We start from the raw sequence: 109,645 nt of genomic DNA on the forward strand, positions 1-109,645 counted from the left end.
ATATCTGTAAAATACATTACATCGAATCGTGTGTCAACTTGCAACCCCGTTAAATCAGTCTTCAGTCGCAAAATATGGAAATAGGGCCAAAAGGATGAATGGCTCATGGATCAAGGTTGCAGTCAATTTTCCTGGTACTATTTTGAAAAGTCTCACCAATGTTTCTTGTCTCGCAGGGTTGAAAAATTTCACGTCGACCGTAAGTTATCTATATACGTAACGTACCGTGCTATATACGTTTGTGCATCAATCACCGAACATTCGACCCTGATCAAAAGTATAGAAAAGTAAGAAGATTTCAGAACACTTTCAGATAGACATTGCCGAATAACAGAAGAGACCGTCAGAAATTTTTAAATATAATTGTTAAATTCATATATTTGTCATTTGTATAATCATATATACATACGATTTCAACCTCATTTATAATACATTTCAAATAGACTATATTACAATTATATATCGAATATCTCACGAGAATAAATAATAGTCGAAAAATAAAAATCACAGACGAAGTTGTAGAATGTCGCAAATATCTATTTATGTAAAAAGGTTTGGCGCGAGAAAAAGTAAATTTATACGTATTGGTCTAGTTTTGTCTACTTATTATTTTCTTTTTTTTTTTTTTGCTTTCCTTATTTTGATAACAGTTTTCCTCTTTTCTTTTTTCGTAAACGTCGACGGATTTGCATATACTGGTTTTATTTAAATCTAAATATTATATATAGTCTTCCTTGAGAGTTGAGACTCGGTTTCGTGTTTATTTATCCATCCTCGCGCTAAATCTTTTCATTTACTTATGCATTCTTTTCTTTTTTTATATTATTTCTTATTGTTAGAGATTCAAATCTGACTCCTCTATTCCGTCAGTTTCTAAACTCTCCACATATCGCAGCGTAGACGAAGAGTTTAAATTACATTAAGTTTCCCGTGTAATTTTTCCCATATGTACATGTCCAGTATCAATGAAACACAGCCTGCATGTTCAAAATATCATGTTTTGATTTACTTGACCTCATTCTTTGTTGTGTTTTTTTTTTGTTCTTTGACTTTCAAGTGGTTTTTCACAACACGGGAACAACACTATGCATCAGTAATTGGGTCTTTGCACGATGAAAGATTCAAAATTTTTGGATACGTATAAAGTAAAGAAACCTAACGTAATTAAAACATAGATTTTCTTCTTTGGTAACAACGACAATTGTGAATGTTATATGCAATTGAATGTTACAGATCTTCTAGTACGTAGATCATGTATACCTTAGCACGCGTAACGTCGTACTATCGTAGTTTTCAATCTGGTTTATTTGCTTCAGTTTTGATTCAATTGAAAAACGAAACAATACGACCTACTTCAATTCGCTTTTCCACTTTGTGTATATCGTGTATTATTTATTTCAATATTTCTCATGCAAAAACCAAATTGTCAATTTTCATCCTCATGGCAACAAAGAAAATTCTTTTCCGCACTACAGTTTGAAATAACATAATTATACATACAGGTATATAATGTATACAATACATTACTTTGGCAACACGCGTTTTGGTATAGCAGCGATTGTCGAAGGTGACAAAATTCGTTTAATATATATTTATACACACATAACAATAGTAATAATATTATTATCATCAACTGTGAACACTGTTGCTCGTTTGTCGATAATTGTTTTTTTTTTCCTTTTTTTTTCAAATATTTGTATACGATTTTTAACGTTAGGTAATATTTTTTCTTTCTATCTTTGTGCTTGGTAAATACTTTCTTATGGTCATCAATGGTCTGCTTTCGATGCGTCGATGTCACATACAAGAGCTTCACGATTTTCAATACATGCATATATAGGTATAAATATGTAGAGTAAACATATTTCATCGAATCAAAAATGATACTAGATTTGCAAGCATAAAACTATTACCCATAATTTATACGACGTGAAATGCACTGTAAAATCTAAACTCAAAATGATCACCATACGGTAATAATTATGTGTAAAAAAATAAAATAAAAAAATATTGTGTACAAAGATATATATCAAAAGTCTCAAAAATTTGTAAAATATTACTTATTATATTTAAAGCGGTTCGGTTAGGCCGAGCAGAAAATGAGGAAAAATGAATAAACATTGTAAAAGTAACTTGCGTTGCACGCATTGTGGACATCAGAACGATATCGGCCTACATGTAAGATTATTATAAGACACCAGTTGCCGGATCCGTAGTGCTTACGGTGTCCGTCGAATTGCCACAGTAAGCAAGCGTTGTCCCGTGGAAACAGGAGTCGGTCGAACCCGAAGTGAAGATGAGCAGCAGGAGTCCGGAAATAGCCGCGAATACCCCAGAAAGCATCAGTCCCAAAGCGGGAAGCTTCTTCGCCGAAAACAGCGAGCCCTCTTCGAGTCTGAGGTAGCAGAGCGCGGGCAGAATGTAGGCCAATGGTACTGCGGCCAGAATCCCATTAAGTTCGAGGACGACCCCGAGGCAGTCGGTTGACATTGAAATTAGGTACGTCACCGCTACGATGCTCAAAGTTATTATCAAGTACTTTCGGTCGGAGCCGGAAATGTAGGCATCGTGATTCTCCGTTTCGTCCGTACCCTTTATCGCGGTCATCAGTACCTGTTCAAACGAAATGCACGTAACGAATCAGTGTCTTTCTCTGCTGAAAGTTTACGCACGGACGAGTGGATACCGCGTGAGTATAAATCATTTTCTAAATAATATACACCGTACGAGTTTCTAATACAAATTCGATTCACAATTTCTTCATGCATCCGTTAACGAAAATTGTATACTGCCAGGAAAGATTCCCGTATTCAAGTTTCTGATATATTTGGAAAGTATAATCCTTCAGCATTATTATAACCCCCCACCCCCTGGTTTTGTTGATAAAACCACATTATTATACGTCCAGTGGTTTTTTTGAAAAACATCAAGATCAGAAAGGAAATTCGGAGGTATAACCATTACGTCATCGGTCCATAATACAGTTCAATTTTTACCGTATTTCGTTACGAATGTAAATTCAAGTTGGTGAGACGCGAGGAGGGGGGCGGGGTTAAGCTTTAGCCGCCATCTCGGAAAAGACGTTTTATCAAATATCTCGTGTATACAGTTAAAATAGTTTTCACAGATAATAAAATTCTCTAAAACTTTTATTTGAAACTTTTTTCTGTATAGTCCATAGGTTTTCATACATAGTGCGGCAAACTTTTCGCAAAATGGTTATTGCCACAAATATAGTTAACGGTTAATGAAACAATAAAAATGACCGTAACGAAATTTGTAATACACAAAATTTCCATGAAATTTTTCATGAAAATGAAAAAATCTGGCGCCCTATGTATAAAAACCTATGCGCTATTATGCAGAAAAAATTATGCAGAAAAATTTTCTAATAAAAGTCGTAGAGAATTTTCTTGACGATGACGCGGAATTCACGAGGTATTTGGTAAAATGTGTTTTTTCCAAGATGGCGACCGAAGCTCAACCCCCCCCCCCCCCCCCCCGCCACAGCACCAACTTAAATTCATATTCAGGGACGACCCCCAACATTTTCCAATAAGAAATTAAATTCCGTAGAAATTTGCATTATATGAAGCTACTTTTTTCCTCTAACTCTTGGCCGAGTACTTAAGTAAATTACCACGATTGTAGGTTTCGGAGTACTCTTTAAACAGAGCAATAGGATGGAATTTGTTTTCACCAATGAACAATTCAGATATTGTAGAATGGCGCTTGTTATACGTATTAATTAGAATCTGCAGGCAGCTATCTTTTTCACCACTTTACCGACCGTGCACACTAGTTTTAATTTCAAATTAGGATTGGCTTCTCTAGCAACTGCCGTTCTATCATGTATAAGTTATTAAATGCCGGTAGGAAATAGTTATTTTCGTATCAAGGGTATAAACTGTTACGCACGTGATGCAGACAACATTTTTCATCCGACGTAGACATTGTAAAATCCCGTTTTCCGCCTACCATGAGGGAAATATATTTTATTCCTCGGCTTACGCTTGAATACGAGTACAGTATCCTCAAGTGTATAGAAACTGTTGCTGGTTTTCAATTCACCACAAAAATTACTTCGGTAAATTAAATTTTGATAGTAATCGCAACGGTCTAATGTTTTTATAGTTGAAATAAATGCATATTTATCGTAGTAATAGTATAGCAACCTCGGTCCAACTACCTGAACCAATGGTAATGAACCAAAATACTTTTAATTTAGATAACACATTATTATCTGCGAGTTCTATGCGCATATCATACATTACATCTCCGTGCGTACCTCTCTAGTAACGAAACACTCGATAGGATAGGTGAGCAGTATCGTCCCACTGAACATGACCCTTGAGAGATTCATAAGATCGTCGTCCCAGCAGTAGTTCTCCATCAGATCGCCTTGGACATCGGCGGTGAAAGTGGCGTAACCAGCAATACCGAATGCAGCTGCGACGATGAACGATGTAAGAAGGGACCAGTGAGTGACGACGTCCCACTTTTGCTGTGTCACTCTTTCTATTGACCCGTAAATGAGGAAAGTGTTATGATGGCACATGAATGCAAAAGCCATTATGCCCACCGCTGGAATGATTCCTGGAAGGTTGGCGAATCTCCAGCCGTCTTCGTGACTTGGCCTAAGGGGTTTGATAAATACAATGTGTGTATCGTAATGCATGTATAGACTGTACAATATGCATAATTGTTAGATGTAGGGGAGACTGGTGTCAGTTGTAACAGGGCGTTAATTGTTACAGTGAAGACTCCGCCATCTTGCTGATTATATCTGAACTGTATGGACTAATTTACAGAAGTTATCACCAACGTTTCGCAGAAGTTATGCAAATCCTTTTTGTCCTGTGCTCAATTGTCTATTTTTTGCATTCGAAAGTAAATATTCCCCTTTCAATATGTTTTCGTCTGGTGTGTAAACCATGAGTGTTGTTCATAATTGATATCAACTACCTCGAACTAAGATGCTTTGACTATAAGTGATGCAGGTTAGGTTATGATTCGGAGCACAGGATTTTTATTTGTGTATACAAAATTGCCGTAGGTGTTAATAGTAACACAGTTCAAATCCTACTGATTTTTCCATCTTCATTTCTTACACAATTCCTTATCCAATTACAAAACCACCAAGAAGAAAAAGATGACGAAAAAACCGAGTAAATCCATCGACCGAGAGTCTTCGGACCAAGTTACATTTTGTTTAATCTGCTTGCAGCCGTATACTCAAAGCAACGAAGAATGGCTCCAATCTGAGTGTAAGAAATGTGCACATATCGGTTGCACTAACGGTAGTGCGTTATTATTGTATGCACCAACTGTTTGTCCAACTGATACTTTTATTTGTTGTTGAATTGTTGTCATTTATTTTATAACAAAGATAGGGGAGACCGGGGCACGGCGGGGCTCTTTAAAAAACTTCCAAACAAAACTTAATTTTTCTCATTTTATAGAGGGCCGTCGTGCCTCGGAAATTATTTATTTTATTTTCTCTCCGAGCTATGGCAAAATAATAATGAATTTGCTCGAGGTAGATTAAAATATGGTGCAACTGACCGGTATCAGTTGCACTATATAGGTGCAAACTCTTCGATGAATGGCTTTCAGTATTATATGTAAAATTATGTCAAGTTCTCAGCAAAAAATCCACGTGGGAAAAAATTTCCACCTATTCTCTGAAGTTTTGAGATTCAAGCAGATATTCAAGACTAACTAATTTTAAATTGCGTTTATAGTATTGACCGTTCATGTTGTACGTTTCGTGTTGTTAGGAATAAATTGGGCGTGGATGTTGATTTGTTAGGTCAAATGTCGAAATATTTCGAGTGAAATATTATCTCTTTGACGATAAGAAAAAATCCAAAATGCTTAGCAACAACAGAAAACAAAAATTTATCAAAGTTTCAGAAATCTTAGGTACAGTCATTTCAATTATGTTGTTGTGAAGCTTCAGCGTCTTTTGGCGAATAATATGGATGAATATGAATGGCTACTTTTTACGTGTCGTAATTCGTCATGCACAGTTCGTCGATATTCATCTATAACCGGAGTGAAATCCCGACTTCCTCTCTGGCGTAGTGGAGTTTCAAATGCGTCGTCAAGGAAAGCTCGGACACCAGTTTTTGTACCAGTGTTTCAGCGCGTTTTCAGAAAAAAAAAAAATTATTTTTATTAGAGGAGCTTAAACTTAGAAGGTAGATTATTAACCAACGATTACTTTAGCTAGATTCATTTTAACATTACAAAAACTGAAAACACATAACCTGTCACCGATTACATGTGCAAGCAGTAATTAATTTCCCAGCGATGAGCATAATATGTCTGATTACAATAACTAATGCTGTACCACTAAAATTATTGCGATCATGTTATTCGCTCAATTCCCCTATAGTCTGGTGATAAGTATACTTACTGCAGCGAACGAAAACAACAAAGTATTTTTCATTCCTTTGTTTGACCATGCAGTTCAGATATAACGTCAAATCATCGGTCAGCTCACGAGCGTAACCCAATATTGAAAAACGTAAAGGTGAAGCTTCTTAAGGAAGAGTTTTAAGAAATTCGATCGTTTTCCAGGTGACTTAGCTAGCGTAGGGTAAAGGGCCAGCTTTCGCCACGGATCGCGACAAAAGGAATCGTAAGCATCCCAAGTTTCTTTGTGAACCGTATTTAATAAACAATTTTCACATCCTTCGACGCATGGTTGACTCTAGGAAGTAAACGATCGGAATATTACTGCAATGCGGGTGATTAATCCTGTCAGACATTATTTGGCCTAGATGGGACGACACATGCCACACATGTTGCAACATTTGTGAAACAAATGTTTGAGCAATTGAAAATTCTTTGAGCATAACTTTTCTAATTCCAATAACTGAAGTTCAATTGAAGCGGATCTACTCTATACAGTAGTTGAGAATGGATCTGGAGCATTTTATAATATGGAATACAAGAATAAGTACTTACACTACTGAAGCCAAGGTACCCATCCTAACGAAAATCGTAATCAGGATGAACCCCACGCAGACAAGAGATAGGAAAGATATTTTCGCCAGTCTTGCTATGTTTCTGTAAAGACACAGAGGTATCGTGATGCACAGGGTGGCCAGCAGAATGACGACCTGCCTTTTGGCGAAGATGTTCGTCTCATCGATGCCGGTTACCCTTATCAATACTTTGGTTACCGTATCTCCGACTACGACGTTGTAGGACACCATTGCTGAAAAAGGAATGTGACAGTTTCGTGTAAATATCAAGATATTGAGTAGCTAGGTAAAAGAAATGATTCCAATCTCAGGCGTCTGAAATGAATTAAAGACATTTTCACGGGAAACAATTAAAACTAGTTCAAATTTCAAATTAAATTGCGCTCAAGTACGTCTCGGGACTTGTTTGCTTGGTACGTTAACTCACCTATAAACGGGTACATGAACTGCAAGGCGGTGAGTATGTAAAACCCAGGTCGTCCGAAACTGGCTCTCATTAATCCCTGGTAACTCATTTCCCCGCAGATATGACCGCTCCGGACCATAAGAATAAGGGAATAGTCGGTTAAAACTGCTACAAGAACTAGCAGCCCGAGTCCCATGCCGAATCCAGCCTGATGTAAAGCGTAGGGTATACCTAAAATTAATTTCTACAATTAATTAGCTAATTCAAAACCCTCACTTGCTGACGGTCGTTCGGGGTCACTATACGCGTAGAACTCGTTTTGCGTAGCATCAAAGCAGATCTAAAAATATGCTCGCGAGTTTGGAACATTTATTCGTGAACAAGTGCCGCTTTTTCCATTTCGAATATCTTGTATCGCTAAATTGAAAATAATACTAAAATTAGAACAGTGCTTGCTCTTTGCTTAATTATCCATCAAGACTGGACACGTTAAAGCTGTTACTGCAATGAGTATTAGCTCCAAAATCGTACTCGGTATTTGATGGAGGCTTACTTTTGTTACAGCGAAATACTTTTAAGGTTTTAAATTTCCACTGTCCCTAAAGTGAGGAACATTTTTCTTTTTCGATCAATGTCATGCACAGCTGTTATCATCTCGGTAAGTAATTAGAGAAATTGCGATTACGAATATTCGTGACTGTTACGATACGGAAGTTATATCATAGTTCAACACAATTGTCTACATACAATCTGTTTTCATCAGATATATATAACGTATAATGGTGAAAGATAACAATGTATTCACGTGTGATAATCGATCTCGAAAATGGTTGCAGCTATGCAAAGAAAATTGTTTAACCATAAACATGTCATTTAAAAATGTTAATTTGAGATGAACCAATTCTGAATCACTCATCTTCACACTTCTGTATTGCATATTTTATATCATACTCGTACAAGACTTGTGAGACCCGTTGCACTCGTAACTAGGTCATTCCAGGCAGTGCAAATCATACATCTTACCTCGATAAGCGTTTGTGACGTTGTTTTTTTGTTGAATGATAATCCGTTTGATGCATCATGGATCGCGTACGAGAAATTAGTGAAATAATTGTAACAATTGTTATAGCGTACCGATAACACCGCTGCCGATAATCGAATTGATGAAATTGAAACTAGCCAATGGAAGGCTGGTGAATTTTTCTGCATCTTCTTCGTCAGTCTGTAAAATAACAAAGAATAATTGCAAGATATATACGTATATCAGAAAATATCAGCGTGAGAAGAGTGGAAATATTTTATTCAAATGTACCGTTGTCTAGAAGGCGAGCGCGATAAGAAATAAAGAGTGTAAAAAAAAAATGGATAAGAACCTATTACAATAGAGGCAAATTGTTAATTGGCAAACACCAGCGATTACACTCATGCAGATGCAAATTGATGCAGACTCATCTCGTCTCCAGCTGATCTGTCTGCCATGAAATGAGAGTATGTAGAACTGAGAGCATGTATAATCAAAATCACTGACCCAAATCCATCTACACAGATATGGCTATAATATATGTGTATATATAGGGCATTCCGCGTCAAACCAACAGTTCATCGGCCTAACCCCCTGGGATTCTAATGTCCAATGGATTTTTTGGTTTGTTTTGGTCAAAAATGATGCTTCGAATTTTTAAAAATTTTTCCGCTACTTTGTAAAAGTGCGATAACCCAAAATATCCTTGACATCCATATAAACATTTTTAAAATCGATGCAACTTTTTTGTAAAATCAGGGACTCGAAAACACACAATTGGAATTTATTTTTGATGATGGTTTCTTGTAGTAAAATATAAAATAAAAAAAAAACTTTGCTGTGGTAAAATTCGATTACCTTTTTTTTTTAAAGAGTAAAACGAAGGAAACTATGCTTAATTCGGAAAAAATCGTTTCCTTCATTTTTCTCTTGGATTAATAAAAAAAAGTCGAATTTTATCAAAACGAAGTTTCGTTGATTTTATTTTTAGGGCTGCGTACCTTAAAAGGTAAAAATGAAGCCCTTATAGGATCACTTCGTTGTCCGTCTGTCTGTCAAGAACCACTTTCTCAGGAACGGGTAGAGGTATCAAGTTGAAATTAATGTCAAATACCAAGGTCTACGGTCCCTAGGAGGTGTAAAAAATTCAAGTTTCTAGGTCAACGTAATCAAAAGATATGGTCACTTATGTCACATATTTTGATACTCTCAAACTCACTCATCATAACCTATAGGGTACTTCGTTGACCTGGATCACGGAATTTGGAGAGAAGCATGGTCTCGCAGCACAAGTAAAGGAAAAAGTTCAAAAATAATTAATTTTTAGTTATATTGCATAAAAGAAAATAATCAAGTTTTTACGAAACCCTCGGAGCGCGAGTCCTACTCGCACTTGACCGGTTTTTTTCTACAAGAAACCATCATTGAAATAAATTCCGAGAGAAAACATTTTTTTTGTAAAAACAAAAATAGAAAAATATTCAACATTTTTCATCCCATTTTCGAATTACGACGAAAAGATGTGTTTTCGAGTCCCTGATTTAACCAAAGAGTTTCATCGATTTTAAAAATGTCCATCTTCATATAGAGGATATTTCGGGTCGCCATATTTTTACTAAATGGCGGAAAATTTCGAAAAATTATGAACATCATTTTTGGCCGAAACAAACCAAAAAATCCATTGGACATCAGAATTTCAGTTGGTTTGATTTGGAATACCCCATATAACTACACATTGTATGCATAATGTCCAAGATTATTCACGTGCCGTCACAGTCGTTAGTCTCGTCTATAGCTACGTAAATTATATGTGTGTATCTATGTACAGAAGTTACAGAGCAGATGGAGAATATCGAGGATGACTTGATCAGAGAAGTACAATAAACATTATAATGACCGCAGTAATGATATGAGTTATGGAAATTTATACACGGACATGAGCATGATTAGACTGCAGTACGGAAAATTACTTATCTATCACTTGAATACAAAATCCCGGATGTTTCCATGCCTGAGACGGAAAAAAAAAAGTTGAGGATTTCTAATCGCCACATTCATACATGTAAAATGCTTATCGACTTGCAGTCACTTCTTCTTGACTTTTTATTATCTCAATTACATAACTAGGCGATTATATCGATTCTCTAATATCATTGTAAAGGGTTGAAATTAGAGGAAACCTATAGCCGTGACCGTGAAACCAGGAAATATAAAAGTTCGCATAAGAATTTCATACAAAAAAAAAATGAAAAGAGCTCTATGTTTCTGTTTATCGACAGCACTCGACTAAACTTACAACGATGATAACGACCGCTATAGTACGTATACATCTGATGTATCAGAGAAACTTAGGACAATGGTAACGGTTTGGAGACGTGTGTCATTTGTTATACGAATGAAAAATGAGTAGAATATGAGAATTATTTTCTGTTCTCAGATAAAGCTTAATACGAGCCTTTCAATAATTAGAGAGTACATTCGAGGGTAAAAAACTATTATTACACAAGAAATCCATTCATAAAAATAAAAAAGTGTGACTCACTGACATTGAGTGACAAGAAGTACTCTACCTAATGTATTCATCGTCATTACAGTACGCGAAACCTTAACGCAAGCACGATTTTTGCCTATACTCATATTGTTCAAATAGCAATTAAGCGAGTATAGTGCACGATACATCGTAAATATATTATACACATTGATAAAAGTAATGTTAAGCGAGCAAATCATGTAAACTTATATGCGGCGTAACGAGAGGTAAATCCTTAGCCTGAGGTTTGGCCTTACCCTGACCAGCTGCTTCATGTCGTCGTAAGTATCATCCGATCCAAGACTGCCACCCTGTCGAATCGAATGATCAATGTATGATCCAGCGCATAATGAGAATATTTTCCCGAAATCACGCGCATTATTAGTCGTACACGACAATTATTCGACGTAGTTTCCAATACAGTGCGAAAATTTACCATCAACACCCAGGTGATGTAAGTATTTTTCATTTTAGACGCTTAGGATGAATTACCAATCAATCAGTAAAATTGAAGGAACAAAATTGTTGTAAAAATTAAACGGTACTCGATTGACCCTTTCCAACGCCTACATTTGTAAATAAAAGTTTCTATGTGAAATATAGCCTCCTGTTATTACATTTTATCATTAAAGTGAAAACTACTGGTTATATTATTCTGAACCTAGGTCCCTGTGAAGTTAATTTATTATGACAACTGCCTTGACTTTGACGTTCTTCAACTGTGAGATATGACATTCTGCAAATTGTGAAATAAACATAATTATATCATCAAAGACTATTCAACTGATGTTATCAAACTGTGCCATCAAGAAATACTCTCAAGTCAATCCAGTACCTACTTCGAAGATATTCTCCCTTACAACAGTGAAAATGCGCTCTTGAATCATCATAAAATGCGATTAATAAGGCCAAATTTTTTCTTTCAATGGATACGTCTTACATAAAATACAATATCTGAAGCGATCATATGTAGTACGTTTTTCCAATTCTATATAGTTGATAGTTTCAAACATTTTCCTATTAATGAGGTCAGATTACATATTGCACCAAATTTCACGATGTACAGAACTGTACGATCAATTAGTAATAGTGACGGCAATGTAGCAGATGAAATTACTTTTGCAAACGAAAGTTAAACATCACGTCTGAAACTGCGACTTCCTGTAACTCCTTTGAAGTTAGAGAGATTTTATAAAACCACAAATAATACCAAAGAACCCGACTGTATTTTAAAGCGCATTCATGTGACGATTGATTCACTTCGGAAAGTAAGATTACATTCAATATTGTATCCACGTATCTGGAGAACTGTCTACTGACTAATATGTGGAATACACTGCATGCGCTGCATTTACTGCCGAATAAAAACAGTTCCGACACTTCATCTATCAACTATTACTGAACTTGTTTATTATTTATTCACTCGAACTGGGAACACGGTGCAACTTTATTGAAAGCAACTGGTTTGATCGTCGACAAGACTGATTAACTTTGCTAAAGTGACATTTGGTGGAATGTAGCTGCGAATAGCCGGTTTTTTTACCCATCATTTCAGTATCATTTTCATTGCAATGAAACGAATTTCGAGGGGCTATTCACTCCCGAGTATATTCGCTTCTTAACTATCTTATTTAACTTATTTTACCTATCTATCCAAAGTCTAGTCGGTACTCGCCGATACTCGTCGATACTTATCGATACTCGACGATACTCACCAGCGATGACCGACAAGTCTATCTAAAGAGATAGATAAGCAAAATAAGTTAAGTAAGATACTAAGAAGCGAGTATACTCATAAGTGAAGAACCCCTCGACGAATTTACCTATAAATGCGCATGGAGAGATAATTTATAGTATGGTAATATTTAATGTTTAGATGATCATTCTTTAAATATTCCTGAAAGTAAAGCGTCACGGAAATGTACGTGTCAGTAACACTGAGCAACAAATATTCACTTTTTGTGTGTAACGTGAAAATTTTTAACTGATTATGTATATATGATATTAGAATATTTTAGATACGAATAGTTTATTGTAATATAATTTTTTTTGTTTTTCCAAAAATGTAGTTTCTTGAATAAAAAATGAGGTTACATATAGTATTACATTAAACTGGTCATGAAAATTTTGTAACAAGAAAGCCGTTTACTCATTTTTAAATACCTGTCTGCCCTCGTTATAAAACCATATTTACTTTGATACAATCAGGTCTAGTTTTTGTGTTACAGCTACTATCAGTAAAATTGAATGTTTATCGTTGTGACGTACCTTTTTTGATTCATGATGTTTTGTCATCAATTCTAACTAATTAACCGGTATTTATAGTAAATAACGAAACACTCTGAATCAAAAAAAATAAATAAGTCCAAACGATAAACATATAATTTCACTGGTATTGGCTGAAACAAAAAAAAATAGACCTGATTGAATCAAAAGAAATATGGTTTTATAATAAGGGTAGATACGTATTTCAAAATTAGTAAGCACCGTCCGTGTTACAAAATTTTGTTGACCACTGTAATTTATTAGTGTTTATACTATATACATTATATAGATATGACCGCTGCGTTTTAAAAAATTCTGCTGAAACGGACTTCGCGTGTCTCGAGTATAATAAAAAATCATCAGCATGCCATATCAGCGTACACCATAAAATATTTATTCGTCTACGTATGATGATGAGTTCGCGTTCGCTATGGCCTCACATGTGGAATTGAAACATGATGCTGGGTTGTATGGGGTTTGCAGACTCGTAAACCACCTAGTACGATAATAATTAACGGTATACTCTGTACTAGTTTAATCGGAGTAGCGATTACACTATGCTTGAAACCTACATTTAAGTGTGAAATTAGCTTGTGGTCGGAAGTGGTAACACAATCAAAGAGAATCCAATGTAGGGCCAACACTTGATGTTATATATATATTACATTACATAATACGTGCTAAACTGCTTGTGGTCATAATTCATGGACGATAAAATTGAAATTAGAAAACGGGAAAAGTTGAGAGTATTTTCACGGAGTAAGCGGAATAGAAGTAGGTCAAGATAAGAGAGCATCAGATAATTTGAATCACAAATTTTTTTTATATCATATGGGTGTAAAAGCACCGCGGATTCCTTTCCAAGTTCGAAAATGTCGTGTGTAATTGCAAGGTTGAGATGCGACCCGCATAAATAAAAAAACAAATTCATTTTGAAATTGAACTCAGGCGTCTCGAGATGTCTGCGGAAATAAACCTCGCACCGCTATTTCAATTTCTGTGCTCAAGCATTTCCGGAATTTAATAAAGAGCTCTCCTCTGAGCCGCAATAGTGGATCAAAATTTCTCAATCACAGAATTATGTTCCATTGAAATATAAGTGGAAGCACACTGCATGGCAATTGTTTCATCATTAAAATAATGACCTAAAGACAGTATTGTTATAAAAAAATTTCAAAATCGTTTTCATCGGAAAGAAATGCGTCTAAACGGCAATGAATTTTAAACTTTGTCAACTGGCAAGTTCAGCAGCTATAATATTTTGAGTTTAGTACGAGTCTTTCAACATATCTAAGCACCATTACGCTCTATGGCAGGGGTTTTACACGTTGAAGTATCACTGTGACACACGCTTCCTTAAAGAACTGCATTAAACACATGTTGGTGTAAAGTAATTAAGACACTTCATGCCAATGCATCGTGAAATCCGTATTTACAAGTTGCTCAAAACTGTGAATGAGCGTCGACGACAGGTATTTGACGCACCTCTAGAAGCGTGGAAAAACTTTACCACTCGTAAAATCGCTCATATTGCACAGACTACGTCTCCATCGCACCCTAAATCTGGTATTCAGACTCCTGAAGCAACGACCGTATTGATGGTGTGTAACACTTTTTGCTTTTGTAGATTGTGTAACCATTTTTAGATCGAGAGTTAAGCGTACGATGAAGACGTAGTCATATATATTTATAAATATATAACACTCGTATAAAGATAAGATTGACAGCAAACGTGTTTACTTACATCCTCGAAATTCTTTCTTGCGTCTAAGATATAGCTCTTTTCGTTAACGCGATCCGGACTAACGAGCGCCATTGTTATACCAAAATTGTGTGTTGGAAAATGTGTAACAACACAGAACTGTAATCGGTGAGTTTCAATGTGGTCAAATTTTGACGGGTCTAGGCGCCGCGCGGGCCTAAAAGGAAGTGTGCGCTTGACTCGAATAATAGGAGTTTATTGATTGTGCGGCGCAACTCTGGAACACGCTATATGTCTCTGTTGGAACAAGCGAGCTAGTGCGCAATGTCGTCTACCTCGCCTCGCGTACGACACGACGTTCTGAGCTTCGCGGCTCTGACGAGGCTCGAGAACCCGCGACCCTCTGTCCGTTAATCGGAGCGATCGATCTCCCCAGGTTCGTTGCTCGACGAGATCTAGATCTCATATCCATTTACCGCCGTCGCGTCGACCGTGATTGGGAAGTTTGAAATTCAAATGGATGTGCGGAGGGAATAAAGCCTTTTATTATTATTACTTTCAACCTCGCAATCGATCTGAAATATCAATCAAGAATAACAATTAGCAATATCTGTTTTGACTTGTTACGGGTATGAAATTCGTAAAACATTTTTGGGTAACGGCAATCGGAAATTGCGGGAATATAATCGTTCCTTGAATGTTATACCTATATAATGATCAGGAAGGAAGAGGGGAGGAGACATAACTCCCTACTCTTTTCGATGGCAAAGGTGGGACACATTCTGGCCGGAAGTTTGTAGTACCGATAGCGCCGCTCGCAGCGCTGGTTTCGTATGTTGCATCGGAAATTTGAACGTGCTCCACGCGCGCCTGACGCGTGCACAATTTTTAAATGCATTTTTCGTGTTACAGCCATCAAACGCAGTGCAAAAGGCGATATCAGCGCTGCGAGCGGCGCTATTGGAACCATATTGAAACGACAAACTCCTGACCAGAATGTGACCAACTTTTATAATGTGGAGATATATCTTCTCTCCTCTTCCGTCCTGATAATGACATTCAGCCCTGAGCTAATATCTTCTTCAGTTGGGTGGGTCCGGGGGTAATTCTATTGTTCTGCATTCATCGACCTGTTTTATGGGATTTCAATGTTAAATCGATTCAGCATAGCAGAAAACTGCAATTCCCCCCCTAGCCCTTCATCGGCCTTTACCGTACCTTTACACGCACAGCATTAATAACGTAACCCCCTAAAATCCAGTGTTTCGTTTAAACTCTGGTCAGCGAAGCTTAACCGGAGATTTTGGTATTGTGAAACGCAAAGTAACAGTTAACCTTGGTTAAACCGGGTTTACGCGATAAACTCGGTTTAAAGTCAAGTTGTGGAACCGGGCCTAAGGTATTGAATTGCTAGGGACAGATTTATATTCATTCGTCAACAGAACAAACTTCTGTAAGAAGTATCATGAGTATACTTCCGGGGCGGGTGACATCATACTGAAACAAAACTGTGGCCTGGAATTTCGCTATTTTCGAATCTAAAGAAATCTCAGTGCACAGCCGCTACCCTACATAAAAAATCCGACAGAGACCCGACAGAGACTGTCGGATTTTTTATGTAGGGTGATGAAGTACGCTTTATAGCGGTGATCGTCGATCATTTCATATGCACAATCGAAACCACTGATTCTATATATCAGTTCCTGAAACCGACTCGATTGCAAGAAACTAGAGAAGACACAAGAGACAGCACAACGAACGTCAATAGACAATAAACTGCGATTTTGCCGTCTTGCAGTCGCAAGAAATCGCAGTGCACAGCCCCATGAGCACTATAAGACCCATAAGCGAATCAATAAAATATAGGGCACTGTCATGGTTAGGTGAAAAAGCCCAGTCAACGCTGCCATTCCCTCCCCGCCCGTAATGCCCTTTTGATTACTTTTAATAAAATGTACATGGTTGGTCGTTTTTAGCAATTTTCAGTCAACACTAAAGATTATATCTTCGCTCCACGGTCACGGCAATTCACATTCCATTCAGCATTCAATTTCCAAGAGAGTATAGCCCCGGGAAATGTTTTCTGCGGCTTCAGAGGGCTAATCGTAACTGGATTGAGTATTCGCCGGTAATTTATATAATTCACATATTTTGTCGGTAAGCGAAGACGTTGCTGTGGCATCCAGTCGATAACAGTAGATTCAACATTTGTTGCTACACATAAAATAGACAACGACATACCATCTTGGCCAGTATGTCAGTCAGTCGTACTAGACACTGAAATATAGTGTACTGAAACCACGAAATAATGCCAAGGAAATCGAACTCAGCCGAGACCGAGTTCGAAAGTTGGTTCATTATACTGCGTGAAAAAGCACGTCCGCAGAACGGAATAGCTACATGCTCGCGCATGCGCTTTTCGCAGTATAGCCGTGTCCTTTTCTTTCTCACCGAGAGTGCAAGTGAGAGAGCTCCATGCATATATAAGTAAACATCACAGACTGCATATAGCGACTTTAAGGCGCATGATTGTCAATCACGCAGGGAAAACAGAAAACATCGATGCGGTCGCATTTTATTATTCCTGAAAAAAACAGAGGATCAAAAGACGCAGCAGTGTCTTGACATCAAGTTATTAAAACATCATAAAGATTCTAAAAGTCTTATAATTCGTTATAACTTTGAACTCATAACATAGCCTCACTTCACTAAAATTTAAAATTGTTTACGTCGTTAAGCGGGAGTCTTTCAGTCGCACTCTCTGTGAGACAGCAAAAGACACGGCTATACTGCGTACAGCGCATACGTCAGCATGTAGCTATTCCGTTCTGCGGACTTGGCCTTTTTCATGCGTTAAAATGAGCAAACTTTTACATGCAGAGTTCGGTCTCCTTAGCATTACTTCGTGACTGGAACTATAGAACTATCGCCTATTGATCTGTTCTAATTGTTGATGTCGGTAAGTTGCTATTTAATTTTTGTGTGTATTTCAGTCACCGGTGAATCCATTACTTTTATCATCTGAACATCCGTGGTTAACCGTTATGTTCAGATGAACTTCGAGAATCTAACAAACTGTGCAGGGAACTGAAGTGTCGATTGACTAGTAAAATGTGTAGAGGCATCCCTCTATTGTAATCGTTTATTCAATGGCTGTTTGTCGCATGATGATGTTTAAACATGGCGACAAGCAAAGACAGAAAACGAAAAAATAATGAAAAAACTACAAAACACTTGTCTATATTTTACGGAAAGACGTGGATAATAATCTTGGGTAAGACCATTACATATTCAAAGTGATAAATTACTTTCGAGCCGTAAACATCGGGAGTTAACCTTTCCGGATTGCTTACTACAGCCAACTACAGTGGGATTGATGCACTATTTTCAATTGTTGAACAGCTATTTTCCTCGCGCCTCTCCACCACATTCATGTATCAACACTTTTTGAAAATGATCGACACTTCTCTCACTTGTCTGAGGTGGAAAGAGAGATGTCCTTCAGAACGGAAATGGTAATTAATTATCGTCACTCATATACACAGGCAAACAAAAGTTTGATCACTTGCCACTATTTACTAGGATTTCTAGGTGACTTTGCAACATGTTTACAGCTAGGTACAGGCATGTTTACCGACTAAATGATATAGGCGTTTATTTACTTTCATTTTCAAAGAATTTTCCTGTAATTCTCAAAGAAAGATGGAAGTAATCAAGCTTCAAATTTGCGCATGTGAGAATAATAGAGAAGTAATATTTTCACTCTTTTATTTGTTTCAGGGGATGTATTATTCTTATTACAAAACTATTGTCGAGTCTGAAACATTCTCTGAAGGATTACACAAGATTAGGCACGACAACTTGACCGAATATCCAAACACTATCAATGCTATTAAAAAATTCAACTTGTTTCCAGAGGTATTATTTTAACTATTGTATATTAATTTAATCAACTTTCCTGATTTTTTTATGACTTATACTAATTTGTGTTCCTTAAATTTCTAGGTTGCGATCGGTCTACTGTATCACAATTTCAAATGGCTTGGTCTGATCCCAGCACGATTATGCTGGCAGGTATGTAAATCATATTTTTGTCTTGAGAATTTCACTCTGAAAATTTGTTGAAATATCTATGAAATCTGATACCCTAAGTCGAATTTTTTTTACAGTGTTCTGATTTACTCTGACGATTGTCATTTCGCAGATTTTCAGGTATAGGTTCTCGGAAGATAAGCAGGTTGAAAATATATTCTGACCAAAAGAAAACTACAGGAGTTATCAAAGAAATAATAATTTTCAACTTTTTCCGTTTATCTCAATATTTCTGCATTGTTGTTCCATAAGAGTACTTAATTCACAAAATTTTTTAGGCTATAATCTCAAATATATCACATACATCTTCATTCCTTATACGTATCTTTATTTCAGATTGAACGAGGAGAAGGTTTGTCTCCTGTGACAAGCTGTGAAGGCCTAGGGGAGCCAATCTATTTTTACTTAGAAGTTGTTTGGTATTGTGCCTCCGCTACAGTGGCAGTACTCTTTCTGTATGCCGTCAACCTAAGTGATTCCATCTATGGCGGTCTAATAGCAGTCGCGTTGTTCTTCTACAATCATAACGACTGTACCAGAGTTCAATGGACGCCACCGTTACGTGAAAATTTTGCTTACCCTATATTACTGTGCCAGATGTTTAACGTAACAGCTATATTGAGGCAGTATACGAAGAATCGAAAAATCATCTGGAACGATATTTATCAAGATACACCAAGCAGGGTAAATTGATTTTCATGACACCTACTTTTACTCAATCCATTACAACTGATGTATATCATACTTTTTTTTACCGATTTAACTACCAAATTAAATGCTCTATTACTACAAAGTATATATATTTTTCAGGACATGGTTATGTGCACCCTGCTGAGTTTGCTCTGCTGGCAATTTTCGCAATTCGTATTTGCTACTCAGCTATTTGCGCTATTGATATTGAAGTGGTTGAAAATAATTCCCAATGAACTCTACCTGAAACTGTGTCTTATACACGCTGTGCCAGTAACCATTTTTATTTTCTGGACACAGAGCAATTTGCTTCTTTGTTCCTTGTACACTTGCATGTTGATTGCAAGCACTATTTGCTCTATTTTGAGCACCAAGCTACCGCGTACTATAGCGCTGCCTCTCGACGTTGTCAGCACTATATTTGGGATGCAATTTTTGAAATTTTGTTTGTTAAACTCAGATGACGATGCACATGTTTTTGATATTTTACTGTCAAAGTTTACTAATTATAAAACGTTTCACACAATGTTGTATACTTGTTCTAGTGAATTTGACTTTTTGGGGTATGACACTTACGAAGCCATAGTAAAAACGTTTCTTTTACCAACAGTCATAATGTCGGGTGTTTTAGTTTTGTACTATTGGTACAGATGTTTCAATACAGACGGTTTTCCCAATTGTATCGAAATGGATGTCGCCTATAATGTACTGCAAACAGGAGCATTCGTAATTATGGCAATTCTCATAATGCGGTTGAAACTTTTCATGACACCACATCTCTGTATCATGGCCAGTTTAGTAACAAGCAAACGATACTTAGAAAAAGTTGAAATCCGGAACCCAAATATTCGTGCCTCTTTATTGGTTCTACTATTCGCGTCTATGTCGTATACTGGAGTCCAGCGTCTTTACGAAGAACATGGATTCGTTGGTATGAAGATTTTTAAATTCCATTATTTACTTGCAAGAATAGGTTTTTCTTTACGGGATTCTTTATTCCTTTGTCAAGATCCACTCTGGTTAGTTCAGTGTATTTCGGATCCACCATAATGATTTCTGTAAATGACTTGACTATGTCATCACTAAATTGGATACATACCGAATTCCATGTTACAGGTGAATACAGTAATATTGAACAAGAACAATTACTAGACTGGATACAGAAAAATACGCCAAGCAACGCTGTATTTGCTGGTAAAATGTCATTAATGGCAAATATTATGCTGTCTACTAGAAGGCCTATTGTTAATAATCCGTATTACGAAGACAAAGAGATGAGGTCTGTAGAGCCATCAGTTTAACACAATAAACAACTGTCTAGTAGCAATACTATAACTTATTTGCTACTGGTTCACTTGTGTCCTCTGCTTTCAGAGATCGTACCTTGAAGGTGTATGAGATATTCAGTAGAAAAGATGTTTCTACAGTTTATGAAACTTTGATGGACATGAAGGTTGACTACGTTGTTATGGAAGAAACGTACTGTTACGATGCCGGTAACCCGTGAGTACGATTTTATTTCAATTACTGAGCTTTCAATATGCTTATATCATTTATCATCATTACCAGTCATAGCCATTCCAAGCCTTTTTGAGCTAAATTTCACCTTATAGTTTACTCATAACTTAGTCTATTAAAGATATTATAATATTTTTACTCAAAATTATCGTTCTGTAGAAAGCTTGGATGCAAAATCACGGATCTATGGGACATGGTGGACAAACGTAATCAAAGGAGACCGTCGGTGTGCCCGATTTTGTGTCGAGGAAACTCATATCCATTTCGAAGAGTATTTGTGAATGGCCGTTACATTGTATTGCGTTTAGAACGATCCATGTCTGTTGAATTAAAACCGAAAATCACGGAGCATTACCAATTCTGAATTCGTGAATTCAGATAGGAAGGTATTCTAATCTGAGTGGCTATGAAAGCAGAAAATTTAAGAACCCTGATATGATCGGGAAATTTTGTGACTTGAAAAAAATAGGGAATTATTGAAATTCGTTCTGTGGTAAAGTTATTTAGGAAATTGTACGTAACAGTACCTTAATAGTTTAGCCACATAGGATTCTCAGTTCCAACCAAAGTTAGCGCTTAATTGACAATGTTGCTTTTTGTTGATTTTTAAAAAAATTCCAACTGACTATTTTCAACATCTTTTACGATGAACATTTATTGTCAGTTTAGGTAGAGAAATCATTGAGTTCTGACTGGAAAATCTAAAGAAATCAGGAAATTTCTAATCTCATTCTTTATCAGCACTCGGTTGTTAAAAAACAATGCAACTGAGTCATTTTCGAATAACGTTACATTGGGGTGTGGACCATGTTTGATAAAACGATGTTAAAAACGTTTGATTTTCGTTTAAAAAAATGTGTCGATGAATGCAAAATACAGAGTGATTGTCGTTTCAATCAAGAATTATAATCAATCTATACATATATTCAATCATGAGAGTCAAAAATTATTAGAAATGATTGTTAAGTTTTTTTTATGTACCAAAAAATATTAAATATAGAGGTAACGTATGCAACTGTAGAGGGCAAGGGCGAGGGGGGGGGGGGGGGGGGGGGGGAGGTCTGGGGTTTTCCAAATAAATTCTCTTATCAGTTACTTTTTGTCTGGCCTTTGCAATAGTCTTTGTTTAAAAAAAAATTAAGGACACGTGAGAACGAATTATATCTAATTTGGCGTTCATTGTGTGTATTTGAGAGATAAAAAATTTCCGAACACGAAGCAATTACTCAGATTCCTTGTGACAACATTTTTAACTTTGACAGTATCTAATAAATAATCGTTTCACGCAAACCAGTTCCTCGTAAATGTCTGTGAAAGTTAAGGTAGAAGTACTTCCTCAATTCTCGGACGTATAGTATTATAAAGAATGGTTGTTCTTCCTGCCGAAGAGTTCTTCGAATACAAGTACATCTTCCATAGGCTAGAGACAAGATATGCCAAATGTTAGATAAAGTGATCTTGCCGAAAGCGTATTACAAATCTTAATATATGGTAACTGTCAACAAATTATGTGGAAAAAATTCGTCGGTATATAATCAATTTTATAGAGAGTTGGTCAATAACTTGCGACGAAAATATTTTTTTTGTATATAATTAAGTGTACTATAAATGGAACCCTATAAAATTAGATAGTTGTTCGGTAATCGGTAAAGGAGAAAAGAAAGGAAAAATTTAATCAATCAAGGATTGTAATAATCGTGTTATAATTATACTGGGAATGCTTAATAATTAGTGTTGATATTAATAAATATTTTTATTCAAACTAGTTACGTCTTTGCAGGATGCACCTACTTCTGGTAATTTAATTTTAGTTTTATCTATGTTCACCTACCAAGCCATGCAACTGCTGTATTAAAGGGCCGCTGTGCTATATTACCTATAGTTATTAGGGTCAACAACCCATATCATGTACATGACAAAGGGTTTCAATAACTCATTTCCAGCAGCATGCGTCATCTTGAACCTGGATTTCTGATCCTGCTGTTGTATGATTTTTCCTCAATTACCCAACGGTGTTGATACATAAGTGTCAATATTTCTTTCAGATCCAATACAAGTTCATTTTGTTCTCAGTTGCATCGGTTTGCTGCACCTATCCAACAAAACAAAGTTAATACACTTTATTAGTGTCTGGTCGATTAACTCTTCTAACAAAAACTAACTTACAAAAACTCTTCTGCTCTCTCTCTCTCTCTCTCTCCCCCCCTCTCTTTCTCAACTTCTCTTTCTATGTGTGTGTGTGTATTCAATAATTGAAACTGAATTTTTGCCCTTAATTCTACGAGTGAATTTTGCACAATTTGATATGACTCCATCAGTGTTTATACCCAATATGTTGAGACCAGAAGTTTGAATGAAAACTTGATCATTCAGTTCCTTTATAATTCAAGAAGTATCAGCACAGCTAAGAGTTTAAAGTTATAACTAGACGGTCGTAGCAATGCGTTTGAAGACCTGTCTGAATAAATCAATTTCTATTTTTAGGGACTTTGGATTAACCCTTTAATTGCACACGTGAGAATTCATAGTGGTGAGATTTCGTACCAGCAATAAGTGTCATTTTAGTGAATTTGGTGAGACAGATCTTTTTATATAAACTTATGTCTTACCAGTAAACCATTGTAATTTTTCCATTTCAACGTGACAAATTGATTCAACAAGAAATTTTACCAAAGAAAACATCTTACAGTTAAGAAAATCTTTCATTATGCCGTAATTATTACAGTTCGAAAATTTGAAATCCCAATTCTTACTGCATGGCATAGTGTTTAATTCACGAGTTAAGTGACCGAGGTGTGGAATTTACGGAAGAATCGTTTCTTTTCAATCAAGTTCAATTTGTTTCAATTATGTTTAATTCTGCCTAATTCGAAGACCTAAAGAATCAGAATTCAGTGAAAAGTTTTATTTTGTCACTGGAAAGTCGAAATTTCTACGACCACTTTCTCTACTAATATTTATGAGTTTAGAAGAGTAATAACAAATTTCAAGCTCTTTAATGACCATACTCAAGATGAAATCTTTTATTCATAATTAAAAAGTTCACTTTTCTTTAGAAAAATTAAAAAAGTCGTGATTTCTCAAAAATCGCTCTGAAATTATTTTTGTTTTATCTTTTCAGGAAACGGCACACAGTACACGGTTGAAAAAAAAAATTCAGTTCAATGATTTTTATGCATCTATTTGTGTTAAGAATACGAGTAACTTTTCTAATTCCCATACAATCTCCATTGAGATCAATGTTCCATTCTTTTATATCGCAATACCGTATCACGGTTAATTATGGGTCGAAGCTGATACCTAGATGATATTTCACCGTCGAAACCCACATTGCCCGTATTAAATTAGCATTATTTACGCAAGCCGATAAGCTGTAAAATGATTTGATACAATAACGACGTCGCATTGTTGAAGGAATGAAAGGTCGGATGGAAAAAAAAAAAATAGCAAAGATAACATCATCATAAATGAATGTCAAAAGGATAATAACGCGGTTCGGCCGAAGCCGTACCTGCCATGCATTTGCCGCTGCTGGGGCATCGAGAACCGGTCTGGAACCCGAAGAGCCGCCGAGTCGCAGAGGGGGAATTAGGCAACGAATTGGAAGGAGTCGAGAGAGGCGAAGAAGTTGAGAATCACGTTCGCTTTGTTACACGGCACGCTGTGCTGCTGACCCAAATGATTGTTGCAAGTCCCAGTCCCAGCAGTAGTGCTGCTAGGTGTAGGTATACGTATAGGTATACCAAGAGTAAGCCTCGGGGCTTCTAAGCGGGGCGGCTTGCTCGCAGCGGCAGCGGCACATCGCCAGTGAGAGGAACCAGTGGCCACTGCTTCTATGCCCCCGAGAGTTGCGGAGGTGTCTGCATGCAGCTGCAGCGCGCGGTGTTTGTCATGTGTAGAAACCCCCTTGTTTAAATTTCTTATTTATTTTTTATTTACACTCCCGTCACGGGGGTGGAAAATGTGATGCGCGTGTTGTTAAGTATTCATTGAACTTCCTCCTCCTTTCCTTTGGCTTCCTCCTCTCCCCCGCCACTGTATCATTTTGACAAAGTTCCGAGTATAACATGCCGAGAGTCGACGGGTGCGCGTTTTGGCGATTTTTTAAAACCTAACAAATCGCTCCTATTCCCATTATTACCCTGATGAGTGATAACATCGTTTTCGCACGTAGAAAAGAGGACCGGTATTGTGGAACTCGTAAATACCTGACAGTGTTGAAGTCTGTATCTGGATCACAGTGCGAGCTTGGGTTTGAGCTAAAAGCGTTTGGAGCGGACTTTGAACGACTCGGGTTCTTGCGCCGTATCGAAGACGTCCCGAAATAATCTGGTGCAGCGAGCAGCGGCTTTGTATATCCGGCATACGATTTCGGCCTAACGTTATCTATTGTCTATTAATAATCCTTTTTGTGGTATCGGACAACTGTTGGAAAGAATAAATAAGCGAACGCCGAGAAAAGATGAGGCTGCACGTGGCGCAGGATCCAGCTGCAGGTACCCCGGAAGATGATCAAAACTGATTAGAGGATCAGACACACGGTGAACCACGCGATGAATCTTACACATATGCAGTGAAAAAGTATAGTGAGACAAGTGGAAGCGGGATATATTTTACTAATAATATCCGTCGATAAAATAACCGAGTAAAGGGACAGACAGAGAGAGAGAGAGAGAGAGAGAGATTACACACTCACACACACGTGTAAGAAGAGAATTCTGCAAGGGAAACTTGGAGACATTTTTATCCAGGCGATGCGGTTGGCGGTGCGGACGACTTTCGAAGCCAGCAAGAAAGCCGGTCGTCTTCGTTAAACGCTACCATTTCCAGTAAGTGATGCGGTACCGACATATTCATATACAAGAACTTACATCCATTTTCAGAATCGCGAAAGGCGTGCCAGGCCAACGTTACGCCCTCGAAACGTATGATAATGTTTATCGTTGTTATTTTGGAAACGGTAGAAAGGAAACAAAAATTTTGACACAAAAATCGGCCCAATAGTTGTGGTCCTTAATGCATGAAGTTTCGCCGATGAACTTAACCGTTACGAAACGTAAACGAGCTCCTCGGTTTCGTTGCGTATAGTTTTACCCATTTCCAATTTTTTCAATTCAGTTAACCATCTCGGTTCCCACGCCATATTCAAGTACATAAATGTCCTACTAAAAACAAGTCCGCGATGTCCGCGCGCTTTCTTGTTCCCTTGTTTCTCTCAGTTTCCGTTGCGAACAGTAAACTTGCAACAACACTCCAACAAGCTTGTCCATCGTTCCGTCCACCATGTTTTAGCAAATCAACATTTTTCTTCTTTTTCAACGTCCTGAATTTAGCTGTGATGAAACTGTCGCATGTTCGCTAATCCGCCCTCCTTCCCAACGCTAGCAACAATGACCTTACCTCGCGATTAATGCAATTAGCACGGCTTAATGCCTCCAGCTTGGGCTGTCAACTTGCAACCCACGTTCCCCGTGGTACTTGATATACACATTAAACGACCGCCAACCGCACGCGTGGGTCACTGCATTTATTGCTCACTGTTATACTGCATATACAATTTTCGCGGACACGCTTGACAAGGTCGTGAGAATTTTGCTAAACGGTCCTACGAGTTCCGCGTTTTTTTCAGCATGTTCATTCCTTATTCCCACTTTCAGCTTCTGACATACTTCTCTTATGTTATTACAGCCTGTCAGCTCGTGTCACAACTTATTCAACGCTTTGTGTAAGCTTCGCTTCTCAGTACCTTGCAAATAAATTCAGAAGGAAAACATTCGAATCGTTTTTCAAATTCTTTTTCAATTGCCAATGGGAGCATCACGCGTTCTACAGTTTTATATTGTTATCAATTTCATTCCGATTTTAAAGTTTTCCCAGCTTTTATGAGAGAAAGTGAATTATTAGACGCTCGTTCCAATTTCGTACGCATATATCGCGAATGCGTACATACGTGCATGCGCTCTAGTCGCCTGCGACCTTTGCCACCATTTATTAAGCACACAGCATGATTCTGTTATAGCTACAGAAAGCATAGTACACACACCTTAAAAATTTTCTGCCTCACATTTCCTGATCTCTTACATACCCACGCTGGTTTGAAAAAGAGAAATTCCGCAGTTGCGCATGTTTTCACCGAGCAATCTCTTCTCCGGCATCTAAAATGAGCGGCAAGATACTAAAAATATAAATAAATAAGCAGTAAAGTTGATCTATTGCATACTTCTTCGCCTAGCTTTATTTAAATCCCAGTTTACCTCGATTTGAGGTTTCGGATAAAGATTATAATAACTGTAAACGTACATAACATTTGCCGGTAATTTAAAATTTATCGTTCGACATACGAAACCTGAAAAAATATTCTCGACTCGTCGTTGATACGAGTTAATATAAAGAAGTTTTAGAAATAGGCTTACCAAAGTTATTTTTATTGAAATAATTATACCCATAAGGCTGCACGCCTTCGAATTGCGAGCCAATTGCCGTCCTTTTTGCCTATCGTGAATTGTACCATCCGAAGGTATATTCGTGCCCATAACGCATCCAGCTACTGGATAAAAAAAAAAAAATAAAAAATAATACGAACTTTTGCAGTCCGTGGATAGCATAAACTGAATCTTATATGTCGTCAGCTCCTATTATGCTGAACCCAGAACAACCGTGAAATATAACGCTACGCTATACTATAAGTATATGTCGTCTTGAACGCTTGCCTGCGTCCTGTTTTCACGACCTTGGACCCGCGGGTATAAAGCCTCCACATTCCAACCGAGACAAACGACACACCCGCACTGCGATCTCACGATCCTTAGATCCTCTCGATGCGTGCAATACCGTATGCTCGGCGTTGCATGACCGCTAATCGAACTAGGTGCCAAGTATGACTTCGTTTGTCATGAATATGCATGGGTACGCTGCCTAATGTAAAAGTCTACATCTTACGACGTCGCGTCGTTGAGAAGGGCCGGCGTATAACATACCTGCAGGAGGATTTAGGAATTCGTGGACCATGACGTACGCTTTTTCAGAGATCGCGCAGAGCCCGCAGCTAAAGAACGCGAGCGGCTTAGGGGTCCTGAGAACCACTGATGGTACCATTAAAGAAAAAAAAAAAAAAATCTCTTATTTGTACAGAGCTTGTTTTACCTTCTTTCTGTTTTGCTACCCGAAATCGGGCTCAAGTTTGGGCCGGAGGAATTTTATCGACAAAGAATGCTCTTTTCTCAACGCTAAACAAGTTCAATCGGTAGGGCATATTGTACACATATACGCAGCGTAGCGTATGTGTGGTTAAACCTTCGGTCTTAAGACGCTTGGTCTGCAGCTCTTCGTTTTAACGTCGACGAAAAGACGTCGCGGCGCAGTTGTGCGCCACTCCACAGTCTCTCGATACGTATTTCAAGTGTGCACCGATATGCATGCACACTTATGCCCATACTCAAACGTATCAGATGCATTTATTTGTTATCTTAGTGGTGGAATGCGAGGCGTGCGATCGTTTCGAAGCCCAGGCCTCGATGCTTCTCTATCGTGTTGGTAGTTTTGTATCGTGTGTACAGATTTTCTGCATCCTTGAAAGTTCACGTTGTTTACGGAGCTTATTTTTCATGTTTTGATGAAATACGGAGGAGTGAGGGCACCTTAGGGTATTCGCTGCACGACTTTCGAATTAATTGGAATGCCTTAAAAAGTTCATGCTTCATTATGGCTTTCCGCCGTGTGGAGTACAACGAGAAGAAAGTTGTTGGGTACGGTAATCGTTATCCTGAATTATGACCACGTACGAAAAGTTCCTTTTGGCTCGCGTTTATGCGCTTTTTGTACCTTTATTTCTTTGCGCTGGTGGAGACTTATATTCATAACAAAACTGGTTGAACGTCCAGTTTAACTCGAGCACTGTAAACACATCTCGATTATCTCTGAAGATATGAGCAAGATACGTGTTTCCATGCGGTTACAAGTCTACAACGGACTGAAATAACGAAAAAAGAATGGCGTAGCTGAACTAACGATATGGTTGTGATCCAGTTTAGTATACAAATGTTTTTAGGTCCGGAGTTTATCGAATCATTCCATTATTGAGGTTCATTAAATTTGACCATCAATTTTTAATGGTAGTCTTATGATGGAACATCTTTCAAGAGTTGTCATGTCTTAGAGAAATCTGTTAGCATCATAGTTTTGTTTTATAAGTACTGCAGCTGTTGACTATAATAATTTGAAGTGTATAAATTATGTAAAAGTCAGATTTTATCGTAAGTCACTTTGCGCTGTTAGGTACGGTCAAAGTAAAAGCAGTTGTTGCACCAAACCAGATAAACCCGCTGCTCGTAATTAGATTCTAGATGTTTTTATCTCCGATCGTTTGTGAGTGAAACATGGATTTATTTTTTAAGACACTACCTGTCAAATTTATACGATTCAATAAATAATTTACCTTCTTAATCCAATCTATTTATATGTGTAGACAAAATTGACAGAGCATAGCATTTTCTGTTCATCCGTGATCCGAAAGCACATTCTCTAAAGAATCAGAGTTGAAATAATCCATAATCTGGATAGTAGCATTGCAGTGAATCAATTTTCTACGGTAACTGTTCTCATTATACTGTGACACGATTACACTTCCGAGGACCAAGCGATTGCTGTACAAAATATATGTCTGCCGATAAAAAAGTGTTTTTATTCATCATGTACCGTACAAATGCCGTGCTATGACGTATACCCATACACTTGCGATAATATATATATCATATATATATATATATATATATATAATACGGCAATTAAACGTAAGTCAGTACGCGGTTTACGATTATCTATGCAATAGTAATAATTAAAGTAAGTTTTCTAATTTTCTATCGACTTATGTACATATATGTAACGTTTGATGCAGGCGCTGCAGTTAGTTGCTGTATCCGTACTTGCTCGCCGACTGTCATTAGCTAACGAAACGTTAATTAATTGTAGAAACTAGGAAGTTACCGTAAGTGCAGCGTATATCGTATAAACATCCAAGCGTGGATTCCACAAATAGCTGATTCCTTATATATCTATATACATTTGCCTGTTCGGAAGAGCGCGCGTCCAAGAAGTTGTTCTATAGACGTATTAATGCACTGGTCTCCGGAACTCGACATCTTTCAACTTCTCTGCACATACTGCCACCTCGACTTTCTATTCGCTTCGGTGTTACCCGACTACCACGTTTACCTCAACCTCTTTGACAACTAAATTATACCTACCTGCTAGCTACGCCTTGCTTTCCACCTTGGTTCAAAATCGTGCTGCCTACTGTCACTGCCTCCAAATCCAGCCGTATTTCAGATCAAAGGTGCTTCCTCGTTACTCGGACTTCTCGACCTTCGAAGCTTTTTGAAAAGCTCGACTACTGACAAAGTAGTCATATTAAGTCCACGGCTGGATCGCTGCAGCAGAACCGATCTCACATTTCAGATCATGGAATTTGAGGAGCCTTGCTTGATATACATACACTTACTGCAAAGAAAAGACCGTTACTGTAGCTATGTATAGGTATACTCGCTGAGGGCGTGAGCCGCGGATCATGTGGATGGGATGGTTGGACCAAAACGCGCATTTGCATTTTTTGATTACTTATTTGAATAATCGTCATCTCGCGCCGGACGAGCTTAGCATGCGTGTACGAAGCCTGCTCAATCTATATTCACGTCTCACGTACCGTCCGAGCAAAAAACTCACAGGCACAAAAATACCCACTTTCAGGTTACGTGCGCTATTATATACAGAGCAGTATCTAAGGCATACGATTTTGCTGTAACGTCTGTTTTTCCCTCGATCCTATTCCTCGTCTTTATAACGCGCGATACTGTCCGCTTGATCTCCTTTTTGCTTTAGTACCCTACACCATCGGCAAGAAAAGATTCAATTACATTCCAATCTTGAGACTCGGTTACTTCAGGTAGCTTGTTCAACTATATCCACGAGTTTTGTTCAACGTATTTTTTTTCAACTATTATAGGTTTAACACAGTTTATATGATATTTACATCAGCTTGAGATGAAGCTGCGAACCCTGGTACAAGAACTTGCCGCAGATCCCTTGTGATTAAGTTTTTTTCTCACCGTATACAGGTACTATTTTTTACCAATTTGACCATTAAAGAAAAACATCAAACAAAAGGAAAAGTATGGTGGTTCTTCAAAATCTCGACTCAATGTTTATACTACTGTCCATTGCGATGATTGCCGCCACTATATTACAGCCATTGATCAAAGAAATGACTTTCCGACTACTGCAGTGCCGATCACAATTATTATAGCTATAAACTATCAAGGATCGTGTCGGTTCGCCAGACATTTTGATTGTAAATTCGAGCCGAGACTCGGAGCACTTTCACGCGCAGTTGCCTATATCGGTGTGTTTCTATTTAATGTTTATGCATATCCATATACACCGGGTATGAAACTTCTTACGTGCCCAGAAGACAAATGAGAGTAAAAGAATCCTATAAATGGCATAGCTGTCGTCGAACGATTTCTTCCTTGTTACCAGTTGGCAGTTGCTTGTCGGTTTTCCGGCTTACATAATCGCAGAATAGACGTATCAACATTTGCACCAACAAATTGCTAAACTGTACTGAAATGGCCTATCAGCTAAACTTGGAAAGAACCTGCTGCATGAACGATTGTGCAGCTTACATTAGACGCAAGAGTTGACAAGAAGCCGCATTCCACGTCTCCTTACTTGTAGCAATCCCCAAGCGTTTCCTGATGGCCTCGGTATGTCAAGGGACGATATGCCGCCAATATCGATCTGGAACGAAAATATCGCATAATAAATATACGATGCTAAGCTTGATGTAAGCCGGTCGATCTTTCATCAAGACGATGTTCACGTATTCCCCCCATCGTTATATTTACCTACCTACTTTGGCGGAATTCATGTTTTTACTTGAGAATATCGTTCCTAATTGTAAGTTGTTTCTGGAAGAGGTAAAAAGAGCCTCTGCATGGTTGAGGAACTCCGTGAACTAATGGAATTTTCAAACCTGCAGAGTTACCTGTGTAAAAATCAATGAAAATGATATTGCGTTTGAACGGTCGAATTACCTCGGTTCATGGTATGAACTTTAAGCCAATCGGAGAGTGCGACGGTAACAAGCGTAGTTGATCGTTGCTTGAAGACCTACACAACATCGTGATTCTCCACCCGTAGCAACAGACACTTTTCGCAATCTGTATCCATTGCTCTTAAATATTCAATTGAAAGCTTAGATTTTCACAAAAAGAATTTGCAAGTTTTTACTATTTTCACAGGTTTAAAGGCAATAATTTTCTCGCGAAAGTGATGAGGGACACTTTTTACATAATTCCTATACACTGTCTAACGTCTATTAATCAGGCTATGCGCCGAATGATCTTTGAGAGAGTGGATCAATACAGAAAAATTTACCACTTCTGGATATGTAACTTGGTATTGGACAATTTCTCTAACAGATATTGCCTCAGAACCAAATTTATTCAAGAAACTTGTGAGGAGAAAGGAAATATTATGTATACGCAGTCCAAGTTGGTAACTTTGACTTCACTAGACTTCGAATGAAAAATTGCAAATGTTGTATTAAACAACAAATTATGACATAATTTGCAGAAACACATTCTGAAGTAATTTAATTTAATAATTGGAATCGAGTACAATTTATATCGATTTTTATTACACTGAGAGAAAAAAGGCGTTAAATCAAAATAAGAAATTGTTTCGGTCAATCAAATGCGGAGTTCACGGGCGGCTAAACGAATATTTAGTTATTACAACAATACAGCAATAAGTTGCACAAACTAAATAAAAAATATTAAGTTGAACGACCTGTATTATATAGTTAATATGAAAATTATTTTGTTAATCTGAATATCCTGCCTTTTGATCCAACAATTCTTTCATCAATGCAAGAATATATTCTGTTGGTTTAAAAAAATCTCAGTTAACGAAACTGAATGTTTAGTTGGATAAATCATAGTTAGGTACGAGGAACTGAACATTCAGTTCAGTCTAGTGTTTCAATCATCGATTCAAAGAACTTATTTGTTGACGTATCGTGTGCATAAACAAATGCTCAGGTTATAAAGTAAAGTAATGTTTCACGAGAATTATTATAAACTTCGATTGACAAGAATGACCATGAATCATGGAGTGAAAGGAAGTCCTGCAAAAATTATTGGAATGGTTCTAACCAAAAATAAAATTGAAATGTATAGCCTAATTACGGCAGTTGGCAGAATTTTCAGTAACGCAAATAACTTATAATTGTTCGCAAGTCGGATAGAACGCAATATTATTTTCCAATTGAACACCGCATGCTTTTTATCGGGATTTCAACCAAGGACCGCTCAGAAATACTTATCATCCTACACGAATTGCACACCTTTTTTTATATATTTTATATATTAGATGAACTATTGTATCCGATACGCCAAACTATCGCACAAACTTCGGGTTAACTTTTGCTCACTTAGATGACGAGATACATTTATCTCAATGCTACGAAGCTATTGCCAGGTGACATGAAACGATTTTGTACAAAACTGTACGGATTTCGTCGGTATTTCAACAATTTGAAAGCAGTGAAAAAGTTGATGAAACAGTTCACTTATGGAATAAAATGCTTCCAATCAGCAAAATATTTATTCGACATAAAAATTTCGTTTGTATCATTGGCCCAACGCACTGAAAACTTAAATTTCATCACCTGTATGTTTTTCCAGCTGGACTTTTGTGGTTTTCTTTCGACCAACGAAATATTCAAAAGTAGCTAAATTTATTGGCCTATTCGTGATTGTAGATAGATTCATTGGACTATTTGCGTGGAAATTTTGTTGTTGTTTCGACTGATACATACATTTGAATCAGCAAAAGTATTTGCAATTATTCGAATTATATTCGCTGACTTGGATCAATGGAACAAGTGATACCTACAAAATGTAAATTTGTTTAGGCTAAGACTTGATTTGTTTGTTTCGATCATCAAAAGTTCGTAACAAAAGGCATATTTAGTTAGTTCAACTATACGTATTGAACAGTGTATAATTTTGAACGTAAAGAATAAAAATCACTTAGTTTGACGAAATCAATTTGTTTACTAAATCGCATGTAGGGGTTGATTCGAGAGGATCAAATTTGATTCCGCGGAATACTGAATTTTTCGACGGCAAAAAAGTATTTAGTTAAAGCGATTGCACGCGTTCAACCCATCTTCAACCAAATCATTGAGTTCACACAACTAAATATCGTTTGGACGTATCAAATTTTCAATGAAATTAACCGCATTGTTCGAATAACTCGTTTGGTTGTTTTCACGTGACAGAATTTATTATGTCAGCTACGGTATATTAATTTTCACAAAATAATGATCAAAGCAACAATTTTCTATCCAACTAAATCGATTCGGTTAATTTAACGACTTTTCTCTCTCCGTGTACATTTGACTTTATCGAAGCACACGTAACGAGGTCATCTCGTGAAACTGCTTCTTTGAACTTCGAACACTGGACTAATTTTATTTTTCCGTTTTGGTTTCAGAAATGCGAAGCGAAGTTAGCGAATGGCTCGCCACGTGTGTCGGGTCACCTATATGCGTTCTATTGATTTCCTGGACTCTTTTGATCTACCAGAACCAGCCGTCGTCGGGTAAACGAAGAATCGATCTTTTAGTGGTCGCCGTACTCGCCCAGAGCCTCATTCACCAACTGGCCCTGCTTTTCTACGCCATTCTTAAGCTTATAAGACCAGTCAATCATTTTGGAGGTACGTAACATCGCATCGGTAAAAATATTCACCTCACAGTGATGTGGTTAAAGTGTGAGCGTTTGTCGCAAATATTTTCCATAAGGTCTTTACCAGTCTTTGGAATTTTTTTTATTGTCTTTAAACAAATCTGTAAACAGGAACGTAGAGATGAAAGTTGCTGAAATTGTATTTATCATATTTCGATTACTCTGACATTTTATCCCTGAAACCCTGAAAAATTTCGCAATATATCATGTAAGACATGAATTACAAAAAGTGTCTTGTCCGGTGGACTAGAACACCATACCTTTATATTTTAGCCGTGTTGAATTCGAATATGTGGTTAGAATTGTTCCATCAACCCCAAATTTTGAGTACTCCTGCCTAAAACGGTCGTTCGTCGACCTCGAACACTGCAAGATTTTTCGATGCGCAAGTTAGAGTCAAATACCCCACATATAACTCAAAATCTAGGGGTGATGGAGCATGTCTGACATCAGATTCGAATTCAGAATAAACAAAAACATATTGATATGGATGTCAAGTCCGGCTTACAATTGCAGCTTTCTTATAAGAACAAGTATCAAAAAAGTTTTTGGTATGGTGAAATTTCATAAAAATTTAGACATTTCCAGGATATATCAACACTTGAATGTTTGAAAAATGTTTCAATTTGAATTGAATCATCGCATGATTTTTTCGCACGGATCACCGAGGTGAAAAAAAATCTAAGTAGTCAATTGTTTATCAGAAATCAAAACGGTGTCGTTAAAAAAGATTCCAAATTTTTTCCGAAATCTTATTTAAGGACGATTTACCAAAGTTTTAACGATTTCGTATTAACACACCTTACTCAAAAGCTACAAGGTTGGTCTTACATTAGAGTGAGAGTATCCACTGATTTGGAAAACCGGAAAACCTCAGGGATTTAACTTTTTCACAATCCAATGTCAGGAAGTATGGTAGAGACAGCTGTTTAACAAATGTCCAACCCACCTGAAAGGATTCGTTCATACATTATTTGCAACAGTTCTTTTTCGCTGTGTTTTTCTGCGATCGCGTCTTGTCTTTAAACTGGCATATAGCGAATACAACAAACAAGTCGCGACCTTGCCAATGAGTGTAACTCAAACTTAATCAACAGAACTAGACGAAGTGTTAATTGCTTTTACTCGCCGTGGGAAAGGACCAGATATGTTCAATTCCAAAAGAGTAATCTCCAAAATAATTTTGCATGCAAGGAATTTTTAGGAAATGTATAAATCAAGCCGCCTCATTCTGGAACAGGAAAATGTCCTCGTCAGGACTCGAGTGACCTTCTCCTGGTAGTTGACGGTCAACTAACCGTGTCTTCTGTTGCAGAATTATGCTCAACTTTGGTATGGATGCTGAACTCGTCGAGCATATTACAAGAGTTGTCGCTAACGACTATTGCAATTTTCGCGGCAATAAGCTGCGAGGAAGTGACGAAGAATCACCTGAAGTATCACTTGTTGAGTATGAGCATTCTGTCGGCCTGCATTGGCGTGACGGGTGTCCTGAACTTCCAGCCCGACACCTGCGTCTTCGTAGCCCACGAACTCTCGCCTAAGTACGGAATCTTCTTCAACTCCCTGCGAGGTCTGCTCATGTTGACGTCGATCCTGAGCCTCTTCGTGACCTTCTACAAGGACATATGCGCCAAACCGAAGAACGAGCTCCTGAAAAGCGTCTCCGACCTGTCTGACCTAAGCTCGAAAAATTCATCAGGGTTCGAGTGTCCTCAGGATCGGACGTGGGATCCTTCGAGTGTGTCCTGCACGAGCAGTTCGACGAACAGTAGAGCCTGCCTCAGGAAGAAAAAGGTGGTGGATGAGAACAACAGCCATTCAACGGTCTACAGCGTTCTGTTTGTCTGCTATATCTGCAACCACATTCCAGTGCTGGTAATTGAAATTTTTGAGTTGTATCTTGTGCCCGGTATTATGGTTACTCAACAGTTGACGCGCGTCGTTCGAATTCCGCCCGCACGGTGAGAGGGTATCTTTTTGCCAATTATTGCTCGCCAGGGCCAAGCCAATATTTCGTAACGCGGTTTAACTCGGCCGCCATGCAACGTTATAGGACTCGGAGCGGTCGAATCGCGAATTAAGCCAACCGTGAAACTTTCGACTCGCGTACGGCGTGCAAGTGGCTAAGCCGAAATTATATTCCGCGGTAAAAAGTTTTATTCCTGATTACCGATCGGGGCGGATGGTGTTCGGCGAGGATCTCGGTATCCTTGAGTACCTCGAGGTCTTGAGATCGCATCGCGATTCGATCAGGTCGGATGTGGATTGGTTCGATGGTTGTGCAGCGAAAGGCCTCTCGAGGATGAAGCCATGCGTGCTTTCAGCCACACGTACCTATAATATCTCGCTTACGAGTGTCAGCGTTAAGTTTCGGATACAAACATACCTACTTGTACAAACCTCGCAACGTAATCAAGAAAGCGACACGATCTGCGCTAGCGCAAAAGAAGTAATTATAAAATAAGGATTTCCAATGACTGAATCCACCGGCGACGGAAGTCGTTGGAACCTTCGTCTAACCACGTATAGTATCCTGTAATGGGTACGCTCGTTGATTTTTTGTCGCCAAATCAAATGTGCGCGTGTATATGGATTCATTCTGTACCTCGGTTTGCCCGGCTATTGCCTTGACACCATCAAGCGTAGAGAGAACACGGATTAGAAAATAGTTAGATTTTCAAAAAAGTCTATACTACGATCGGTTTAACCCACCTGCAAGTCAACGGCATGTTATTCCTTCTTTTACCCGAATTCAAGTCTTACAGGCGTGCCGGCCAAGACCGACGGTATATTGAACTCTGTTTTACGCGTAAAAAAGAACCACATTTTTTGGATACTTCAATTCGACGAACATACAATTTATTTACATATTTTGACCGGTTCGTTCGAGTCCAACAAGTGTTGCTATTAATTTGAAACATGAGAAGTTCGTTTCGGTTAATGTAGCGGCAACTCCCGATACCTGTATCAATGCGAAATATATGTAATCGATGATGAAGTATTTTTTTTTTTTTTTTATTGTTCTTGTTTGACGTCTTGGATCATCCACTCGATACGTGACAAGTGTTTCGTGATAATTGAAAAATTGATCATCACTAGCTGTTATCAATGATGAGACGATAGTGTTTACGTCTTGTTGAATTAATTTCGATTGCAGAAAAAAGAATATGCAAATTGATTCTCATTATAAGAGAGTTCGTCCCAGCTATACGTGTGGCGTCTTTCAGTAGCGAAGTCGCGTTCCCATTATAATTCGTAAGACAGACAGCGACACGAGCCGTTATTTTGATCTCTGTGGTATTTTGGGTTCGTTGATCGAAGCAAATTCTTGTCTGTATAATTTAATATTCATACATTCTAACATAAAACTCATGCACGAATCAGATGAATAGTCCTACTTGCACAAGAAGTATTATATATTATACCGTCATTTCTTTTGAAATGTATAAATTTCAATCAGGTATACGTGTAATATAGGTGCTTTTTGAATTAAGTGATTCCACATGACAGGCGGCATTGACAGGTTGATGATAATTGTCTTGGTGTAAATTGATTGCGAAAGAATGTCGACGGTTGGTTATTTTCTTTTTTCTGTTCTCTTCGGTGTCTTGAACTGAATATAAAGGTATTTTGAATGAAGTTTTTTATAAATCGCCACATGACGAAATGCCTATAGAAACGTATCTACTGAACCAAAAACATACAGCGTGTGCGTCCGGAACCAGATTCATCCCGCAGTTCGAAAGTGTATTTTGCGTTTTCACTTGTGCACAATTAAATCTACGGATTGTTTAAAACCGAAAGTTTCGCCTAGCAATTGCACCGTGCACTCGCGATGCTTCAGCGACACCTGCAACCGACTTGTTTCCCGTTCTAATTTATCATCAGGCATTTCAGTCAGCTATGTTCAAATTATATTTCTACCGCAATATAATTAATGCTGCCGCCACTGAAAATACCACGTTTGGCTGAACATTATTTGTAAATTGTATTATGCTCCGTGCTGCACGCGTGTTTGCACATAATGCAAGGGCTGACACGTGTTCATTACTATTGGGCTTGTGCGTGCGTGTGGGCTCGTTCGGGTTCGGTGCACAAGCACTGTGAGGTAGAATTAAATATGTTATATGCTTTCCCCGGCTTCTGCGTGTGCGTCTGTGTGTGTGGGAGGCATATAATGCCCGGCTACCTGGGCATGATTTGCAGAAGATAATTAAATGAATTATAAATTGAATCGAAACTCCTGGGAAACCCTCGCTTCCTAATTGAACTGCATTTTATTTCACATTGTTTTACCATTTTCAAATCGTTTTCCGTTGCACCGCTGTTTTCATTCATTATGATTTTACGTTTTTTTCTTCACTTTAGTTTTAATCTGAAAGCGAAACCTGTGAGTAACAATTTTGTAAGCGCGGTGCAACGGCTTGTACTCGCTGTGTTGCTGACTTGCTACGCGTATAACATAATGCTATACGCGCGGTGTACCTGCAACTATCTCGACTCACTTTACGATTTCTCTCATTCGAAACTTGTAATTCTACGCGCATTACACGCCTGCGTATTCTACCTCAGTATGACATACCTCCGTGTACGGATAAACATAGAACGGATGATTCTGAATTATAATTAAGTTTATTCCGCCAAGGAGGGCGGCTCTACATAAGTTATTATACAGCTTTTAAATTGTTGATTTTCAACGGCGACAAGTATTTGCGAAATACACGAATAAAAAATATTTTCAATTCGTTTGCTTTTATAATGAAATCAATTTTGAATTTATCACGAGTTGAGGGAGTGAGAAAAAGTATATGAAATTCCTTTACAGGTGATCTCCATAAGACCGGAACTACTGGGAGGCTTTTGTACACCACAAAATATAGCCACGTGGCTACCGCTACTTCAGGATGTTTTACTTCCAATTTGTTTGGCAATTTTCGACAAGATGTTCTGCCACTACGTTGCCAAAGTTTACACGAAGCAGGATCACGCAGGGAAATTATCACACGGTAAATACGTAACTCGAATATTACAACAGTAGGAATAATAATGATATGCCAATTCCGTATTTCTCTACATTATTCGGTTTGTTCAAACAGCCTTCAACTTGGTTATCGCTTCTTCGTTACATTCTCCATTTACTTTTGCATCGTGTTTTTGTTCTTTTCGCCGAATGATCGCCGCCTATATATACCACATCCGATGATACATACCGTAAGATCATTTAATCTTTTACATACGAACAACTATTCTCTTTGCAATACACAAAATTGCGATCCGATTGTTGATCATTCTACCTACGTAGAATATACCTGCGTTTGAGTGCCAGGAGGAGTTATCTCTACATTTATTAACAGAACGAAACCGTATTGAAACGTTCCACTTGCTGCGAAGTTACGAAAGAATGTTGCCAACCAACAACAGTTATACCGTCCCTGCGGATGGAGGTCTAATGAAAAATAAAAAGAAAGATGAAAATTGATTGACGAGAGAATAAAGGCTGAAAAATTGAAAAATAAATTCTGTTTTGTACATATTTTTTGCGATACGGGTACTTGGCTTAATATAAATAAACAATTGTAAGTATAGGTATATTGTATATACTTATAAAGTTGCAGTAACGTCCATAATTTTATTGCCTCGTAAAATTTAACCATCAGCCAATTAAACTTGCCGCGCGAACTTTAACCGCGTAAGGTTCACGGTCATTGAAATAACAGTTCGCGGTGTAACGGTTATGTTAGGATCGTTTTAAATCTTGGAAGAATTTCTTTATATAATTTAATATCGGGAATGTTAATCGCTGCATAAATTACAAGCGAAATGATTGAAGGAAAAAAAAATCACCTGAAACTTAAATAAATAATATGTATTCAAATAGGCGATATTTGGATATTACCTCGGTAAGTAGGCATCAACGCGAAACGAACAGTTATAATGAGAATAAGTTGTTCGATTCACCGGGTGATACCTATTTTCCTCCGGGCTGTACAACTTTGTTCATTTGAAGCTTTTTTTCGTACGTATAACCTACCTTGCAATGGCAAGCACGATACACGTACATAGCCCATTAAACGCGCTTGATATTAATGAGCATGACGACTGTGAACTGCTTTATTATACACGCATAGTTGTCTACAACGCGTATATAATAATATAGGTAGGCATGTAATGGGTTACGAAGGCACTGTGCATCTAATAACGAGCGCTGTGATCACGCGTAACGGAATATTAAGAATATTTCTAGGCCAAAATAGGCTTGCATAGACGTTTAACTCTTGACCACAAAATATTACGCACATTCCACTCGTGCGTAGGTTTAATATTAATTTCCGTAAGGGCACGTGACACGGCAGTTCGCCATTAGTGATGAAAAATATGTAAAAAGTTGGAAAGGTTAGTTTCATGCCTCCTCGTGGATTACGGTAAATTTGACTTATGATACCTACTATAGGTCCGTACATGCCCAAGTAAGGTAGGCGTTGGTGTCTTGAGATGGACAAACTGTGACTAACTGTGATTTTCATAGACGCTTTACTGCTGATACTGCATATATACGATATTATAATATCTTCTATGGCAAAGTTGCATGACTTTTCTAATTCTTATGGTGCTTTCTTCGTCAACTGGGTTACTCTTTCAATCAAACTGTCAAATTGTTGAGCCTAACAGTCGTCCGAGTTCAACGGTAATTTTCATCTCATTTTCAAAATCTGGGGTTACTGTTCAAATAAAACATAAAAATTTGGGAAAATGTCACCGCTAGTTTTCTCAGCTAGTGTTACAGTATTGTGGATCATATAACAGAGGTTCGAGAGGTTGACAGCAAAGTGGCCTGTATAGTTGACAAAGAAACCGTATATGTGGCTGCACTGTGTGATTGTTTCTATTACATGCCTATTAAGTTCAGCGTAAAACCTACTTTCGTCTGCGGAATTCTATTTTTGCTTCAGGTGGTATCGATGGAAAATTCAGACATTTCGAACAGGACGCCGAATATAAGTTGCAGTTAAATTTGAATCATGGCTTAAAATTTCCACTAACTAATGGGAGTCTCTATGGAAGGTTGCATAACCACCAAAATAGAGGTATATACTTTATTTCTTATACTATATCTAATGTTTTTTTACACTGTATGCATGCGTCAAACTATTTGTTTATAGATATATGTATACATGTATATTAGCGCGTTTCTGTGCGGTTTGTTTCAATCTCGTCTCCAAATTCCTATTGTTTTCAATTTAACGATTGCAAGGTTACAGGATCCCACATAAAAAATTTATTGATGAATTTTCGAACCCTGAATGGATTTAACGTAGCTTCATCAAAAGATCATTCAGACTGATTCGGGTTAAAAAAGCTTCTTCCAAAATCCGAAGTCGTAAGAATATTGAGACGTTTTACGGCATGGTCATGAATATTTAAAAATTGGATTTTCAATTCCAAAGACTATCAGTAAAACATTTAGATATGGCCATCATAAAGTTGAGAGCATTTTTTAATTAATCCCGACCACTCAGATTCCGAAGTTGTGAGACTACTTAGCACTATTATTTTTATTTTCGTCAATACCGATTCGAATTTTCTTTTTAACATACATGAAGTGCTTAGTTTTCTTTTGTCTATTTTTAGCTAAACTTGTGAACCAGATAACTAATAATTCGTATATCCTAATAACTGAGAATGCCAAATAGAATTTTTTCTAACGCAGAGATTCAGTTAAATACCCACAGATCAAAAACGGTGCCTCGGAAATATATTTTCCATCGATATATGAGAATGAGACGGTGGACGTCGTAACGACAATTGTTTATCTTCACTTCTACGCACAATATGCTTTTTCCATTAATTCCTATAACACGACGCGGTTCTTGGTTTTCCAAGCTGACAAAAAATATGCCGACCTACATCTTGACTGCAGGATGATTTTAAATTCAAGATGCGTTACTGCTAATTTGTTTACATGTTTTGAATTTTAACCGGTACTAATCCAGCTAAGAGAGAGAGAGAGAAAGAGAGAGAAAAAGAGAGTCCCACATATTTACTCGTAACTGCAGCAAATCTTCCGATCAAAGTTCATTCGATAAATCACGAATCTCCTCCCATTTATAGGAAGAAACGGTACTATAACGATGGGAATACAGCACTATCCAAGGTCACAGTCTCACGATGAAAATGCCTACTCGTCCCTCCCGGCGGAATTGACCTCGTTCACAAGTTCGACGTTTGAGCCCCGTAAAGACTCGAGGATAGGCTCGCAGAAGGGAAAGGTATCGAGCGACCAGCAACAGCAGCAGAAGCCGGACAGAATACGGATAAACGAGAACTTCGAGTTCGGCAGCAAGCGGAAGATCAGCAGCACGGACGTCTTCGGTCAGAACATGGAGAACCTCGTGCAGCTCGACGACGGCGTCACCGCGATCGCCAGGCCGGGATCCGGGCCCGGAAACGCTCCTCGAAATCACTACATAAAGGGGAGTCTGGGTCAGATATGCGAAGAGGGTCCTCGTCTTCACGTTCCGAAGGTCACAGTCGGCCTCGAGAATTGTTCAAGGCTGGAGAAAAGCCTGGACGCAAAATTCAAGTACAACTCGTGCACGGAGATTCACGAGATACCGAATCGCGGCAGGAAGCCGATGCGCCGGAACCAGAGCTTCGACGAGTCGAGCGGAAACGCGGTTTGCGGCCTCGAGGGCGACTCGAGGACCTACGTCAAGGGCAAGGGATGCTACCCCTCCGTCTTCGAGCTCCATTACGGCAGCGTCGAGGCCTCCGGAGGCTACGACACCTCCGACGACGAGAGTTGCGACCTCGACGACGAGTTCCGAGATTTCGGAGACACGATTAGCTCCTGCAGGAGTTGCTGCTCGGTGACGACCGTCGCAAACGATGACTTCGAGTTTTACCAACGTCAGGAACCCGCGAGGGTGGATATCGGCGGATCGAAGAGAACCGGAAACTCCGATGCCTGCAGCAGCATGCGGTCATTCACGCCGAAGATTATAGACAAGAAATCTTCCAAGTCTTCAAAAACTAACGCTTCCGCTTTTGCCGATAATTCACCCGGCTCGAGGAACGCCCGGAATCTTTCCAAGCCGACGATACATTCGTATCATTTGAAGAATAAAATAGCCGCTGGATACTCGATGAATGATCTCGACAAATTAACTGTCAGTAACAAAGATCTTGCTCTATCCGTCGAAAGCCTTCGCAACGTATTGAAAGATTCTGGTATCAGCTATCTGGATAACGGAGAACTTTGCAGGCACGACATAGGCGGCTCAGCCCCTGATTTCAAAAGAATATTTGTCTCGGAGTTTATCTGAATTGGCTTAATTTGGAAATTATCTCGAGGCGTGATATTTGCTGTTTTGCCTTTTTACGCAGTATCGTGTTGTAATAGGGTTGTGTTGCATATGCAAGTATATGTATTATGTATGCATTATACGCGTATACTGGGTAACTATTTTCACATTTGAATATAATATGATCGATTGTCTGTATTCGTTAGGCGTTCTTTTTTTAAACGTGTAAATATGTCGTGTATATTTGTACTTTATTATTACTACTATTATTAGTATTATTATATATTATTTAAATAAAGCATATATCGATTTTTCTTCATTTCAAATATCTTATACCATTATTAATAAAAGCTCCGTATACACACGTCTCTGTTGTGAAAAGTTTGCGGGTGAGTGTTTGTTATTTAAGCATGTGTTTATACCGTTATATTATAGTGTATCGTCTTGCGAGTGTATTATGTACATCTGGAAGATGACTAAAAGTATTTAATATCTACGCGTAGAAACTACATCGACGTACTTTCTAATCGGTGAAATATATATATATATATATATAGATATATATCATATACCTATACATATTTCCCGTACCACGTGCTACATTGAATTGTTCTATACGTATCAACGACTGTGCATGTCACGTAAAACTCCATTATCATTATTAACTGATCTTTCGAAAACTGACGTCGAAACTGTGGACCTAATTTATAGTGATGAAATTATTCTTATTGTAAATGTAGAAAATGGAGTTTGTAATGTTTTTCTTGGTCAGGGTTCGCTTTAGTAGAAATTTTTCAACATATGTTTCTCGATAAAACTTGTTCCTCGAACAAAGATTTGCACGTTGCAACGATCACGTCATCATACATTGATCATAAATGCGTCACGTGTTATAGTTACTCAGAAATTCTTTACGGTTTGTTTAGATCTTGCAACTGCAGTGTTCTGATAATTTCTTAATGTGAGTAATATTATAAAATATCTCTGCGGCAAGTAAGCCTATGATAAAATTTGAAATATGCGTACCTGAGTAGTCACATTGCGAGAAATGATTATGCATATGGATACAATTGTCTGCCAGTTTTTTTTTTTTTTTTATTTGAAAAACTTAGAAATCCGTGTAACTGGCAAACGCAAATTATTCGTTGGGCATAAATTATTTGGATTTCGCTTTTAGAAAAAAATTGAGAATAAAGATGATAGCAAGAATTTGATTCTGAGACGATTGCTAGCATAGCGCATCTGAGCCTAAATTTCTCCCCGAATTGCTATAGAACTTACCGAGAATATTTATTACAATTTTGAAGCACCTGACACAAAAGTATAAAGTGCAAGTAATTATTAAGAAGCGCTTTAAAGTAGTTTTGAAAAGTTTCAGATAAACAATTTTCTCACGCTGACAGAATGCATCTTATTTCAGCGTTTTGTTCAAAATTAATTCTAAACTTCTGAAATTTTCAGCAATTTCTCCGAAGTGTTGTAATTTTTATTTACAGCGAAAATTGGAGAAATGACAAACTTCTCGTTCATACACTATCGGAACAATACGCCAGGATCAACGTCGCACTATGCTATATATCAAATGGGACTTAACCATCTACTATGTCGATGACCCCTGATAAAATTCGTCTTGTATTATACACAGAAGTTAATTGTTTTATCATCAGGATCCGTATAGTTACTTGAATTACAATCGTCACGCGAGAGTTAGCTCTTTTATAATTAGCCTCTCTAAACTTGAGTGAATTTTATTAGGGACCGTTGAATTATTCGCGCTGTGGTACCAGACGTGAAATTCCATCTACGACTTTCATCGCTCCATTGATATGACGCGATTGGTGGTAACAAGATTAGTCCCAGCACACGGATCTTGATCTGCAAGTCTGTAGCGAAACACGTTATCGAAAATAATCAGCGTACGTGCAAGCGCATATTGCGTAGGCGCACATACACGCAGAATAACGTTGAGCGAAGAACGAGGCGACGTTTGAATGTTCCGGAGTCGGCAACGCGCAGCCGCGGCTTGGGATTCAAGCTTCGTTGGCAATAGCCTACCGTACTCAAAATGGCAGAGGGGTCAGAGCTTGTTCTCTTCGATTTACGGACTGTCCACGACAATTTCGACCGGGCATTAATACAGGACGATGACGTCGACATTAAAATGTACCTCGCGGCCTACAACGAACTTTACAAGTGAGTTTAAGACCCTTCAATATCCATACTCTGAATATTTTCCCGGGCCAAGGTTACTTCATAGTCTGCTGGCGCTGACAGCCAACAGCTATCTTTACGCCTATGGGACCCGTGTTAACTGTTGGGACCACGTGACACGTGTTACACGTTGCCGATTAAGTCGAAATCGAAACGTTCGAATTTCAACTACCGTTGTCTATTTTTCCCGCAGATTCTTTCAACTTATGGGCTCGGTATTCAGCTTTGTCTCTTCGGACTTGAAACAGAAAATAGACATTTTGGCCGAGCTGATTTCCAAGGATGAGGAAAATTTTGTCACAATAAAATCGATGATACAGCATGAGACGGAGAATAATTTATTACAGAAGGCAGACTACACGAACGGTAGTCGTACGTTACTGAGACTCCACAGAGGCCTGGGTAAATAGATCGAGCTTACTAAAAGTTTTCATATTTTCAAATTCTGAATTATTTAATTAACGCATATGAAACTAGCGCTTTCGATTCCCCTGCCATATTTCCATATTTCTAACTTAATTGAGTGAGATATTTGTTGCCTTTGAATTTCAGACTTCATCTCGGAATTTTTACGACAATTAGGCGAGTTGTCGGACGGTGATAAAACCTCGGCATGCTGTCAAGACGCGTATAACAAAACACTTGCCAAACACCATCCATGGATTATACGAAAGGGTGCGGTAGTTGCCATGTATGCCATGCCGACAAGAGAACTTTTATTTAAAAAGGTATGCACCCGAGAATTCGACTTTAGTGAATTTGATCAGACCGAGTAGTTTACCGATCTGAATCTCTTAACAAATTTATCATTCATCCAATCTCTTTATCGATCGTATTTTAATGCAAAAGAGTGATAATTTGGTTATTTATAGGTATCTTGATTATGTGAATTGCTGACACAATCGATCTCGTATACTATAATGCAAGTATATAAAAAATCTAACTCTTCATTTCTTAACTCGAGTTCATTTAATCCTCTCAGTTTAGAAATTCTTTAAAAAAAAAGTTTTACGAAATGTTACATTGTTGGCATATATTCGCAACAAGCTTATAAGTAGAGAAATCAAACTCAAACTTGAATAGGCCTGTAGAGTAAAAAATTCAATTATTAAAAAAAAAAATTGATCTAACCGTACATTTAAATCCTTACACTATACGCTTCTATATTTTTTGGTTTGATTGGAAATTTTTTTTTTTTAACTTGAATTTATTATATCGTGAGACACTGCAGTTTTGAAATGAAGGTAATTAATGAATGCCTCGGAATTCCTTCGTCTTACGGTTGTTATTTTCAAATATAGCATACCGTCTTGAAGCATTAAAAATTAAAAATCTTTCAGTAGATTAGCGGTTCTTGACTTTTTACTAGGTGACTTTATTTTTAGCGGAAAATGGACGCTGTGAAAAAGAATTATTATAACATGATATAATTGAGCCTTTTCTTGAATCAATAAGTCTTTCAAAATATTTCAGACAGCGATAGTAATCGGCATCCGCAATTTTCTTCAATTAAACCGAAAATTTATCATATTTGTATCACTTTGTATGACTTTGTAGATAATGTTAAGAGCACTATTTTTCAAGTATCAACATATTTGTAAATTTTCACAGGTTTGCGGAGACAACGTTCAACGTAACCTAGATATATTACCAAAAATGTTACAAGTAACTGCCGACGTATTCAAGAGGACGGATAAGCTTTACGAAATTAATAACCTACATGCTTTGCCTTAAGAATACAGAATATGTATTATACATACATATTGATACGCATTTCCGTATCTGTTTTAAATTGCCCGAACTTCCCATAAAAATACATGCGTAAGGGAAAAAAAGGTGTCAAAACGACGTAATTGACAAAATTTGCAATTACAAACCGCGATCGTTCACCGCAAAAAAACTTGAGCTTATCTTTATAGACATTCACGTGACTGCACAGCCGATTAAATTCCATCGTCGAGATCCCAGAACCCTAAATTTTTTCGATTATAATATTGAAATGCGCCACTTGCCTTCCTTGCAAATGATTCATTGCAGTTGATTTTCAATACAAAATGAGAACATTCCTATTGTGATATTATTCTGTATAAAATTTTGAAAGTAAAATAAAAAAAAAATCATGACACACATACACATATACATTAACGTAAGTTCATCTGCATCGAATATTTAGCTCAAGACTCACTACCTGAAACATAGTACAAACCCAAATGCGCACATAATCGGTTTCCTGCGGCGATAAAAAATATTCGCTGATTGCATCGCACAATGACGTGTATACTTAATTGTAATTCTAACCACATTGCTCCCTGCATTAACACCGATTTCACCGCCGCTGTCATATGATTATCGCGTCCATATAAGCATTTTGATTACGATGTTAAGTATACCGTTATCTTATCTTCAAGCGAACCACTCTGCTCTGTTGTAAAACGAAATTAGAAGTAATGCTCTGATCGACAGAAATTAAATAAACTAAAGAAAATGCAGAGGAAAAGCAAGGAAAAGTAAGTGTTTTACAAAAAGACTTGGAGATATGCAAAATGCCATTCCAGTTCCGTGGTGGGCATTTTTTGTTATTTTTTCTTTGCTTATTCCCATATGGATACTTCAACAAAACGTCATAGACAATTTTATTAGTTTCCTGAAGATTTCGGAGTTATTCAAATAACTTGATCCGAAGTTTTCTACAATTTTTAAATGTTTTTTTTTTTTTTTTTTTATGCGAAAATCTTCATTTCCGGTACTAAAAAACGTTTGTTTTATAAATTCTCTGCAGAATTTCAATTTACAGATAATACAGTAATATATATATATATATATATATATATATATATATTTTGTTTTTTTTTGAGGATTGCGGAATCGAACTTAATTCATTACGAATTTAACTATACTCCACAAGATTTGAACTAATCAACACTGGGTGGCAACATAATTACTAGATGCCAAAGGATGTCACGTTACTAATACCCACCAAACATAAGTGTTTGGTCATAGAAAGAAGAAAAACTCGTATCCTCACAAATCTGAAATTACACGTACGTGCGCACTGGCACTGCACTTCCACGAGTCACTCGCTATACATGTGCATGATTATAAGTACGTAAAATTGTTTTGCCAAATAACGAGAAAATGATAAATGTCGTACTTAATAAACAGCGATGTTGCTTATAAAATTAAAACAATAATTTCTTTCGCCCCATGTATTTCTTCATGGCAATTGGTGTTAGCTGGTAGAATTAGTACTCGATGAAATTGTTGTATAAAAATCATCCGTCATCAGCATACCTAATTAAGCAACAAATCAAAGAAAAATTTATTATGCTATGAAAATGTCCACCACAACAACACAGAAATATAGAATTATAGTCGTTGAAAAATTTTCTTACATTCAAAGTCTAATTTGACAAGGTATTGAATTTAGTTTCGAATCGCAAATAAGTAGTTTATAAAGAATGATCCAAAAATTTCACAAACACAAATGCATTCATCTTCTACTTACCAGCGATGCAAGCGGTCATGAAGCACACCGCGCTTCCAGTGATAAAAGCACGAACAGCCACGCTAGAAATCTGCGCCCTTTTCTCCGGTGCCATGGAAGCAAGTGCTCCGATCATGATGCCGACTGATCCGGGATTTGAAAAACCGCAAATCGCGTATGTTGCGATAGCTTCGGTTCTTGGCGAGAGCATATTCTGTTCTTTGTACTCTCCCATCCTTTGGTAGGCGACAAACTCGTTGACGATAGTTTTCAATCCAATCAATGTCGCCACGGCTTCACATTCATCCCATGGCACTCCCATGACCCAACTTAATGGTATGAAAATTTTCGAGAGGAACCACTGAAGCAGACATCGATGGTTTTTTGAATTAATTTATCACTTCGTGAAGACTACAAGAGGTTCAAATACCTACCTCGAAGTTTATATCTTCGTAGCCGACCAATTCTCCCAGCCAAGAAACTATGCCGTTTAGAAAAGCGACTGCCGAAACAAACGCCACAATGTTCGCTATAATTCCCAGGTATATTGCTATTCCTACATTTGCACCCTTCGAAGCGGCGTCCAAAATACTGGTATCTTCGCTGGAATAGTCATGGAACATGGTTAGTAATGACCCGAATTAGATTCGCCATTGAATTGGAAAGATGCACTTAAATATTTCGTTTGAGTGAATTGTTTGTTTGCAGACTGAAGTTATTAACAACGCCCACAATGACTGCCGATAATAAACAAACAACATAGGTAGGTCAGTGTGATGTTTAGTCTCAAGTTCACCATTTCGCATAGCACTGTCGATACCTTATCAAGCTTAATTTGTGAAAATTACGATCGCTCATAGTTCTCAAGTGCTTGGCTTTTTGTGTCAAAATTAATCTAATCCCCAATCAATGACTTACGATTTCTTCAACTCAATGTTCTGTCGGGTTGTTTTACTATTCTCCGTCTCCGGGTAGAACAATTTGGAATAGCACAGTGCTGCTGGAGCTGACATCACTGAGGCAGTAATTAGATGAGCAGGTTGAGCTCCAAATCTGATATAGGCAGCCAATACAGTTCCTATTGTATCAATCGTAAAATTCTAATCACACTCCGACCAACTTCTGAAAGATTGTTCTTGGATAGAACATGCTTTGAGTTTGTAGATACCCACCGGACACAGTAGCAAAGCCCGACGCCATGACGGTGTGTATTTCCGAAGAGGTCAAACTACTGATGTACGGCTTAATCAGAAGTGGCGACTCTGACTGCAGGCAAAATAGAGAAGATTAACAGCCAGGAGGAATGGTTAACGGCGGAAATCCCTCGATGAGAAATTGAATGTTTGTGAGAAAAAAAAAAAAAAACAAGTGAATTTAGTCACCATGCTCAGAAATATATTGGCTACAGCAGTTATCGATTCGCAGACCGTCGTTCCCATGACAGACTGCAAAAGCCCCCCTAGCTTCATAACCACCAATTGCATTGTGCCAAGGTAGTAAAGAATCTGGATGAAGAAGCTGAAGAAGAAGATGACGGGAAGACTCTGAAATTTTGAAGAGATTGTCACTTACATGTGGTCAGTCCCGATTGTTCCGTTCGGAACATAAAATTTAGATCTATAAACTTACGGCAAATGCGAACACCGCATAGGTGCTAACTAAGGTTTCGGAAAATACGAAAGTTGCTCCCTCCACCGTGTAGTTTAAAAAAGTTGCCATTTTGTCGGAGATGCATTGGAAAATCGCTCTGCCCACCGACCATCGTATTGTGAACAGTCCAAAGCAGAATTGAAGAATGATGCCCCAAAATACCGGCGTCCAGTTTATCTAAGATAAAACTTTGATTGATCATTAGGAAAATGTACGCCTAGCGATAAGCTAATAGTTCTCATTGAGCTACCGATTACTAGGCGCGTTTTTGTGATTACCTGTGAAAATTTGAACAGCTACAAAATGGAAACCATACTTGAGACAGATTAATCAAGAACAGTTTTTGGAAGGTTTATTCCAGCATAGCTTGAACACGTGACTATCCAAGTAACAAAAATTCACGGAATAGCTAGAGAACGTCTACAGATTGTATAAAGACGGTATTCAGGGTAGGCGCTCAATGCTGATTTTTGTCACGGTAACAAAAGATTCTTGTCATGCTTTCTATAGAAACCTACACTCAGAGAAAATTGTGGTTGACTTTACCATAAAAAATAGTGTGCTCAGGGGACAATACGAATTTATAGTTAATAGAACTTATTGCATTATGTTGTTCCGAACTATGAACTTATCGTTACATCTGACAAAAGTTGTATGGTTAACGGTACAATAATGAAAACCTGACCATATTTAAACATTAGTGCGATAAACGTGATAAACTTATCGTTACTCGGTTTATAATTTGGAAATTTTAGATTGCAATTTGTTAAATTTTACTATACGAGTTGAGTAGCTTCATCGTAAATGTATAGTAAAACTGGAAAGAAAAAAAATAGATGAGGAACTCGTAGATAATTCATCTCAACGAGTTTTCGCGAGCGCAGACACCATTTTGACAACATATCAGTAGCTACAACCGTTGAAAACGCATTTTGGATCGTTTAAAACCCAGCGCATTATCTTCCCTAATCGGGGTTCGAACCCCTTTCGCTTGCAATGTTCGGATTATGAGTCGGGCACCCTACCTACTACGCCAAACCACCTTATGAAAATCTGTGACTTTATTTGATTGATAATACAACGTACGGTCCATACGGACATGACGGGTACAGTCACTGAAAACTGATCAATGAGGTTGTTCCATTTATCAAGTGAATTCAGCAGAATTTTTAGTACATTCCAAGTACCGTAAATGAAATTTCCCAATATACCTGATACATTTACTGCACAATAAAGTAAATTCAAAATACCCTTTTGCGTATTTCCAACTAAGTTAAGCAAAATGACAAAATTATAATGCACATTTATTGAGAATGCTTAATAATTCACTTTGTAACACGAAATTTGTAATTCGACTACACTTTTGTGTTGTAAATGTGTCGTAGATTTTCAAATATTTTCAACAGTGTATGTTTAGTTGTTGAAACTATGTTCGAATGATCTTGTCTGAATAATTAATGTATCGGCGTTAACCATATTTAAGTCGAGTCAAACTATGTATGGTGCATTCAACTCTGACAAAAGTTGCAGGAATCATCTCGGGTGGTCTAAATACTTATCCGTAAATAGTTGATTATAAATTAGTTAATTGAACCATACTCTGTACTATCGAAGACTATAGAACAGAGGTCACCGCACTATACGAATATAATCCTAATGAACATCTGTGTATGGTGAACATTATAACAAAAAATTTAGTTAATTGTACGATTATTATAGTCCCTTTGACGTTCTTGGATCAATTATAAGTGTGTGGCAAAATTAACATTGTGTTTATAGTGCACCAAACGATAATTTGAGAAAATTCTACTATAAAAATTATCTTCACGACTATAATATTTTAACTATACAGATTTTTAACTATACGCGCAAATTTTTCTCTCAGTGTATGACGCTGCGCTCATTACGGTGACGTGACAGTTCATAGAAAGCGTGTGAAAAAATTTTTGTCAACGTGACAAGAGTCATCAGTGAGCGCCTACCCTAAGACGCGCAGGGCTTCGTGGACACTTTTTATTGTCTGGGTAAGAGGCGTGATTTGTGGTGAAAATTAAAAATGGGCTCTTGCTACTAAATGGGAATTCCCGTGAGCCACTTAAAGTGGTAATGAGTACAGTGAATAATATTTTTGTGGCCCGTGGGAAATTTTCAGGGCTAACGATGATCTCCTTGCGCGGTATAGACATACAGATTTAAAAAGTGATGTGAGTAGCTCGTATTATAAAACTATAATGTTAGAATTACATTGGATCAGAATTTTACCCAAATTTCTCTGAATATAATCTGTGAAGAAGAAAATTGATATTAGAAAACCGGGCTGTTAAGACAGTGCAATTAAATAGTTGCCTGAATTTTTACTGTTGGATTATAGAATGATAATAGTTATAAGATATGCAAAATGTTTTGCCTGCAGCCCGATAGTTAAACACCGTCGAAGTAAATTTACGTTATCGTATCGAGGAATGAAATCGACTCCCACTTATTGCATCTTGTACTTACCAAATGAACTTATAAAGCTCTTGAAATGCGTATTATACTTATCATTGAACAGAAACAGTTCGAAATCAGTAATTGGAATTTACAATATGAAATATGTCGCAAAGGAATACTCAAAGCTTGGATAATCTTTACAACACCCTCAACATAATCCTAAGCTCATCTGATATCGAAGAATATTTTATAAAAAAATAAGAGATCTTAACATATGAAATATACAGTTGCTTCTACCTTGGCTGCATTCATACATGGGAAGTAACATTTCACGGATCTCAATTTTTAAACAGTGATTCTTGAGAAGACTATTCAATTTCTCTAGTAAAAGTGCGCCGTGAGAAAAACGACCTTCAAACATTGCGTAATACCGTGCTGCAATGAGAAACTACGCTGCCAATTACAATACAAGCAAACTCACATATGCTGGATGCTTGGAAAAGATGAAACCAAGTCCAAGAAGCACGAAGACTCCTAGTAAACTGATCAACCGATCACGGGAATCGACGGTATCGATAACCATGAATACTAGTACAGCCAATAATATGGCCAAGTAGAAGACTGTGCTTCCAAATCTTTCGACGCATCTGGAATAAGAGAGTTTTCAATTGTTACTGTCATGAAAGTGACGGGAAACGATCAGCTAAGATCATCGTCATTCCTTTTTCATTAACTCACTTGATTGCGGTAAAACTTTTCCAGCATCGTCCAAGAGGTCTTAAACATTTGGCGATTCTTCTTCCAAAATATCTCCTTATGATATAGACATAAAAGAAACTTCCGTAAGTAATCACGAACAAAATTATCAGCAAGCCGTAGCCCTCGCACCATTGGCCCGATAACGATCCGTCTGTGAAGCAATAAAATTTATTGTGAATACGGTTTATTACCGTCCACCGTCGAAGGCCGATCGTTTGTCAACTCGTCTCGTACAACTTACATGTCACCCACCAGTATCTAGTAGCGAAACCGAAGTATACAAACACCCCCACATTTAGCACTAAAACCCATACTAATTTGAAAATTTTGGGGTGCTTTGAAAACGTGGCTCCTATGGCGTTGCGTCCTGTTGCAAAACACCCAGCGTTTAACTCTGGCATTTTATCATCCTAAAACACCAGAAAATGAAAACAAATTCTACTCACTCTGGCACACAGCTGCACTTCTTGTTGTTCTGTGAGCTATTTAAAAATATTTTTTAATTTGTCGTCGCAGCATTGTTTCATACGTATTGCAAAGGGTGATTGTTATCTCAAACAATCCTTAATACAATGAATACCAATTGGATTACAACGGAATTTACCTCGATATTTTCACGCTTGTCTGATTCATTTTCTGCACTGTACACTTGCGTTCCCTAGGAAAAAAATAATCGAATAAGCGCTCCATCACACAATGGTCACGTCTTCATGCATACGTGAACAACGTATTTGCATGTTAAACAAAAATGATGTACGAAGTTGATGAAACAATAATATTTTCGTACCTTCTGTTCCAGAGGAATTTGTAAACTATTTTCATCGTATCGCCTGCAGGATTCCTCCTAATGAGTAGTAATATGTTTTGTTAGATATACACATATTATATCAGTGCCATTAAATTTACATAATCTGGAAGTATATAATGTGCATTGAAAATATGTTTCTTCACCTCTTCAGTAAAGGCCTTATTCGTCACTCCAGGCATAATGGTACTTCACGCGATAACGTGCGTCAATGAATAAATTCTCTTTCTTATAAAGTCCATACGCTGTAACGATGGCTCAAAGCTCCATGATTCTGTTACATTTTCTGACACCACAATCTGAAACACAGTGGCAGTAGCTTTTAATGACGTACAGCAAACTTGACTCAAGCACCACGCTAGACCGAATGAGTAACCGTACACACCGGTATTTACGAGCACAACTTATCCTGATTACGTTCCCGATGATTATTTGTCAGATAAATTTGATCTCATCTAATACTAATTTTTAATTTATTGCTTTCATTTTGTGTTTGTCGCTTTTTCGGTGTTGCCTTGTTTTGCTTTCGAACACTGCTGCTCCTAAAATTTTGCGTCAACGACGAGTTTTTCACCGCGTTGATTAGAGACTTTGAATAGTTTTAATCTTGCTAATGGGCACGAGCCAGTGTAATCACACCTGTATGCATGTGCACACAATCTCTTTTCACTGTATTCGATCTGACACGTGTTGATAAGGCACGGAGGAAGGTTGTTATCTTTCCAACACCAAAGATATCAACGTCAGTCACCATTTGACACATTGTGAGTATCGATGCTACTAAGATTTACCTTTACTAACAACGGAATGAAATTACACATCATGTATTACCATAATGTTGTAGTAAGTATGGTAATGTATTATTGTAGTCAAATTAATCAGAATATTTTCTGGTCTGTTATAACGCCTCGTCAATAGTCGGTTTATTACACATAGTTGAAGAAGCTTCGTAATTTTTTGATAATAGATTATTGCCTGTCATAACAACTAGTTATCACTATCAAAAGTCTCATTATGGATAAAAGTACGCAACCGATACTACACGTACCGATTGTACAGAAAGTTTTTCTTCAGATAATTATCTTGCATAAAATTTACGCTGCGAAAAATCATCCTACGCAAAATTTTGCTACGATTTATTATTGTACGTAAAATACATATCCTATGCATCCTGCACAAAGTCAACCTGCATTCAAATATATTTTTAAAAGGTAAAATTGGTAGGCGTGGATTGCTTTCGAAAAAAATGTTGGAATACTAGGTTTGCATAAAGCAACACTTCGAATTGTATAGGCATGAAAGTCTATAACTTGGAGGTTATATAATGATAACTCGACATGCGCAACAAACTATAAAAATTGCAGCTTAATGAAACTGTTAGCCTAGCATCGTGTGCATACAATTAAAGAAGATGCACGTAAACATTTTAGTGGTCTATATACGTGGTGTTTGTAATTAAAATTATGACGATTTTGTAAAAGATTATATGGTGTAGCATAATTCTATGCTGAGTGATATTGAGCAGATATAATTTTGTATAGGATAGTTTTGTGTAGGATCATTTTGTACTATAGAATAATTTGCCTTTGAGTTTTTATTTTGTACAGATTAACTACGTAGGATAACTATTTCGTAAATTGTAAACAGGATAATTTTGTGTAGAATCAGCGCGTACGTGACACGTAAAAATATGAAATCAAGGAGAGGATCTTGCCGGATAATCTTTGCTGGACAATCCACGCGTAAATGATGTAAATGGTAGATAATGACCTAGGAAAAAAATGTAGTCAAAATCGGTAGTTCGGAAGCCGTTGTTAACAAATAATTCTGCACGCCGGTGTCAAATGGTTTAAGATCGAAAGATTTATAATTAATAAACAAAGCCTCACACAACATTCGAACTAAGTCCGACGGCTTTTTATATCCATTAACAATACTGGAAAAATCTTTGCACACAATCGATGTGTCGGAAGCTATTTGTTAACAACGATTTTTGGTGCGTTATGTTAAATGAGGTGTAACAATATTTTTCTTTTACTCTCAGTTGAGGACTACCGTCGACACGTCGCTGCCATTCTCCGTTCGGACTCACCTTGATTAAACGATCGGATGAGAAAATCGTTGATTGCCAGAGGCGTATGCGTCAATTTTTAATTAACAAAGGAACAGTACGGTCCGATAATAACCAGGGAATTTGGCGGGTGATTTAGCTACGCTCAGGTGCTTAACAGGATCTGTTAGAGATGTGGTATTCATCAGCAGACTAAATAAATTAACGAATCAAGTCAAATCAAAGAAAATTAACAGATCAGTCAATCATATGTTGTCCGTTGATTTTGCACATTTCGATAGTTCAGCTAAATTAGACCTTACAAGTTTCACGATACTTTTCTTCAATTTTAGTTTACTAATCAACAACGATAAATAAATCGAACGGTAGCGGCTAGCGAGAATTTCGGTAGAACACAGTCAAACGATAGATGTTTACAAGACGGTAGTCGGTAGCGAGAGTAAGCTGTAAGTAGACTTCAACATTATATGTCACAGATCGGCGAGATTTGACCCAATTTTCTTGTTGATAATCCGCGATTTGATGATTTGAATTGAGGCGATAAAGCACGAGTTGTTGAAATTCACAATAGCTCGAAATGGTAGTTTGACAAAATAATTCGGTAGAGTTTTCTATAAACGGTAGTTGCCAAGAGTGTTTTCAGTTTATTATTAAATTACAGAGACCGGTAACAAGAGAAGTTGTATTAGTTCAGTTGTTGTAGAAATTAATCAAGTACGTTAGCTTTCGAATACCTAACTTTCGAGAGGAATATTCAAATACGATAGTTTACAATCGAGAATACGAGAATATTAAATAACGTAAATTGCGATGGCTAATTTACGAATGAATTGTCGATAGAAGTCGGATACAATAAATTCCGGAAACCAAAATTCGAGAAACTCATCTAGCTTAAATTCAAAAGAGAATTCGAAAGATGATTTACGAAGCAAATCTTACATATAATTTACGAGAGAGGGAAAGCTAACACTAAGATACAATAAAATACACGGAATAACCTACGAGGTTGTTCAGAAGTTCGGAATTATTTAGCGAAGACATAATTAAGATACGAGAGAAACAAAAAACATGGGCAACTTCATAACAATTCAGTTGAGACAAAAGTCTTACCTTAGCCGGTGACTCAGGCACTCACTGACTTTATTTCAAATTAAACTAAACGATAGCACAAAAACATTAGGCAGACACGAAAGGCAGGAAGAGTAACGAAAACGGTAGAACAAAGGTAGAATTTACGAAAGAATGATGGTAGATAAGAAGCTTGGTGAAAGGAGAGGCAAAAAGAATTTAGCGGATTTTCTAGAATATGATAAGCGCGGAAGGAAAGATGCGTTCTCCTGGCAGGTTGAACGTAGAATAGATGGATCGCCGATCTCGCCAATCTTTCCGGCGTCATATATTTATAGAGATAGACTGCGCGCTCTGTGCAACGAGCTCAATCCGTGAGAAGATAGTGCGAACAAAATAACTGCAGACACTCCCTCTCACTTTGATCGGTGACTTGGCGCGGGAAATACATATCGATAGATTTAGAGATGTAAAAATACCGGTATTAAGATTCTCAGTAAAATAACAAAAAAAAAAATACCGGAATTTTAACTTAATTGACCTCATTTTTTTTCTTCTTATCTTGTGATGTGAAATTACGATTATAATGTCGTGTTACGGTAAAAATAGGGAAACAGCACCTATTTAAGATGCAAAAATACCGGTTCCGTTTTTTTTTTGGTGAATTGATTATCGCAAAAGAATATGACTGATCATTTACAAAATTACAACGGGATAGAAGTAGCGCGTCATTTTTTTCACCTTCCATAATCATAATTTTTATTTTTTTCAGTAGAAAGTAATATAACATTCACAGCCGATCATGATTATATTGATAAATTTATTATAGTTTCATTACAAAAATATGTGCCTGAAAAGATGATTCTTACATTTTTTCTTAGTATTTCTTAGAATGATTTTCTCAAATTAAGTATATATTTTATGATGTGACCAATATGGTAATTTTATTCCCGGTCACGTTAGCAGTTTGTGACGGTAAAAATACAGTAAATTTACCGGTCACGTTTACGTTACACGTTAATTTGCATGCCTAGATAGACTCATTCAAATATACCTTCCCGCTTGCCATATCGCATTCCCCGCATGGCGGCTACTCCCAACTCTTTCGATCGTGTGACAGAGAGAGGACTCGGCAGAACTAACTTTATCCTTCGATCTCGGCTCCAGCGACACCGTAAAACCCCTGACTGACCATGGTCTTTCGGACAGGTTTTGCAAAGAACAGAATTATCAGTGATGGGTACCCCCACGCTTGCATTAGTGTCGAAGGTTTTCGTGTCCCAAGCCGCCACTACGCGTCGTAGCTGTATTAGTACCGGGTCCGCTGTGAGTGCTTGCCCTTGCCCATTCGGGAGAAAAGAAAACGAAAGATACTTCTTTCTCTGTCGCACATGATACTCCAACGTAACCCCAACACTATGAGCGCACCTTGCGGCGTAAATCAAAACTACGAACTTGGACCCCACGGAGTAGTAAGAAGGAGACAACACTCGAGCAGCACTTGGCTCAAAAGTTGCCCAGTTTTTGGGGCAACGTAAGAAGAATTGTCAAGGTGCGATTTAAGCGCCTCTTGCGGTGTAAGCCCGTATAGCGCACTCACCCCCTTCCCCATATGATCTTATGATTCGCCGTTTGCAAGCCTTTTCCTCGGATTTAATGTCGGTTGAGATTAGAAAAGCAATCACTCGATTTTTACTGTTTTTTAGTCATTTCAGATGCGTATTTTACGACTTTACGGAGTATGTTTATGAAACGAAGGCTTATAGGTTACGATTGCCGCCCTTTTTTTTTACATTTTATAGCGAAAATTTCACTTTTTTCCGTAAGAGGCGCTCAAATCGCATTTAGACAATTCTTCTTACATTACCTCAAAACTGGGGACAAGTTTTATCGCAGAGTGTTGTCTCCTTCCTACTACTCCGTGGTCTACCCCGATCACCGGCATTGCAAACCCATAGAGTAGAAGGAGACATATCCCCCCATATTTCATTGACAGAAAGTGCTCCTATTTTTCGGGGAAAAGGGTGGCGCTGTTAACAGTGTGAAACCGCTATTTTCCGGCTAGCGAGAACATTGGAATAGATTTAATTTGCAATACAGAACTCACCAAATTTATCGACGAAGGTAGTATAGAACGGAACTGTATTACGTATAATCTTATAATTTAACACATATATTGACGGAAGAATATTGCGATAAGCCAAAAGTTACTAGATAACTCCTAGTTAGCCAGATCTAACTATATATCACTAAATTGTAAGTTGGACTTACCTGAGAGTCACAAAATCCTCTTACAGAATCTTATTATCGCAACAACTATAATTTAACCTGCTTAAATGTATTTTTAACATAAATATTAAGCAACAGAAAACCCCTAGAGTAGGTTTTCCGGGAAGGCTTAGTCTAACGCCGTATTATAAGCAACTCCACTAACACGGAGTAGTTCTGTCGGTAAGTAGACCATAGACGTAGTCAACACTTCTAACCCAGAACATTGCATGTACTTATTATATACAATACTTATATTCACATATGTGTGTGTGTGTGTGTGTGTGTGTTTATATATACGTCCAATAATAAGGAATATTAGGCACTGATATTGAAGTGCTATCCACTTACATTATAAATCGGGATAACGTCATCAATATGATGATATTCAAATATTCAATATCTAATCATTGTCTATTCATATTATCATTATTCACACTGAAATATATCTTGGTATCTGGGGAATATTTTCACGCTTATTTCCATATGAAATAGACCACTTTAGCATTATTTAAATTAATAAAAACATATTCGATTAAATATAGTACACTGAAAGAAATTTTATTGTAATATTTGCTTTTCCCCGTACACAAAAGTACAATAAAATATAGCATTTTAGGGACAATCGCGGTACAGTCGTGAAAAGTACAATAGTGAGTAACGAAATGCATAACATTTTTAATAATGTTTCAAAGATCATATAGTAATTCTTGCTTGTCAAAATAATATTAATATATATAGAAATAGTATAATGTCCTATTATTCTAGGAATGTTTATGATTGTACCTCGTTTGTCCCTAAAATGCTATGCGGAAAACCAAATATTGCAATAAAATTTCTTTCAGTGATATTAAACCTTGCTACAAATAACACTAGTTCAAGTCAGTGGGGCCACCGTCAGTACGACGCTACATCGCGAAGGCTGAATTTTTAGAAATGGTGCGCTCTATCTGGCAACGTTACAAGGCTTTGAGCGTTACATTCGATCGTGGATGAAAATGCCTATCAGTCAATATTATTTCACTTTGAATATTGAATATTAAGAATAAATCACTAAGGTGAAGGAACCCCGTAGAACATTGCCTTACTAATTGTACTCAGTACACCCCAAATATCTGTTCAGCCTTGCACACATGTGCCGTCTTTCGTACAATTATCTAAATCCCACAACTATTATATTATCCAATTATTCCACTATGAAATTGTATAATTATAAGAATATTCCAATTACGGAGGTAATATTGAATATACATGGAGCCACAAGCGAAAATATATTTAATATCAAATATTATGAACCCAGTAAACCGAGCCTTCGAAGCAAGCTAGAAGCTAGCTGGACCATGCTAATTCGACGAAGTGTGAGATTCTACGTATTCCAAAACAAGAATTTTGAGAGAGGCTCGAAAACTGTGCAATTGGCATTCATTTTTGAGGAATTGAATGTTAAATATCAGAAAAACCAATATTTACCTTACATTTTTGAGAAATCGGTATCAGGCGTGAAAAACTTATTTGGGTAATAATAAAATATACGTGTTCGCTTATTTTGGCCGAGGAAGATTACACTTCAGTTACCAGCAATCCTGGAATACAACCTCCGCTGGCCTGCATGATTTGAGATGGATTCAGCCGTATAAGGGTCATCCGTAAGGAGAACTCCCGATAACGGTAAAGTGGAAGATACCGCTCTCACGTGGAAAAAAGTGCACACATTTATTAGTACTTCAAGGCTACAAGTGCTCGTATTTCTTTTTTCTGTAGCCTATAAATCTCGTCATCAGATTGGCAGATCGATTAGCCGGTGTTGAAGGGTTGAAGATAACTTCAACTGTGTCGTTTGTGCGCTGAAATTTGAATTATTTTTTCAAGCTTCAAATTTTAATATGTTATTATGATAATTGCACTAAATGTACATTCGATTCTCAGAACAAAATAACGGTTTTAACTATTAACACAACCTCCTTTCAGAATGACTACAAGACTCGATGTGCGCGCCTTGATTCCATGGCGTGTGCCATATTATTATTATTATTATTAGTAGTAGTAGTATCTTCGCAAACCTGTTGGAAAATCTCCTCACATATACACTGAAGTACTAAACGGGGACTCTATTCACTCTATTCACGGGTACCGAAGACCTACATATATGCATTAGGGTAGTTCTTGTTTAGGGTGTTGACGAATTTGTTCTCAGCCGCCCTCTGAATCAACTTCAAATAACTCAAAAACAATTTACTACCATCATACCAGGGAATCTAAAGGAATTGCACACCTACTAAACGAAAAAAAGATAATTCAATAACTGTGTAGTAGCAGAAAATATTAGCTCCAAATAAATGTTTTATTTACGGTAAGTTATGAGTATCTTCATTACCTGTTAACGAATGCCTATTCCAAACTCTGAGCCCGAAGGTAAGGGGCCGAAAATCACCCCCATGTCAACTACGTTACAGAAAAGTGATGGAACGCACGTTTTCCATCGATATGCTGTTATTAGGATTCTGCCGTTCCACTCCTGATTCATTAAAATCACCCCTTTGTCAACTTATCGCGATAAAAATTAGAGTTTCACGTGTCAAAGTTGCTGGGCTCTATATCTAATATCCAAAGTTAACGCTGTTGATGGGATTGCCATGATCGGAGAATGAGCTCGCCCACGAGTCATATCCACGTTTCAACTCGGCTTTGCGATCCAACTATTCATGCTGTAATAATGTGTCGAGTTAAATAGTTTTGAGTGCCTGTAGAACGCTCAATATCATTCTATTCTCCGAATGTAATTCCTCGTGGCTTGATCGGCGTTTATGTCTATCGTATGTTAATGACATGTGTCGGTTGTTCCGCGATTATTTCATCAGCATTTCATTTTACCTCTAGTCTCATTTGTTCTTTTGTAGAGGATTTTGTAGTCTTTCTTCACCTTTAGAGGACGGTGACACCCGTATACGGGGGGGACGCATGATCGACACTTTACCCATAACAGTTTTAACATATTAGATACCTTTTTTATGCATTTTCTAAAGGAGACCAAGAATCCGAAATCCCCGTCCTCTAAACTTATTACCATCGCTCTCCTATCAATTTCCCAAAGAGGTACTGATACAATATATCGTATACAAATATCTGAAAAAAGTTTCATTTTACGCAACAAGAATGCCAGAAGATGTATTCCTGTATTTTAATTACCACTTATTGCAGGTATACATATCCTTGCATCATTTTCACTCAAAACAAAAGATTTTTTAACAATAAATAATTAATATAAACTGAAACTTGGATAAAGATGAGATTTATATAATTGTGTATGTCATAAAAAACGAGAAAATCCAAATATCATTCAAGGCCGATAAAAATGGGTCACGTATTGTAATTCAGTCTCAGGTAACCCTGTAATGTTTTTTTTTTTTTTTTCTATGCAATAACGGAATAACGCACATATTTCTGAAAATCTCAGAAGTTGTAATTTTCATTGATGACTTGGAATTATGTCCAAGTTGACCGATTTTCAGACCTATCTGGACTGGACTATTTTGATTTTCATTAGAAATGGAATTAAAAATAATATTAAACGCAGAAAATTGAATCTTTACTTTGGCTTTTATTCTAAATGTACGAGGAAGGGCCGGCTTTACTTGACTAATATCGCTAGAAGAGTGAGGGCTATTCTAGACCCCTTAGCGCCTTGAGGGGCCCGTGGGCCTCATTTTTCGGCCGCAAAAGCAGCGTGATACTTGAGAAAGTGCAGATAACCATACATCGCGTAAAGAGTTCTCTGTTTATGTTTATATTTCCTCTCCGGCACTTTCCACGTCGATTCGTTTTTGAACCCATGATCCGAAGGGGACATGATTCTAGGTACTAGTGATTCAATAATCCAATAATTTTGATCGATACCGCAAGGAATACCGTCGACATGTCGTACCGTGATATTAGATTCGATGTACGCAAAATATAACATCTTGCACTCGCCTTTCGTTTCATATCTGCTTTGTTTTGACTGTGATATTTAGTACAGGAGGTTGGATAGATTCAAGTGTGGCGGTGTTACAATATATTCCAGCGTCGCCTTACTGATCTTCGTCGCCCAGTCTTAGTCAATGAAACCGGCGTTCTTTCGGCGTTTCTTATCCCCGCCGAACTAAATTAGCATTTCCCCTTAACTGCTGATTTTTTCCATGTTCTCCTCCGCATCAGCTCCAGTATCTTTGAATCTCTTGTCGTGGATGCATCAGCTTTGATTTAACAATGAATCCAGCGCGTGGTCGACCCTCTAAAGTCAATCAGACGATAATCGTTGATATAATACTGGAGCACGGGGTGAAATATTCTTGCAGAATAAAAAAGTGGTTGGAAAATCTAAACCGATATGGGATGTAATATCACGTGAACTTGATAATAATATAACCTCAAGGTCGTTGTATGTATTTGTTACGTGCAACAGATATGGAGTGAGAGACAAGCTTTTACAGAAATATTCGAAGGATTCGAATATTGACGTATCGGCGAGCGATAGCGTCCACAGCGGTATTGTTTTTGATTCCTCATCTATTTGCGAGGCATCTTTAGAAGAACAAGATCCTCAGTGTCTAAGTTTCGCAATTCCGGTTTTGCGATCAGATTTCGAAGACTTAGTTACTGATCGATTGTACAAACGTACAGACAAAAAAAATAGAGGTTATCGCCAGCAAAAGGTGCTGAAACCGGGTAAATGGCAAGAAATGATTACCCACAGAATTTGGGATGCAAATCGCATTAAATGTGGTTTTAATTTCCAAAATCACTTTCTGTCTGGTGATGCGAAGTCTGGCTCCATAAACGGTACGTATTATTTCTTTATTATCACAACAAATTATGTTCACCTACCAATAGAAGTACGGAAGTACCGAGATTGATATGCTAATATTTCTGACAAAAATGTGTTGAATCATGTTATAATTATTACTCGAGCGATATAATTCCTACAGTAGAAACGTACCTATCTTCATTTCATCAGAATTGTTCCAATAGTCATCACATTTGACCCAACATTTTTAATAAAAAATATATACACCACATATCGCGTCGGTCATCAAACGTAGAAGTTAGCAACCGAACGCCGCAGGCCAGAACCGAATGCGGACAATTAGTCTCTGATGTAGCTACGTGCACCGTGCGTCTTGTACATACATCTACTCGTCCACCAAAGTTTTTCCCACATATTTCGAGCTGCTAAACCGAAGGAGAAATAACTTGAGATTTCAGTATGACAATAATTTTCCGACTTGAATTAATTTAAATAAATCCCTGTAATTCAACTTAATTTTGTTCATTTAATTTTTTTTTTAATTAAAATTAGTTTATTTAAATTCATGAATATCAATCTTTTCTCGATAATAATCTATTCTAATTCAAGTGAGTTTGAGAAAATTTTAAATTATTCTCTTGTGTTTCCTGTTCATTTGCATTGTTTTTACTTTCTTTCATTCAACTTAATTTCCTTAATTCATCTTAATTCACTTCAATTCAGGAGTTTTAATTTTTTCTCGATAATTCACTTCAATTCAAGTGAATTTGAAAGAATATAAATTCATTCTTTTGTATTTCCTGTGATTCAAAATATGTACATTTGTTTTAATTCAACTCGACTTCTTATTTCAACTTAATTTTTTTTTTCTGTAAGGAGATAATTCAGTATGGTTTATTTCCTACCGTGACAAAAGGGTTTGGTACGTGTGGTAAAAGGTACCTTCGAGCACCAATCAGAGAAGTAGTAGCCAAAGATCTGATGCACAAAGCCGTACACGTTTATCGGGCGGAAAAAGCAAACGACTTGATGTGAGAAGAGGATCCAGAACCACCGCACCTTTATTCGGCAACAGTTCTTCGTGTTGCAAAATATGAATATATCGCCAACGAATATTTGGATCGGGACCCATTGAAGGCATGTGCGGTTATGAAGGCTACTCATCTGAAGAATGCGATCCACAACATCGGATACGACCCATTCCATGTTCATTACTGGACGAATTATCAAACGCAGAGCTTCAGAGCGAATTGTAATTGTTCCGTTGCAATTGATGCCACTGGAAGTATCATAAGAAAAATCGAGAAGCCGGAAAAAGCACACTGTAAACACATATTTTTATACCAGTGTGTAATTAACTGTGATGGAGAGCAGTTTTCAGTGTGTCAGATGATATCCGAGAGTCACCGTACCAATGCGATTCAGTTCGGGCTTATGGAGTGGATCCGGTCCGGGGCTCCGATTCCTCGTGAGGTAGTAACAGATGCCAGTAGAGCTCTGTTAACTGCAGTAATACGTGCGTTTACAGCATGCAGCACAATTGAAAATTATGCCGATGCATGCAGATTTGATGAGCTGCCACCGTGTTACGTACGCATTGACGTCGCTCATTTTATAAAACTTATGCCTCATTCCTAAAAGATATTCCACAACGCATTGAAATCTTTTATCTCGCTGCAATCGGGAAGTTAGTAGTTGCACGAGATATCTGGGAAGTTCGAAGCATTGCGAAGAATATAATCCTGGTTTCGCGCTCTGAGATAGACGGTGGTTTAACTTGTGGACGGAGGTCGCAATGCGAAGAAGCAAAATCGGCTTTGAAAACATTGATCACCGAAGTGACTATAGATATTGGACAAGAGACTGTGCTTGGAAGATCGAATGAGACCAAAATGAGGTTGAGTAATTTGGTCGAGGGTGTAACAGTCGAAGTGCGTAGATTTTTTTTCTTATCAAAATAATTACCGTCACGCAGAGTAGCTTCTTCTTCACATTAAAAATTTAATTAGCTTTAATTTTACTAATCACCGACATATGTGTTGGTTTAAAACTTATTCGTACAATTCAATTAATTTTCCACCTTTTGTTGGTTCATAGTGCAATGATTTTTATCATGACGCTGCTGCTGTAGATGAAATTGTCATGAGTGATAACTCGGCGAACAGCTGTTGGTTTACGTGGGCGGCAGAAATTGAAGTGGAAGTGAATGACGCTCTAAAAGAGGTTGGCGATCGTGAAAATACTCACTATCTTCCGCGATTAACAGACCGTCTTTGGAAAGACGTTAAATTGATCCCGCTCTGGTCAAACATTTTTCGCGATAAGTTTGGCTACGGCCGTGTACCGGCTTCCAGTGCTGCAGTAGAGAGAGAGTTTAATAAAATCAAGACCCACCTCTTAAAATATTGTGCAACTCCAATGAGGGCAGATGTCTTTTTGCAGAAGCGCGTAGACTATATAAATGGCCGTATTAAGATAGCTAGTTCTAACTTAGCTCGTAAAGATGATTCATCAGTACCTAGACATCAAATAGAGGACATAATCAGGGACGAAGAAACACAATCCAAAATATATTCCGATCAATTTCGTGAGTTTTTAATTACATTTTTAATTTAACTACACGGTCGACTAGTTAGTTCTGTGATTAACGTATGTTTCAAAAAATTCAATCATATGTCAGTCCGTTTGTTGGAATATATTAATATTGTGAGTTTAATAACATTAGAACGACAAATTCGATTGAATTTCTTCCAAATACATGTATAAATCACAAAGATAATTTAAACAAATTCAATTACCCAATGCAAGAGTAATCCGTAATTTTTTTTAACTTGCCGTCATAAACGTTATTCCTCATTGAAATCATTGACACATTACAAAAGTGAGTTGAAATTGAAGTTTTTTCAAGTATACTGCAGAAATGTCATTGGTGATTGGGTTATTTTTGATGACAAATCATAAAAGTAATGAGCAATTGTATTTTTTTAATTAAAATTTTTTCAACATCGATTCAGGCGTGCAGGAGAAATCTAAAAAAATAGTCCCGATGATGTTGAATTAGATTCATGTCCATCAGGTGCACACTTCTGTGTCATATGCGAAACACCAGTACATGCTTTACGCCAATGTTCTATCCCTGTGGAAAATAGCAAAGAAGGATATGGACAACGTCGACTTTGCGTTGCCTGCAGCCGTACGCGAAGCGTGCCGCAAATACTTGCAACACGTGAGGTAGAAGATGTTGCAAATTATCTGCAGTTGCCTGAATTACTTTATTGGGAGAGGAAATGGTTAAATAAATTAGAGAACAGTTTATATATATTGTGAGAGAAATTCTGTACGTCTGTCTTGTACGTTTATTCTGTAACGACTAACTTTTCATACACAAGAGGTAAGTATCAAGAAGGAGGTAAACATTGTATACCTTGTGTATATGTTCCGTGTAAATGTGTTGTCTGTATGCGAGAGTGAATGTGTATGTGAATCTGTTTTGGTCTTTATGATTGTGTCGTTGACACTTTTATTCAACAGAAGATTGGCAGGGCCATGGTAAAGCATCGGAAAAAAAGTCACGAAAGGCACGATATTTGGGCATGAGAGCAGATGAAGTCAGGAACAAGTTATTGTTCGAAAAACATATCACGTTACCAATTATGAAAAACGGCAATTCAGGCACTCTACAGTCAGTTAAAATCGGAAACGAAAACATTTGCCTCTACAATACGTGTGCTTTCGATAGTCTCCTCCAAATAATGTTGTCTGCGATCTGTGATTGGCCATTGTTGAGAGAAGCAGTAAGTAAAACATAGCTTTTTGTTGTGGTGATAATTTCGCTCACAATCAGTTAAAGTTCCCTGAATTGTTCATGACTTTTCCCGTCGACAAATTTAGAAGTCCCTGACCTTTTTTCACGAAACTTCGGTAATGTTGGGCAGCTGTTGCGACTAAAACCTCCCGAAATTGTGCACCTTTGATATATGAATTTCGATTCAAAAACACATTGTATTGCTTCGATCTACACAAATAATCAGAAACTGTAAAATACCACTTCCGAAAGTTATATTTGCTAAATTTACGATGCATAGTTGACGTTTGAAAACGCATTTAAAAACAAAAAAATACGTCTTTCCCTGACTTTTTCCGACAGAGAAAATTCCCTAACCATTCTCAGTTTGCCCAGTTTTGCCGGTCGGTCGGCACCCTGTGTTATAAAGTGTAAATAGTTATACGCGGTTGAACCAAGAAAGAGAAAAGGCAATGAATCACTATCACTAAATATTTGCAACGAAAAAAAAGTCTGAGGGAAATTGCCTCATTGGCTGAATACATTGGGTATCTAGTTTCACGAAAATTTTTATACGCAATTCTCGATATTTCGTTGTTTAAACATAATATGTAACGGTTATCACAGATGGCAGAATCGAAGGAAGGGAACCCTTTCATCAAGATGTGCTTCGATATTTTTGACAAAGGGCTAAGAGCTTACTCTTACAAATCACGAGCCGCGATATTGCTTGATCTTCTTAAGAAGGACAGTGACGTCATACGCGGTGGATGCCGCCTAATTGACTGCGCCACAAATGTTGGTTACTTTGCTGGTGTACTATTTAGAAGTATACCCAGCTATAGAGAAAGGTCACAATGTGATAACGGATGCCCAACTCGGGAGAAAACGTTGCCCGTTATAACAATTCAACGAGCAACTCTATGCAATGGACAAGAATTTAAAAATGTAATTCTGGACCAGGTCAGGCTCACTGGTCAAAAGAGATGTTCTTTAAGATCATGCTCGGGATGGAAAACAACAGAAATATTGGCATTTAATTAGGTGAAATTTTGCATACATAATTACCTACTCTAAACAAGTCATCGAGACAAATTGATCTTGCGAATGTCGTAAAAATCTCGTTACGGCAAAGTAAAAAATGGTAATAGCAACTCAAGGAATGACCTAATACAATTTTATTTATTTATGGAGTTGAATTTCGGAACATAAACGTACTCCAAGATAACGATAACGGTTTTAAAATTTTTATTTTGTGCCATTACAAAAAATATACGTTACAGGAAAGAAAATGCTAATGAGTTTTGTCCAACTGTGGCCAGAAAATTTAGAATCTGTTATTGCTCTTTTCGATTATTCCGTCATCCGTTTGCCTGGCTTTGCCAACTTTTTTTAAACTTGACATCGCCCTTAATTTCGCCGAAATTACTGGAGCAACAAAATCAAAATTTGGGGAACAAATTAGCAACTAAAGAGCACTAAATCCCCATACAGGTCATTTTCGATTTTGATGAAGTGGTTATTCCAGCTTAAGAGACGTCGTAACTGCTGCTAACGAATCTTCTCATCTCGTAACTAATTGGTGGACAGTAAGTGCACATATATGTTCTCTTGTGTATATTTTGGCTCCAATCTTGTCAGCTAGTCTTTGTCGGTTAATAACAGATTTTTAATTTGAGACGTACCTACATAAATTGACGCGCCAAAATACCTTGCTTCCGACAAATCGATATTGGTTAAAGTTCTTTCAAGTATAATTGCTAATAGGTGTAGAAAGTAGTCAGATGTGGTCCGAATGTTGTGTTAAGTCTTGTTTACTGACAAGTCATTATAAAAGACTCATCTGAATACTACAGTAGAACATCTCAATTATGTAAAAATTATTTGTACAGCTTTGTCTGTCTGTTGTTCATGCTTACGGTTTCGAGTGGCGTAGCACGCGGAACCTTGCAGCTTTGAATTAATTTTTAGCCACGTGTTCTTGCGTAAAGAATATAACAGTAACCAGACAACGAAATACAACCAGACCGATGGATATCGACTGACACGATTATCCCAGATACGTCAATTCCAATGTGCGAGATTAAGATTTACCGATTAGATAAGATTCGAATAAATTTGAACCGTGTAATTTATAATCCTTAGACGGACGTTCATAACAAGAAAACAGACTTTCTATAAGTTACTCAAAACATAAGTAACTCAGAACACTGAACTTTCTCATCCGAAACTGTTTCAGCGGCCACTTCACATTTTCTTTGAATTAAACGCGTTCGGAATCACCAACCCGTAGAGGTGTGTGAGTACTCGAAATCTCGAGTACTCGAACTTGAGTTCAGGTCGGGTTTGCATCGGGTCGTGTTTTTTGATAATCCCGAAATCTTCGGGCAGTCCGAAAACTTCGAGTACCTGAAATTTTCGGGTACCTGACCCGAAAGTAATCCATTTTACCCGACTCAGGGAATTTCAGTTCCCGCACATTCCTACTATAGTCGATGGCAAAATTATTTCACGATAATAAAGCAGATGTGAAAGAGTTCAAGAGAATATTTTTCGGTGAGACTCTAGTCTGATTTTTTGAAAATAGAACATCCCGAACTCATAATTTCAGATGACTACGAAATTGTCCTTTAGATTGTCCGAGATTTTGGAAATGACATAAGTCCAAAATTTTCGAAAATCTCTGTTCACTTTATAAATCCTGGTATGTTTGGAGAAGCGAAAACAGCCGTGACCAAAATTTTCAAAACTCCGCAATTTTTGGCAAACCCGAGATTTTCGAGGAACTAGAAATTTTTGGGTACCCGAAATTTTTGCGTACCCGACCCGAAAGTAATCCGTTTTATCCGATCTGACCCGTCACGAAGAATTTCAGTACCCGCACTCCCCTATCAAACCGCAATTGAGAAATTTGCGTATAGAATATTAATCATGAGCAAGACGCAAGCAATGAAGCTGAATCCAAGAACAAAAAACTGTAGCTTGAGAGCACTCTGGAAACTTTCTGTAAACAGCATACAAAGATATCGTAATGTTGTTCACTATGCGAAAATTTGGTGCATTTTGTGCATACCGTGTATTAGTGTTTATTATAATATAACAATTGGTTCGGTATTTCGTCTCACCATGCTAAACCAGTGATATATTTTAGTTTAACCCACGAAAATCGCAATATTCACGTTGTATTTAATTTCAACTGTCATCTACGCTGTTTGATGCCAGATTCAACGTTTATCGGTAATAATAATTGAACACGGGACTCATGTAATGGTAGCTTTTATTTTTCCTCTATTATCTTAACTTCGTAAGCAGAAAAGAGTTATTCTTTGTCAAGTTACACCATACAGTCTTAAATCTGTAGCTTTAGAGAGTGTGAATCACCGTAGAATCAAACAGTATTAGACGAACACTGACAATTTACCGTAGTGATCGCTGTAATTTAACACTGTAATTATCTTGCGGTGTAGACAAGTAAGGGTGGCCACTCGGCCAAAAATAATCGACGCATCGATTAATCGAGTTCAAAAAAATAATCGAATACGACTCAATTCAATCGGCGAAAATGAATCGATTAATCGATTGTTTCGTAATTTTTTAAAAGGGTGTATTTGAAAACAAGTTTCGAAAATTTCGGTATGTAATCTTGGTAGTGGAAAAGTTTTTTGATAATCTATAGTTTAATTCAAAATATTGTTCAATTTTAGGTTAAAATACTCATTCATTTTTAACTTATTATACGAAATATCAATCAAAACGTTAATCACATAATACATTATTGCTTTTTTTATACGACATTCCGAAATGGCTTGTCTAGTGAGCCCAAGAATACAATCATATCTGTGTGTGCTGAAGTCCCTGGGAGTGAGATTCATGGGAGTAAAAATAATTAAACCGATTGTGAGGAAAAATAATCGAGTTTCAAAAATAATCGATTATACTCGATTAATCGTCGTAAATAATCGATTATTTTTGGCCATCCTCAGTGGACGGAAGGAGAAACACGACAGGTCAACTCGGCACTTTGTCAATCAATGGTATAAAAGATCTGCAGGTAGCCAAGACGTTACTGATCATGTGGAATAGGGAAAAATCCATCTCAACAACAGCAACACTGTTAATAACATGTTACAGGTTAACTTCATCGCTATACGGATGCAAAAATTACACGATATGAACATACTTGTGACGTCAGGTTGTCAGAGCGTGTAACAATAACAGGTTATGCAAAGATATTAATGACATCATATATTGATTACGATCACCCTAGTGTGTATATTCCAGGTTGGGATCGTCGAAAGTAGAATTGCTGCGTAGAATGAGGAGCTCACAATGCAAGTGTTTCGGATTGAATTAAAACACAAATTAAATTCTGGAGCCCGACACACGGCATCCACGTGAGAAGTACGCTATTGAGAACTTACCTTTAACTCGCCTTGTTCTGGTGCCATCTGTCGTTTTCTGTAATAGCTTACCCGGCTTGCAATGGTTCCTTCGAATTTGTGTAATCACGCGTCGCGGTAACGGACGCATACATCCCATATACATTAGACTGGGCCAAAAAAACGAAGAATTTTTTTTTTTAATGGTACTGTAAAAACATTGTTCATGACGACAAATAAAAATTATCCTGAAAGTTTGAGCCCTTAATATTAATATTAAGGGGTGTATCGTTACAGCTATTGATTTTTTAACAGTTACCGCATTTTTTTTACCCAAAATCCGTCAATTATCAATCTGAAAAATTTTATCAATCCATATTTTTGAAGGAAATTAAATTTCCTACAAAAAAGCTCTCTTACTAAATTGACGTAGATCAAGCCGTTTCCTTGTAATCGTGCCTTAAACATTGATTTCTTTTTTCAAATTTTTGTTTGAATTTTTGATTTTTGTAAATACCAGAAAAATCAATATTTTCATAGATCAAACCATTATTTTTGTGGGAAATTTGATGCTCTACAAAAAGGTCTCTTAACATTTTTCATGAAATTCACTCCTTGAAAAGTTATTCGACATTGAAATTGTATTCAAAAGTAATTAACCGTTGATTTTGCGTGTAACTACAGAAAAAAATAACTTGAGAAACCGATTTTTTTTTACTATTTAAGTTAGTAAAATACAGTGAAAATAAAAATATGTAGATGAAGAAAGGTTTTAGCTGGATAATATCGTAATAAATATCGATTTTTTGAAAAAAATTTAGCCATCTGACGAAAACAAAAATATTTTTAATATTTAAGTCTTAAATTTGTCAAATAAGTGAAAAGAATTATGTCAAACGCAAAATCAACGGTTAATCACTTTTGAATACAATTTCAATGTCGAATAACTTTTAAAGGAGTGAATTTCATGAAAAATGTTAAGAGACCTTTTTTGTAGAGCATCAAATTTCCCACAAAAATAATGGTTTGATTTATGAAAATATTGATTGTTCTGGTAATTAAAAAAATCAAAAATTCAAACAAAAATTTGAAAAATGAAATCAATGTTTAAGGCACGATTACAAGGAAACGGCTCGATCTACGTCAATTTAGTAAGAGAGCTTTTTTGTAGGAAATTTAATTTCCTTCAAAAAATGGATTGATAAAATTTTTTAGATTGATAATTGACGGATTTTGGGTAAAAAAATGCGGTAACTGTTAAAAAATCAATAGCTGTAACGATACACCCCTTAATATTAATATTAAGGGCTCAAACTTTCAGGATAATTTTTCTTTGTCGTCATGAACAATGTTTTTACAGTAGCATTAGAAAAAAAATTCTTCGTTTTTTTTGGCCCAGTCTAATATACATCTTCATAACAGCTCTCATTCAGTGTTGCCAACATGTACGAGAATTATGCAATCGTACCGTACCGAGACAATCTCATGAAACTTGAAAATCAACTACGCATGCACCAAATAATTCAATCTCATTGGTCGGCGAAATCTTCCGCAGCGATATTCTTGTACGCGATGCAAGGGGACAACGTACACAAAATGTGTTTTTTTTTTAATTTGTGTAGGGTGCTCCCAACTCTTTCCATTTCTCCAAATATCTACTTGGCTTTTTCGCTGAAAAACCTGAAGTGTTCATGTGGTCATTTTTTTGATTTTCTTTAAAAGAAACCTGGAAATGTGGATTTGGGATACTCTTTTCTTCGTTCGAGCTTGTAGCTGTTATTATACCGCACATTCACTTTGCCTGCCGGGAGCGGACTAGGCGAAGATGTAGAATAATTAGGGCGGTTCGGTTATTTGTTTATGATTTGGTTCCTTTCTCTGATGTAGATTTCTATGATTTCCAAAAACTGGTGGCCTAAGACATTTCTGTTAACCTCCTAAAGTTTGTATCAGCGAAACTAGCTTCTCTTTGGCAAACAATTATCAAGCACTCGGTGTAATCTTACGCAGAGCACCTTGTACAGTCCTATTTGGGGTTTCCACTAATAATCTTACCGCTCTAACATCAAATACATGCAGCTCTCTTTCCACAAATTACCTGCAACATTTACTCTGAATTTTTAAGGATTAGAGAACCTGGCCAAGGTTTAAAAAGAACAACTCATATATAGCTTCAAGATTCACATTCTTTTTGTTTTTCAACAGCCAATCTATACCTTCAAGGTTATTGTTTAATGTCTCTCTTTGTTCCAATGCCCCACTGGTTAGTTTTCCATCACTCGCGCCATGGGTGCATCTTGGTCCTTAGCCTTTTCTTTATATCATAATTCATCATTGACTTCGAGTTCCGAGAAGCCTAGGGATGCTGAGAACGTTTTTAATGCGTTTGCATATCTTACTTATTTCCACTCTGCAGATCGATTCAATCTTCTGTAAGTCTGACAGAGCTGCTAATCTTTTCTGACACACAGGTCGTAGAGTCTTCTTATCGTCTCCCTCAGTCTTACACTGACTTAGTTCTAGCACCCTAGCTACGAATGAATCTGCGGGTATTGATAAAAAATCCCCGATAACCTCGTGTTGAAAATTTGTAATTTTGTTCTGAGTAGGAACTTGCGTACCTTGAGTACGTTTATTAGTTAAGTCTTCAATTAGTTGCTTCAGCTAATCTCTAAGCTTTATCTCGGTGACGGCGTTTCTTGGGCGTAAAATTCGCGATATTGAAAAATTCATAACTCTTTTTACAGAACTAATCCGCTAATAAATCTTGTGCGAAGAGTTAGTACTTTTAAAGAACTATTCGATAAAAAATTGGTGAGAGAAAAAAAAAATATGCAATTCCTGAAAATCGGGGTTGAATTTTTTCGGATTATTTTATATTACGTTGAATAACTCCGGCGATTTTGTGTCGATCTTCCTGAACTTGGAATTTTCTGAAAGAAGGTAAAAATACGCATATTTTGAAGAAAAAAATCACTCAAATCCGTTAATTCGTTCATAAGTTATAGCACTTAAAAAAAAAACAGTAAATTTACGGAATCTGTAAAAACGAGTTTTTGATAAAAAATGGTAATAGCCGTGCAGAGAGATGAAATTTTTTTAGAGCAAAATGACCAAATATGAGTCCCCTTAAATTACCCAAAGAATCATGTAAATTATTTACAAGTCGTTTGAATTTTTCGTCCCGACCTTGCTGCGCGGTTTGAAATGGAACCAGCCATATCAAAGTTGCACACTGAGAAAAATATTTACTAGATTTGAAGAAATAACACACAATTTAAATTTAGTTAATTTTGTGACATCTTGGACTTTCAAAGTTGTTTCATTTCATGAAACCGTTTCTTGTAACTATGATATAACGAATTATCTAATTGAATTTAGAAAATTTACTTGGAGCCACAAAAATGAATTAATTGGAGCCTGCCTACAAAATATTTTATGGAAAAAATGGTAAATTCAATTAAATGGAAAGAAATGCATTTCAAATAATTAACATTTATTGACGCCACTTGAATTGTCTGTAAGTTTACCATGTATAACAAGGTAGAATCTATTCAATATTTCACGAGTAGCTCGCAATGAATTAATTCTATTACATAGATCAACTAAAATTTTTCTCAACCAACTGAACAGTTCTCCAATTCGCAGTTACAATGAACATTTCTTTCGTTAAAAATGAAAACCAGTTGAATCTTATTGTGAATGACTGTCTTTTTGTGTGTACAATATCTTTGACATTTTAGCTAAAAAATAAAAATTCAACGTATAAGACTGGCAACCGCAAGAAAAAACTCATAGAATTGAGACTCAACCATGCTATGTTTGTGGACCAGAGGAACAAGAGATGTCGTTGCCCACCGTGCGTTACGGTTCACACCGGTTTCGTGCAATGGAAATTGCTACTAGCTAGGCGTAGTCTGCACCGCGCCCGGCGATTGAAGGATGTAGCGTTACTACCCAATTGGTAAGGCCAGTTAAAGGTCCATAAATGAACGAAGGCTAGCAGCGGACTAAACAAGGTCCCTGCACCTACCGCCATTTTGGTTTTATCACTGTGTATTGTAAAGGTTCAGACTGAACGAATAATAGCATTTTTTATGCATACGAAATGCGAGTTTCCTAGGATTCCGGTTCTGCTATATAACTGTAGAACTACACTCAGGGCGAACCGAATAGGCGATGTAACCATGCAGTAAAAATGCTAAGAATTGGTGAGAATTTTACCCGAAGTCAACCGAAATAATCCGAGGTGAGTAGATCCGTGTACGGCGTAAGAAGAATATGTTATCCAACCGCCCTATTTCGCAATGCTTAGCAGTTGAAGCTTACTTCAACGCGTTTCACATAATGGCTACGAAATATCTCAAGTGCAAAAGGAGCGAGCAAATCAAATGATCATATGTCAGAATATGAAAATTTTGCACTATTGTACTATTTTTTATACCTCTTTCCTCGAAATGCTATTGGTGCAGGTTGAAATAAAGATACAATTTCACCTGCAGCTACGTGCATGTGGGTATACTTAATTTTTTGAGCATTCTCTGGCTTCGGAATCGCATCGCTGACTTTACCTCTTCCGTAAGTGTACTAATAAATGCCTTCAAATAGAAAATATAGTCCACCATTGGCGAGGGCCTATTCACTTTTGAGTATTCTCGCTTCTTACTACCTTATTCAACTTATTGTGCCTTATTTATCCAAAAAATCGTCGGTAACTGTCAGGCAGTACCGACAAGTATCGGCGAGTACCGACGAGTCTTTGGATAGATAAGGCAAAATAAGTTAAATAAGGTAGTAAGTAGCGAGTATACTCGAGAGTGATTAGCCCCTCGGCCATTGATAATAAACTAAACTTTATGCTGATGAGATATCTGGCGGATCTTTCGTAAAATAGATCAATATAGCCGCAGGACACTAGCGCCACTTGGGTCATCTATTCTTCTTTCCCCGTGGACTCATGTAAGACATTCTCAGCAATAACTATTTTGGATCGTTAGAGTCTGACGTCACAATCTGATCTTACTTCACTTCTAGCGTTCCGACATTTACGAACATTAGCGCTGCGCACTTTCAATTAAAGTAAAATAATTAATTTATTACTAATTGTGACTGCATTTCCATAGTCTATACACGAGTATACGCCAAACCTTGTAACACAGGTAGAATGCGGTCCTGACCGTTCTCCCTTTTTCTTACCGTTTTACCCGAACATTTAGTGACCAAATGTTGAGTCATGAGCTTTCAAAATTCGTCTCCTTTGCAGGCTCTCTATGTGACTTTTTAGCAGTTTTTTCCTATTGTTCTATGTACGTTCCGCTATAGTCATGTACAGCCTCTCCTTCACTTGCATCTTTTAGGAATTTGCATATACATACTCCTAACGATAAACACATACTTCCCTCTTCACTTTTTCAACCAATCAGTACAAATTAACACGTTCCTACCCTTACTTAAGTCCGTCTTCATTATAATTCTACTTCTATTCCTGCACACTTCCAACAATTCATTTGGTAGTAACCAGGATCATCTCCGCGAGTCTTCTTTCTCATACTCTTCAAACTTGTACTGCACTCGCTTTTTATTATTAGTTATTTCATATGACGTAAACCACTGTAAACTTTTATGAATTTTATAATATATATTTATATAATGTTAGCAGTGAACAGCGTCTCATCTAGAATACCTGCAATCCGTTAATTAGTGCTGCTGGCATTCAGGCCAACTCCGCCTTGCTTACAACGAAAATTCTGAATGTGAGTCAAGTGTGAACAATCATCTAATCTGCTCGATCTTTAATTAAGCACGTTGGGCAGCAGTTCTAAGGTATTAGCGGAGTAGGATTATTAGTAAAGCAACGTACTCTGCAAATAATTTATATCTCAAGTTGAACTAAAAAAAAAACAGTGAAACTTAAATAACTGCCAATGTGTAATGTCCACGTTAGAATTTTCTGTTTTGGATTCTTCGCCGCATGACGCTTTCAAAAACAGATCATTATCAAGCTTAACATTATAATAATTAATAATTATAGTGATCTATAGATCCAAAAAAATTGTCAAACATATGTCAAACATAAAATTAAACTTTCATATGTAAAAAGAGTACACCGGCAGTACCGGCACTTACTCTAGCATGATAAAGCGACTCCAGAAAGAAGAACGTGATGATGACCACGAAGCATACCCCCCCCGAATTAACGAAATCAAACGCCATGAGTCATTCAGTACTGGAATGTGATTAAAATATTTTTGAAAATTTTGAGTGACGTATTTTGATTCAAATCATGGTACTGAAAAGTTTTACATGCCAAATTTTTTGGATAGTGCCTACCATTGATATGTCATTGCTTTCAACTGACGGTGTTCAACTTTTTTGGTGGAGGTGGGTGGTTAGGAAACTCACGTATTTTATATTTTAAACCCCTCTACATGCCTACAAAATTTCATTCTATTCCGAGACGGACAGTTAGGGATATTCCCTAATGTGAGCTGGTTCCCCAGGACGTTGACAACAAAGCAATAGAGGCTACGGCGGGCTCCACACGGTGAAATTCCTTCGTCATTATGGTGATGAGGCTGTAATTTCAGCAATAGAAATGGCAGTAGCATGCAATGGTCTAATATTGATAAAAAACGGCCAAAAGTAGATCAGGTTAATTTTTTTCAGACATAATTTCCATTTAGGATTTTTGGGCTGCTGAGTTCAAATATAAAAACCAAAATGCAAAATGCAAGATGTTAGTTCCAATATGACTAATCAAAACTTCAATATGACATTTGATTTTATTGACAGTGTGGACATGGAATTTTTCTGGTCTGCTGAATTTTTGTTGTATTAATTTAGGTTGGTGTTATATTGGAGTGAAGTGTCAAAAATATCCCACCACAGACCATAATTAACCCTCCACGGAGCCCATTTTTTTGACTGCTTCTGCGGAACCGCTCGGTCTTTTATGTCCTGTCCTGGTTTTCTTTATGGCTTTTTAAAAATCTGAAAAATTCATGGATACTCCCTAGGGTCTCTACTGCTACTGCATACTCCAATCCTTTTTAAAATAAAATGTATCAAGACTTTTGTGGTAAGCATCGGAATTCACACAATAATTTTCAAAAAAGCTGAAATTCTTTAAAAAAATGTATATCTACAGTAAATAAATATCAAAAACAAATACTGTTTTAAAGTTCAGACAATGACCTTTCAGAAAAATATAGTTTAATCTTCGTTGGCATCCTGACTGTCGAAAATATGCTTTTCCACTTCCTCTCCATCCTTTTCATTCTGAGAAGCCTCGTGAAAATTTTGAGGCTCACGTTCACGTAAATAATAACGCACTTCTTTTGCGCTCCTTTCTGCCATACCTAATATTTCGACGTATATGTTCCCAAATGACGCCGTATTTATATAAATAACTCGAGAAACTTTTATATTATTGATAAGCACTTGAAAACAATTGAAAAAACGAAACAAATAAATTTTACTTACTGTTGCAGAACACTAAGGCCGCGAAACTCCCGGGTCTCTCAGGGCACACGATTTGCACTCTCTACTATTTACCAGCAAACTGCCGGACTTCGTCGTCTCTTGGCTCTTGAGTCCCCACTACCAATAACTTTTTTCAGGGAGTGGAGCCAGGTCGAGCCCTTCTTGCATTTCGGAGATATTTAAGGAAAAAATTTGGGTTGCACCTCAAAAGACCCAGATGTACCGTAGAGGGTAGAAATCATTTTTAATTTCTTCCTTTATTTGCCCTTAAGTCGCCCTATTATCTGAAAATAATACTACAACGTTCAAGAATTTTTTGATAAAATACATTCAGAGGTTAATTTAACATAATATTCTCACATAAATTTCAAAGTGGAGCGAAGCAGGGCAGCTTCCGTTTTTCATCTTTACTTCTCAGAAATCAAAACGACTGAGGTTTTCTTACGAATATCGTAGCAGTTATTGCATAGCAATGCTCATATTTTTTATGGAATAAATACCATAAAATAGTCAAGTCCAAGCTGATGCGAAGTATATCATGATTATTGCTTGATACGGGGTCTGACAAGGTCGCCGTTTCAGGATAACTGGAAGTTAATATAAGTATTTAAAAATGCAGATCGAGCAAATATTCAAAAGTATTTTTTCGATCTTAAAACGCTATACAACTTACGAGCTCTATTTATAAACTGCGGTCGCACAGGCGCACGTACTACGTATATTTTCTCTTCCCGACAACGGTCATGGATAGGTAGATATAATGGGTAGATATATAGCCATCGTCGCGCCGTAAATTTGAATAAAATCGAATAAAATCGTCGCTCTCCTTGGCACAAGCGCGGCGGCAATTTCGCCGCTGTTATATGCTGTTGAGCTGTTTGTTCCATTTTTAAATGCGAGTTGGAATGACATGAGCATATTGGCATAAGTGACCAACGACGGAAATATGATCTCGTTAAATGCACATAATTTTGATTTTATAATTTTTTAAATACATTTTCTATTATTATTTTCTATTTACACATGACGTGAAAAATGAAATGAAAAACAAAGTCTCACAAAACTGAACACCGAATTGCGTATGCGCCAAATTTCTCGTTTGTTTAGCGTAGTCGCAGTCAACTCTGTCTGGTTGGACCTTACAATTAGCGCTAATTGTCACTACACGTAAGCGTTTCGAGGTTATGCAGACTGAAATCCAGACCCTTAAGAGTTTGGCTATCTCAAATCACCAATGCAACATAACCTTGAGCTTGCGAATTTTAATAGCTAGCGTCCGCCCGTAATTGAGTTAGTCACCCTTAAAAACAAACGAGAAACTCGGTGCGAATCCGTTCAATTTTCCGATGGAATTACATGATTCGGCGCATGCGCATTCGAGTGTTTACTTTCCAGAAACTGCCACAATATATTATACTGAACTTATGAAAAATAAATATACCTGGTTTCGCGACGATTGAACCGCGGGAAATTTGAAATCGGTGTACCCAGCGCACCGCTGGGGGTCGTGAACCTGCAGAGATCGATGCGGCGATTGAAAGATGTGGTGTTCAAGCTGGTATCGACGCACGTTCATGGAATTTGGATTATTATACTTGTAAAGTCCGCCAACGCGGCATGTCTCACGTGGGGGGATGCAAATCGGAGGTAGTTGCCCAGGCACGCGCGCCGCGCGACAAATTTACATACCACATACACAACTCGACAACAAAACAAGATAAGCGAATGTGCGGTGTGATTTGATGCGGGTGTATGATGTCAGGCCCTGTGGCGCGATCGTCTTCGAATCGAAGGGACCTACGGAGTCACGCCCGCGCTGATACACGACATTTGAATTGCAAATCGCGTTAGATCTATTGCACAATACCCGGCGTCTATACATGTGCTGGACTTGATAGGTGGGACTTAAAATAGAACGGTTTTATTTCGTCGCCAAACCTTCGACTGAGACATCTTACTACCAAATCTAATGCATTTTAAGAGCATTTTTTTTTTTTTTTTTTGCAGCGTGTAATATCTTGCCGATTTCGAGTCTCTTTTCAATAATTCACGAGGTGAATTCGCAGCTACATTATACCTATGTCTATGCACACCTGCACATATATGATTACTGTCTGTGTTTTTTTTTTGTTCTTTATGTGATTACGTGTTTCTATATTCTGCGGGCTTCTTCACAAACGTTAAATTGTAATATTATCTGAATATCGTAGACGATCTACTCAAATGTGAAGATTGATAGAACACGTTTTACACAATTATCCAACACATGCAATTTTTTCGCTGCATAATAACAACGTATTCAGAAATTTCGACAATTTAATAGTATATTTGAAAGAACTGTTAATTTGAAGAAAGTTATGTATCAAGTTAACTGTTATTCCGGCAAATTGCTGCATCCGAAACTATCATGTCAATTATTATATTTGATTAAAATACAATTCCATTTCAAGTTGAAAATAATGCGTGCTTATCAAGAAGCATTGGTTCGGTAGGTAACATCGATCTGATACGGCTAATATTTGCCATGCAGGTTCTGGATGGAATTATTAATTATTCAAAAAATCGTGGCAAGAAAAATTCGGCACTCTACCGTGCATCTGCAAGAGACCTTTCATCTGTGAAATAAATGATATGAAAAAATAATGCGTCTTGTAGTTTGTTATTATAATCCGTTTTGAATGGTCTTCTTTGTTTGCAGAGTGCATTTCGATTATAAAACACCACACCGAAGGACGATGTACCATTTGACATTGCGGGTTGTATCTCTTAGCATGTTAAAATTTATTGCATTTTAAACGGAACACGGAAGTAGAGAAATATTGACTTTTGTAACAGCGGAAACGCGTAATGATCGTCAGAAATGTTGAAATAATTCAGCAATTTTTTTTCAATAGTCTGCTTTCTTTGATAGGTATATTGGGTTATTTCTGATGCGCCGCGCAGGGACTCCTAATTGAAAGCAATTCAGGGTACAACAAAACCACTCTGGCAATGAGCAACTACGTTGCTCTTTTGTTACAGATGTCGCCCCGGAAAAACTCGGATCTGCTCAGAGTGGACTTGTACCCTGATTTGCCTACACTTAGGAGACCTTACGGGGCGCATCACTGAAATAACCCGGTATAGTTACAGAAAAATCGCATGCCCCGTGTATGACTCCGTCGCACGTGGCTGACTTACCCAGTCCATCGTAGTTTCAAGGAATACAGAACTACTCGTATTACGTAGTTCATGCACGTGGATTTGTTGTTTACGCGACAAACGTCTGACCTTTTACCTTGGATTTGTTTTTTCGGCGCCGCTACTTTGATATATGTATGTACGTATAGTTTCCATGATGTTGATGGATCTCTTATATTTCAAGTTAGACCGATTCATTTGAAATCCAAAGACGCACACGTCTGTCTTCGGAATTTCGCATACAGCCACTCTAAATTCAGATTTTTCCAGTACGCTGAACTTTCGTACTCGCTGTTGTAAACAATATATTCCGCATACATATTACTATTGTATTTAGACTGTACATCGTTACCCCTTCTGCATTACGTGAAATTGGAAATTAACTCCATGATTACTACGACCCAATAATGATACGATCGTAAGATTGTTTCATAACTCATTCTGATTCTATAAGTTTTGTACACCTGAACTTAAGTATGAGTAGTTGATGTCTTACTGGCACGCAAAAATAAAAAACATGTAACAAAAATATTACTGCATTCAAAAACAACAAGGACTAAAATCGAATTTGATCAAAACTCTAGTCACTGTCGAAAGGGATCAACTTGCGTCGAACGATGCACCGAGGTATTTTGAAAAGCGAGAAAACAGCAGAGATTGAGGAAATGGGATACGTACCGCTCGTGGATGCAGCGACGAAGTCACAAGGCACCGCGACGCAGATCCTAAATGCGTAAATACCTACCAACTTAGTCTCTTGGGTAAGACGAGATTGAAGAAGTGTCGGACGATCCACATGCTCAATTTGCATCCTGCGCATTTCGTCAGCTTCACGAGATTCACCCGTTATATGTAGTCTCTTGGAGTGTATACGGTTACCATTTCCGTAGGTGAAGCAATTTCAACTTCCGCACCTCGAATTCCTCTGTGGGAAACACCACACTCTGGCTACTTCGAAATAAAACACCTCCTCGCTTCTTGACTCGTCGACGAATTATAATAATCATACGCATGGATGCAGGTTGTGTAAACATTTTCTATGCGTTATAATGTTTGTCCTCGAATCAGTACGACTGTGGACTGTACGATGATTCCTGAGTATCCCGTCATCATTGATGATTTAGGTTTTGTTCTGGCATTTTTCTGCTATCAGATGTTTCAAGTTGAGCTTCTGTAGATACTTATTACCAAGATTGATTTGTGCCAAGTCCTATTTCGAGATCTTGCGTGGATCTTCGTATTGCAGATTATCCAAATGAAACGTGCTGTCAACAGAAAAATTTAGGGTGAAATTAAATAGTTATTTTCGAAAAGCTCTTATTTCGCATAGCTCATATTATTCAAGGAGTTTTGTTTATGATAAATTTCAGTTGTGTACATTGTGGTCCGTCGAAGTTTTCTAAATGATACAAAAATTATCAGTATTTTCACGGATGTTTCACAAAAGTTATAGGAAGTGTTCAACAAATTTTAAGAAAGAAATATTCACGTGCGGTATATTGACAGAAAAATATTTCGTTCAAGAAATTTAAGAAATTTTTCGAATCTATCCAAACTGTCCCCTGAAAAAAATTAAAATTTCCGTGTAAAATAGTTAGTTATAAAACTTCCATCGAGTCTGTATAACAGACAAATTCCTTACTGTATAAGCATATAAAGTGTATTCAAATTACATGTTTTTACGTAACGGAAGTCTCACGTATAGCCATTTGATCTTTAACTCAAACTTATTATAGCTGTTTGCTAATTTTTATTCCAAAACACACTTTAAAGTTAGATCTTCGAACCCTGCGGAGCGTGCGTAAGGTGCCCGATTTCTGAATAGTGCGGTGTAAAGACGCTGGCGCATGCGCACTTTCCGAAAACTTAATTTTACGCATCACCCGTGACGTCATTGGGATGAGTTCTATGATGAAGAATTCGTCGGGGAAGGTCAAGAAAGGAATAAATGCCTGGTTAGCATTTGATCAAGGCAACGTTTCGGCATGGGCCAAGCCAGCCGTCTTCAGGCTCTTTATTAGAAACAAATAATAAATGAAAAAAAAAAAACAAAAAATGAGCCGTCACGGGACGCCTGGCAGATGTGAAACATCGACATTATTTTGTAAAATTAAAATTAATTATAATTAATAATCAATTTAAAAAAATTAAAATTAATTAAAATTAATAATCAATTAAAAAAAATATATATAAGTGTTAAAGGAAGCTAAAATAAAAATCAGTATAATTTTACATTTACTGGCGTTAAAACACACCAAATATACGCGTGCTTAATGTACAGATAAATGCACACTTTAATTATAAAAATATAATTAACTTACTGATGACTTGATAGTGTGCCATCGGGTGATTTTGCTTTTTTTGCAGGAGGCTGATCACTTTCACTCTCTAAATTATTACTGTCAGACATTTTATTATCAGAATAATTTGTTTTCAAGTAAAACATACCTAATATTTCGACGTATATGTTCCCAAATGACGCCGTATTTATATAAATAACTCGAGAAACTTTTATATTATTGATAAGCACTTGAAAACAATTGAAAAAACGAAACAAATAAATTTTACTTACTGTTGCAGAACACTAAGGCCGCGAAACTCCCGGGTCTCTCAGGGCACACGATTTGCACTCTCTACTATTTACCAGCAAACTGCCGGACTTCGTCGTCTCTTGGCTCTTGAGTCCCCACTACCAATAACTTTTTTCAGGGAGTGGAGCCAGGTCGAGCCCTTCTTGCATTTCGGAGATATTTAAGGAAAAAATTTGGGTTGCACCTCAAAAGACCCAGATGTACCGTAGAGGGTAGAAATCATTTTTAATTTCTTCCTTTATTTGCCCTTAAGTCGCCCTATTATCTGAAAATAATACTACAACGTTCAAGAATTTTTTGATAAAATACATTCAGAGGTTAATTTAACATAATATTCTCACATAAATTTCAAAGTGGAGCGAAGCAGGGCAGCTTCCGTTTTTCATCTTTACTTCTCAGAAATCAAAACGACTGAGGTTTTCTTACGAATATCGTAGCAGTTATTGCATAGCAATGCTCATATTTTTTATGGAATAAATACCATAAAATAGTCAAGTCCAAGCTGATGCGAAGTATATCATGATTATTGCTTGATACGGGGTCTGACAAGGTCGCCGTTTCAGGATAACTGGAAGTTAATATAAGTATTTAAAAATGCAGATCGAGCAAATATTCAAAAGTATTTTTTCGATCTTAAAACGCTATACAACTTACGAGCTCTATTTATAAACTGCGGTCGCACAGGCGCACGTACTACGTATATTTTCTCTTCCCGACAACGGTCATGGATAGGTAGATATAATGGGTAGATATATAGCCATCGTCGCGCCGTAAATTTGAATAAAATCGAATAAAATCGTCGCTCTCCTTGGCACAAGCGCGGCGGCAATTTCGCCGCTGTTATATGCTGTTGAGCTGTTTGTTCCATTTTTAAATGCGAGTTGGAATGACATGAGCATATTGGCATAAGTGACCAACGACGGAAATATGATCTCGTTAAATGCACATAATTTTGATTTTATAATTTTTTAAATACATTTTCTATTATTATTTTCTATTTACACATGACGTGAAAAATGAAATGAAAAACAAAGTCTCACAAAACTGAACACCGAATTGCGTATGCGCCAAATTTCTCGTTTGTTTAGCGTAGTCGCAGTCAACTCTGTCTGGTTGGACCTTACAATTAGCGCTAATTGTCACTACACGTAAGCGTTTCGAGGTTATGCAGACTGAAATCCAGACCCTTAAGAGTTTGGCTATCTCAAATCACCAATGCAACATAACCTTGAGCTTGCGAATTTTAATAGCTAGCGTCCGCCCGTAATTGAGTTAGTCACCCTTAAAAACAAACGAGAAACTCGGTGCGAATCCGTTCAATTTTCCGATGGAATTACATGATTCGGCGCATGCGCATTCGAGTGTTTACTTTCCAGAAACTGCCACAATATATTATACTGAACTTATGAAAAATAAATATACCTGGTTTCGCGACGATTGAACCGCGGGAAATTTGAAATCGGTGTACCCAGCGCACCGCTGGGGGTCGTGAACCTGCAGAGATCGATGCGGCGATTGAAAGATGTGGTGTTCAAGCTGGTATCGACGCACGTTCATGGAATTTGGATTATTATACTTGTAAAGTCCGCCAACGCGGCATGTCTCACGTGGGGGGATGCAAATCGGAGGTAGTTGCCCAGGCACGCGCGCCGCGCGACAAATTTACATACCACATACACAACTCGACAACAAAACAAGATAAGCGAATGTGCGGTGTGATTTGATGCGGGTGTATGATGTCAGGCCCTGTGGCGCGATCGTCTTCGAATCGAAGGGACCTACGGAGTCACGCCCGCGCTGATACACGACATTTGAATTGCAAATCGCGTTAGATCTATTGCACAATACCCGGCGTCTATACATGTGCTGGACTTGATAGGTGGGACTTAAAATAGAACGGTTTTATTTCGTCGCCAAACCTTCGACTGAGACATCTTACTACCAAATCTAATGCATTTTAAGAGCATTTTTTTTTTTTTTTTTTGCAGCGTGTAATATCTTGCCGATTTCGAGTCTCTTTTCAATAATTCACGAGGTGAATTCGCAGCTACATTATACCTATGTCTATGCACACCTGCACATATATGATTACTGTCTGTGTTTTTTTTTTGTTCTTTATGTGATTACGTGTTTCTATATTCTGCGGGCTTCTTCACAAACGTTAAATTGTAATATTATCTGAATATCGTAGACGATCTACTCAAATGTGAAGATTGATAGAACACGTTTTACACAATTATCCAACACATGCAATTTTTTCGCTGCATAATAACAACGTATTCAGAAATTTCGACAATTTAATAGTATATTTGAAAGAACTGTTAATTTGAAGAAAGTTATGTATCAAGTTAACTGTTATTCCGGCAAATTGCTGCATCCGAAACTATCATGTCAATTATTATATTTGATTAAAATACAATTCCATTTCAAGTTGAAAATAATGCGTGCTTATCAAGAAGCATTGGTTCGGTAGGTAACATCGATCTGATACGGCTAATATTTGCCATGCAGGTTCTGGATGGAATTATTAATTATTCAAAAAATCGTGGCAAGAAAAATTCGGCACTCTACCGTGCATCTGCAAGAGACCTTTCATCTGTGAAATAAATGATATGAAAAAATAATGCGTCTTGTAGTTTGTTATTATAATCCGTTTTGAATGGTCTTCTTTGTTTGCAGAGTGCATTTCGATTATAAAACACCACACCGAAGGACGATGTACCATTTGACATTGCGGGTTGTATCTCTTAGCATGTTAAAATTTATTGCATTTTAAACGGAACACGGAAGTAGAGAAATATTGACTTTTGTAACAGCGGAAACGCGTAATGATCGTCAGAAATGTTGAAATAATTCAGCAATTTTTTTTCAATAGTCTGCTTTCTTTGATAGGTATATTGGGTTATTTCTGATGCGCCGCGCAGGGACTCCTAATTGAAAGCAATTCAGGGTACAACAAAACCACTCTGGCAATGAGCAACTACGTTGCTCTTTTGTTACAGATGTCGCCCCGGAAAAACTCGGATCTGCTCAGAGTGGACTTGTACCCTGATTTGCCTACACTTAGGAGACCTTACGGGGCGCATCACTGAAATAACCCGGTATAGTTACAGAAAAATCGCATGCCCCGTGTATGACTCCGTCGCACGTGGCTGACTTACCCAGTCCATCGTAGTTTCAAGGAATACAGAACTACTCGTATTACGTAGTTCATGCACGTGGATTTGTTGTTTACGCGACAAACGTCTGACCTTTTACCTTGGATTTGTTTTTTCGGCGCCGCTACTTTGATATATGTATGTACGTATAGTTTCCATGATGTTGATGGATCTCTTATATTTCAAGTTAGACCGATTCATTTGAAATCCAAAGACGCACACGTCTGTCTTCGGAATTTCGCATACAGCCACTCTAAATTCAGATTTTTCCAGTACGCTGAACTTTCGTACTCGCTGTTGTAAACAATATATTCCGCATACATATTACTATTGTATTTAGACTGTACATCGTTACCCCTTCTGCATTACGTGAAATTGGAAATTAACTCCATGATTACTACGACCCAATAATGATACGATCGTAAGATTGTTTCATAACTCATTCTGATTCTATAAGTTTTGTACACCTGAACTTAAGTATGAGTAGTTGATGTCTTACTGGCACGCAAAAATAAAAAACATGTAACAAAAATATTACTGCATTCAAAAACAACAAGGACTAAAATCGAATTTGATCAAAACTCTAGTCACTGTCGAAAGGGATCAACTTGCGTCGAACGATGCACCGAGGTATTTTGAAAAGCGAGAAAACAGCAGAGATTGAGGAAATGGGATACGTACCGCTCGTGGATGCAGCGACGAAGTCACAAGGCACCGCGACGCAGATCCTAAATGCGTAAATACCTACCAACTTAGTCTCTTGGGTAAGACGAGATTGAAGAAGTGTCGGACGATCCACATGCTCAATTTGCATCCTGCGCATTTCGTCAGCTTCACGAGATTCACCCGTTATATGTAGTCTCTTGGAGTGTATACGGTTACCATTTCCGTAGGTGAAGCAATTTCAACTTCCGCACCTCGAATTCCTCTGTGGGAAACACCACACTCTGGCTACTTCGAAATAAAACACCTCCTCGCTTCTTGACTCGTCGACGAATTATAATAATCATACGCATGGATGCAGGTTGTGTAAACATTTTCTATGCGTTATAATGTTTGTCCTCGAATCAGTACGACTGTGGACTGTACGATGATTCCTGAGTATCCCGTCATCATTGATGATTTAGGTTTTGTTCTGGCATTTTTCTGCTATCAGATGTTTCAAGTTGAGCTTCTGTAGATACTTATTACCAAGATTGATTTGTGCCAAGTCCTATTTCGAGATCTTGCGTGGATCTTCGTATTGCAGATTATCCAAATGAAACGTGCTGTCAACAGAAAAATTTAGGGTGAAATTAAATAGTTATTTTCGAAAAGCTCTTATTTCGCATAGCTCATATTATTCAAGGAGTTTTGTTTATGATAAATTTCAGTTGTGTACATTGTGGTCCGTCGAAGTTTTCTAAATGATACAAAAATTATCAGTATTTTCACGGATGTTTCACAAAAGTTATAGGAAGTGTTCAACAAATTTTAAGAAAGAAATATTCACGTGCGGTATATTGACAGAAAAATATTTCGTTCAAGAAATTTAAGAAATTTTTCGAATCTATCCAAACTGTCCCCTGAAAAAAATTAAAATTTCCGTGTAAAATAGTTAGTTATAAAACTTCCATCGAGTCTGTATAACAGACAAATTCCTTACTGTATAAGCATATAAAGTGTATTCAAATTACATGTTTTTACGTAACGGAAGTCTCACGTATAGCCATTTGATCTTTAACTCAAACTTATTATAGCTGTTTGCTAATTTTTATTCCAAAACACACTTTAAAGTTAGATCTTCGAACCCTGCGGAGCGTGCGTAAGGTGCCCGATTTCTGAATAGTGCGGTGTAAAGACGCTGGCGCATGCGCACTTTCCGAAAACTTAATTTTACGCATCACCCGTGACGTCATTGGGATGAGTTCTATGATGAAGAATTCGTCGGGGAAGGTCAAGAAAGGAATAAATGCCTGGTTAGCATTTGATCAAGGCAACGTTTCGGCATGGGCCAAGCCAGCCGTCTTCAGGCTCTTTATTAGAAACAAATAATAAATGAAAAAAAAAAAACAAAAAATGAGCCGTCACGGGACGCCTGGCAGATGTGAAACATCGACATTATTTTGTAAAATTAAAATTAATTATAATTAATAATCAATTTAAAAAAATTAAAATTAATTAAAATTAATAATCAATTAAAAAAAATATATATAAGTGTTAAAGGAAGCTAAAATAAAAATCAGTATAATTTTACATTTACTGGCGTTAAAACACACCAAATATACGCGTGCTTAATGTACAGATAAATGCACACTTTAATTATAAAAATATAATTAACTTACTGATGACTTGATAGTGTGCCATCGGGTGATTTTGCTTTTTTTGCAGGAGGCTGATCACTTTCACTCTCTAAATTATTACTGTCAGACATTTTATTATCAGAATAATTTGTTTTCAAGTAAAACACAGGTTATGTGTACTGTAGTAAACAAAAACAAAACACTGTATACACTCCGGGAGTAGTCGCCACGGCTTGCGTCGCCACGCCAGAAATCTGTTTTACGTGCGGCTATAGATGTTTCACATCAAAAAATGAAATACTAATGTTCAACCACTTGGGTTGGAAAATGTAACTGCTGTTAAACAGCGTGTTGATGTAGAGGTTAGAGTTCCTCCGCTATTGCACGTAAAATTACTATTTGACAGTACATCATGCCAGACTAGGCGAGTTTACATAGTTTTGAAATTTATACAGGAGTTTAAGGATTAAGATATAATATAAACAAGAATAAACTAATTAACTTACAAAAAATGACATACTTAAGCACTTGAGATGTTCAGTTCTCCGCGATCGAACAGGAAGTGGTTTCAATTGTCGACGATCAAGATGGCTGACAGTTGCATATACTTGAGGTAGGTAGTAGCTAGTCGAAAGAGAATTAAAATTATGAATAGAAAAGAGGTTATTGCGGAAAATTACAAAATTGGTTAGACTAGTTACATTGGAATTGTATAATGTTGGATGAGTTCTACCTTAAGTTTCCGCGCTTAGGTTGGGTTTCATGAAGCTGGAGCTGTGCCGCTGAACTTATTAATTGCCCTGAATCTACTTCTTCAATTAAAATTATTCTAGTACATTTGTTTGCTTCTCAAATCAAACTTTCCTTCGCGAAAAAAACCGTGGTCGTGATATTGGTTCACAATTTGGTCGACAACTGGCACATTTCAAAACGTCACCTTATATGGATATATGTGTTTCCGTCCCTCGCAAGGCATGATTCTACAACGGTTTTCAATACCGCGAACGACCCAAAAAAGTAGCCGATTTTGTAATTGAACATGATAGGATATTCTACAGCATCCTGCACGTCTTTGTGATTAAAGCCATGATCTTACAAAAGTGGATATTTACGGGAGAGCGTGGCTGAATCCAGTCTGAAACAAAATTAACACAAAATATATCTTTGAAATTATTGAAGGCAATTTAAGTGTTATAAGTTAGATTGTAATCCTTAAGATACTTCATTTACACGATCAATGATCAACTGTTCGTTCTTTCTAGAGAATACAGCACCTTAGTTTAATTCTAACAATAAGAGAGGGGTTCATTTAGCCCTGCTCCGCCCTACGCATTTGGGGCATGCAATTTTCGTTGCCTCTAATTGACTAAAAATTTGAAAATCAAGGATTTTTAAAGTTGCTGATTGCGAATCTGGGCTCAAAAGTTGAGAAGTTAGAACCGTGCACACATTATGGCAGTCGAAAATGCCAGAAATTACTTGATTTGGACGAAGCTTGATGCCCGGGGGGTTTTGAAAACGTTAATTAGTTGCCTTCTCAAGTAGTTATTAAAAAACTCCAAATAGCTGATCCATAAAATCATCGATTCAGAATTACGAAATGTTGATTTCTGAACTGCAATCGGTGCCCTCAGAAGCTCTGCACGGATCCCAAGTTTCAAACAAATCAAATAACTTCTTGCAATTTCGTTGACCTTAATGGATCCGCCATTTGAAATTTCTTGATTCTAAGTCGAGCTTTCTAATCAGCGATGTCCGAAACTCCCGAATTCCAAATTTCGAGTCAATCAGAGGTAAATAAAAATGTACGCACCAAAAAAAGCCTGCAACTGTGTGGCATCACAGCTTCGTTAATACGTGTAATAGAAAAATTTGACTTACACCTACTACACTAATTACTATCCTTATTTTGTCTAGGTACAGATAGAGTCAGAGTCTCACTTTAGCAGCAGAGATAGATGCGGAATGATGTACAGAGAAAGAGAGGGGGAAAGTCAGAGTGCGAGTGGAAAGAAAAGAATGTAGGGAAAGAGAGAAAGATCGTGACGGTGGTGGCGAGGAGGACGACACGCTGCATTCATGAATATAGCAAATGTATAACCGCAGACTAAACAAAATATCATTATACATTGTTGTGAAGACAGGCATGAGTCCTTCGACGCAGTTTAAAAAGAAGATTCAAGCGGATCAAAGAAAATTCGTTATACTTGACTCGCAGCCGGCAGCTGGTAACTCGATTTTTAAATTCAAATACAAACAAATATCATCATAGTCGCATTAGGTCAGACTATGAATAAATATATACAAAGATACCGTTATTACTCTGCACCGTTGTCAGGAGGACCAGCATTGGTTCAAAGAATGCTGTACTCAGTCCTTACCAACCGCGTTGAATGTCATTTATTTTAACTATTATCAAAGTCTATGCATCACCGATATGAACTTGTCGCAGTCTGCATAATTCTGCCTGCAATGCTAAGTCAGAATAGCCAAAAAAAGTTTTGCATTGCGCAGCAATGTTTGCAAGAAAGGTATTCCTGTAATTGAATTACTACTTACTGCATAAATACGTTTGCTGGCCTTGTGCGCGCATGAAACAAAATTTTTTTTTCAATATTCTTGGTCGACATTGCATGTAGAATTGCGTTGAGTGCGGTATTTTTATGTCAGTGCTGCATAGGCTTCGATATCAATGAAAAACAGTGACATTGTGCTTCGTCGGCAGAGACTGACTATAGCATCCTCTTAAGTTCGTTACCTTGGTATAAAGTCACCGTTTTTGTTCCATACTTTTTTATAGATTACTCTCAAGCTGTAAATTGTGAAAAGTTATGACAATGACGTCACGCCACGGTGTGGACGTATTCCGGATATTAACTTACCCGGAAAGGAGCTATGGATTTGGCCCAGAAAGCTCATCATGCTCAAAGACACCGGGGATGTCGACATTTGTTCAATTCATCTGATCAGAATTTCGTAGTTGTATACTCATAGACTTGACGAGATAAATGGTAACTGTTGACAATATTATCCGAATTTACTACTTGCAGGAAAACTTACCTGTATAGGAGAATAATAATAAATTAATCAACAAACTTTATATTAGTGGATCCAAATGCTTATTTTTGTGATTTAAGTGTGAAATCTGTATTGGAGAAATCTAGCTGGATTTGCGGAATAGATAGATGAACAGATAGACAATTTAAACACGCTTTTAATATACCACAAATCGTTCGGTTATTTTGTTTTGCGAACTGCAAATGCTGGTTTATTTTCCCATCATTACAACGAATTATAACCGTCAAATTCGGATTAGTTTTACAAAAGTTATGAACCCCTAAGTTAAAATTTTCATTTTTCCATTTGTGTCTATATAGAGAAATTATTTAAAACTATTACGCCAAACTTTGGCAGCGATGTTTTTGCACGGAAGGGTCCAGTCCGAGGGACTGGTCACTTAAGGAATCATTGAGCCATCTCATTCAAAATCAGACAGGGAATTGCTAGAAGTCGCTAGAAGTCACTCTACTCGCATGGTTCCTGATTTCCTCGCGATTTCTCAAAATGTATAGGAAATCACGGGGAATGACCAAAAAAATCATGTGATTTCGGGAATCACTGGGAATCACTCATCTACGTTCCAACTAAGCAAGCATTTGTCCCCTATTATAAGTGAAAAAAGTTTAAGTATTCGTGACAATGTTTATAAGATAATCAAAAAAATATTCTCGTTTCTTTAATAACCTGTGTCATTGATTGAATACCCACGTATCCATAATCGTAATTTAATTATTGGAAATCTATAATAATTAATCAACGTTCATTTCTTGACAGTCTAGAAATCACTCGTAATCGTTGGATTCGGCAGAAATCACACGAAATCGCAGGTAATCTCATTGATTCGAAAATCACGGAAATCGCAGTTGAAATCACAAGAAATCGATTCCTTTTAGAAATTCTTGAGCCACCGGATTTTTCGAGTGACCAGTTCCTCGGCCCAGTCAGTTCAGCGATTTTCGAAAATCTTCGCACTACTTATGATATTTTTTTCTAGACAGCTTTGTTAAGGACTATCATATTCGGCGTCATTTTCACCCAACTTCCGACGTTTCGTGCCCTCCGTTTTGCCATGGCCTAGCGCAAAAATACGAACGTGCCTCAGTGACCCTTGCAGACTGTTTCTTTTCTGAGAGATGGCTCCGCTTACCTGCTGCTGCTGATAATAAGTTGAACCAACCGTTTCCAATTTTTGCACAGCCTTGCCGGGAGATTCTTTAGAGAACGTTAAACTCATGAGTAGTCATGAGACGTGAGATAAAGTCCAGCTACATTCATGATTTACAATTGGGTAGGTACTTGATAATACTTTAATATGTTAATTCTATGGCTCAAATATGAGATTTTTCAACATCTCGAACAACGAAGCATTTTTTTGGGATTCCAATTTGAAGTTTTAAGGTTACACGATGCCCTATCGTAAATAGAATTTGCAAATATCTTGAGAAAAATACGATATGTACGAAGATATTTCAGACAGAGATTTTAGGGTCAAGAGGGGGACATAACATGGTACTATCAACAACTTTCTCTGGGAATGTGGAAAAGGAAAGATCTTGAGTTCCCTTAAATTTATTGATATGAAACCGACTTTCAATCAAATTAGTGGTTGGCTGATTTTGCAGAATGGGTAATACAGAATCGTCAACTGTCATGATTTTAGAAACCTCGGTCAATTTCAGGTTTGAAATAATCATATGTACGTGAAATCATGATTCATGATTTTTTTTACTCAAAACAGCCGTCCAAAAGACTCCGTACATGTGCGCGGGCATCGTTTCTCAGGTTGTGCGAATTATATTCGGATTTGAAAACAACTTTTGAATTTTTAAAGATACACGGTCACTCCACTCAAAACGAGACACCCTGTATACAACTGACTTTTATATGCACAAGAGCTTATGTTTGCTGGAAAATAATCCGTTACTTGAAAACAAAAAATCCTAAATCACAACTGTACACCGTTTAGAATAAAACCAATTAAAAGCATAGTAAGTATCTGGTTTTATTTTTTCGAAACTACCGTCTTTCACGATTTAGAGTTAATAATATCACTTCATATTACCGGCATGTGTATAATTACAATTTCATTCGGCATAGAATTGCAAGAACGTGTGAAATTCGAGATGGTCGTTACATAACGCATCGCGTGATGGATGCCTCATAACAAAAATATATATTTCTACGTCAACATGCCATTTCTGCGGAGTATTCAATCATAAGCTGTAATAAACATTGTTCAAGAGTTGTACGTGAGAGAAAGAAATTCAATTTATTTTTCTGTCTATCTCTGTCTCTTCCATTTTTATCCAATTTTCTTTTTTTGTACCGTAACCAAACCTTCAACAATGAACTTTAAACACTTCGACAATGTGACACGACCTTCGCAGGACTTTTTTCCACGAAAGAGTCCGTATTGAGTTTAATCTTATCTCTCTACATCTCCGGACACGTTTTGCAAATTGTCATGTAAATCTTGATGGAGACATATTCTTGTATTAAAAATGTCAACTTGTCGATTCTGGTGAAAAAACGATGCAATATTGAGGAGCAAAGTTAGTTTTTGTGTACGACTTATCGAGATACCTTAAGTTCATTTCCCCCTTCCAATCGATTAGCATCATTTCTTTTGAAAATTGTCTACCAATGATGCAATTCTTTTTCTGTTCACGCATAATAAAACGAAAATTCTCGAATCAACAAAATCTACGCATTTTGAGATATTTGACAGGTTATGCTGTTAAAATTATGAAATATTCCAAATAGTATCACCATCCTAAAAAAGAATAAAACAGATTTCATCCGTTGTAACGTATCAGTCAGCCTCCTGGGTATGGCCAATTATTTAATGATCATAAAACGTGTCGACATCCCGTTACATTAATGTACCGTCAATGACCAAGACCCATCATCGTGCAGGAGCTGCGTAAACTGGTTGAAAAAAAAAAATTGAACTAAAAACTTTCTGCTCATTTAGATACGAATACAACGATTTTTGAACAAATGCTTACGTGACCGTAAAAAACCTACGAAATTAGCGTAATGGCTGTGAAGAGAACTCGCCCAAGCATGAACCTGCCATTTTTAGCACGAGCGAGGAAACTCCTCGATATCTGTACTTAAAATTTATAAACTTCAGGCTCGGAGTCAGTGACCTGAAAATCGCTCGAATACCAATTGGCATGAAAATCGAATAAATCAATTCTATCTCGTATTTTGATATCGAAGACGTATTTTTATTCTGTACACAACGACGCGGCCGATCGTCATGCGAATAAACGTTTCAATATCTCCGAGAATTTGTATGCACACATCTGCGAATAACTGAGAATATGAAGAAAAAAATCGCAGACAATCGTAGAGATGATCCTCGAACTTCCGAGGTCAATAATGGTGATGGGTTCTCTTGTACAATTTCTGAAAAAACATTTGTGATCGCAGCATTTCTCGACGTCATTCTGAACGTTGTTTCCTTTAGTTGCAACACTTTCTTATAAGATTATTTGAAAATTAAAAATGAGGCTAAATCATTATTAAAAATCTGTTACAAACTATGAGTAGTAGAGTGAAAATTTTAATTTATTTATAAATATAACCACACATGAGCCGTCATTAGGTTTAAAATTCATTCATGCATCCATTCCACAATTCATTCATTCCAGGTGTATATGGTTAAAAACAGTGTATATGGTTAAAACTGGTGGATATGCTTGAAATTATAAATAATTGTCAATAACGGTTTTTCGTCGAGGCACTATATTTTCTGATGTCACTTTTAATGTTCTTCGTTTTATATCGTCTCTCTTTTTAAATTTGGGCTTGGGTTTGGAGTGTTTAATTATTATTTTAATAGGTATGTCCTCGTAGTTTAGATTTACTTTTTTATGTTTGAATGGTCGACTCTGGATCGATTACGAGTTCTTTTCAGAGAGGAACACCTCCGCACCTCCTTCCTCCTGGAGAGACGTAGACCAAGCCTCTTAATTTCAAATTTGTGACCAGGTTCCCCACTCCCTGGGTCTAACCTAATCCACTCGTGCCGTGTTCATTGCGCGGTTATATTTGAACCATTACATTTGCCTCCCTTTTGTGATAGTTAGGTTTATCATAATTATCACAAACATCAGTTATTGTCATTGTTCATTATCCATACTCAAATTTATTATATAATTATCGAAAACTGCTTCATGTCCACCGTTCTCTGCACATACCTCAAATTTCATCACCTTTTTGCATTATTAGCGCTGGAAAGTTTGTCACACGCATTCTTCCACACACATTCATCCACTTGTATAAACTAATTAACAATCTTCTGGTTTTCCGTTATTCCGATTATTACAATCTCGTCCACTTAATAAAAAATTAAATCTAACTCACAAAATATGCTTGTCATTGTTCTATGTCGAGTCCAAAGTAGAGGATGAAATCAATTTCATTGAGATTCATACGAGTTAAATACATTATTGTATATTTTTTTTTTTTGAATATCAATAAACTTAAATGTATATAAATTGCTTTCAAAATTGATTCAGGAAACTAGGAAGTTTGATACTTGCGTAAATTTAATCTATTATATGTACCTTTGACATCATTTAAATTTTCTGGATTACATAACACGAACGCATTCTTTCCAATCACTTTTGTAATCTTATATGGTCCCTGATATATGTGAAAAAACTTATGAGTTACTCTATCAGCTGCATTAGAGGGTAGTGTTACTTTCAATAAAACTAGATCATTCACATCAAGAATAATCTTTGTTTTCACTTTTTGTTGCTTTCGTCGATAACGAAAGTTCTTTAACAATCTTTCCATAGCTATCATAATTTTAGTTTCTTTGTCTACTAACACTCGCAAAGCTAAAGGAATTGGATAAATTTTTCGTACAATTGGATTTGGTTTAGTTACTTTGATTTCATGTTGATATACTTGAGTACATCCGGGTTTATTGGAAAACAAGACTTGATACTTTTTACGAAGTGCACAAACAGTTTCAATCTGTACATTACTGAGTGTCGTTAGACTATGCACGAAGTTTGAAGACTCTTTAAAAAAATTATGATCCTCTCCATGTATTAAAAATCTTTCATCTTTCTTTAAATTTTGAGATCTTTCTTCCTCATTTGTTTCTTCTAGTTGTTTATGACTAGTATTTCTTTCAATGGCTTTAACTAACTTAACAAAATCATTTTCACGAGGTAAATTATTTTGATACATTTCACAATTGAGATGCTGTGTATCAACATCATTATCATTAACAATATTATTTTCAACAACTATCAATTCAATTTCATTTTCTAAATGGCAGTGTGGTTGTTCATTATGAATCAACACATCAACTCCACAATTTTCTTCACCAATAACAAGTTTATCATTTTCATCACTTAAATCTAAATTAACATTTTGCATATTTATTATTTGAATTAAAGTTACTTCATTATTTGTAGAGGATACCAATTTATCTAAAGGTTCCAAATCAAACAACACCGTTGGTATACCGATATGAACACCGTTGACTTCCAACATACGATCTTTGTAATTTACTATCACTTCGTTTTTCAATAACCAATCATTACCAAGTATTATACGATTAGATAAATGTGGAATTACAAGACATGAATATTCTATAACTTGATTTTCCAAATGCAATTGTAAGAAAACTTGGTTTTTAACACTTATAGTTTTTCGTCCAATAGCTGGGATTACCATTACTTTACTAACCGGGAGAATATCTAAATTTATTATTGTCATTAATCGATTGAAAAATTCTTCGGATATACATGTCACTTGACTACCAGTATCAAGAAGTGCATGTATTCTAATCCCCAAAACAGTAACTAAGATATGTGGACATCTTGGTACAGTTAATCTTGAATTTTTTTGGACATTTTTTTCAGTACCATTTACATCATAAGATAGGTCCGTAATATAATCAAAAGGGTCACGACACGTTATTGGACCTTGATTCAACGCGCCGATAGTCAGTTTAAATTTTGTTGTTGGTTATTACTATTGTTATTATTATGATTCCCTGTTGATAAATGATATCCATTCGACCTTTGATTTTGTCCAAAGTAAGTAGGTGGCGGATAACTTGTGTTGGGTAAACAAACACTAACAGCTGTTGGTACAGTATTTTGAAAATTTGGATTCGTAGATACTCCGTTATGTTGACTTATCTGTTGATATTTCGGTTGTGCGTTAATGTGACCTGGTTTATTGATTTCGCTGGTATTATACGAATTGTTGTTATAAGACTGTGAATTTCGAGGTTTTTCACGTTCTCTTTCTTCATAAGTTAAATCTAGCTGAGCTAACGCGGCTTCAACTCTATTATTAGCGGAAAAATCAATTCCAACTAACGATTTCCTCACTTTAATCGGCATTTGTTGAATAATACTATAATTTATTTCGTAATCCGACAACTTGGGTTCAAAATACTGAGCTTCTTTAGTTTGTTTTAAAAAATACGTTTGCAAATTATTATCACTCCCTTTGAATTTGCGCATCGACCAACGATTTTTTTCCCTGATTCTTATAGCTACGGAATAAAATTCTTTCAAAAATCCAGTTTTAAAACATTCGTAATCGTTAAACCTACTTTTTTTTCCATCAAACCAAATTTTAGCTCTACCATTTAATGCACCATGAATAACTAATATTTTTTGTTCAGCCGGTACGTGTTTCACATCGAAATATCTTTCTAAATCGTTTAAAAATTCTCTAGGATTCGTGTTATCCTCCCCAGAAAATTTAGGTACTTTTATCTCTATCTGAAATGATTGCAATTGGTTTATCAATCCTCCTACTAACCTTCCTTCAATATTTTGATTTTGTTGAATTGGTTCTACTGCCGACAATCTTTCTACCAATTGACGTTGTCTATCATTTTCCTCCGTCAAACGTCGAATTTCTGCCATCATCGCGTCCTGCTGCTGCTTATCACGCAAAGACTTGTCCAATTCTTTTTGTTGGTTAGCCAATTGTTGTCGTTCTAGTCTCAATTTGTTCAAATCATCACCTCCTTCACATCCAGTCACATTGTCTTCACGGTCTGAATTTGAATTTGTCGAACCAGATGCCATGTTTTTATACTGAATATTTCGGCCGCTACGTGTAGTTTTCGGTCTAGAAACTGGAGTTCGTTTTACTCTACCCATGTAATTAATTGAAAATTCTAAATTCTATCTTAACCTCTTAATCATTCACACTTTTTTCCTAGCTTTCGAGCCTTCGCGTTGGGCGCCAATTTATAAGATTATTTGAAAATTAAAAATGAGGCTAAATCAATATTAAAAATCTTTTATCAAACTATGATTAGTAGAGTGACCATATTAATTTATTTATAAATATAACCACACATGAGCCGTCATTATGTTTAAAATTCATTCATTCATCCATTCCACAATTCATTCATTCCAGGTGTATATAGTTAAAACAGTGTATATTGTTAAAATTGGCGGATATTGTTGAAATTATAAATTATTGTCAATAACGGTTTTTCGTCGAGGCACTATGTTTGTTTATTGCACTTTTAATGTTCTTCGTTTTATATCGTCTCTCTTTAAATTTGGGCTTGGGTTTGGAGTGTTTAATTTTTAATTTAATAGGTATGTCCTCGTAGTTTAGATTTCCGTTATTATTTTTAAATGGTCGATTTTCGATCAGTTACGATTTCATTTCAGAGAGGAACATCTCCGCACCTTCTTCCTCCTGGAGAGACGTAGACCAAGCCTCTTAATTTCAAATTTGTGACCAGGTTCCCCACTCCCTGGGTCTAGCCTAATCCACTCGAGCCGTGTTCATTGCGCGGTTATATTTGAATCATTACAACTGAGTATATTGAAAAATCTTTGTTAGCTAAACCTTGTTCGAATCATGTGCATGAGATACAGTTGATAATATGTGTCAAAGAATATTGGAACTAACTTAATTTTTATCCAAATTTAACTGTCAGTTTCTAATATTCAGTCAATAATTTATCAGCAGTATTGTTATTGCGACGGTCACCAGCGGCGAAATAAATAATTCAGTTCCGGCAACTATCTAATTGTTGATGCGGATCAACTGATTATTGACTGAAACAAATATTCCATTGGGCTACCAGATATTCAGTTGCATCGACTAAATTGTCTATTTCGCCGCATGCGACCGCCGCACGGTAAATTCATGGATTTCTTTTTCTTAGCGCAAGTACTTCAAATTTGTGGAAAACTTTAGAAACACGTAGGAGAAACCCGTGCCATTTCATTGTTTCCGTGTCAAATGAAAATCCATTGAAATGTTTTTGTTCAAAATTGTGTATAGAATGAGGCGGAAATAAAGAAATGGCACGGATTCTGCGAAATCGCAATAGTAAATTCGTAGAATTCATACCATTCCTCTATTTCTGCGTCAAATGAAAACGTGTTAAGTGTTTTTCTTCAGAATTGTGTATAGAATGGGGCTATCAAGCCGTTTTAGGCTTTTGAGATACGTTGACTTTGATATTTCGATATGCGTCAATGTCGAAATCTACGAGGGTACCTCCTTGAAGAAAAACAACGAAGATCGAATAGAAATTCAGTGACTCTCGCAAAAAGACACAGATATAATGTATTCCCGTATTCACATGGATATGAGGCTTTTTTGAGAAATTTGTAATTCACCGATCAAGTTCAAAAGAATTAACAGACTTGCAGAAAAGTGCAAGCCTAGCGAAATATTGTCGGAGAATGAAAGAAAAGCGAACAAGAACAACGTCAGCATTTTATTGCGAGAAATGGGAGCAAATCAAAGGATACTCCGACGTATAAAATGCGCAAAAGGCGAAAGGCGAAGGGCGATAGGTGCCTGCGTCGTCGGACTTGCAACAACGTTTTATACGTGTTGGTCGTCGAAAGGCGGCGTTGCACCGGCCATCGGAGTCGACGCGAGACGAGCAGCGAAATGCAATGAAAGATGCAATTTGAGTCAGGCATCGGTGTGTCCGTGCTGACGTCATGTCTGAATTCTAGAAGTACAGGGTGACCGGGTCGGGCTGCAACTGCTGCAGGGAACGGTCTGGTCGCCCGGGGAAGAGTCGGGGGCGAGCAATACGAAGCCACAGGCGCAATCAGACAATTCGGCGTCTAGACGTACGAAAACGATAATAACAGTAATATTAATAATAATGACAATAATAATGATAATAACGCCCTACCGGTGCTAAAGTCAACCGTATTGCGCGTTACGACTACAATTAAGTCCCATGTGAAATATGTATTTAATCGCATCCACGCGAAAAGTAAGCGCGAAAGTCTCGCCACCTGCGCATATGCAACCAATCGTGAAATGCAATTCTGAAAATAGAATTACGCGATTTGCGTCGAGATTCGCCGTCTCGGTTCTCACTCTCTCTCTCTCTCTCTCACTCGCCCTCTCTCATCGAAATGGTTAACCGAAAATTTACCACACTCGGAAATTGAGCGAGAGACTCGAATTCTGGATAATTAATTTCAGTCAAATTGGAAAAGGAAAAAGATTTTTAATAGATTCAATGTCGCTCCAACAAGTCATTGGCAATCCTCCATTTCTAACGATATTTTTATGAAATTTCAGGCAAGCCCGCAAATGCGGAAAATTGCAGTACAAGTATTTACAGAATTTGATGCGCAGTATTTCGATCTAAATGTACGTATACGTTAATTGTCCACAAATTTTTTAGCGTAAGGTATATGTCAGAACGGCGGAATGGTTTAATATATTCAATTGGACATCGGGTGATTAATCGGGTATTTATCAAATGCAGTTTGGAAGTTGACTGTATAGTCATTTCCTACACCATTAACGGTGTCAGATGTAAAGTCGATGAATACTATAAATATTTGGAAATAAATATATGAAAAGAAAATCTATTGTCAGCGCAATACCGTACGCAACGTGGCATGTTGAAGTTGTAACTGGACACAGATCTCTTTTATTCTATTTTTCAGTTTCCAGGTTCAACCTTTCATTAGTTGAAAATGCTTTCATTCCACGGTATTTGTGGATTAAAAACTAGCGCCGATCGTGCGGCTTTTTCAATTTTTCTATTACATCAGCACGAACGATAAGCTAAAAATATTACCCGTATCAAGTTTTTTCCTTGTACTCGATCTGCACGCCAACTTTCCTCAAAATTCGCATACGAATACACAACCCTTACATTATCATTGGCTTTTAACTTAATATAACCAACTTGGCTATTTCTCTTCTGCGATAAAAGCTCATTAAGTATATAAACATCGATCAAAAATAATCCCACCGCAATTAGTTCCAAATTCCAAAATTTTTTAACAGTACAACTTGAAACGTCTTTCCATACTTTTCTATGTAAAATATAAATCGCACGTGCTTCTTTACAATTTCACAAAATTTCATCACTTTATTAACTGCATTTCACCCGAGTATAAGATTTTCATACATACCTAATTCAGCATAAGTTCGAAACGACTCCGGGTGTGGTATAAGGTGAAATTGAACGTACGAGAGACTTTTTGCTTCTTCTGCTTTTCCCACGACCTTCTGGCAAGGTGAAAAAGCATTGAACGAGTGAACGGGGAAACCCTGTGCAGTTTGAGAAGAAAAGAGGAGAAAAGTGCAGACGCTTACGGGGGTCGCTCGAGTGGCGACGCAGTAAAGTTCACCGATAGCCGGGTAGATCGAAATTTGATCGTGACAATGATTGATCGCGCGAGGCTCGACTTAATCGAAGTTTGCGGTCATAGACACGCGGAGGGTCTGGCCGCGCACCGGTCATCGGACATGCGCGGATCTCCCGCGACGATCTTTTGTATCCCGGACCGAATTGACCCAATTTCAAAATTCCCCCTTTAAGGAAAATTCACACGCGTGCTGTGATTTCTTTTTCGGTTCAGACCGCACCTTCGTTTCACAGGTAGCAACACCGCGAGAAGGCCCACCTCGTCCTACCTGTTCCAGAATCAGAGTTTATTCGTCCCCGCATCTGCGGCGCAGCGCCGCGATTACGCGTATGCATCGCACCGAATGCACATGCACCCATATACACGATACGTACGGGTGCGGATGCGTACACCGCGTGTACCCCACGTATATGCATACTCGGGTAATATATTAAAATGCTTCCCGCGGCACAGACAGGGGCAATTACACGGTTCAGACATGCACGCATATAAAACACACGCGAGTCAACGCTGCACATCTGCATACGAACAACACGCCTAGACGTGAGTTTCTTCCACCGGTTTTTGTCTCTCTTTATCTCGCTTTCTCCCTTTCTCCGTGTGGTGTAGGTGCGTGTCAAACGCGTCCACATAACCATGCTAATTAATTACGCATCCCGCGACCGTCGCGTGTAAGTCCTGCGGAATTGCATCTTGCGGTGACCTGCAGGACCGCTTATCTGGCCAATCTCTTCGGGCGATTACACTGAGAGAAATTTTTAGTTCCGGTTACCGCTCAATCCTTAACTATTTTCATTTTTTACCAAAATCGAAATATATAGTTCTACTTGCAAAATGAAAATTAGTTTTCTAGCTGTTACCAGAAACTCTAGTATCCGTTACTATTCTTTCTCATTACGATCGCTGTTACTGTATTTTCTTGCAACTGTTGCGAAGTTTAATGCTTGTGCAAGAATAAATTGACGTTAAAGCCTTATTTAACTAAAAAAGTAGAGTAAACCGAACAAACTGATTTTGCGTTGCAATTATCAAAAAAGGATCGTCGATGGCGCAAAATGATTACGCGTACCTCTTTTTTCGTAATTCCAACAATATTCAAACAGTTTTTTTAACGATACCTCTTTTACTGAATCTTTCTAGTCACTGTAACGGATGAAATTTTTCTCAGTGCAGATCGGATTATTCCGGTTTGCGGTGGTGAATTCGCCGGTTAATCACCCTGTGGCTTACATGTGTATGCACAGTATACCTTATTGCATACTATCAATCGAGGTCTCGCTGTTCCGCGTAGACACCCGCCCGTCTCTTTGGACGGTATTCATTTTACAAATCATCAATTCTCGGAAAGGTTGATACAGAACTGAAGTTGGAATAAAATCTTTGTTCACAATCAGATCGGTACACTCCAAGTCTCGTCTGAATGTGCATACCCATTGTTCATATCACAACACATCTGTCACAAAAATATTCAACAATTGTACATGTAGTTGGGTGCTCGAAACCGTTAAAAATTTATAACTGGAATTTAAAAACGTAAATGTGGAAATAATTGACTTTGAGGCATCAGTGATTAGCACAGGAAAAGGTTGAAATTCCGTTGGATTTTCAACGGCTAAATTCAACAACTCACTTTCGTTTACTTCTATTCAAAATATATGGCGCACCGAGCTTAACGTTTTAACTATGATCAAATATAATTAGTAAGGCTGTGCAGATACTGGATTTTTTTGGGTTGAGTCGGCTTGGGGAAAAACTATTAGTTTTGGGTCGGGCTCCCGAGATTAACCAGATTCCCGAAAGTCCGGGAATTTCCGAAAACCTCGGCATTCATTTTGGGAACCCGCGCAGCCCTAATAATTCATGCCCTTGACAAGAGTCGTCATCGTATTTGAATGTGTATGTGAAAATTTCAAAACGTTACACCAACGGATCCATTCGTTGCATTTTGTGATTTATTGTAAGATTTTTCACAAAATTTCTCTACCTTGTGTATTATGTATGGGTTTTGAAATTCGTTTTAATCTTGGACTTGATCCCATTAATATGAATTCAAAACTGTACATCAAACTGGTCGTGAGACATTTCAAGGGAGTTTTGTCATGACCCCGTCCGATTTCACCGAAATTCAATGCCGTCTTTTCAATTGTATATAGTCGGATGACGATCAGGATCTTCGACACTTCGACTCTTGTAAGCCATGTAGTAGTCAAATTTAGTCAAAATAGAAAAACTTGTCGCAAGGCGTAAGCTACGAATGTTTTTTAAATCACGAATCAAGATTCGGGGCACCGTATCACGACCTAAAGTAGGTAGTAACCGGTAGAGGATATTTTGCAGTAATCTACATTTCTTGATGCCAATCAATACGCGAATACAAAGAATTCCTCTTTCTTCCGAATCGCAAGAATCGTTATGGTATAGCCAAAATTTTTGCAGCTCAACCGTAACTGATTGTTGTACTAACAATTGAATGGTGCCAAAATACTTTACACGAACGATTAAGGATTTCAGAAAACCGTATGAAACATGAATCCAATTTGAGGAAACTCTTTTAGTTTGATTTAATCTAACTGTGGGAGTAGTGACGTTTTATGGTTTCGATCTTAGAATAAATTGCATACAACATAGACGAAAAACTCACTAATCCAGATAACGTTTCATGCTTTTGGAACTTCATTTTATTCCGTTAACGGCATCAGAAATCGATGATAATTATAAAGATACGGTAGTATCACCATTTTTTATGGAAAGAAATCGATGGTCGGTGATGGTAATTCTTCGCAAAAAAGCTTGTTTCATGCGAAAAAAATGTATAATAATAAAAAAAATTCGATAACTTCGAGAAGATCGTAAATCATACTATCATGAAAAATCTGTCATTTACACTTCCTCTACCATTTCGTTGGAAAACGGCAATTTACTCGTATTTACTACACCGTGTAGATTGCAAAAATGTATTTATTATCAAAGAATTAAAATTACAATTGCAGCAGATGAAATATACATTAGTTCCTCGAAATGATTTTCTCGGATATTAAACGAACAAAAGAATACCCGGAAAAATTCGGTAATCAAATTCTCTGTTCAAAGTTTCAGCCGAACCGAACGCACTACTTGAATAAACTATAACCGGTAAATCGTTTCGCCGTACATGCGGGTTATTTATAAGGTGCGCAATTTGCGCAAAGGCCAATCACGCGGCGATTT

At 37.3% G+C, this 109,645-nt stretch overlaps 5 protein-coding genes and 1 long non-coding RNA gene across 18 annotated transcripts; 3 read left to right on the forward strand and 3 right to left on the reverse strand.

The window, feature by feature from the left end:
* Positions 1-552: 552 nt before the first annotated feature.
* On the reverse strand, positions 553-15,274 carry LOC124221273 (putative sodium-coupled neutral amino acid transporter 11). 6 transcript variants are annotated; one of them, XM_046631108.2, is made up of 7 exons: positions 14,962-15,274; positions 11,210-11,263; positions 8,536-8,623; positions 7,423-7,632; positions 6,976-7,228; positions 4,289-4,637; positions 553-2,613 (listed from the first exon to the last, which is right to left on the reverse strand). In XM_046631108.2, the coding sequence occupies exons 1-7, from the start codon at positions 15,031-15,033 to the stop codon at positions 2,188-2,190; spliced, it is 1,452 nt and encodes a 483-aa protein (XP_046487064.1). In that variant the 5' UTR covers positions 15,034-15,274; the 3' UTR covers positions 553-2,187. The 6 variants fall into 6 exon arrangements, with proteins under 6 accessions (XP_046487064.1, XP_068993558.1, XP_046487065.1 ...); XM_069137457.1 differs by lacking the exon at positions 14,962-15,274 and adding an exon at positions 14,703-14,880; XM_046631109.2 differs by lacking the exon at positions 14,962-15,274 and adding an exon at positions 11,389-12,603.
* Positions 15,275-17,790: 2,516 nt separating this feature from the next.
* LOC124221272 (C-mannosyltransferase dpy-19) lies at positions 17,791-23,291 on the forward strand. Of its 3 annotated transcripts, XM_046631106.2 has the most exons (10): positions 17,791-17,878; positions 17,972-18,193; positions 18,322-18,434; positions 18,700-18,837; positions 18,925-18,993; positions 19,348-19,695; positions 19,822-20,632; positions 20,818-20,980; positions 21,076-21,204; positions 21,379-23,291. In XM_046631106.2, exons 2-10 carry the CDS (start codon positions 18,100-18,102, stop codon positions 21,581-21,583), a joined length of 2,070 nt encoding a protein of 689 aa, XP_046487062.1. In that variant the 5' UTR covers positions 17,791-17,878; positions 17,972-18,099; the 3' UTR covers positions 21,584-23,291. The 3 variants fall into 3 exon arrangements, with proteins under 3 accessions (XP_046487062.1, XP_046487063.1, XP_068993557.1); XM_046631107.1 differs by lacking the exon at positions 17,791-17,878 and having other exon boundaries at positions 18,089-18,193; positions 18,278-18,434; XM_069137456.1 differs by lacking the exons at positions 17,791-17,878; positions 17,972-18,193; positions 18,322-18,434 and adding an exon at positions 18,624-18,627.
* Positions 23,292-24,948: 1,657 nt separating this feature from the next.
* On the forward strand, positions 24,949-44,651 carry LOC124221089 (uncharacterized). 2 transcript variants are annotated; one of them, XM_046630743.2, is made up of 6 exons: positions 24,952-26,048; positions 34,774-34,998; positions 36,343-36,905; positions 39,856-40,036; positions 41,981-42,115; positions 43,140-44,651. In XM_046630743.2, exons 2-6 carry the CDS (start codon positions 34,776-34,778, stop codon positions 44,351-44,353), a joined length of 2,316 nt encoding a protein of 771 aa, XP_046486699.1. In that variant the 5' UTR covers positions 24,952-26,048; positions 34,774-34,775; the 3' UTR covers positions 44,354-44,651. The 2 variants fall into 2 exon arrangements, with proteins under 2 accessions (XP_046486700.1, XP_046486699.1); XM_046630744.2 differs by lacking the exon at positions 41,981-42,115 and having other exon boundaries at positions 24,949-26,048.
* Positions 44,652-46,218: 1,567 nt separating this feature from the next.
* Positions 46,219-48,672, forward strand: LOC124221091 (ceramide-1-phosphate transfer protein). 2 transcript variants are annotated; one of them, XM_046630751.2, is made up of 5 exons: positions 46,219-46,525; positions 46,737-46,945; positions 47,096-47,271; positions 47,416-47,465; positions 48,155-48,279. In XM_046630751.2, exons 1-4 carry the CDS (start codon positions 46,398-46,400, stop codon positions 47,422-47,424), a joined length of 522 nt encoding a protein of 173 aa, XP_046486707.1. In that variant the 5' UTR covers positions 46,219-46,397; the 3' UTR covers positions 47,425-47,465; positions 48,155-48,279. The 2 variants fall into 2 exon arrangements, with proteins under 2 accessions (XP_046486707.1, XP_046486706.1); XM_046630750.2 differs by lacking the exon at positions 47,416-47,465 and having other exon boundaries at positions 46,225-46,525; positions 48,155-48,672.
* On the reverse strand, positions 48,652-81,527 carry CNT2 (Concentrative nucleoside transporter 2). 4 transcript variants are annotated; one of them, XM_046630747.2, is made up of 14 exons: positions 81,507-81,527; positions 55,818-55,970; positions 55,654-55,710; positions 55,471-55,524; positions 55,108-55,276; positions 54,846-55,017; positions 54,589-54,754; positions 51,657-51,854; positions 51,410-51,571; positions 51,200-51,293; positions 50,946-51,105; positions 50,462-50,630; positions 50,049-50,388; positions 48,652-49,834 (listed from the first exon to the last, which is right to left on the reverse strand). In XM_046630747.2, the coding sequence occupies exons 2-14, from the start codon at positions 55,851-55,853 to the stop codon at positions 49,773-49,775; spliced, it is 1,839 nt and encodes a 612-aa protein (XP_046486703.1). In that variant the 5' UTR covers positions 55,854-55,970; positions 81,507-81,527; the 3' UTR covers positions 48,652-49,772. The 4 variants fall into 4 exon arrangements, with proteins under 4 accessions (XP_046486703.1, XP_046486705.1, XP_046486702.1 ...); XM_046630749.2 differs by lacking the exon at positions 81,507-81,527 and adding an exon at positions 59,865-59,945; XM_046630746.2 differs by lacking the exon at positions 81,507-81,527 and adding an exon at positions 58,853-59,136.
* A 5,796-nt stretch (positions 81,528-87,323) lies between these two features.
* On the reverse strand, positions 87,324-88,111 carry LOC124221234 (uncharacterized). Its single transcript, XR_006883773.2, has 3 exons — positions 87,932-88,111; positions 87,619-87,845; positions 87,324-87,542 (listed from the first exon to the last, which is right to left on the reverse strand). It is a non-coding gene; the product is annotated as an uncharacterized lncRNA (long non-coding RNA).
* Positions 88,112-109,645: the final 21,534 nt, after the last annotated feature.

This window comes from Neodiprion pinetum, chromosome 6, assembly GCF_021155775.2.
Source record: "Neodiprion pinetum isolate iyNeoPine1 chromosome 6, iyNeoPine1.2, whole genome shotgun sequence".
Taxonomy (NCBI): Eukaryota; Metazoa; Arthropoda; class Insecta; order Hymenoptera; family Diprionidae; genus Neodiprion; species Neodiprion pinetum.

Coding starts and splice junctions, on each gene's coding strand:
- LOC124221272 (XM_046631106.2), top strand. CDS start 18,100: ATGGCGACAAGCAAAGACAGAAAACGAAAAAATAATGAAAAAACTACA. Junction 20,633..20,817: donor CGAAGAACATGGATTCGTTG/GTATGAAGATTT, acceptor TCCATGTTACAG/GTGAATACAGTAATATTGAA. Junction 20,981..21,075: donor TACGAAGACAAAGAGATGAG/GTCTGTAGAGCC, acceptor CTCTGCTTTCAG/AGATCGTACCTTGAAGGTGT.
- LOC124221091 (XM_046630750.2), top strand. CDS start 46,398: ATGGCAGAGGGGTCAGAGCTTGTTCTCTTCGATTTACGGACTGTCCAC. Junction 46,526..46,736: donor GCCTACAACGAACTTTACAA/GTGAGTTTAAGA, acceptor TTTTTCCCGCAG/ATTCTTTCAACTTATGGGCT. Junction 46,946..47,095: donor GAGACTCCACAGAGGCCTGG/GTAAATAGATCG, acceptor TTTGAATTTCAG/ACTTCATCTCGGAATTTTTA.
- LOC124221089 (XM_046630743.2), top strand. CDS start 34,776: ATGCGAAGCGAAGTTAGCGAATGGCTCGCCACGTGTGTCGGGTCACCT. Junction 40,037..41,980: donor CGCAGGGAAATTATCACACG/GTAAATACGTAA, acceptor TTTTTGCTTCAG/GTGGTATCGATGGAAAATTC. Junction 42,116..43,139: donor GCATAACCACCAAAATAGAG/GTATATACTTTA, acceptor TCCCATTTATAG/GAAGAAACGGTACTATAACG.
- LOC124221273 (XM_046631108.2), bottom strand. CDS start 15,033: ATGGCGCTCGTTAGTCCGGATCGCGTTAACGAAAAGAGCTATATCTTA. Junction 11,264..14,961: donor CAAGAAAGAATTTCGAGGAT/GTAAGTAAACAC, acceptor TCGATTCGACAG/GGTGGCAGTCTTGGATCGGA. Junction 7,633..8,535: donor TATCGGCAGCGGTGTTATCG/GTACGCTATAAC, acceptor AATTAATTTTAG/GTATACCCTACGCTTTACAT.
- CNT2 (XM_046630747.2), bottom strand. CDS start 55,853: ATGCCTGGAGTGACGAATAAGGCCTTTACTGAAGAG. Junction 55,018..55,107: donor TAGATACTGGTGGGTGACAT/GTAAGTTGTACG, acceptor ATTGCTTCACAG/ACGGATCGTTATCGGGCCAA. Junction 51,572..51,656: donor ATGCGGTGTTCGCATTTGCC/GTAAGTTTATAG, acceptor TCAAAATTTCAG/AGTCTTCCCGTCATCTTCTT.